Source organism: Battus philenor, unplaced genomic scaffold (assembly GCF_028537555.1).
Source record: "Battus philenor isolate CCGP_79_NKW_IND1 unplaced genomic scaffold, ilBatPhil1.0.hap1 SCAF_7, whole genome shotgun sequence".
Lineage (NCBI taxonomy): Eukaryota > Metazoa > Arthropoda > Insecta > Lepidoptera > Papilionidae > Battus > Battus philenor.
This window is the reverse complement of record NW_027181737.1, coordinates 7583851-7692193: the sequence shown is the minus strand read 5'-3', so window position 1 is coordinate 7692193 and position 108343 is coordinate 7583851. Positions and strand designations below refer to the sequence as shown.

Genomic DNA, 108343 nt, shown 5'->3' with positions numbered 1-108343 from the left:
ATTTCCCTTATCATTCTTTTTCTATTATGCACAACGAATATCGTTACATAAAAGCAAGAAGTTAGGAGGAAACGGCCGGAATTAATAAAAAGAAGGGATGCGGTCTTTCATAACGATAATGAACTAATACATTTTTAGCTATTCAGCAAAAATTAGAAGAGTTTTACTTGGAGTTGGAGGTGATATTTCATTCGCCATAAAGTCCTGACTTTGTACCTTCAAATTTCAAGTTACTTAGGTCTTCTCAGAATTCTTCCATCAGTGTCAGGTAAACATCGCTTTTTATTGATTAGAAGTACTAAAATTTCTACAGCAACGTGACATATACGTCACTACTTACAAGATGGCCAAAAGTCATTGAACGTAATGCATCTGTGTAGTTTCTGTAAATGTAAAAAACCTTAAGAAATACTTTTAGAATTTTCAAATAAAATGGAAGCAACGTTTTCCGTAACCCAAAGAATTGCGATATATACCATTCAAAAAAGTTAAAAAACATTAATATTTTGAAATTTTCCATGAGCACTAAAGTAAGTCATTCTTGGTAATACAAACAAAAAAAATTAAAATAATGTTAGTTTTCCGTTCGTTTTGTGAAGTTACGATTTTGTAATGTTACGATATGTAAAATAGTTTTGTTATATTTTTTAGCATAAAACCATTGTATGGTATCGAAATATAATAAACGACATATTGAACTTATCATATTTTTTGTCAATATAATACAATACATTTGTATTAAAATAATGTTTGCAAAGTGTTGACTACATTATGCTTTGACCTTTAATAAATCATACAAATAAATCTTAGTTTAGTCCTATTTCGTATAGAGAGTTAAAATCATATTTTGTGTAGTTTCCCTTAATATTCATACACACATATATTATAAAGTATAGCATATATATAGCTTATATGCTAAATATATCTCTAAATACAAATTATAAGCCAGAAATAAAATTAAAACTGAAGATAAAAATGTGTCATGTGTATATGAAAAATTCTTCGTAAGTAAGGGTTTGTTCGTTAGTAAGTCGTTCAGTACTTTCGCACCTATATAATTCCGTTGACCTTAATTTGCTGATACGGTTGTGTAAAAGCCAAAGTGCCTATAAATACTAGAAAGTAGGTTAAATAACGAAGGTATTTAAAAAGTTGATGCTTGCTTGAGCAAATTTTATGATTATAATAAAATTTGGGGCATCTCGCAATGAGTTTTAATTATTGATCATATGTATCTGATTTATTATTTCATAGGAAATGTTTTTAACTTATTAATAGATGTTTCGGTCCTGTTAATGAAAGATGTACCCTTTAATTAAACGAGGTTTCAAATAGCAATCAGCAAGATTATTTTAGTAATGGGAACTTTATTTCATTTTTGAATTATTTCGCAATAAAATATTTAACTACTTCACAGCTTCGTGTATATGCATTCTTTACAACGAGCAAAATAGTATATTTTAGAAATAATTGAGTATTAACAATATCTGTTATAAATAGATGCAGATTTTATCGGAATGGCGAGGGTTACTTGTAGAGGCTGACAATCGAGGCTTTTTATCACCTTATCACAATCGTATGGCACTAGTATTCCACTGTTACGTGCAATGCCTTTTTAAATGTTATCTGATAGCCTTGAATATACAGCCTACATAAAACTAACTATATATATATTTTTTTAAATAAATTAAATTTTTTGTTTACAGTGTTTGTTTTTTTTAATATAGATTATTATTTTTACAAGCATAATTATATCCATTGCCTTTGCAGGTAAGCTTTAGTGATATTCTATAAAATCTATGCAAGTTTTAATCATATATTATATAATGCAAAGAGAAATAAATTGATCGGCAGGAGAGCGTCGAAATGTATTATATATACTCAGTGTTCGCATAAATTACATCAGCATTCATTGATAACAACATTTGCTTTTTGTTTTTAAATCGTTTGATAGACAAGCACATTTATATGAATTAAAATGGATTTTTATCATAACAAAAGTTGGAATATTTAATACAGTAAATTTTTAACAATGATTATAATATAGTTGTTTTAAATTTTTGGTTGCCGTAAATCATATAGAGATATTTTTATAATTGTTTATCCCAAATTATGAGGACATTTAATTTGTGATATATTTTGATCTGAAATTCGAATTAAACTTGATAATTAAGTTATCCACTGTAAATAAATAATTTTATTTGAGTGGTAATATTGCAAAATAAGCCAAAAATGTCAACCGTTTAGCCTAGATATGTCTACTTTGTCCGAAAGAAGATAAATTTAGATTGTACTGAAATCCCATTAAAAGCGACAATGACATATTTATCGTACAGTCACGACTAAGTTTAAACTATCGAGTTAATAATAAGCTATAACTTTTTAGTATTCGAAGTCATTTTTAACACGTGATAAACTTTTGTGAACTATGCAACATCAGAATATAGGGTACAAAATTGTGATCCGATGACCCGTGACGGTTTAAATGTTAGGTCAACATGTTTTGGACGTAAAGGTCGTGATTCGTAGCAGCACTGATTTTTGTCTGTTTTGTTATAAAGTAAAATGAACAAACCTTTTGTATTTAAAATATTTACTTGCTTTTCGAAACACAAAGATAAAGCTTTAAAGCTTCTATTCATATTCACACTCGATATATCTACTGTGTAGATACTTTGTTTTTTTATTTTATTTAGCGAAGACAATTTATAAGGGGTTGTTTTATGATACTTTTTCGAGAAGAGTTTCAAAGGAGATAAGGCGTCATATTGATTCTAAAAATGAAGTATATAAAAATGTTGTTACTAAAAAAATGGCAATTTAGTAAAATTTTTAAATATTTTTATCAATTATCGAATGTTAAATATTAACAATGTGAATGTTACCATAAAAGAGTTATTGTTGAAATATAATTTATTTTATCAGAAAGATTTTTTTTATTCGCACTTCTATGTATGCATAATTAAATTATTTTTCTTTTCAAGTTCAAGTATCGGATTACTTAACACGTAAGATTTCACCCGGTGTTATTAAGACGGACGGATAGCTTGTTTGCCGATGCCCTATTTAAGTGGAAACTAGGTAACGTAAATAACGATTAAGGTGTGCGATAGCGGAGTTTCTTTCGAAGCGATCGATTTGCACATAGACAGCTTGGGTTGAAGTTTTCCGATGAACAAAACTTTGGGCACGGATTTTGTTATAGTGATGTACTTATTGCACGTCCGAGTTTTATTACACTGATGTACTTCTTGCAGCACAAGTATAGGTATTCGTATATAGAGTGCTATGGGCTACTACACTTTAAATGACTTTTAAATGAGTTAACACACCTTGGTATTTACGCGTTCACCTTCAGACTATTTCAATGATGATTAAATATGTTATTTTATATTGTTTTAAAATATATAGTTCCGCTGACAATTTCGCGTGTTCTTCCCATGTCCTAGGCATTTATTATCCAAACAAGTGGTTGACTCGTTAGATGTAAATAAGACATGTCATCTTATGTTATAAAAATGATTTAAAAGGAATTGAATATTTTTTGGGAAGTCATATCTTGCTGGTTAACACCGGTCAAATAAAATTCTTGGTAAATATTTAATTAATGGAGTAAAAGAACAGACTTATTTTAAATTTGCTTATCCAAAAATTGATAAACTGCGGTATATGTAATTTTGTCATACTTTAAAATGAACTAAGCACGGTATAGATAAAAGAGCATACCTTTTACTAGAAGCTGTGAGAGACCTACATAGCCATGGTGAAGGGCTGGACCGAGAAAGCTGGTGTGAGTAAGGTCAATGAGCGGACTAACGATTAAGTGAGGCGAGCGAATCTACCCGTGTTTACGTAAGGATATACCACGGATGTAACGGCGGTGGAGCCATAGACGCTGGAGATATCATCGATGTACGTCAAGGCTAAAGAACCACAGGTCTTATAATCTCCTACTTGCCTTGACAAAAGGGTGAAAGATTTTGCATCCGTTTTTCGTGTACAGTGGAAAGATCGAGAGATCCATGTTTCGACGGACATAGCACAAGAAAACATATTGCCCCCCCCCCCCCCATACCGTTGTATGCGGCCGTCACTCACGGGGCTGCTATAAAGCAACGGTGAAAGTATATCGAGGGGGTATTAGATTATACAAGTCATGCATAACCTTACTTTGTCTCTGTAATGACGGGTATGCCAATATGTCTATACCTCGGTGAAATGAACACAAAACTAGATGGCTCTAACCCAAGCCATGGTCAGACCGTGGGGCTTCTAAAAGTATCTTTGTTACATTTTACTACTTCTTTGATGGTGTTGCGAAATTTTCTTTTAAAATGGTCAAAAGTTATCGATCAAAACTAAGCGTTATTTTAACCATAGTCAGATTTTATTATTTTGTTAATCATCGTTGAAAGAATAAAAAAAGGTAACGTAATTGCTTTATCTGTTACTATACTAAAAAAAAGGTGGAAATATTTTGTTGTTGCTCTAAAAGTAAAGTATAAAATATATTAGAAAAAGAAAATGAGTTACCCCGCAGTTCGTTCGCTGTTATTAAACATCTAAGGCGTCAAGGAAAACCGTAATTGTTTACTCATTTCAGTCCCCCAAGCAACTAAAGAAATTGATTGTCCGGTGCCAGCTGAGCCTTCTTAACGTTGAAAAACAAATGGTAATTACCGTTCAATATTAAAACGCTGTGGGATATCTTTAGAGAAAGTTTTTAATAAAAAGTTAGTTTTGAAATCATAAATTCTAAACCTTTTTTTGAATGAAAGTTGACATGAACAAATCTCTCGAGTCCAAAACATCTTATAATTGGGTGTTCATTTGTTTAATTGATTTTACGCTAAGTTGTTTCTCTAAAACAGGAGTTTTTACAAAGCTTTAATGAAAAAAAAATAAAGCGGCCTGGTGAAAGTAGTTTTTTTTATTAAATTTTTATTTTAACAAATGTCTGTGCAACAGTTTATTTGCGTAAGATACACAGTAGTTCAATGAGTAAGAAATGTGACTTAGGATCTTATCATCTAACGCCATTTCCTGAAACCAAAACAAATATTACAGATAATAATAGTGCATCACATTTCATCATCATCATCATTGTGATGAAACATTTTTGCACTTCATCATGAAGTATTAAAAGGAATGTGCTTTATTTTCCCGTATGTTCTGGAATTAATTTAGTTAATAAAATAATGTACAATGTCTAGTTTAACAATGAATATCGGAAATCCAGATTTAGACCCATAAAATATAGGAAAAAAGTTGGAATAAAACGCCACAAATAGTCTAATAATGTATTTTAAGCTTGCCTGGCTAAAATTAGACAAAAAAGATGATTATATATTTTATTGTAAAGCGAACAACGTGCATGTGCATAAATTTAGACAAAGCTGAAAACTCACAATTGAAAATTTTAATTTTTTTAAATTTGGTATATGTGTTCCAGTGGGGAATAAAATCACAAATAGCGGCTTTTTTATTTTTTTAAGTCTTCTTGTCAGTGTGTTTGCCGTCGCAGAGATTTCGGAAAATTGATAAAAACACAATGAGGAGAATAGCGGTACCTTACTAACGTCAAATTTTACTTCATAGTTCTTGAATTCCAGAAGCAATTCCATATTATAATGACATAATTTTCCGTATATCACGTTAAAAAAATAATCTTTGACAAAATTATATCACACAATTTAAATTTTATTTTTCTCGATTTTTGTAAATGAAGGTAGAGTATGGCAGACCTCGGTATCTAGTGTAATGAGGATCTATAATATTATCAGTAACAAAAATAAATCTTCCTCAAGGCCATTCTAGTCTCTTCATCACTAGCTTTTCTATGTTTATTTATTATTATTTATATATATTATGGTAATTGGGTCAGTAGTTGGTCAAAAGCCCTGCCCAGATATTAACGCCTACGCCACATTGATGTGATGTAACCGATATTTTTGACCGAATAATCAGTTTCAAAGATTAAAAATTTTATAAATTATATCGAACCTTAGGTAACACTGCCAAAATAAAAAGAAAAATAGAATAATGACATTAGTCAATTAAGTAATATCTCTGTCTCACACTACCTATGTGACGTTTTGACAGTCGTTGTATTTCGTGCGACAGAGATAATGCTCTACGAAGCCGAAATTAGCCAATTGTCTCCTTCCAAAGGTCGATGTGCAATATTTATCGCCGGGTACTGTATATCTGCGTACACCCACACCCACGGAATTTAGACGTTACGATTTTATTTTCTGGTATTTAGCATGTGTCTGTCACTATTTTTCATATAAGATTTTTAGTTCTTCTAGTAAAATGTCTTTAAGTATTTTCCTTCCTTGAAATAATGTAATGTCTTAAGACGACGGACTTTGTGGTCAAAGTCCATGACTGACACTGGTGTGTATGTGGCTAGTGAGGACTTATGTATCTAAGAAATAAGATCTTGACCCTTCACAAAAGTGCTACCGTCGGCCGCTGGGGCCGAAAGGTTTTTGAGTGGCGATTACGAGCAGGTAGTCGTAGTCGGAGTAGACAAGCCTTTTTCTAGGTGGACCATCGACATCGTCAAGCTTGGAGGAAGTCAATTAACGTGGACAGCGCAAGACTGGTCATCGTAGCTATCTTTGGAGAAGAACTATTATGTCAGAAGTTGCTGGATGCTGGCCACTTCTTCCTAAACTGAATAAAATTATTCATATCTTCATCTGGAGTCCATCCAAGCTGCAGGAACGTAATACTGTATTTGTATAAAACTCAGAAGGCAAGGTTATGTTTTAAAGTTTTTGAAAATGCATCTTTCAGGCATGAAATTGTATATTTTTATAATATTGTTCACAAAATATGCAAAATTAATTTCATAATAGCTAGTAATAAAACATATATAACTGGTAATAAAACATATATAACTAGTGATAAAACATATATAAATAGTAATAAAATATATATAACTAGTAATAAAACATACACAAACTAAAAAAAATAACTTGGAATCAGTTTCTAATCCATTTGTCCCAGCGTAGTGAAAGCCACGGAGCGCAACACAAAAATGATCTATTGTCAAATGACTCTTAGTTCTTGCAGAGGCAGAAAGCCTGCGTCACTGTGAAACCTCTTCTCATCTCAACTGGAGGTTTGCCAGGCGCTAATCGTCACGCAGACATACCGACGTACACCAGTGGCTGGCTGGCACAACTTGCAGCTTTCATAAATAAAACAAGTCGTTATACAATTTCGTTGATGCAAAATTAATATTTCATAACTTTAATACCTTGGAACACCCGATGAACAATTTGCAGATTGCCGAAAAATATTAAGCGACGACTTTAAGATGATAGCAGGAAAATTTAAAATTTTGTTATTAATTTATTATTTGTAATAAAAAGAGTTAAATTCGTTTGACTTATATTTAATCATAGACTACATAATTATAATCTATTTCGTAAATAAAATTTCTCTAAAGAATTTAAGTGTTATTTACCTGCAATTTTGTAATAATAATATAGCCAATTAATAAAGTTTTAAAAATAACCCTTTATGTTTATTATAACTAAATTATTAATAATCTTGGAACTAAAAATTTACTAAGGAATACCATGAAATGAGACGGGATTTTATTTCTATGCTATGATTATTAATCTTACAATTTTATGTTTTATGTCTTCTATACGTTAATTTTTATATTACTTAAAGAGCCAGTAATCACCGAGCCACGAACCAGTAAGCGCAGCATTAGACGTCCCATAAAATGGACAAACGACCTTGTTGGTTAAGTGGTCCGAAAACCTTGGAGGTAGAGGGAGGTCTATGTCCTATAGTAAAAGTCCTAAAATGATGATATCTATTACTACTGATGGTATAATAATTGAAGCCATCTCAGATTTGCTGATGATAACAACGTTTTAGCCTTCAAAATAAATATAACCAATAATTATAAGTTTCCTGGGCCAAGAAAGTCAAAAAGTAGCCAAACGTAAACCAAAGCGTAAAAATACCCAAAACTAGAATAATGACTAACTACATTAAGTAATTTTAATGTAGATAATATTATAATGATATCGTATATGTGGATAATTATGTGCGTATATTTAGACAGTTATTCATTTCAGCCGTATGACGTCCACTGCAAGACAAAAGCCTTCCCATATATTTCCAATAAGGCTGCTTGATCCACATCCAACGTTTTCCGATGTCCACAACAATCTTTTCACTTAGAAAGGCCGTTATACGCTGCATTAATGATAAAAATTATGACATGAATTTTCTGGGGGAAAGTGACGAATCTTCTTACTTCTTAAATAGAGGGATTTGAATACGATATGACTCAAGGCAATGGCATGCACGCTTCAGACGAAACCAAATTTTTATCAAGATATACTTAAAAAGAGATGTAAAAAATATTAGAGTTTATAGTAAGTACATTTTTTCTGTTGACCTATGAAAGCTATGTGAGTCTATATGACAATGCCATCACATATGATGAGACTCTCTAATATGTTATTAATTAAAGAGATGAATGTGAACGCAGCTTAGCGCAAGACCGTATTTTGAAATTTTCATAGCAATCTAATGTGATTAAAGTGTAGCTCTATTAAATTTTAAAAAAGCAGAATTTTCTACTGTAATTGACTCCTTAAAAGATTTTTTTTGTTTAAATGAATGCTTTATTTAAAATAAATTATCATCTTGGACCATTTCAGAAAAATGAATATGTTTAAAACTTTTCACACAATCCATGTTATACATTAGTTTCAGATATTTTCCGAAAGTTTTAGACAGATGGAATGAAAGTCTGTGACTATTGTAACATTTTAAATTGACAAAATGCATAACTCTCTAAGTTCATTTTAAACACGTTTATGTAAAAGACATATCGTCCGTGCCTTTCCTGAATCAAGATATTGGCTACGTTATGTGGTTGCAACAATACAAATCGTTTAATTGGATTGTGTCAGCGGTACTGTTACTTCCTGATAAATATAACACTTTTAAATCTTTTTATTAGGTAAGTAAACATGTTTACTATTAAAAATTTTTACGCAACATACATAAGATTTTTAAGTAAGAGATATATTAGAAACATTTTTTTTTATTTTATCACATTACATGAGCTGAAAAGTAAAAAAAAATAATAAAAGTCATTGATCAGACCGGTATTTGAATGTAGTTGAAATTTAAAATAATTTTTCAACGTGAAATAAAATCTGCCAACCTACTAATTTGTCACCGTCTCAAAAAAAAATATATTATCGTGTTTTTTACAAATGAAAATGGTAAAACTAATATCTTTATGGATTTTAACAAAAACGACGGACTACTTATTATTTTATTAGCCTGAATATTAGAAATCCTTAGAAAATTAAAGATTTTCATTTGACGATCTCATACCAGTTATTTACAATATATAGAACCTTAAAAATATTAATAAATGGTCACTTAGAGGGACAAAACAACAAAAATTACTTAGGCGGCCTTTCCAAATAAAGCCTTGGAGGTCTTTAAACTTGACGTGAAATGAAAACTCATTCTTCTACAAACGTGTAGAAGAATGCGTTTTCATTTAGGAATTATTTAATTTTCCTTAGGAATTATTTTATACATTAAATAAGTTTTTATTTTGTGTATTCTTTTAATTACAACGATTAGGTTATTTGCAAGACAATCACTTGTTCATGAATGCATTAAATTGTAATATTTTAAATAATCGTCAATTTATGATTATTTTCCTACCAACAAATTACTCTATATAATTCCAGAAAAAAGGAACTATTAGGTATTCTGTCCCCAAAGCAAATGTGAAATTTCGTGTTTTTGGTAAATGTTCAGAATAACGATTTCTCGGCAAAAGGCACTAAAGGGTAAAACTAAATTACGCAGTGTAACAATCAGATTACAAAAGAAAAATCGTAAATCACATCACGTCCCGTGATCGATATGTAATTTAGCTCATGATATAAGATGTTTTATTTAAAAGCTCTTGGCATCCCAGTTTAGATGATCATTTGGGATTGTTTTAGTCTAAAGTAAATCACTCGGTTTTACGGTCGATAAGCGAAACACTTGACAGGCTGCGGCTAACGGACGAGTTCATGTCGTACAATAATTTTATTGATAATATCTAAGTAGGGAGTAGAGAGATGCGAGTGAACGGGGGCGTTTGAGGCGGGGAGCAGGAGAGCGGAACGTGAAGCGCGCATGCGTTCAGCGCCGCGCCCGAGGCGGTCGGCGGTCGGCGGCGGGCGGCCGGCGGCCGGCAGTAGCCGCGCGGCGCCGCGCTGCATCTGCCCAGCGCCGCTAGCGCCTCCTTACTATGCTGCTCGCGTGCCGCGCTCACTCTTGTTGTAGTGCTTTATGATGGTACGGCATGAAAGTACAAGATATGCGGACGTTCCGTGAACGATTCCCAAAAAGATACGCATCCGCCACAAGTGGGCGGAGAAACTCAACGCGTCGACGGCTGCTCAGGTGAGCGGCATCGCATCTCGCAACGATGGTTCAAAGACGCTGCGATCTCGGAGGTCGATAAAAAAATGCCTTACAGGAAAGTATGTGAGCAACGAAAACAACTTGCATCGACTGTTCTACTAATGCTAAGACGCCTTTTACAGTAGTGCGTGTTTTGAGGATTTTGCAATTAAATTACATTTGTGGACGTCAGCTCAGTTAATTGTAAATTATCTTAATTTATAAATTGTTTTTACATAGGCAATTATAATCCTCGTATAGGCCCTACATCTTTGATTAATAAACTAAAATTAGCCGGCGGTGATCAGAATGGTTATTTACAATAAAAAAAGAAGTCTAGTCATATCAACGAAACTAATTCTAATTTAAGAAAGAACTATTTCTATTTATAAAGATTTTTAGGAAGAGATAAAGATATTATAATACATTGAAAATGATATAGTTAATAAAATGAATTAAGTTCAATACAGTTTTCGCCAGAATCATTTAATGCGAAAAGGTTTGGCATTTGAATAACTGGAAGTTGAATGAAGGTTCGCTTTTTAAGCCGTCACGCGAGTGTTACAATATTATCTCGGAGTCGATAGGCTCTGAGCTGTCGCCATCAATCTTGAGCTTGTGAATGCATGTATGCGTGCCACGGTTAACATTTTTATTGATTTCATTTCGAAGCTTTCTATTTCGTAAATAAATGGAAGCATCGATGTAAGTTTTGGGAAAACCTGGTCTTATAAGTAATCTTACGGAAGGAACTGTGCAAAATAAATGTTTGTTATTATCAATATGTTAAAATTATTGAATTCGAGTTTAACTATCTTATATAATCTTGTTTACGCAAAAGCATTTATTATATTTACATTATGTAAACACCATTTTTTATTAATATTACAAATACTAGTTTTATTTTTCATGCACTATAAAAACATTCTCCGCAAAATTCATGAAATAAAAAGACCTGTATGTAGATTTTGTGAGACTATTATTCGGCTTTTTTACTAGCAGTTTCTTTTAGTATTTTTAGAATACACTTTATTCTGGTAATAAATTAGCAACAAAAAAATTTTAATCGTTTAATAGAAATTTATGCTCAAACAAGCAGTGATACAATATTTTTCAATGTGCTGTGTGTGGTTTGTGAGCTAATTTCTAGAAATAATAAGCAAAACAAATTGTAGCATGATTAATTAAGGGTATAATTTGTTATTCTTTTATGTTTCCTTTTTACATAATTATTATAAATTCAGACAATTTGGTTGAAGTAACTTTATTCTACATTCTACATAGTTACGAAGTGAGACGATAGAGAAAAGCTAGTCGCGACTGACAGTCGCCTCGCTTTATAGCTGTGCCAGCTCACACATTCCAGCTTGTATTCTGACAGCCCAATATAATAGAATGACGAAGCTAAATATTTGATTTATTTTTATTTGTGCAAATATAGCCAATGTCATTTTGAAATAGTTTCCCGTATAAAACAGGCATTATTGCAGCTAGATTCGATGGAGCTAATTCACGTTTTATAATTTTATCATCTTAATTATAAATCTTTTACCTCATCTTTTCGTCTGCATTTATAAATCATAAGACGTATATTGTTTTTCACTTTCATATATATTCTAGGAGTCCTTTTGATGTTTTCAGGCTTTAAAACGAAAGATTATATTAGGGTTATAAAGGCATAATCAGTTTAATGAAGGTTTTTCTTCATAGCTAGTTATTTATTTTTCGACCAATGTTCATTAATATTTCAAGTTAGTTCGGAACTGGTATTTAATTTATTATTACACAGTACATATAATGAGTAGTGGTAGCCCAGCGGTAAAGGATAGAGACTTGCGATAGTTGGTCGCGAGTTCGATTCCTTGGATACAATCTTAAATAATTCACACTTTTTGCATCAATTGTATATGATTGCCCACTGTTCGCAAACATGTTTACAGAGGATGGGCAGCAGCGACCTTTACGTATTATAATGCCACACTGCGATCGTCAACGTGGCCTATGCCTTGCAATGGGCGTCTATTGGCTGAAATGACGACAATGTATATACATTATAAATTTATATACATGATTTGATAATAATAATGAAATAAAAATTAATTTTGTTTTATTACTTGCTACTGTCGGAATCGGGAGAGACCGAAGAGGACACAGTTTCGAGAATCTCCAAGGGAAAGGCGACCTTCGCACGGCTCCGTTCTGTATGGCAATCACGGAAGCTGACTAGGAGAGTTAAGCTCAAAATATTCCGATCCAATGTGAAAATCGTTTTTCTTTATGGATGCCAGACGTGAAAGGTTACCAAAGATATCACGCATCGGCTCCAAGTCTTCGTTAACAACTGTCTTCGACGTATTCTCAGTATATACTGGCCTGAGATAGTCTCCAACGTAGACCTTTGAAAACGCTGCGGTGGGAGATGCCGATCGACCAGCAGATCAAACGCCGCAAGTGGAACTGGATAGACCACACGCTCCGAAGTGATCCTGATCACATACCGAGGCAAGCCCTAGAATTCTCAAGGAAAGCGAAGACGTCGCCGCCTAAAGCAAACCTGGCGGTAGACGATCAATGCAGAGGTGAGGGCAGTTGAAATGACGTGGAGTGAAGTAAATCGCGAGGCTCAAGACCGCTCGGGATGGCGAAGTATTGTGGACGCCCTCTTGGGGACATAGGAATAAATAATGACTTGCTAATGTAATTGATAATTTGGTACGAAATTTAAAGAAACTTTATAACCATGCATAGTCATGAATATCGAAAATTCTATTCCTATACTCTAGTTACTTGTTTGCTTCGCTGCACCCTTAATAACGTATTGATTAGTTGGCCCATTAGTTAGATGAGGTGAAAAAGTTGCCTGGATTACCCATCCGTAGGCGGAGACTTATATTAATGATCGAATTATATCTATGCATGTATGTAATTAAATGTATGTAAATAAAATGTAGCCAGAGTTGCTAGGTAAAAAAATTACATTGAACATTTCGTATTTTTTTTCGATAACAGTTATGTTATCGTGTTGCTCTGTGAATTCGCATATTTAACTTTGAGCTGTGTATACATCAAACGAGTTTGTTTAACTATTGCTGTAAAAAACGAAATCGTAACGTTTATAAATGAAACCGTAATTAAAATATGCTTAAAAGGCATAATAATATTTCAAACCCAAATTACTGGTTGTGCTAATGTTGTAATAAAATACATTTAATATAAACTGAGACAGCTTGTCATAACTATTTTCGCTTCATAATTAATTTTTCAAGTATTCTTTGCGATCGCAGCTTACTTTAATTCGCGTAGAGATGTTATCAACATTGTTAAAATCTAGAAGAAAATAAAGAGTATTTTACCTAACCCTATAAATACAACTTATGTTGCATACAATTATTTCAACATAGATCACTTCTCTAAAGCAAGTTTAGAGCATCGACCATTATGTAAACCTATTGTAAATTTCTATGTCACATAATTTGTATGTTTTGGGAGACGTGGTCGATTACGGTGGACCTCTAAAAAAATCCAATGTCGCCCAGAGAGTTATGCTCGGAGTGTCGCCAAGAGATCGAATCAGAAATATGAGATCCGCAGAAAATCCGAGGTCACCGAAGTAGCTCGAAAAATGGTTCATCTGAAGTGGCAGAGGCGGGCCATATCGCTCGTGCAACCGATGGCCGTTGGGGTGAAAAGGTTTTGTACCACGAGCAGGTAGACGCTGCGTGGATAGGCTATCCACTAGTTGAACCGACGACAAGGTCAAGGTCGCTGATGTTGCTGGATTACGGCTGAATAAAAGAAGAAGAACAGAAAAATTCTCTAAAAGTCTAACCCTTGATTTGATATGACTGGAAAATCATGACTTTTTAAAGGCAATTTTGGATTATTTCTTCATGACTTTATCCTGTAATGAAGGTAGTAAAGAAGGATTAAGAGCAGGCAAACATATTGTTATTGATTATATCAAAAAAGGATTTCTTTTCAATGGATCGTCTGATGATCACTTGCTAAATGATTCACTCATTGAAATATAATTATTCATCGCTAAAAAAAAATTAAAACATGAACATTGCCTTTTTCGTGTTGACAGAAATTTTCTTCACTATTTTATAATAAATTACATTCAGCAGCGTCAAATATTTTGCGAAACGTTGCCCGTATCGAGTGCACGATATACGTATTTGTATTGCAGTCACGTAACGTTTGCGGGGCAAATTTCGATGTGATTTCTAGCGTTGGATGGATTTAGCCAACTTATAACTGCGAAAATAAACTATGATATTACACTCCTTTAGAATCACTACTATCAAATTATGATTTAGTTCGTTCCTAAACATCGTTTCGCCTCTTTTTTTTTACAGGGTGATTGATTATAGGTGTAAAAGCTTTAAAGGAGTGAATTCGTAGCTCATTTGTTGCATCAATTAAAATATGACACACTCTAACCAAAAATTAGTAGTTTCAGAGACAATAAGAAACGTAATGATAATGTATATATGAGAAAAAAAAAGAGTTTTCAATATTTTAATTACAAAATTAAAATTGATTTAATATAGGTTGATTGAAATTATAAGTAATAGCTTTAAAGATTTTTGGTGACAAATGAACTAAATAATCACGTCTTTAGCCAATCACCCTGTGAAACCGTTACTACATACATTGTATTTTAAATCCTTCTAATTATAACTGTCCCCCTTTTAAGAAAGTTGGACAAATTAATATTTTACGATTATGTGAGGAAATACAAAGTAGATGAAGTCAATGATTAATAGTACAAATTTTGTTTATAGTTAACTTGCTGCTCCAACCGAGCTGTAGTCCGGTAGATAACGAACAATAACACATGATTACTTTATTTATATACCTAAGGCCTAATAATAAACAACGATTACTTATAAAATCAGTGTTTTCTTTCAAACATTGAAAGACTGACTATGGAGGAAGCCTATTTCAAGCAGTTAACGTTCTGTGGTAAAATAATGATGATGATAAATACATTATTAATAATGTCATTATATTGTCATTGTATACATACTTTGCAATATCTGTTATGTTTTGATTCAATTACATTCCACCGCGTCTTTTGAGTTTTAAGGTTATTTTGAACTATTTTTTTCCTTTCTCCACAAGAATGTTCCTTGTATTTTAATTAAGATATAACAACGGTCGATCCGTTCTCGAATTTAGCACCGAAAAACCTTTTGGCGATCGCGATTTTTTTATATACAGGATTTCAATTGGTTATAAGTTTAAAGGCTTCAAAGGGGTGAATGTATAACTCATTTGTGGTCAATTAATATACACCCAGTTCAATAATGATTTAATAAATCGTAAATAATGCGAATGTAGCAAGAAAAACCATTTTCATAATTCGGAATACTAAGTATTGAAATTAATTATTATGCTGACCCTGTAGACTCCGTACTGCCAGAAGTTATTGACCAAACAGAAAAAATAAATTAATGTGAAAAGTTTCAGAGTGATCACTTTATACAGCATGATTGGAAATAGGTGTAAAAGCTTTAAAGCTATTTACTGACAAATGAGCTATGCGATGAATCGCTTTCAATCTTTTACATAAACAACCAAACACCTTGTATACATAGATAGCGTGGGAAATACGAAAATGAAATTATAACAACTTATCGTAAATTGCTGATAATAAGGTTGATGAAAGAAATTAAAATAATTGGCACATCATATTGGCTCTGTGCCGATAATTTCGGTACACTTTTTGTGACTCATCCTAGCAAGTTGAATATAGCACAGTCAGTACTTTTTTCTTAAAATATTCTGCTTTATTACTGTAATTTGAAAATTTTGATTATAATATTTAGCTATATATATATATATATATATATATATATATATATATAATATACACTTTCCTTGCTAACACTACATAATGTGTAATGTTAGCAAAGGCGAGAATTTAAAATTTAAATAAGTTTTCGCATAAGACTAAGATGATTTTGTGTTACATACCTTTCCGGATAAAAGTAAACCTAAACGATCGGTTTTAGTAAGATTTTGCATAGCGTACGCTTCTCCTGCATGTAGCGACATGATGTGCGCAAAATCCGGTGAAACCATGCGCTTGAACTGCAGTCTAGTTACCTATTCAAGTTAATGTAAGTAAATATTAAGTATCGACGATTTCTAATATTTATAATAATATTACATACTGTTAGCAGCATCAGAGTAAAAAATAATAGCTAAATATTATAATCAAAATTTTCAAAAAGTATTTGCAAAAAAGTATATATATATATATATATATATATACTTTTTTGCAAATACTTTTTGTTATCATTAATATAATCTTGCATGATGAACATATACCTTAAACATTATACAAGTCTGAAATCCGATTAGCAAGAATTTGTTACAGCCAGTATAGCTTATACGGTAGCGGTAACAAATTAAATGTTCAGAACGTGTTTTAAAATAGTTTATTAAGCTGTAGTGCACAATGTAAAGTGGCATAAAAACTGTTTTAGTATCAAAATGCCATTTAATGGCAATGTGTCGACCGTAGTGACCTGGGCTGATGCAATTTGATGCAAATGCGACGATGCATGTGGCGATAACGAGCCCGGCCCTGCCTTCCTCGCCGTCCGCGCCATGACTTACGTGTGCGGAAACGTAGCGGATAACAACTGCCCAAACGGCGCAGTCGAAACCGCTTTACTTTACTCAAAGTGCCTCTTGAAAACTACCAACCCGTATATTCTTGAATTCCGAGTGAGATATTTTACCACAATTCATTTCTGCAGTTATCTCTTATACAAATAAATTACACAATATAATTAGCAAGAGTTTTTAAAATTGGCCGATTAATAAATAATTAAAAATTAAAAAATTAAAAAAAAACTTTCACAAACATTATAAGATTCTGTCAAAAATAAAATTTTCGTTATATAATAAATTCAGATTTTTGTTGCGGTCATAGCCACATTCGTGATAGGTTAGCACTTGGTGATGAAACTCCACCTCTGTCTAATATTTACAAATGATCTACGATTAATAAGGTAGTCATACTAACCTTGGTGATGATCGACATGAAGAACGTCCTTCAATAACTACGATCGCCAAAGTTGTACGAGACTTGAAAGAGTATCTACATCATTTTGAAAATTTACGGGGAAGGCTACGTCTAGCAGTGAATGTCTTATAGCTGAAATGATGATGTTGAAGTTTAACCAAGCTTGGTCATTACAGTGAGTGTAATTCAAAATATTAAGCACGATCATTTAGGCGTTAGGAACCTTTACATAAGATGGATACCTCATATCTCTTTTTCCTTCATGCTGTATAATCTTTGTCAGACATCAAAAAACTAAAAACTATTGTTATGATCCTATATCCGAAAGACAACCTTGAGACAAGACAACCTAATTTTCGTATTAATATTTATATATTTTAGTAAAATTGTCTACAAAAATTAGGCAGGAAGAAACAGAAAAAAAATCCCTTCGTTTTTATACTTAACAGGCTACTAAGCAACAATTGTTTTTGAAAACAAGAAAACAGGAGCAATAAATTAGTACATCAACATTTGTTTGTTTGCATATTGTTGTTACGAGAAAATTCGAAAACAATGCCTACGCAGGATTGTCATCAGGATGTCGTCCATCAGGACAAAGCATCTGCGCACTCGGTCAAACAAAATCGAGTATTTGGCATGTGTGGAAATGTTGAGGTCTCCTTCGTGTTATAAGGTTTTAAGATGCCGAAGAAGTGGCGTCTGCGTTCGGAAAAACCATAAAAAATCTTTGAGATTGTGAGAAAGTATTTTGAGATCGTATACAAAGCATATGTAATTTGAACTATAAGGAATGTATACAAAAAATTAACGAAGTTCAGTTAATTGTTGGTTATAAGTATAACAATTTTATTAATTTTAATAATTTTTTACATTAGACAAAAATAAAACAAAATTATCTATCGATAAAATGCTACGAAGATAAGTGGCACAGCATTTATTGTGTTTAAGGACATTTTTACTAGTGTAGCTAAAGGAAAAGAGCATAGAAAAAATGAGAGCTCTTAGTTTTGAATTTAAAATGTAAGAGTAATTTGAAGGTTTACATTCCTAACGACTTAAGACAATAGATAAAAAAGGATCTTCGTTTATAAGTTGCCATTAAAGTCGTTCCAGCGTTTGATCTTTGTAACTTTAGCCGAAAGCTATTTATATTAAAAAAAAAGATTTATTTTATTGTCAAACTTGGCGGAAGAAAAGATAATGTATAGTCCTGCAAAAGTTCATCTAAGTGCTAGTACCGCAGTTTCTGTTTATTTTGCTAAGCACCAATGCGCAAACATGGGTGGGAAATGTCTCGTAGTACCTAGGTTTTTTAGCTAAATAGATATGTTATTTTCATTAGCGGCAGGCGTACATGTACACCGAGTCGAAATCCGTATTTCTCAACCAACTTTCACTTTATTGAACGAGTACATCGTAGTTTGATTTTACATCCCTAAAAAATTAATAGAAGTAAAGAAAATTTTATTATTTATATATGTAGAGGCAAGTTTACGTCTGCTCCGCCAGTTTGTTAGTTCGGTTGTTTTTCGTTTTATAACATTATTATTCGTCTTCTATGCTAGAATCGCTTTCTACAAAACGTTTTTTTTTATATATTTAATTTGTTTATTATTATTGTATGGAGGATGATCCTGGACGTCCTTAATTTTATGCCGATTTAGGTACACCTAAAAATTAATATACTTTACAATTGATCTTGAAAAAGTAATAAAAATAAATAATAAGATCCTAAGCCGTAAACTTCTACAGTTTGTTGTAATAAAAAATTAAACGCCTTATTGGCTATATCTTTCCTTTTTTATACTTTATTATATTACGTAAGAGACCAGGCGGTAGTCCAGCGGTAGAGAACTGAGACTTGTGATAGTAGGTCGCGGGTCGATTCTTGGGACACAATTTTATATAATTCACACTTCGTGTCTTAATTATATAAGATAGCCACTGTATACAAACAAGATTCCAGAGGATAGGCAACAGTATTCCCCGTGTAATATAAAACCACACTGCGATCAGCAACTCGCCTTCCTAGCATGGTGATTATGGTATACCTCCCGTAGATACTCTTTGCGGGAGGCCTTGCAGTGGGCGTCTATGCGCTGAAATGACTCCATTATGTAATCATTACAATTACATTGTAATGCATTATTTTAAAATTATTATATACAAAAAAATGTAATAATTTCAATAAAAATTTTGCCGCAAATCTAAAAATCATTGAAAAATTTTGTACAATTTGAATTACAATACAATAAGACATATCCTTTATCTATCTTCGCTTCCAACTTATCTTATTGGAAATCTAGGGGAGGCCTCTGTCCATCAGTGGACATTCTATGGCTGAAATAATGTTGTTGATAATGAATACAATTAAAGTAAATACATACACCATTCTTCATTTATATATCATTTGAATAATTTTACTGCAAATAAGTGAATATCTTACCCATTATTCATGTATGAGTTGCGAAATTTAAATTGAAAATACGCGATTTGAATGAATGGTAGATATTTTAACTGTGTTAACAGACTGGAGATGTCTAAAGCACTTGAGTTAGTAGATATTAAATGTTATGCAAAAAGAAAAACTTTGGAATTGATTGTATTGTGTTTTTTTGTACTGACATTTATTGTATAAAAACAAATCATTTATTGGAAAAGTTAAAATATTTCATAACTTGAAATACCTTTCCGAAATTATAATCAGAATGTTTCATTTTTCGAATGACGCTTATTTTTTCTTTTATTTTTAGAATTAAGACGGTGAAGGCAAAACCAAACTGCTAGCTATTGAACTTCAAGGTTTGTTTGAAGGTCACGTTAAAATACTTGTACGTAAATTTCTTTGAGTTATTTTAATTGGACTCGCTTAATTACATTACTAGTTATTATTGAGTTTATTAATATTTATACATAAGAGAAGTACAACGCTCTTTCTTAGTAATTTCTTAAAAGAACTTCAAAACTTTCTTCTTACAACAAAATATAATTTACTAGGTGATTTTCTTAGACTTGTCACTTTTCCGATATCTTTTAAACTTTAGTGGAGCAATAGATTTTCAAGTTTTTAGTTAGTTTTTTTATTAAATATAGTAGGGCTCTTACAATTTGTTTTAATAATTTAAAATCTTTACTCTGGAGAGTATTGTAATACCATAAACAGTTGGCCACAAAATAGTAACTAATTTAATGTATTATTAATTAATGTAAGTAAAATTAATCGAAGTTTCCAATTAAAAAGGCCAAAACTAAAAAATAACGTATACATATTTAAACATTACGTATCAAAGAATTTAACAGTTATTAAAAAAAATTAATGAGAACGGTAAAATTCTATTTTAGACTTGCTTGTTTCTAATGATATAATACATATATATAGCTATTACTCTTTTCACATTTAAAACGTAGCCTTTAAGTTTAAGCTTATGCAAATTACGTAGCAGAAAACGTGGGAACTACCCGATATGATACGTCTCCGGCACTGAAAGTTTTAAGAGCTGGCCAGTATAATAATAATAAAAATAGAACTCTTTTATAATCTTATCACGTACATTGGATCATTCATTAATTTGGCTGAAATTTAAATATTACGTTCTAGCGTTATCTAGCTTTGTGCTATATACATACCTCATATTTTTGCCGAAACGCTGTTGCATTGGTCGTTGCCGTAAAAGGTTTTGAAATTCAACAGAGGTGCCGCAAATGGTGTATTTAACATGGCTACGGCGTCTACCAGTTCATTGTCTCCACTCGAGTACCTTCTAGCTTCAAGCTATGAAAACCAACAGCCATGAACTGGCGTATCCCGCTCACTGCCACTTCATACGAGCAAATATTCGAGCTATGTCGGTGACCTTGGTTCTTCTGCGAATCTCCTGGATCTCTCAATCGATCTCACAACGGAACTCTAAGCATAGTCCTCTCCGTTGCTCACTGGGTGACCTTGAGCGTTCTAATAAGGTTCATCAAAAAAATAATATAAAAATTTCAATTTTGAAATGATAAGTTCCTGTCAACTATTACAGGGAAACGAGCATAAAATATGATAATGATCCAGGCAACGTAAATTGTTCTAGGAAGGAAGTACAGATAAGGGCAGTACGCGATCGCAGTGTGCGGGGATGGAGTTGGTAATATTGAAGGCCAGAGCGCAACTGAATCGTCTCGTGTGGACGAGTGAGAAGCGCGTGAAGGCGCGCGAGGCGCGCGCGGGTGTCGGCGGGGGCGCGCGGGTGGTGGCGGGGCGCGCGCGCAGCATGGCCGCGCCCGCGCCGCCGTCCGCCGCGCCCTGGCTCAACGCCACGCTGGCCTACAACGCGAGCCGCCCCAACGCCACCTTCGACAGCGACTACGAACTACTCAACGCCAGCTCCGACGACCACGACAACCACTGGTTCTGTGCCAAGTGGTCTAGTGCACAGCAGGATCTCTTTCAGGTTACACTAATTTGCTTTCAACTTGTAGCTAAACTGCTAAAACATTCTCTTCCCTACTTCTGTATTCACACCGACATTACATTCATTAGCGGATACACATTCTTTGAAACCAGTACAAGCAAGTCGTCAGTATTATTGAAAGCCAGAAAGGTCACCAGCTAAGTAAATTTTTTTCTTCATATGTATGTGGAATAAAACTGAATATAATGTTGCCTTTGATTACTTTTAAAAAAAATTAAGCGCTCTAGATGGCTATGGCTATCAGATGGCTATGGTTCACAAAAAAAATAGTAGAAAGATGAGAAATCTTAAATAATTAATAAGTAATTAGTCCCCGATGATTTTTATCTCACCTTACCTCATGTACTCTATATGAAATTTCTTAAACAGAGATTTTTTGAAAAGCGTTACCACATTTTTTTACATTACATCGTAATAAATCTTAATACTATGACATTTTCCGCAAGTTTTGCTAATTGCAAAAACCACTGAGGAATTTCATAGTTCTGCGTATGCTATAAAAATATGTGTAAAATATTACATAAGGAATTATCAGTTTCAAGACTAATTAAAAAATTTATTAGATCAATTTGATCAGGTTAATCAAAAGATTTACATACGTATAAGGAAACTATCTTCATAAATCGTTTAGTCATTTGCGATTATATCTGCAACTTAAATTTTCGTCACGTGTTATGTGTGTCGAAACGTTTTGGGAAAAGTTCCGTTTCCCGTGTTCCAAAAGTGGTTTATCAATGACAATGTGTGTTAAAATTTGTAGTCCAAGGATAATCCAAATTAATTGATTGAGTCGAAATAAGCAAATTCTATTTACAAAAAGTTTGTAAAGGCGTAGGACATTACAAGTTTTTACGATTACGCAAAACAATGCAGCAATAAAATTATGTTCCTATCTAATGGTTAACAAGGTATCGAACAAAATAACACATATATTTAAAAAAAATGTTTGCTCCCGTTATATTATAAATAGAATATTCACTGCAGCGAGTATTTTAGAAGTTAAGTTTAAAAAATTTTGCGCTTATGGTTTTTAAACTTATCTACGTCTAAATTATTTTGTTATAAATTTAAGAAGTTCATTACACAAAAACTTTTTATTATAATGTGAAGAATTTTTCAAGTGGTATTAGAGCTTTGGAATGAATTGTTCTAAATAATAATAATAATAAATGCAGAATTATTAAGTTTATTGTAAAAGTGGCCAAAAACCTGTGTGAGTTTGTTGCAGGCTCTAATCGTTTTGTTCGGTTTTAAATTAGAATATTTATTACAGGGGAGTTTAAGCTGATTCTAGTTTTTTCTGGCATTCTTCTTATTACGGACTAGGTGGTCAATTTAAATATGCATGATTACACGAAACCTGTTTCATGAACAGGCGGCTAACTTATGCTTCGCTCTGGCGTTCCTCGCGCCGAAGAGCTTCAAGCAAAGCATCTTGGTGCTACGAGCGTTGGCAGCGGCAGGCGCAGTGCTGATGGGCATGTGGGCAGGTGCTGAAGTGTGCGCGCCGGACGTTCTCGCCTGGAGTCTCGCGCTTTTACTCGTTAACTCTATACACACTGTCTTCTTAATTATAAGGTTAGAAACCTATTTACACTACTTTCACCTACATCATTGGTTGTTTTATTATCATCATCATATCAACCGATAAACGCTCACTGCAAGGCATAGGCCACTCCCAAAGATATCCACGATAACCTGTCTTATGCTGCCCGCATCCACTTCTCGCGACTTTAACTATGTCGTCGGTCCACCAAGTAGGGGGGACTACCCTCGCCGCGTCTATCGTGCCGTGGTCTCCACTAGATTGTTTTGATTCAAAGTATTTTTTATGAAATGAAATTTTACTTTTCTAAATACAATCTCCCCTCAATGTCACATCATGTCATGTCATCATCACACTTTCTGCGAACCCTGCTTGTATTATTATATAACAATAATGGATTCCACAGAGTAAATAATAGATAATCATGTAAAAATTTTGATTTTTAAATATTAATTAAGTATGAATAATTTTATATATATCAAGACACGACAGTTTTTATGTTAAAATATTAATCAAAAATTAGTGTTTAAACCTTTGTTTCCGTTACTTTTTTCGCTCTCTGCAGATTTCTTCCACCAGCATTATCATTGGAGTTAACAGATCTCTACCTGAAACTGTTTAAGCCATTAAAAGTAAACAAAAAGCACTTTCAAGAGCTGACGCGAGAAGCCAGGATAGTACGCTTGGAACCTGGGGAGGCCTACGCATTCGAAGAGGTCACACCGGCCGACGAGAGACTGTCTATACTTTTAAAGGGAAAGTACGTATACATGAAATTGCAATATAATTAATTATTTATAACATTAGAGAAGAAACGTGTTTATCTTATTCTTTCATAAATTTCAAAGTATTTAAACATGCCACGTATATCATGCCTAGTTAAATGATTCTTTATTGATCATACGATGGATTACATCTCATGTCGACCTCAAATTGAGTCTACTATTAGTTCGGATGAAATGTCTTAGGCCTGAAAAGAACAGACGAGAGAAGCGCTGCAGGACTATGTAATAATATTTATTCCAAATTATGTAAAAACACATTTTTATTAAATATTGAAATACCCTGCAGGCGAACACACCTATGTCATGGTGTGCTATTTTCTGTGAAGTCATTTACAGTGTAGTAACCATTAGCACACATACTATCTTTAACAATAAAAAAAATTGACCGAGATCGTATAAAAAATGTATGTGATATACACGAATAATCACTGAGTTAAGATCTTGAAATGTCACACGCAAAGAAAAGAGCGCTAATGAAGGCATCTATATTTGCTTTGATAACAAGAGACTAACGTCAATAAATTAGGTATTTAGATGTAGTAAACGTTGATAAAAACGAGTGCTTTAAATTTATGCCTATTGGTTTTGTTGTTCTATTTCATTATTTAACTAGAGAGTGTGTAAGATAAAAAAAACGTGCATAAGAGTTGTAAAAGGTTCGGATGTATAAACCGGCAAAATAAAAAATCCTCTTAAGAAATTACATTAGTAAATTAAAACAGTTTCGATGTTAAAAATTTTACGATGCGTCTGAGTCGTTAATACTACATGATCTTGTAAGCATTTCCCTTTCCTAAATAGAATCATGTGCTTATTTATCAAACTATCAATTCAAGAGCGTTATATATTTAAAGAGCACAAAATTTCCGTTTTATACGTTTTAATTAGAAATGAAAAACATCATTTTACAACAATTTTTAACAAATTGTAATAAAATAATTTTTTTAATTGAGTTAACTAAAATAGCTCCTCTGGTGCATTTTTTACTGATAAAGTTCAGGAAACTTTTCGCATTTCTTAACATATAGAATATATAGAATTCACGTATAACAACTGCCGTAAACATTAAATGGACCTCAGAGTCGTTGCGAGTCCTTAACTGTATAGCAGGGAATTCCATCCTGAGTCTCTCTGATGGATTATTTATGGCTCTCAATATACCCAAGTTCGCTTTAAATTTTTCAGTTATCATTATTTTTTAAATGTAATCGTGGAATATAAACGTTGACCAGTATTAACTAATTAGCTTCTTACAGAATTACTGAAAAATTTTCAACCAATTACTCAATAAATTTTAAGGAATTATCTAGATAATATTTAAATTTAATACAAAAAATTTGCACATTTATTTATGTGATGTCAATAAATAAAATTTATGTAACTTTTCTTGCATACATTTTAAATAAGTTATAATTGTGGCTCAAGAAAAATTAAAAATTTTTAAAAATCTATCTAGCACGGAACTTGGCCACCTCTGCTATTTAGTATGTATGTATATTACTTTGGGCTTGGCCAACACTGCTAATATATGGTCGTCATAGAACATTTTATTATCAATTATCTTATAAGCCCTTAGGGAATAGGAAAAGCTGACAACCGTATTGCAGTTTTAACTTAATGAAATAAACTTACGGCACATACAAAGTAATTACTTTTGCATGTATTCCTACTTAACGATATTAAAATTCTTGCGACAAAAATACAAAATTCATATCATTTTAACGAAAAAATTTTTGTACGCTTTATAGCAGATTCGTAAATATTATAAATGAAATATGCAGTAATGAAAAAACAACTAAAAAATTATACAAATTTTTTAGTCGTTTGCTTATTTTTTTAAATAATTATTACTAAAAAAATCACTCAAATCTTATGTAGGGCAGTCAGGCCGCAAATAATTACGTAAATGTTATGCTGAAAGGAATGCAAGTAAACATGTAGAGCCATATTTTTAAATAGCGAAATGTCTGCCACATCTTATGTGCGAGTGTTTCTGGCGCAAATTATTTCAAATATATGTATATAACCGTATATCTAGTGTGTTTACATAACTATAATAAACGTATCATAATTTTTTGCACAACTTTAAATAATAATAAAAAATTATCTTTTTTTAAATAAATTACTATGAAAAAACAAATTATATAATTCAGACCGTTCATGCTTCTCAAATGATTACGTAGTGCGTTATGGTACATTTTAAACATCAAATTATTTCACAAAAGTAAATAGTCTACAAATAGCAATATTTCAAATTTACATTCCTACTGCAGAAATGTAAATGCGGTACGAATAGTATAACCCTTGGTTAAAAAACTGCTGGCAGTAGAAAACTTATATAAGAGGCTCTTTAGTAGGGTTCGCTTTGAAATTGGTATTTATTGTAGATGTAAAATTTGTAAGTATGAAGCTAGTAGATTTTTTTATTTATCCTCCATATAATAGCTCAATGTTGAGCGCAAATTTGCAATACACAGGATTTTTGAATTACAATACATAACAGAATAAATAATAGAACATAATTATATTTATAATATTATAATCTGCATTATTATAATCAGAATATATATCGCAAAAGAAATCTTATGTAAAATACCCTATTCGTTGCCTCACGTCGTCTTATACAAAAACCTAAACACTTTACCGATCATCTAAACTATATCTGATAATAGTTTTTATTTTATTTTTTTCAAGTCTTTTCGTTTTTTTGCTTTAAAACATTTTTAAGAATTGTTACATCGGTATGTCAACAGTTATTGTTATTGAGGTCAAAGAATTAGATCCATTGCCGGGCCTATCTTTATCGCATCTGTCGTGATATACTTATCTATTAGGATTCCAATTGCAGCGTAAGATGACCACTCACGAGGACAAGACGTCCTGTTAAGGTTGACGGAATTTAAAAATAATTTAAGTATAATATACTACATGAACACTGATTCCAAACGGTCCTATTTGAAATCTATGTTAGAGTATGTCTAGTGGACCTACGACTGAAATGATGACAACGACGCTAAGGAGTTAATTATTCATTACTTTCTTTTTTGGCTTTTTAATTGGTATTTTTGATAAACCTTATACTGTACAAATGTTTTAATTTTAACAATGAGAAACCATTCAACGTGTGCATATAACCAATCGTCGATTAAGTCTTCCTTGTGTAAGTAAACGTGGTTTGAAAAAAAGTGATTTGTTACTATTCTAATTATATTTTAAACATTGCCTTGATAAGGAGTTGTTTTTAATAATTACTACTGAGTCGGATAGAGCACCACTAGATTTGTTTGAATTGCTAAATATTTAGTCTATTTGACTCAGATGCATTTGTAACATGACTATCTGTTATATTTATTATTATTATCATTTCAGACACAGGATATCCACTGTTGTATACTATAATACTTCGAACATTTGTTACTATGGATTGTTACTTTTTGTTTAGAAATCTGACTTAATGTTGCTAATAAGACTCAACATAAAGCGAATTAAAATTAATTAGAGGATAACATTTTCAAGTTAATTTCGATGGAAAGAAAAGTGAAACGAAAAGTAACTGGCTATAAAAATGATTATTTTTGTTTAAAAATTTTCTTAAATTTCTTAAAGATTTCTGTTCAAAAGTAGCGTTTTTTTTAAATTTGAATAGACAAAAAATAACTCGCATAATGTTATGAAATAAAGATTTTTTTATATCTTATTTATTTATATGACAATACACGAAGTTAATTATTGTTATTACAGCTGATAATTTCATACATCTTTTAATACAGAATGCGTGTAAGCTGCGACGAAACGCATTTACATTATATTCAACCATATCAATTCGTGGATTCGCCGGAATGGGAAGCCAATCGGGAACAATCTGATGACGTCTTTCAGGTACTTTACTTTTTAATCTTATACTAGCGAATAAATAACTATAATATTGATTTATATTTTAATGTATAAGTAGGACCATAAATTCTTACTTTTATGTAGTAAAAATTTTAAACAATTTAAGACAATTTTCAAGGTTTTTGCTTGCCTTAGATTGCTAATTAATACATAGCATTTGTATAACGGATAATTAAAAAAAGTCTTGCAAGTTACCGTATTAAAGTACTAGTTTCGTTTAGGTGTTAAGTATTGTTTATTTTTATATATTTTTCATATATACTTATGCATATATATGTGCATTTAACGTTTCTAATATGATTTTATTTATTTAATGTTAATACAATTAAGAATCAAAATTAGAAACGTTCTAGAACTGTCTAAGAATTTATTGGATTTAAGTCACACGTGTGTGGATTGCATGTGAACACAAACTTAAATGAAAGATTAGCGCTGGTAACCATTTCTGCATGTAAATCTTATCGTATTGAGGTCGTTTGTGATTATACATTTGTTAACGTACATAAAGGTTAAAGTTTATCGCGGAATCATCAAACACTTCAAGAACTACGTTTATTTTTGATTGCTTTTAATCAACTTCAGTTAATCACCTGTCTAGCGAACTTGGAACGTTTACCACTCACAAGAAACAATAGGCTTCAAAGTCATTTGTTAGTTACAGAATGTAGTGACTTTGCTCATTGTTATTCCGCATCCAGCTAGGTGAAATAATTCCAGGCGAGGCATGAATAATAGATTAGATCCACAACCAAGATTTATCTACCTGAACCATTGGAGTTACATTTATGCAGTTTAAAATGAATAATTTATCTGTAAATTATTTTAACGAGCAGTGAGCACTTACCGTTTCGTGTTTTTAATACGTTGATCTCTTAATTCACATTCCGTTTTTCGGGCCGCTGTTCATCATATTCAAGCATTTACTATCACTGTCAGTAAAAATGATGAAGTGCGAAGAAAGAACGTAGTTAGTAAAAAACTATTATTTTTTAAACAAATTATGGAAAAGTATAAAAAAGGAAATTAATTTATTTTCGTCCCTTTCGTGGTTAAATAAACACAAAACCTAATTTTACTTTTAGTCGCAAATTAGAACTTATGACAGTTTTATCAAATGTACATTAGCTATGCTTTGGTAGTTTTAAATGAATTAATAATGACTATGTTGAAAGAAAATTATCTGGTTGGCTTTCAGGATTTCTACTATTTTCAGCGTAAAAATAAAAATATGTCCTAAATTATTTCGAGTCACAATAATACTTGATAGAAATGTTTTTACTGTCAAAACAAGATTTCGAAAAGTCTTCAACGTTCGAAACCGTAGATTAACAATCACATATATTATGACCATGTTTATTTTAGATTCAAAATTTTAACTGTCATTTATTTTTATTTATCGTTTACGTAATGATTCGACATTAAAATATCAATGATAACTCTAAAATACCCTAATACTTATACGATAAACTCTCTCAACATATAATATCGACGAAAACATTTAAAATTTATTCCCAAGCATATCTTAGTTTCGTAAATAAGAATTTTATTTACCAAAAATTTAAATAACAAGAAACGTTTTGTAATATGCAAATGAGTAAATTCGTCATACAGTTGAATGTGTTGACGAATTTTTTCAGGTAAATACATTTTGAATATTTCATTTAAATTTTTATAATAATTTCGGCTCGTATTGATGAAAAGTTTTTTCGCTTTCTTGTCTTAAAACCTGGTTATTAAAATAAATGCAGAATTTTTGCTATTCATAAATAATTATTCACGTTTATAGCTGTACCCGCTAGCTACACGTAGCCCGCATTGTCTTTTGTTGGTGTAATTTCAGAAACTCCATTCTTGGTAATTTTTACATCTCAGAAAAATATTCTTGCTATTATATAGGTTTCATACCTACATTATTTATACTTAGAAAATATGCATTTTGTTCTAATGGACGCCTTCTTAACCCCCTTAGAGGTAAATTTTATAAAATCCGTTTTTAGCTGATCTTTACTCGGCGAAATGAATGCTCCAATGTAAATTTCTCCTAAACGCTTTAAGACTGAAGCTCCAAAAATATCATGATAACTTAGTACATAGGTGGTAATATTTTAATATACATGATGATGATTAGTTGTAGGTGTAGAAGTTTTTAAAGGTGAACGAGATGAAAAACAACTCATTTGCTGTCAATTAATGAAAGGTGAAAAGGGTTTCAAAAATTATAAATAACGTAATTATATATTAAGGTTATCTATTGTTTAGTATTTGTCCCCGCAGACTGTTTAAATTTGGCCCGTCGCATTTCAATTATTATATAAATATTCGCTTTATACAGGTGTAATTGCCTTAAAGCATTTTACTACCAAATGAATTACACATTAACTCCTTCAAAGCTTTTACACCTGTAACATTGTATATAGATAAATAGAAAAGAGTTCCTAGCGCTTAATTATACCATGGAGCCTCCGCCTAAGTGACTTCGTTGTGACCTCTTATCCGGTAATAGAAATAAGTAACCACCTAAAGAAAGGTTTCCGAATCTTCGAGCATAGTTACTGTAAAAATGTTTAGCCATTAGCGCGCTGCCCCTATAGTTTTAAGTGGTTAAATTATGAATCCTGAGGGACAAAAATTTGTCAATAATAAAAAAAAAATTATAATTTTTTAAAGGTGACAGTTGTTGCGGAGGAGGTGTGTACGTGTGTTTGTTGGCCACGCATGCGGCTCGAGCGAGTGTTACGGCATCGGCCAGCGCTTAAAGTTGTGCTTGATTGTCTCATTGGTGAGTTAATATGCATTAATTTTAATCTAAGATTTTTTGCCAACCACGTAATTAATAGTTTTGAATTAAAAAACACAGATTTTCAATAATAAAGAATATAGTTGTGATAAGATATTCAGAAGTTTATTGTAAAATTTTATTAGGAGATTTTACAAAGAAATATGTTGTCTTTATTCAGAAATATTAAACCTTAGCCTCGCAAAGCGGTCAAAATTTTACCTAACACAGAGTTCGCAGGCTTTCAGTTCGGGTTACTTGTCCCAGAGTTCTTCTTGGCGTCCTTTTTTCGGTTGGCTTTCTTGCTTGAGTGTGTCCAGTCACTTTATAGGCACTATGTAGGCACTTTTTTGGGATCGGTGCGTATTAGTCCAGTACTACGTGGCGCGGCGTACGCCTTTTATGGTCGGGTTCTTTTATGGTATGTAAGTGACCCTTGGGTCACCAGATGGTGGTGTTGTACAGCGTCTTGCAAGTATGTCTTCGATGCCTCACCGAAGTACTTTGTTAGGTTCGGAAGATTTAGGTCGCTTAAACGTTGACGTTTCTCTGGTAATACTCCGCCCCGGATGCTTTTCAGGCAAAGCGATTCTGAATCACTAGCAGTAGACTTATCTGCCCTTACTGACGAGGCGAAGGTGACGCTTACGTTTTTAGCATAGACATTATTAGCCTTACGCAAGACTTATGCAGGTCAAACTTGTGTTTCAGCGCTAGTTTGTTGGACGCACAGATGAGAGGGTGTAATCTACCCAATATGAATGCAGCCTAGTTCCTCACATTCTTAATGTGAGATGTGAAATTTATTTGGGAGTCGAACGTTACTCCTAAGTATTTGACCGATTTCTTCTATGGGATTTCTCGGTCAAAATGGGGAAATATATTGCAGCCCTCTACTTGGTGAACCGACGACATTGTCACGGGAAGTCGTTAGAAGCGGGCACCGCTAAACCGATCATCAGAGTGATAATTTGAGGAGACGTAAGCCTTGCAGTGAATGTCTATCAGCTGATATGATGATGATCGTGATAGAGGAATTGCAAAAACAATCAACAGATACATAAACGCAGCATTAATATAACCGTTATGTTATAGAATTATTCCTAATTTAGAAATGCGGTTCTCTTCAGTTAGGCAATCCGGCCATATAGTAGCCTTTTTCTGTGACTTTTCCAACCAGTAAAATATCTGTCTGGGCTGTATATATTATGAAATTACTAGGAAAATTATAGTCTTTATAATTACTGAAACCTATTGATTTTAATGCGAAGAGCGCAAATGCAATACAGCGTGTATTTCAAAAGCTTGGTTAATGCCGACTTTGTTTTGGCCAAATTGCGATAATGAGATCATTTATTAAAATAAGAATTATTTTTATTGCTATGACATCAGAATTACAACAAAGGCCGTCTCGTGAAGTAAAGATATCAATATACTTGTTTTCTTACTTTGAATGATAAACAACGTAATTTAAATACCGGACGACTAATAAAGGGTGATTGGTTTATAGGTGTTACACCTTTAAAAGAGTGAGTTTATTAGCTCATCTGTTAACAAAAACTATAAAGTTTTCATCTATTTATAATCAACCCTCATAAAGTATTTGCAATAACTTTAATATGTGGTAATCCCTACTGTATTTACAATAATTTTGATAACGCTTTTTCTTCTCTCTGGAAATATTGTTCTTGAGATAGTGTATGCATGGGATAGCATGTATACTTGGGATAGTCCATGCATTATTTGACAGCAATTAGGCTATACATTTTTCTCTTTAAGGCTGTTACACCTATAACTCTGTATCATGGATTTAACTATGCGATAAAAATGCTTTTTAGAAGTAAGGTAAAGTAACCGAAAAAGGTCCTCGGAGAACATAATTTTTTATAAAGGCTAGCTTACAATATTAATGAAAGTTACAAATCAATCTCATCTTTGTTCAAAGAAATTAAATTGTTAAAATTACCAAAATAAAAAAGTTACAAACTTTTATATATATTTTTTATCAATTTTCAATTCTCGAAGAGTTAAATAATTTTACTTTGTAAAATAGTAATCTAAGTATTCATAGTTAAACTAGTAAATGCACGAGGGAACAAGATTCCACAAAATACTCATCAAAGCGTAGACATGTAACCACAATGGATATGGAACTAACTCACTGGTGTGAATCGAACGGCAAACTCACTGAGTTGAATGATAAGCTTCTAATGTTCACTATGGCGGTGTATTTGATCACATAGTTACACTTTAATGTATACATAATTTAATACACTAAACAATATGGTTCATATACTATTATTATTGATATATAACGTAAACAGGACGTTTGGTTACACGTGTAAAAGTTTTAAATGGGTGAATGTATAGTTTATTTGCTATCAATTGATGTACGAAACATCCTATCCAAAATCAACGGTTTCAGAAATTACGTAATGCGTAAAAATCTATTTTTTAATTCAGATTTCTAAACATCAAAATTAATTACTAATACTAGTAACATACAGAGGTCATAAGGAAAGAAGAGTGCGAGTATTATTGAGCAGTATAAGCCACTTTTAATCACCTGCAGTGGACCTAGTCCATACAATCCCGTTGTGAAGGATGTTTGTCCCTCGCAATTTACGCCTCTTTAAAAGCAGTGGCGCGGTCAGTCACACTTTGCAGCTCTCCAAAATAGCCTTAATGAGCCCGTTTAAGATCTGCCACCATCGTTTAACCCTGCACTTTTGATTGTTTATGACATAGCTCCAAAGTGAGAGAATACGCCACAACACCTCAACCCCCAGGCATAATCTCCCTGTCTAGACAAAGTGGGGTGGACAGGTGAGCGAAGAAGCGTTTTGTCTAATTTATATTAATATCATCATGTCAGCCGATAACCGCTCGCTGTAAGACATAGGCCTCCCTGAAAGGTCGTTGTGAGAACCGGTCTAACATGTTTTTTTGTAATTTATCTGTTGATGTTAAGGCTGTTATCCTGGAAACTTTTGCAGCTTCATCGGAACTGAGTCAGTTAAACGAATGTATTCGCACGAAGGTAGACTTAACGCGTGTGAGTAATATAGTAAGGAGTGTACGATGGTAGATGAAAGCTATAACTACTCGGTGATCGAAGGTTCCAATCCTACCTTGGATCGGCTTCGCTTAGGCGGGGACGAGATTGTTATTTGAACATCCAATTGGTAAACACATATCTAAAGGATAGATTCAATTACAGGAAAGGACATCACTCACAAGTTGTATTCCGTAAGCGAAGGACTTGGCATTGCGGGAGTGGGAGAGAACGACGGAATGCCGTCACATCTGACACGGTCGGCTAGTGTCGACGCGGTTCATGAGGGTACACGAGGCCGGCTTAGAAGTCTCGCGTGGCGTGCAAGAACAACCGCTCCAAAGGGTAACGATCCATACTATATCTTATTCACGTCTAAATTATTCAACATGTTTGACAGTACATTCATATACGCACTTTTGTATTGTCAATTGTTTTAAGATAATAAACTGTAAGCCACTACCGACTCGGAATGCTGATCTGCTGAGAAGTGGCGACCAGAAACTTAAAAGTTGCTCATTAAATGAAGTTTAACGATGTTTTATTTACATTATCATACATATGTATATTTATTTTTATTTATACATTATTTGTACTTTATACGTCAAACATAATGCTATTATAAGATTTATTCAACAATACAATTTTAATTTTAGATTTAAAACTAAGAAAAAAAGTCTGGTATATGTCGTGTTACTTAATTATTTATGCCTACATTTAAACACATGAAGATTTTGTAAATTCATCGATGACGAAATTTGAGCGTTTTTGAGTTTATTTTTATTTCTTGTGTTTATCATGTGTCTGTTAGTGGTTTTTTTTTTTATTGGCGTAAAACAATATCCAGACAGTCTACATGATTGCCGCCTGAGTCATAAAGAGCTGAAGTGGACACCACGGATTGGCAAATGCCGCGTAGGACATCCACCTGCAAAGTGGTCACATGACTTTGTTAAGGTTGTCGGTAAACGCTATATTCAGGCCGCTTCCAACTGGTCCTATTGGAAATCTATAGGCTGAAATGATAGTGAAATATCATGTTTTATTTTTTTAATACTTTTTGTTAGTTTTTAAGTTCAGCAAAGAAATAACCACATACTGGCGAAGTTTTCCGATCAACTAAAAATTCATGCAATAAATATAAGATTTAGTTAACAATATGCTTTGAATTTTAAAATTTAAATTAAGAGAAGGAAGGTTAAAAATACATTTTAATATATTAAACTGTATAAAATATATATGTATATCATTTCAGGGACATCATACTGGCAGCCGGTGGTGGCTCGTCAATTTCTGCGACAGTCTCCGTTTGGGCGCGCTATGTTACCGCCGCGGCTGCTAGCGCAAGCGTCGTCGGCTAGTTTACAGCCGCCGTCGAATCGTCGCCGTGAGGTGAAGTTCGCGGAGACGCCGATCACTAATGAGCCGGCCGTGTGACGCGGGCCGCGGCTCCAGCCCGAGCTGGCGCCGCTCGTGACCACGCCACTCTCCCCGTCGACCACAACCACAGTTACCCTCGCACCCACACCCTCTATGTCGCCCTGACACATGCCTTTGACTTTCGAGCAAACAACTCCTCCTTACATGACAGACTTTTAAAACAAACCTTGAGCATAGAAATCCAATATAAAAGACCCTAGAAAATTAACTAAGCGCCATAAGAAAATAAATTTTATATTGCCTGTTTAAAAAAAGAGCTTCCTAATAGTACAGTACACAAATATAGCGTAGCTTACGTTTGCTCGATAACAATTGCCCGTGTCGAACATGAAACAATTCACCATGAAGTGCCAGTGACGCGTTGGTGTGAACACGAAGTGATAGTGTATTTGTTAAATCTTGAGTGACTAAGTAACGTAAATTGAAATTATTATGTGAGATGTAGGTTTACATAGCTAGAATAAAATGTATTTTGTATTGTATGTTGCATTAAAAATAAAACCGCTCAAGCGTTGTAATAGCTCTATGTTATATAACAATGGATCGATATAGAACTGAGCGATATCGATACATACTATCAAGAGAGAACGATCAAGCACTAATAGGTGTACGCAATTGTGACTTAATTTACCTAGTATTTGCAAATCAAATAAATGATTCGCGAACTATTGTAATGTTATAAAGGTAATTGTTTATTAGTTAGTACTTGTATATTAAATGTGTTAATTCGTATTAAAGTCTTAAAAGTTACTGCAAGGAATCATATTCAGTACGTTGATCATTAAATGTATCTATTTTCATGTTCCTTATTCTAGAGTCGTAATCCAAGTGGTCACTTAATTTGTAATTGCAGATATTAAATGTTGCATAAATAACTACGTTACTTCCTTAGACATAGTCGATGCTTCCAAATCATGTATAATACACAATGTGTTAGCACCGGACATTCTTCGATAGATATATGTTTTGTATTACATATTGAATGAGGAGTGATGTGGCCTAATTTTTTTAAGAATTTTGTTCATTTTGATGTTTTATTTTTTTTACAATGTTTCTATTACATACTAATTTCGGATTTCAATAATTTCCACAATAAAAAGAATGTATGATGTATGTGTTCTAAAAAACTTAAATTCTCATCATTTTCTCCTCTGTAAATTCACATAAGCAATAACATTACAACGAATGTTACGTCTAATGGGATATTAGTTGACCAAATGTGAAATGAAATACGAAAAAACGCTTTAACAAGGTATTGTACAATACTATTGTACAATCGTCTGTGGTAATCCAAATACCAAAGCATTTGTGAATAACATATAAGTAATTATGTTAATTCATAAAACCCACGAATGAAGACAACAGCAACGAATGATGTATAATTTTTCATTTGTTTCAATATGTATTAAAGCACAATATAATTAAAATTTGTTAAAGCACTTCGTGATAAACACATTTCTGCAACCGAGTACAATTCAATATTCTTCGTACAATCGTCACATATCTAAATGTTCTATCATTGTGTAACCTCATAATCGAGTTTTGTGGTGATTAGACTAGATAGTTCTAGATGTCATGTCACATGAAAATAATGAATATCATGTCGGTGTTTAGTTGTTGTCGCCTTGTTACTGTGCGGTATGAGTTTAGACGGACAGATAGTGTCTACATTAACGTAAGCCTCAGCAGACGGTCGCTTCGACATTCGATACATGCCTTTGAAATTACATAATGTATATGTACCTCGGTAAGCTAAAGTCAAAAGGCTAGTTCAGAAAATATTTTGATATACTGCATTTTTTCATAATTTCTATCTTGCATAAAAAGTATCGTTCCTCACTGTGCGAGCAATACCAAATTATGTTGTGAATATTGTATCAACTACTTTGTTTTCTTAGATAACGTTCAATAATTCCATACTTATCGTACGCATTACTCCCTTTCTCCAAGAATCGAATTAAAGTAAGTCGCTGTCGAGGCAATTGATATGCGGTCTGTACGATGTTGTTACGGTGAAAACTATTTTGTAGGAACCGAAGTCAGAAGCGGCTAGATTATTTTGCAGATTGGCTTCACTGCGATTGTTAAATGGTTTAACGGAGAACATTAATGATGGTCACATAGGGGTAAACATGTCCTAACAAGAACATAAACTCAAATTAAAAATAAAGATTTTAAAAAAACCTCTTTCTGAGATTTCGATTCGAATCCCTACAGTGAGAAAAATACAAAGCAATTAACTTACCTTAAAACAATAGTATATTTTTTTACATAAATTCTCTTTTTTACAGAAAATAAATTAATTAAAAGGGAGAGCGTAGCGTTATGATTATAAAAATAACTTGAACACAATTTGTAAACTTTTCGGGATTTACCTATTAAGTACATAAGGCTGGACATCAGACCGGTACTAGCAAAGTTAGAACACTTTATTAATATGAATGAAGTGGAGGCCTTGCTCTTATATACTTAACATTGGAAAAGGCTAGTGAAATTTTGATAACTTGATAACACATAGATTTGGAATACTAAATTGATAAGGTAAATCATACAAGATAACATTTATTATTATAAATTTTTGTGTATACAACATCTACTTGTTAGAAGCTTTTTGAATCGTGTACTTTTGTCATATATGGTTTTTTAAGATTCGGTAAGTAAATAAATTCAATTTGCGTCGAAGAGGACGCACGCACCTAGGTGAGGCCAGAGCTCTGTCGCCCTCGGCTAATTCAACATTGGATTATGAACCCACAAGAAGCTCCTATAAAGATTCATTAATCTAAAATATTTGGAAGTTTTAACTATTTTTAAATGTTGTACGCACGTTAAAGCGTTATTGTATTTGCGAATGTATTTTCGGCACGTCACCAACTACACCTTTTACGACTTTATAACAACATGATAAATGAAACCTTGAACAAGTATCACTTTTCTATTCATTACCAAAATTAATTTAATTTTCCTGTATGTTTTTAATTAGTAAAATTCTTTATTTTATTATTAGTATAACCTAAAATTATATATATTTTTGACGCAATTATCAATTAAAGCTTGCGTATTGTTAGACCTATGAGCACTTCTATGACGTTTAACATAATGGTGTTTTTGAATGATTTAAAAATATATTATAGTGCTTTAACATACAATTACGTGTTAAAAAAGCAACCAGACATACCGGCCATTTACCGCATCGTCATAGTATTAAGATGCTTTAGCGTATGAAATATTAGATTGTACTCCATGAAACGAGTGAAAAGCCATGATACAGGACTAATACTGTAATGACATCCAGTTAAACGATATTACGCAAGGGTAACCTCCACCAGTGGAGCGGTAAAGATTGAGATTTGCGATCGTAGGTTGCGGGTTCGAATCCTATATTATTCAGACTTTGTGTATTCATTAGTCATTATAGGATTGACACTCTCACAAACAGTAGCGTCAAAACCCTTTTCCTCTGGGTACCATAATACACTACACTCGCCAACCTGCCTGCCAAGCATGGCGATTATGTTATTAATGTTTATGGGCTAAAATGGCGAACCTCCACCAAATATTTTACTTAAATCTCACAAGAAAATTATTAATCGTTTTTGTCCATTACGTACAGTAGAGCCACGCACTCACTGATTTTTCTTGAGCCAGGTTTACCTTTCATTTATTCAACTTCTATGGAATGATTCAGTGTTTCCTTTTTAATTAGTAATACTATGGATGTCAATATGATGCGACAATAATTGTAATTAAATATCAAAAATAGATTTAAAAAAAAACAGTATAAAATGCACTGGATATTATTATCACACAGTTACCTTTACGGAAAAGTGATACTTGTAAATAAATTTACCTCATATTAATTCTGATTTTAATTCGTCTTCCAAACTAATTATCCTATTCTTATTCATTTATAGCCTCGTAGCGTGTTAATATTCCATCGACATTTAAAAAATCCTTTACTATAAATCAATATATTGCAATTGCGAAGTTTGTAATGATTGATTTAAAATGATAAAAGTAACTATCAAGGCTTTGTATTCATTAGTGCTATTAATTTATATACTTAATGAACGATTTTGTAACTGTAGATCATTTAAATTTAACATTATATGTTTTTAATGCTAATATCTACATTTATGTATATTTTAAATAATGTATCAATGCTTCTTGGGTTGTGTAGTATTTTTATAACAAGTGTATTTTAATATTGGCTTTACCTTCACGGTATTAGAATTATAATAATCTCATAATTTAAAATATAATAAATTTAATAAAACTAACATAACCAAAATTATTAATTAAATACCACTTTATTATTTGGTAAAGAAAAATGTTTTATTATTACTGGTATAAAACATTACAAAAATATTGCCACATCTTTTGGTTTCAGTAAATTTGAATTCCTTAAAGAAATTTGCGCAAATATAATTTTATTTTTATCGTTATGAGTGAAAATGTTTACCTTCCTAAAATACACAGCAATTGCAACTACAAGTTCATATTGAATTAGTTATTGAAATTTTTTTTTCTTTATTATGCTAAAAACTTCATGCCTTTATGTGAACATTTCTTGATTCCATATGTAGAGCATTAATTATTATACTTTGCCTATATGAAAGACTTTTTTATTTTTTTAACCGTCGCGAGTGTATACGCTAATAATGTTCATGAATTTCTGAGGCAAATGTATTTAATAAAATGCTACGTAATAAACAGTGCACAAATCTGCCGTCTGTTTCCACATCAATAATATGATTGTTGTAATAGATTTATTGCAGTAAAGATGTTAGCGGAATCATTACAAAACGCCTCTGTGATACACGTTAGCAAGTTAGAGTAATCGTCGTCTGTTGAATATCATGTATTTTCTTGCGATCCAATAATATCAGAGAGAATGTCGTGAGTTCTGCGTCTCATCGTACATACCGTACCGTTATGGACTATATATTGTATTTATTCACTTTATAAACATGTTTATTATGTCTTTAATAAAAACAATTGCTTAATATGGTTTTCTTTAAACATCCTTACCAATTACTTTCGAATAAATTTAATTAAGACTCGACGACAGGAAAGCTTCAAAAGAAAATTGAAAGCTTCTTTTACGAACCAAAGAATTGAACTACAAAGCTTTATTGTAAAGAATGTACGTAATATATTAAGCTGCAATAATATTAACATAATTAAATAAATAAATAAATTGGTGAAATTGATATAAAACGCATCAAAGAGACATGTAAATATTAATGAACACTCAGGCATAATAATAAATAGCATAATATAGAGAGATGGAATAAACATTTATAAAATTATTAAAAACTAAATAATAATTATTGTTAAAAACTTCTGTACTGTTCTATGGATATAGAATTATATCAAGGTACGTTCTGAAATAAACATAAATTATATAATAATAACCTTATTAGGCATGTCTTATCGTTTTAAAAATTAAACATTAAATAACATCAAAAATATCACATTGCTCATAATAAAAGTGATTTCGAAACTAATTCATACTCTTAATTTGTTTAAAAAATAGCGTTTTCTGTAAAAATCTGCAATACGAAAATTAAAGTAAGCAGCAAAGTAATATAAATGTACATATAGTTAAATAATAACAGAGGTCAAGATACATATATTGTGTTTTTGAGCTACGAGGACTTCTTAGCTGACTTTACTACGATAGACGCTGAAAGTGGCTAAAATTAATATATTACATTGCATGGAATACGTGGGAATTGGAATCTGGTTTATCGTTTTAAAATAGTACCTTGCGTCTTGTTTTTGTACTTTACTTTCTGTTACAAGTATTCCCGTGTAAACCAAGTTTGTATCCTTTAAGTTTCATGGCAATATCAAAATTACGTAGAATATACATAAAAAATCACTGCCAATGAAACTTCAAAACAAAATTTAAGCATTTTTTACTGTTTTTAATTTAAAATGTTAAAATAGTATCTTGTTTATCATAGAAAAAACATATTTTTTAATAATTTTATCAACGTTCTTCGCTGATATAAAATGGTGGTTGCTTTTAGTTAAGATTTAACCTCGCGCTGACCCACTTTAGCAGTGGGTCAGCGCGATGTCAGCGTTCTAGAATTCCGAAATATACGTATATTATTTAAAATGTTAATAAACGCACAAGCGATGATAATTTATACCGATAACAAGCAGTATGCTCGCGAGCCACAACTCGAATGCTCGCGTCATGCTGCCTGACGTAATTACGTTCTGAATTCAAAAAATTGTTGTTTGTTAAAAACTATTCGTATGATGGCGTTTGTTTTAAGAAAGTGTGTTATTAATTCACGAAGTATAAATAATAGTAATAAAATATGTTTATTGGTGCAAAGTGTAAGTGACCTGTTTGTTTGTAAGATATTTGGTTTAAGTAAAAAACTTGAATTTGTGCACATTAACAGTGAATGACTTAGCATAACAACTACGTTGTGAACAACTTTAAATACATTCTTAAACTAGTTATAACTTCAACAAATCAATAATTTAAAATATAGCCTTTTTTAGTGGTGGCAGATAATTCTTTTACTTAAATCTTATAAAATTACATGAACATTATGTAAATGCGAAATCAAAGGTCGTACAACTAGAGTCACCATACTGTGGCAACCGGTATGTGTGAGGTGAGAGATTGAAAGCCGGTTATAACATAGAAGGTGGCTATTCTGTACTCATAAAAAGATATGCGACGCCTTCATTTTTTGCTAGGCCGGCGACCTACTGTATCTCGTTATAATGAAAGAGATAACACAAAAAGAAACAAACACAAAAGTTATCTTAAGTTAATAGCAACTTAGCGTTATCATTTGATAAGATTATTTGTACCGTCTACTAATAAAATTTGGAAGAAAAAAATATTATTAATTTGGTTATAGCGTGGAGAAATATTTTTACTCATAACACGAGTAAAACATTAGTTATTGTTAAGTTTTTAATGCGAATCAAACAATTTTTTATTTCAGAAGCTCTCGAATATTCCGCACAGGAAAAGCTCGATTATATATACTGTTGAAAATAAAAAAGTTAACTGTAGATATTTTTCTACCACCAATATCTTAAATGAAATTGTTCCATTCAAATTATCAGACATCGGCGAAGGAATACGAGAAGTTGTAATCAAAGAATGGTAATATTTTAGAACTTTCGCTATAGTTCTGTTATTTATTTATTTGAAATACGCACTCGTTAACGATTTCTGTTGAGCAATACGTAACATAAGTGTACATTAGTTTCATTTAACAAAGTGCAAAATTAAGTAAGTTTGCGTATTGTAAGCTTACGTAGTCATATACCTAATTATTCTATCTTATATCTTAACGTTAATAACTGAATAAACTAGAAAATAATATTAAACGGTTCTTTAATAATTATAATACAAAATACATACAATCTACCACATGAATTGACAAAAATGGTTCGGGTATAGCAACAGACGCATTGTGGCCCACGGTACAAGAAATACCTTAATTTAGTTAAACAGTAAGCACCGAAGTTGTGTGTATGTACCTTAATTTCTAGTCATTTCTTCCTGTCGGCCTAATGCTGGCTGGCTTACGCGCACCTCTTCGACGTATCGTTGCTAATTTCAAAAAATATTTTAGAGACCCAGATATATTTGCTATGTCTGATGAGCAATGTAGAAAATTATTAACAGAGAATATTATGGCATGTAACATTTAATTGATAAATGCTCTCGTATATTTAGGATAATCAACTAGCCCATTTTGTTAATAAACTTGCGTTTCTTTTTTTATATTTTATTGTTACCTATTTCATAGGGTGCCTGACACTTTTAGCCAAGGCTCTTTTAACGAAATTAGTTACGCAAATAAAAAAATTATGAACCATCTTTTTTGGCGCTTAAGCTATAAAAAACTAATATTTTCTATGAAATTTGTTCTTTCTTTAAAGGTATGGACAGTGGAAGGGTTTTTACAATAACAACGTTATAATTAAGAAATGTGACTTAAGAAAAAATATGTAGGACTACAGTATGGTCATTGTTTACAATATCGTAAGAAAACATACACAGAAATCGGGCCTAAATTATAGAAACATTCCTAAGAAAAAACTTCAATCATAGCGACATTGTTATCGGAATAGTAAATATATGAAAAAAACGTTGTCTAGCACTGAGCTCTATATATTATCCATAAGGTTCAAATCCTTTATTACATTTCTTTATATCGGAATAAATTATGAATGTTTTGCACATAAGTATTATCAATACCATTAGATAATTTTCCAAGTACATCTCAATCTTAACATGAAGAGAAGATTTCATTTTCAATAATAACCAACAAATAATTGTTATATTTAATCTTGTCAATACGAATAATAAACCCGTATTCAGCTTCGTCGTCTATTCAGCTCATAGACACTCACTGTAAAACACCACAATTGAAAAACGGGGTGGAGATCGCGGTGTACTATTATGGTACGCAGAGCACGCCAACGCTCATCCTCTGGAAAGATGAGAAAAAGAGGCGGTGATAGCTGAGTCGGTTATTACAAGCGTCACTAGTTTTCAGACTTTTCTAGATTTCCAAACTGTTCTGCAGAAGTTTTAAATTATATTCTTTATTTAACTCGTTCTTCTTTCACAGAATTATATCAAAAAGATTTGCTTAACATACATATAAATCATTCCATATTTGTTGTCAGTTCTGCAATATTTCTATTATCTTTCATTTTGACTAGTGGTTAACCAAGTGAGTTTAATCAGTATTGTTGAATCGTTACTTATCATCGTAGAATATACCGGTTTCCTAGCGATGTTTTAGTTCACCATTTGTAAGTAATGTCCATATTGAATAATTCCCCCGAACTGCACGAGCTACTTACAGGTCATAAACCTTAATTAATATCCTGTTTATTTTAATTAATGAATAATAAATGTCCCCTAGGTTTGTAAAAATAGGTGACAAAGTACAACAATTCGATAACATATGTGAAGTGCAAAGCGACAAAGCAGCGGTAACGATCACAAGCCGTTATGACGGCATAGTCACCAAAATATACCACGAAGTGGATCAAACGGCCTTGGTTGGACAACCCTTAGTGGACATCGACGTGGAAAATACAGCTGATGAAGGTAATAAACTTTATTCCTTTAATAATTCTCGAAACGTTTTAAATTTTTTGGCCATATTTGTTACTATGCAGAGTATTTACAACACAATACCTCTAATCAAAATGATAACATGCCTCCCCGAGACAAGATGGTACGTCTCATCTTGTGGCAAGGTGACAACTTTAACTCATTAATTTAATTAGCTACAACGACTTTTAAACAGCAATTTTATTTTATCCTTCAGCGTTACAACACAATTACCATTGGCAATTTGTTGGTTCCCATGATGACCGAAAAAAATAGAAGTTCGTTAATTTTGGAGGCTAACTATATATTCAGGTTTCGCCATATCTGCTTCCTGTTGATGTCATCATTAAAAAAAACTTATCGGTTGCTTTAAAGAATTACTTGGTGTTTGTTTAATATAATACCATTAATGTTCCAGAAACTTCGTCAGATTCAGATACAGATACTAAGAAAGAATCTCCTAAAGTAGAAAGTGGAACCGATACAAAAGCTAAAGTACTGACTACACCAGCTGTTAGAAGAATTGCAGCACAATTTAAAGTAAATATAAAACTTAATTCTTGAAAGTGACAAAATCTTAGTTATTTTAAATTAAATCAAATTTCTTTTTAAGGTAGATCTGAGTACAATAAAACCTACAGGGCGGAATAATAGAATTCTTAAAGAAGACGTTTTATCGCACCTGGACATAACGGCGGACAAATCCAATGAAATCCCTGCGATACCTTCCATCAATTCAATTCCCATACCAGTGTCTACTGAACGGGTTCAAATAGAAACTATTTTAGAAGACCGAGTAACACCTATCACTGGATTTACTAAAGCAATGGTTAAGTCAATGACGGCAGCAATGGTAAAAATCGACAATTTTTATTTCTTAAAATTTTAAATGTTGTTGCTTTTCATATAATCTTGTATTTATTTATAATTCAATAAGTACACAAGACCTACAACTCGTTAAATAAATTTGAATATTATTCAATAACAATAATGGAAAGTTCTGTAAAGCAATGCACAAAATTTAAAATTATGAATATGACGATAATCTATTTTAAAATTTGCATGATTTCCTGAAAAAGAAATTGTAATTAAATTGGAATTTTCAAATAATGCTATATATGATTATAATATTTAATGACGCATTTTGATTAACGTCATCTTTTCTCACATTTTTAGCGGTGTAATTCCCATAGAATATCTTAATGTTCACAAAAGTTTTCACACAATCAAATGGCCATGTTATATATATCTTTATTTATTTTTGAGGTTTATATGTAAACCATTAAACCTCTTTTTCATTTAAACATTTAAAAACTTTTATCTCGTATTTGATATAACTAGCTTAATAGCTAAGTCTTTCAATTTTTACTTTACTCTAACGAAAAAAGTTTTTCTTTTTCTTTTTAAATGTATAATTTAGTTAGAGAACATAATAAGACTGTTAAATTTAGTCCTGTCAAAAAAAAAGTTTTATAGCCTTTATTTTCTTAATTGGGAAATTTGTCTCTAGATATGACTCCCATATGTCGGTTTACATATTTTATTTACATTGAAAGAAAATATTATCTATATCTCATCACCAAAAAAATTTATTTGTGTAACAACTATTCATCTTCCGTTCATAGTCGCATCTGGACAAAATTACCAATGTCATATTTGTTTAAAGACAATTTCTTTCGTAAATCTACAGTCCGGGCACATTCTATTATAATGTGATATGTATCTTCCACTACACTGCAAATCACACAGTTCTGGGAAATTATTTTTTTTTGTTATAAATCCAAAGCTATTTAATGGAATAAATAAATTTGTAACCAATACTTTTTAAAAAATATACCAAACTAATTTCCAGAAAATCCCACATTTCGGACTCGGTGACGAGTACGATGTCACAAAATTGATAGAATCTCGAGAAAGTTTAAAAACTATAGCTCAAGACAAAGGCGTCAAACTTACATACATGCCATTTATTATCAAGGCGTCATCTTTAGCTCTCGCATCATACCCCGTACTTAACAGTAGTCTTGATAGCTCATGTGAGAACCTCATCTATAAAGCGAATCATAATATTGGTGTGGCAATGAACACACCTGATGGTTTAGTAGTTCCAGTTATCAACGTAAGTAATATTTAGTTATATTAACCTTTTTATTTAGTAATAACATTTTATTTGTTTTATAATAAATGCACACAACCACAAATAAAGCTTTTTATTTTTTTTACAGAATGTTAAACACAAAAGTATTTTAGAAATAGCACGAGAGCTTAACGTTTTACAAGAGAAAGGTTTGAAAGGTCAACTCGGACTCGGCGATTTATCTGGAGGAACGTTTACGCTATCAAATATTGGCATTGTAAGTTATAAATATTACCGCAAAATATTAAAGACATTGTTCTAACTCCCTAACTATGGAGGCAAAAATTTCTAAAAATTCATCTGAGTAAAGTTGTCTACAATATTATACATTTATGGATGTGATATTTGTACACCTAAACGGCTAACGAAAATTATGTATAATGTAGAATAAAAATGCATAATATTTAATGGAAAGGTTCGGTACTTTACAGTTTCTTTCCATTGAGAGTACTTAAATCGATAAGTATGTCAAAACAAACGATAGATTTTAAGCTAAACAAAAAAAAACGTGTTACAGGATTTATATAAATATTTATTATGAAATACAATTAGAACCTACAAAATCATTTGTAAAAAAAATTATCTATGTCAAAAAGGAAACGCAGTTTCAAACATTGCATTATTTGTCATTTTAGGTTGGTGCAACTTATACAAATCCTATTATCGTTCCACCACAAGTTTGTATCGGAGCTTTCGGAAAAATACAGGTAAGTAATTATGTTGTCACATTTTAATTTCGTCGACACAAAAACGTTCGCTCCATGTGTCGTAAGCGTAAATTTAATGAATACATAAAATTTAAATGTAATTAATTTTTTCTAGGTGTTGCCAAGATTCAACTCTCAGGGCGAAGTGGTAAAAGCTCACATACTCACAGTAAGCTGGTCGGCAGACCACAGGGTAATAGACGGAGTAACGTTGGCACAGTTCTCGAATAACTTGAAACACTATCTTGAAGACCCATACAAACTTTTATTAGACATATAATTTGTCACTAATTATTTAATACCAAAACATTTTTAATTAAAAATGTCTATTTGTTATTTAGCCCAAAGCCTATTTAATAGATCTAACGGCGCAGAACCTCAAACCTAGTTACTTTGAAGTAAGCTATAGTCCATTCCGGAATACAATGAGGAGTGTATTCGCGATGAAATCTCGCAAAGATCTCTGTAAAAATCAACGCATCCACGGTGTTAATTGGTACCCATTTAAGCGCTAAAAAGGACATGTCGACGTCGCAAAATTTTTTATCTGAAATAATATCAAATAATATATTAGATACCAAATAGTGAAATATTATTAGTGCTAAACTTAGGACACAGAAATATGGTATTAGCAAGCTCATAGTCACTCAACGAGCCATGGAGAGAGGGGCTATGCCCAGGGTTTTAGATATACGAGATCGAATGAGGTAATCCGTAAACAAACGGAAATAACATGGCTCAGTGGATTGGTAGAAGTTGAACTGACTGTGAGCAGGCCACATAGCTCAGAACAGATTGCCGTTGTCACTTTAATGTTCTAGAGTACCACAGCATGACAAATGCAGCATTGGACGTCGACTCACAAGATTGACAGATGACTTCGTTAAAGTCGTCGCAAAACTTTGAAAGTAGGCCGCTTCCGACCGGTCTTATTAGAAATCTGTGGGGGATACCTATGCCCAGCAGTGGTCATTGCTCGACGGAAATAAATGAAATATTATATGATATTCGTCAAGTAATCTATGAAAACGAGGAGTGTACCATATAAAGTTAAGATAATCCTATTTTAACCTTTATGTACGCAGGCTCTCAAAATTAAAAACATAGTTCCTTTCCATTCGGAGCATTTTTACGTATGCCATGTTAAAATGTTTTTAACAATACGTGTACACACCTAAATCGTATCTAAACTGTTTAGACATTAAATAACATTTGGGCACATAGCGGTAGTATCTTCACGTTTGTTAATATTTACCATAAGCGATTTTGCTTAGAAATACAATAATCATTCACATCGGTTAGTTAGTTGTAAGACAGAGTGAAAATTTTAAGTAACAAATATCTTACACATGATTTATTAAGTATTGATGACGTACAGACGTACGTGTTAATGCCGAAATAAATTTGAATTCTAAACATACCAGCAATCCGTATAAAGTACACTTTGCGGGGCGATGATATTTGTATGTCTTCGTGCTTGAGTGCTAACAAAACTCTGTGACGACCATTCCAATTGCGCTCTAATTCCCGAAGTAGACTCAGGCGAGCTGGTTTTGTAAGAAGACCATTAAGGTCTTCATAATTACCATTACTAATCACTTGTGTCACCCGGGATATTGCCTAAACAGAATATAAGCGATTTCAAAATATGAAATAAAACTCTAGAAATATTAATTGTCTAATTCTGCCTGTAAAAATTTAGACGTTTAACAGTTACGACCGATTTTATAAATTTTAAATATCTCTTTATCAGTTTCCCTATTTTACACGCAGACAATTACTAAGACGCCTTACAAGAACCACGTGTATAGCACGTATGTCTTTGGTATATGGTGGTAATTTTTTGAGTTATGGTCTTCCTTGTCTTTCACAACTAGATCAAATGCAACAGGTTAGAGCTTATAAAACCAGGTAGTCGATTAACTTCTCCTACTAGGAACATAGTCATTATAATTAATGTCCACCTAAAGAAGAAACAGCATTTCTTAGGCGATAAGTTTTTTTTTCAAACTAACAAATAAATGGAATCCTTTTTTCGTCACTTTTCAAAAGTCAATACAAAACCGAAGGAATCATGATAATTTCTAAATTAAGAATGACTTTAATAAAAACTGATTATAGAGGCATGATTGGAAAAAGGTTGTAAAAGCTTTAAAGGATTTATTGTGCATTTGTTAAAAAAAAGCTTTTACATCTACCACCAATTACTTTATTTGAAGTATTTACTTTATGTGTTACATTGTTTATTGTTTTCTATTGGAATGAAACAGGCTAACAACTTCTGGACCACAGGGACAGATAGTAAATAATTATTTTTAAAACATTGTTCAAACTCATTTTCTTACTATATCTTCAACACGTTATTTATTATTTCTGAAACATTTGATTTTTTGTTAAGGTGTACCAGGCATTAATTGACAGCAAATGAGCTATTCATTAATCTCTTTAAGACTTTGACACCCATTTCCAATCACCTTGTAGAATAAAAGATACTTTTTTGTAATAGTTAATAATTTAAATTCATCGTAACCTTACTTGTTTAGTACCGTACTGAAATTCCTTCTCCGTAAAAGACGGATCCCAGACGCTTCTCAGGACACGGAAATCGATTTTGGTCATCAACCATCTAAAGGGATTTTGAAGCAATATCAGTTTAGGAACTCTCTTTTTCCTTTTATTAGGGTCTTCTCTTCGTCGAAAAGTAAAAGTTTTTGGTAGTGCCTTCAAAAGTTCGAGAGAGAGATTTGATGGTTGTAATAACTTTGGATTATCTTTTTTTTTCTTCTCCAAATGTACGTAATTCACGGGGAATTTTTTATTTGAAAATGAAACATTGTGCATCAAGTTTGTTTTGCATGGGGAAGTTAATACTTCTCTGGAATTATAACTAATGCTTTTAAATGTACGCTTCACGATAGCCAATGATGTTGTAATCGGCAGAAGTCTACTAATTAATAACATTGGTTTATTTGCCATCTGAAAAAATATAAAAAGAACCTATGTAAATGTTCCTAACAAATATTTCTGAGCCAAATGCACGATTGATACCCGCCTTATTTCTTATATAACACTTAAAATTAAACAGACAAATACACCTGAAAACTTGAATACTTTTTTTTATTTCGTCCTAAAGTCTTTCTTACCTATCATATCTTAGATGCTAACGATTTCATCAAAATTAGTAAACATGGTCTTCTAGTCATAGTTCAATAATTTATAAAAAACTAAGACGTACTAATTACGTCTACGAAAATTCTTATGGCAAATCAATACATGTCTTTAAAAAGGTGTATGTACATATACATAAATAATAAATAATTTCAAAAATCTATAAGGTAAAACAATCTAAAAGGTTAAAGTGTCGTTCGTTGCTTATAACTTAGATTTTATTATGATGAAATATTTATCTTACTAATAATAGCGTCATTACATGTGACCCTGTTTATTTTACATTGCATAATCAAATCAATGACGACGATTCCGCCTCATATCAATATGTTTTATTGTTGTAAAACTTTTTCTTACTAAAAATTACTGCTGATGAAATTATTTCGCGAAGGAGTAATGTAAATCCAATACAAAGTTTTAAATCCAATGTTCCAAAATTAAAGAAGTACTCCATTCACATAAATGACATTCGGGTAAATCATCTAGGTGAGCGAAATTGTTTATTACCATATAAATAGTAGGCTCCCATGCTCGATAGCCGAATACTTGTCCTTTATAATAAAGAAAGATATTTAGTAAGCAAACGTTTAGTCGGGTGACGCATTACTGAACTGATTTTTTGGCGACGAAAAACATACCGAACAACATTTTTCCCATGTTTATATTTTTATCATAAGCATTTTCGGTAAACCTAATAATTATATAACATATTAGGATTGTTTTATTATAACAAACCCTTATTCTCAAAACTTTTGGCTTGTTTTTGACTTCTCGAGTGACCAAACAAAAGTTAATAAGACCCCTCCGTTAAGACAAGGCTTTTCCTCCAGTTCGGAGGAAGTAGTGGGAAAGAGGGGCCGAGGGGCCGTGGGGCCTAAATAAACGGTAGAAGTTTTTGCGTAATAATATTTTATTTTAAATACAATACAAACCGTGAACAGGAACAAGTCGGAAATATCTAATAGAATGTAAAAGGAGCAAAGCTAAAATATTAATTTATAAATTTCTGATTTCCGGTTACTATATCCCCATTGCAAAACTTTAGCTAGAAATATGATTGGTTACGTATTTTTAACACATTTTTAAATTTTTTATTCACCGAAAAAACACTAATTTATTTAACTGATTATTAAAACTGACAACATGTTGTCAATATTACATTCCAACACAATTTGTCTATATCGATCATAGATAGGTATAATAATTTAAAAAAAAAAAAGAATTCAATTAAAAATTTACTATATTTACTACCTTAATCACGGCCACGGTCAGTAACCGCGGTAAATAATATGTATATATCTATATACGAGTACATAGATGAATACATCATTTTTTAACAAACGCGAAAACCTTAGAGTCCCTTACCGTATTTTAAATCGTACACTGTATTTGTGTCTTGCGTAATGACTAACACTTGTTTTGGGGTCACATGTTCTTAGGTGCCTATGAAAAAAGATAGTCAATATTGCTTTACCACCATTTTACATATTCCTCAGGTCTGTCTGGCCAGAGCACAGAGGGTGCTCAATCAATACCTTATTTTAGGTAACAAAGCTTGAGGTAGGTTATTTTTAAATACTGATTTTAATTTGAAATTATGATTTTGCTATTAGATGCGTTTTTCTTGGTAATGCTCTGCAAAAAGTACCTTCAGTGTGGATACACCTACACACAAAAACAATCAATTAAACAAAACTACGCAGGCTCGAACTTTTTGACTTTCGTGACTATGACGACTCATAACCTGAAAAGATAGCATGAAAATTGATTAGAACTTACGTAACATTTAAAGTTCACTAATTGCATACGTCATCAGGCAATCGGTATAGAATGACGCACACGTGACGGGATGTTACACACATTAGTATAAGGTTCGTGTAAATTTATTATGACTCGCTTCACTCTACTACTACTCGCATTTGTTGAATCATCGAAACAAATTATCTCGTTGAATGCAATGAGACTCCAACAATCCCAAATAGTTTAGTTTATTTACTGTCAAAGTGTACAAGTTTTGCAGAGTAACGCCTATGTTAGTGAGTAAATTTTAGTTGAAACAATCTTCCCGTAACTTACAAATATGTACGAAAACTTGATATACTAATGTTATTCGTATATTTTGAAACTATATGAATATAATAAGTATAGTTTTCGTGAAGAAAGAAACCTCATAATTTCTATTACATTATGTGTGTTGGTGGGTGCAATGCATGGTGACACTAGTTGAGACATGTCATTTAAAAAACTTAAATGTTGGCGCAAGCTTGATTGAAAAACAAGTTAAAATTCTCAATCAGTGAATATATCTACATACGCCGCATCGTCAATGCTCTGCTCGCTTTTATTTGTTGCTGAACGACGTTCATTTACTGTCGTGAGTAAATGACGATGCAGCTTTTAATGAAAAATGCATAGTTGTTGTCCGGCTACGGTTTATGTTGTTCTCGAGGCAACAAATCTAAATAAATAATTTTAAAATGGACAGACTGCCTAATTTAAAAGTAATGTCCATGACGTCAAGTTACTGTAGGAAATGATATGCACATAATTTTTACTTCACCAATGGATTTTTACATAAATGCATTGTTAGACTAGTATTGTTTGTACTATAAATTAATGAACTTAGTTTAATTTACACATTATAAAATATAATTAATCTTCCCATGAATCGAGTTTTAGACTCCGTCGTTTATTTCACTCTCTTAAGAAAACTTGAAAACTACATTGACGTTATTAATATAAATTATAACGTCAATTCATATTTCAGTTTTCGTTGGTACTAGAAGTATAAATGTGTAAACAATTTAAACGGATTTGATAATATCCAATTATTATCAAGATATATCGCAATAAATTATTTTTTTATCAACAATCACAGCTTCAAAATCTAAAATAGTAAATTATGATCATTAATCTATTTAAAATAAGTTGATCGATTACGGAACATTACATATGGTTATTGTTATCATAAAATAGATAAGATATAAATATGGTTTAAGTATGGCATGATTTTCGATGTAATTAAAACAAAGTTTCACTTTGTCGTTTATTACGTTTTTATATATTTGCAACCAACTAACAATCACATAAGATTTATTGCGAAGACAGTGTCGTCAGTTTCTTCGATATTATAGCTTAGATACATTTTTATAGCGAGATGTGGGTAATATTCCTAGGAATATTATCTCTAGCAGCAACATGCCGAGCTTGTACGCCCAGCATAACGAAAGTGAGCGGTACCCACGCTCCCAGCACAGTATGTTCGGGGGCTATGATCTTTGCCGATGACTTCGAGGATTTCGATTTGGAGAAATGGCAACACGAGAACACTCTTGCAGGAGGAGGTGTAAGTGAAGATTATTTGTTTTAATAGTAGCATAATTTATCCGACCGTATATTTGACTGATTATAGGAATTTCAAGTTTAAGGACATTACACAGACAAATGTTTCGCCGAAAGGCGCTTGATCAACGCACACACATCCAAAGTGATATTTGGCTAACAGCCCCTACATAAAAGTAACATTTACACGATATATTATAATTATTTGGTTAAACATAGGTTATTTATAAAAGTGAAAACAAATTAATCGCATATAAATAATTTCGGTTCGCTCAACTTATTCTCCGTTCCAAAAAAGTTATTTTGATGATTTGTCTGCCGATCCTTTTATTAATACTCGTATAAAAGCTGTTTGTTCAATTAACAAAATACAATTAAAAATTATCTTTTCTACACAGAATTGGGAATTTCAATATTATAACAACAATCGCACGAACTCGTTTACCAACAACGGGCTACTGTTTATTCGTCCATCTCTAACATCTGACCAGTTTGGAGAGGCTTTTCTTAGCAATGGCCATTTAAACATCGAAGGCGGAGCACCTGCGGACAGGTTAGATGATGTTGCTTACACTCTTATACATTATAATCACTATTCAAATGTTCATAATAATAACATAAAATAAATATTTATAGTTTTACATTGAGAAACAGCTAATATGTTATGACTACTATATTTTGCTTTGTAGTCGGTAAATTCCAACACTTCCAATTTGTGCTGGCATTTTATTACATGGGGATTTTTGTTAAAAAAAAATAATCGAACTTATGTCAGCCGATAAACGTCAACTGCAATCCATGTCTTCCCCAAAGATCGCCAAGGTGAGCGGTTTTAGGCTGCCTGCATCTGTGGACTTCCTACGACCTTGACTATATCATCATTCCACCTAGTGGGTAGCACTTTAGGATACTTTGTCTACCGTTTCTTGGTTGCAACTCGAGAATCTTTTGGCTCCAACGACCATCGTTTACAAGTGCGATGATATATCAACCTTGGACCAATCTTCAATCTCGTAGAAGAATATTTAATTCCATAAAAATTGAAACATATTTTAGATGTACAAACCCACAATGGTACGGTTGTGAACGCACTGGTACACCAACGAACATCTTAAACCCAATCAAAAGCGCACGCATTCGTACCGTCGAGTCCTTCAGTTTTCAATATGGGCGCGTTGAAGTCCGCGCTAAAATGCCAGCCGGAGATTGGTTATGGCCTGGTACGTTATGTTAATTACTCAATATAGATGAATTAAACATAAAAGGAGGTTTAATGTTACGTAAAAAGATTTTATTTATATTTAAATGCTTATCTTGTATATTGTATAATTAAATTTAAGACTGAAAAACACACGTTTGTTTATAGCTATTTGGCTCATGCCTGCTTACAACAAATATGGTACGTGGCCAGCGTCAGGCGAGATTGACCTGGTGGAATCCCGTGGCAACCGACATATGTTCCAAAACGGAGTCCACATCGGTACCCAAGAAGCTGGTTCTACTTTACACTTCGGTCCATATCCCGGCCTCAACGGTTATGAACGAACTCATTGGTTACGAAGAAACAGCGCCGGCTACGACACAGCTTTTCACCGTTATCAGTTAGAATGGACACCTGGTAAAAGATTACATATTGCCACTAATAAAAAATAAAATATTTTTTGTCAATTTTTACTCTTGTAATATTTGAAAGGCATGGTTTTATGTGAGCTTTTTTAATGCTTAACGTTTTTTGATGTCCACAAATTAATTGATACCATATCACAAACTGAACAAACAATATAACGAAGGCGTTATTTGCGGACGAGGTTTATGTAGCAAAAACATCGGTAAAAACATTGTATTATGACAGATAACATTCTAAGGTATTATTTGCGGATTTATTTATTAGCCGAAAATAAGGTTTATATGCTATAAGTATTTTCTGAGAGCATATTTGTAGGGCTCGATTTACTTAAGAGGTATATTCATTAACATTCTCGAAGTATATTTCGCGCCAGCTGTGTTAAAAAAACGTCGCAGACCTACAGATGAATGCTGTGTATCTTATCTGTATACTTGTAACATTAATCATCATTAAAGTAAAATTTCAGATTTCTTGCGGTTCAGCATCGATGATGTCGAACTTGGACGCGTAACTCCTGGAAACGGAGGTTTCTGGGATATCGGAGACTTCAAAAGCCACAATGTTGAGAACCCATGGCGATACGGGTCTAAAATGGCTCCTTTCGACCAAAAGGTACATTAATTTTTTTTATAACTTTGAAGGTTAACGTATGAGCATCTTAAGTTTATGTATAAGATCAAAAAAAGTTAGTAATTGAAATTAGTACTATGTACCTGGTTTTTTCTAAATTTTTTAAGGAATCTCGATTTTTAAAACGAAATCAACCAATTAAAAAAAATTGCGTTCGTGTGATTATATTAATAGAGATATTTCATATTTATAGATATTTCTTTTGACGGCTCGTTTTGTGGACTCCGCAATGACTGCCATTTCAACATGACAAATGTTTTACAATACGCAAGACTTCGGCTTAATATTGTTATATGCGGAAACACAAAAGAAAACCATTATTGTAATTCAACAAAAATACGTCAAGGCCAATTTATATCTTTTTTACCCGGATACCAGTTTATCGGGGAAGATTTCAAGAATGTCTAGCAGAGACACGTATGACGTTGAAATCTCTTGTTTGAAACAATTATTTTGGTTATATTTTATTAGGAAAGTTTTTTTTATTCTAGGCAATAACGATGATGAATTTAGTTCAGTCGCATAAATGGATAATTCAATTCACAAAAATTTTAAAATTTAATACCACTTGTTTAATAATCGTACAGATTAAAGTTGATAGTTGTTTGAAAAAAAAACCATTAGGAGACCAGGATCAACTGTAATAAATTGTGATAATGCATTATATTTTTTCAGTTTTACATAATTATCAATCTGGCTGTTGGAGGCACTAATGGATTTTTCCCTGATGGAGTGACAAATCCCCAACCTAAACCGTGGTGGAATGGGTCACCTATGGTACGTTACAACAACGTAATATTTAAAGATTAAAACTATTATTATGTAATAATTATTTTTATTAATAATATAAGACAGTAGCAACGTTTCAATAAACACAGAGCTACTTAAACGTTAAGAACTAATAAACGTTATTTTGGCTACAATATTAATAACAGGCATTAAAATTATTTTTTATTTGTCTACCAGATCTTCTGTCTTGGCCTTAGAATGATAGCTATAAAATTAAACTAGATTAAGGAATCCTAGCCAGACGTAATAATATGCATATGAAAACTACATTTTAAAAATTAAGATTCAGACAGTCGAATAAAATACGATTGAATTAAATATCGCGATGAATTTGACGTACATTATGATTATAATTAAAAACATGTATTATTTACAGGCGGCTACTGACTTTTGGAATGGTCGAGGCAATTGGTTGCCAACGTGGAATTTAAACGTTAATGACGGAAGAGACGCTTCACTGCAAGTCGACTACGTTCGCGTGTGGGCTTTGTAATTAATCTCCTATCTAGAGATTATAAATACATTTATCTGCAATAATCATAAAGTTGATTGTTCCTACTTAATTTCAAATTAGAAAAATTATTTCTGTTTTTGTGTACTAAGCGTTATTTTTGTAACCTATTACCACTTTATAACATTTTTGATTATTATATATGTCGGATAAACAGTCTCAGTAGTGTTTATAAAGCGTGCGATGTCATTTACCAACATCACTAACATCATTTTGGAGATCACAACAGTTTCAGAGAATCTTCTTATATTCGACTACCATAAACAACATCTTATACAGAGATTAACAGGACAACTAAGTTCTGTACTTGTGTCTTGTACTCATGTTTATGCAACTTAATCGAAATTGAGGTCTTTGAGCTAAAAACTTTACGCTAGAAGATCGTATTCCAGTTATAACTGTGACGCTCGCACGAAATGGTACTATACCCATGTCGGTGTATAGTAGTCATGAAGTATTGTGTAAGTTGACTGGTTTCTGATGATGATGATGTTGTTAGCCTTGCGGGCTTTCACAACTTCGTCGGACTCAGGGCTCGCGGGTCGAAGACCCGCGAGCTAATATTTATATACTATCCTACTGCTGACTCTCGGCGCGTGTGTGCGCTGCAAGAGACTAGCTAGAGTTGCTGTGGCTTTCCTCCTTCGATGTTGGTGTTGGAGTCGGCGTCGGCTTTAACGGAGTTTTCGTCTTCATGTCTTCTGTGTTGATGATGATGATGTTGTCTTCGTTTTCTTCTTCGATGTTTTCTTCTCGCTGCTGTCTCTTGGCAGTAGCTATTCGGTGCGCCCTCTTCGTCGGGCGTGTCCTGGCCATCTTGAATGTGGTCTACTTGGTGGTGGCCCCCTCTGATGTTTTCAGGGGGCGTTTTTTAATGCCTTTCGGGGTCGGAGCGTCCTCGTCCGGCACTGCGTGGCGTGGCCTACGCTTTGTTGTCGTTGCGTGTGTGTCTGGTATGTAGTTGGCCGCTTGGACCACCAGACTGTTCGGATGGTGTATGGCGTCATGGAAGTATCTCCTTGACGCCTCTCCAAAGTATTCTCTGATTGTGGGGAGGTCTAAGTCGCTGTGGAGGTCGACGTCCCTCTGGTATGGTGCCGCACCGGTTGCTTTCCGGATGAAGCGGTTTTGAATTACCTGCAGGCGATTCAATTTCAGCTCGCTGACATGAGCGAAGACTACGCTTGCGTAGGACAGTATAGGTCTTACGCAGGCTTTATAAATGTGAATTTTGTGCTTCAGCGAGAGTTTGCTGGAGGCACAGAGTAGAGGGTGGAGTTTACCCAATACGAAGGCTGCTTTGTTCCTCACGGTTTTGATGTGAGGTGAGAAGTTTAGTCGGGAGTCTAGGGTGACTCCTAGATACTTGACCGATGCTTTCCATGGGATTGGACGGTCGAAGAGGGTGATGTTGCCTAGTTTCCTTCTCTCAGGTACTGGCTTGAGTCTGCGCATCGGCTTTCTTTCGAATTTCTGGCCGAAGAGGACAGCTTCGCTTTTGTCCGGATTGATGTTGATTCTCCACTTCCGGAACCATTCGCCTAGGCGGTTGGCCGCGGTTTGGAGTCTGATCGTGATTCGGCCCTGATGCTTGTCTGTGTAGAACAGGGCCGTGTCGTCGGCGAACATAGCTAGTCCGACCTGGGGGTCTTTTGGTATGTCGCTGGTGTACAGCGAGAATAGGAGCGGTGAGAGGCAGGAGCCTTGTGGTACTCCTGCCAGGAGCGGTCTTTTGGAGGACCGGGCTTCTTCCACACGATATCTGAACGTGCGGTTCTTCAAGAAGGCTTGTATGGTGAGCACAAGCCTGTCGGGCACCTTGAGTTGATAGAGCTTATATATTAAGCCCTCGTGCCAGACTTTGTCGAACGCTTTCTCGACATCGAAGAAAAGTGCGCCGGTGAGGACGGGCTTTTTTGATCTTCCTTGACCTGACAGTATGTGTTCTGTCAGTCTGTGTACTTGGTGTACACATGAATGCTTCGGTCTGAACCCGAACTGTTCGTCCGGGATGAGGTTTTGACCGAATGCGAATTTCTTCAATCTTGATAGGATTATTCTCTCGTACACTTTTCCCATGGTGCAGAGGAGGCTGATGGGGCGGTAGCTGCTTGGCAGCTCTCGGGGGTTGGCTGGCTTGGGGATGCCGATGACGACCGCTTCTTTCCACTCGTCGGGGAAGGTGCAGCTGGCTAGCAGGACATTGAAAATACCTGCAAGCAGAGTTAGTAGCTGCCCGGGCAAGGCTCGGAGCACCCTATTGGTGATGCCGTCCGGCCCGGGTGCCTTATTAGGTTTGAGATCTGTTATGATCTCGGCGACTTCCTTTTCTGTCACTTCCGGTAATGCATCTCCCTTTGGGGGGAGTGCGGTTCTCCTACTTACTTCTGTGTTTACCAGATGTAAGTGAATAGGGTCGGTATAGTGCGTAGATGGTGTGCACTGGTTTTCTAGACTGTCGGCTAAACATTCGGCCTTTTCTGAGTCCTCGAAGGCGAGATCGGCATTGTTTGTCCTAACTAAGGGAGGGATGGTTGCGCAGTTGTCCATCTTCAGGCTTCTGGCCAGCCGCCAGAAAGCGTACTGCGACGGTTCCAGGTCCTGAAGCAGCGCATCCCACCTATCGTGTCTAAAGTCTGAGACGCGCGCTTTCACTTGCCTTTGTAGGCGGCGCAGTCTCTGTTTGTTTACCTGAGAAGGATGTTTGTCATGCTGCCTCATAACGGCATTCTTTTCCCTAATCAGCCTCCGAATGGAGCCTGGGAGAGCCCCGAGTCGGTGTTCCGATTCGGGTATCACCCTTGTGGCTTCTTCGATTGCTGATGAGAGGTGAGCTGTTAAGGATTTTATCGCTCGGCATGCTATGTCGGGCGTATCAATTTCGTCTGGAATCTCATCCAGGTACTGGGATTTCGTGGCCTCGAGTTTGACCCCGAGGCTACGCCAGTTGACAACGGTTTTGGTCAGAGGGACCTCACCGCCGGACCGGCCCAGCTTCATGACTACTGGTCGGTGGTCAGATGTAAGATCTTGTACCACCTTTATAGCTGCTACTTCTAATGTTATGTTTTTAAGCAACGCTATGTCTAATGTTGACGGCCGATGGGTGACTGAATGTGAGTACCTCGTCGGCTTATTTGGAGCAACTATGTCATAGTTAAGTGTCCCCGCTAGCTTGAAGAGCACCTTACCGTTCTGATTTTGACCTGATGCGTTCCAGGAGGTGTGTTTACTGTTGAGGTCACCTGCCAGAAGCTCTGCTGGACCTAGATTCATAATGGATTCCAGGTCCGATTCTAATATTGGTTTCTTGCATTGTTGGTATGCAGACACAATTACTAGGGACTGATGGCCCGTCATTGCCACCTTGCAGATGGTGGCTTCTAAGTTGACTAAAGGGGGGGGTGTGATAGGCACACAGTGGAGTTTTCTTTTGTAATAGATCAGGGTGCCGCCTAATGGTCCGGTCAGCCTGTCCTGTCTAACTATTTCATAATTGGCTATCTTGGGGTCGCGAGTTGCTGGTTTAAGAAATGTTTCTTGAATGAGCATGATGTCTACATCGTGCTCCCTAAGAAACAAGCCGATCTCGTCCCTCTGAGACTGGAGTCCGGCCGCGTTAAAGTACGCGACAGTAAGTGTTTTAGGTTTAGTCCTTTGTGTATTTGTACTACCCATTGTGGTTAGTTCTTGTGTTTAGTGCTCTGCTTTGAGAGCCCTGATTGTTGCGGCGTGTCTGATCGCCACCTCCATCCTTTCTTTCCACCCGCTAGCGGCGTGGAGGTCATTTGATAGCGCTAGGACGCTATCGATATCTATACGGTCCAAAAATCCCGTAAGGGACTCTAGTCCCGCACCTAAGTCTGTCATACCTGCCCTGGGGGTGGGTTTTCTTGCTGCTGGTGCTGGTGGTTGCGGCCTTGCGGCCGCCGCAGCTCGAGCTGACTGGGTTCCCGGCAGGGGTTTGGCCCATGCCGAGACTAGTGGAGCCGGTGCCGGGCGCAGCGGCGCTGGCGGTGGCTGGGTGGCGGTTGTGGTACCGCGTGGTTCCGGGCGGGGGCGGTGCTGGTAGCGCTGATTGCGCTTTGCACCCCCGCGGTGCCTGCGCGGAGCTTTGGAGCATCCGCGATAGTTCGCGGGATGTCCTTCAGCCTTACACAGGCAGCAGGTTGGTGGGTCGGCCGAGTTGGCCGGTCTATCGCACTTAATTGTGCTGTGATCTCCATCACATTTAACGCATCGGGGGCGGGCGTAACAGTTACGCGCCGAATGTCCGTATAGTTGGCAGTTGTGGCACTGCCCTACCTGTCCTTTCCTATGCGGGGTTTCTATTTTAATGCCGCTGAGCTGGCACAACGTTTTTACGTTGTACACTTTTTTGCCCTCCGGGGAGAGCTCAATTGAAGCCATCAACAAGGGGATGGGTTGTTTTGTCCTAGAGTTGGACATCCTGTAGACACTCCTCGCCGGAATGCCTTGTGCCTTAAGGTCTTCGAAGGCCAGGCCTGCGTCAACCTCAAGAGGGATGCCTCTGATGACAACCCTTAGCTGTTTGTCCTCCGGGAGAGCATAGGTGTGAAACCCTATGTTCTGTGCCCTGAGGTGCTTTGTAAGTTTACGGTAGTCGTCTACCGTACCTATGTTGATAATGATACCCTGCTGGGTATTTTTTGCCTTAAGGCAAGAAATTTTGTTTCTGGCTATCCATTTGGATAGCTCATCCCATTTGCCCTTCTCCTGAAGGATAATGGGCGGAGGGGGTTTGGGACCCCTGGGTGCCTGTGATTCGATTTCTTGGGCGGGGGACGGAGCCTTGCGCTCCGTCTGGGCCACTTTCTTAGGCGGCGACGCGCCTGGGGATGGGAGGACCGAGGTGTCCTCGGTTTCGCTTTTTTTGAGCGCACGTTTGCGCTTTTTAGTAACGAGGGTGAAGCCCTCGTCACCTGTCGAGTTAACGTGTTCGACCTCCATGTCGGAGCCGCTGGACTCTGACTCTGAGGTCGTTTTGGACCTCCCGTAGGAGGTGGAGGGCCGGCCCTGTGGGGTCGGACGGGTCTCTGGCCTGTGTGCGGCCTTTGGGTTTTTTTCCGGCACTGCTGTGCCGTCGTCGGTTTCGCTTCCGAGGAAGCGTTTATGCTTCGCTATGAAGCCTTCCCATAGCTTGGGGTGGGATTCCTGGAGGAAGAGGACTAGGTGCCTCCCTAGTTCCTCCATCTTGGTGCTGTTTCGGTGGTCGCGTCAGTTACTCCCCGCCTAGCGGCAGGGAGAGAGAGTCTTTCCTCCCTCGGTAGCCTGCTCACTTGCGCGGCAGCCACCAACGGGAGGTAAGGGCGTTGAATTGGTCTCCCAAGGGAGACGAAATAATTGGTGTACTTACCCCACTGGAACCCAGCGGCGTTTTCCACCTCAGCGTGGCACGTGCACACTCACTCACTCGGGCGCTCTGAGCGCACCGTCGGCTGCGCGCACTTGCACTAGACACGACCGCCCGGCGGGCTGTCGCGTCGAACACTGATTTACACAACTACTCGTCGGTAACTTTGGCGGGCAGCATGGGCTGCCGGGGACTGCACTATGGGAGCGCACGTCCGTCCGCGTCGACTACCTGCGAGCGAGTCTTCTGAATGTTTCTTGTGTGTGTGTAAGTTTGCGAAGCAAGAATTCCTCGGTGCTCGGGAATGGCGCGGGCCTTTCCTGACCATCCTCGCTTAAACGGCTTAGGGTTTTGAGCAAGTCTTATTGTCTGATTTGAACTCTGAAAAACCGACCATGAATCGTGATCCAGTGGATTAAGATCAGGACTAGATGACAGCCAGTCTTCAGCTCAGATGAAGTCTGGAACGTTCGTTTGTATCCAAGATTGGGTAGATCATGATTTATGACCCGGTGCCGGGTATTACTGAAAGGACTATTCTTGATTATTGAAAATGATGTATTAAGAAGCTTAACTACCTGCTCAATGATAGTTGTATCGATGTTTTGATACCTTTTTCAAAATTTGGCTCGGCAGGCAGGTATGGTTCCGCAGCTAACACCTCGCCAAAACTAATTGGGACTGTTGACTAATTGGGAAGCTTTCTTAGAGCTTTCAGCATGAATAAGGTCATTTTATTAGTCAAAATTAACTCGATTGTAAAATAAATTTTATCCATAAACAAAATTCATCATTTTCTGTGACCGTCCTTTGCATACCGCTTATGTAGTTGTTTTTATTTTACCACCCTATTCTTTTCATCAGTTAATTAATTACTAGTGCGTCTCTTATAGGCTGCAAGTCCTAAGGCACCTTCTAAAATACACGACATGTTGTAAGGACTATCTTCATCCCTAGAGATAAAATCTTTTGCTTTCGGACAAGATTTCTTTGAATTCTTTCCGTTACTGCTCTCATCACCTTTTTGTATGAACACTACGTTGACGGCCATATCCTTTTTTATCACAGGTTTACTGTTGTTATTGTTTATAGGCAAAAAAATTGACACCTGTCTCATCTGATGTTAAGCGATGACGAGATATATGATAGAACATGCTTGCCTAGAAAATATGGTCAACAATCATATAAAAATGAGATCGAAAATTGAAAAACAATGTTTTGTTTAATTTTAATTATAACAGTATTTCTGACTGAGACTAATTATATTCGTTCACCGTCAAGCGTTAGGTAGTGAAGTTCGATATATAATCGACTTGCGAATAATGCTAATTATTTATCAGCACAATTTTATTATTTTAATTACCCAGCTAATATTTTTTAAATTTCAAAACATTTAAATATTTTTTGTGTTTGATACATTACGGTCTATTCGAAAACTTATATTAATAACCTTATGAAAAAAGCAGCATTAATATTTAAACGTAAAATTAACATAATTTCCTTATTGTAATTAAATTTACGACGACGGACGTAGCATCGCTTAACTGTACCTCGTTTCCATGTCGTTTTTTTAACGCTGTGGTTTGCACCATCTTATAATTTTTAAGTGAAGAAAGGTACGCCCAGTACTCGGGTGTTAATAACATAAGATATCTTGGACTCAAGAACAAGCTAATAACATAATATCAGCCGTAGAAAGTCCACAGTAGCATATAGGCCTTGCCCATATATTTCCTAGAGGACCGGTTGAAAGAGTGTAAATTAAAAAATATTCGGGGTTTACATTTGTTATAATATTTACAAACCGAATAGAGAAAATAAAAATACTACTTTTTTAAATATTTTCTTTTTTGCACGATTTAATTTTTTTCAGCTGCTGGGATAACAAATGAAAAAAAAAAACAAAAAGTAAAGTCACAAGTTTTGATAATAACCTTTAAATCACATCTTTATTATAAATACATTTTTCAATATTAATCCATATGATAGAAACGTGGACTTAAATATTGCGCCGGTTTGTTAGCAGATAACGGCGTCGAACTGGCCATTATATAAGGCGGTATACGCCTCTTGTCAGAGAACGGGCTTACACGTGAATAGTAACGCCTTTCTATAACCTGTAAAAATATTTATTAAACAAATATAATAATAGTGTTAATTTGATATTTTCATCAACAATACATTTTTAAATTTGTCCGCTAGAGATAAATTTAAACAATGAAATGTATGACATATTAAAAATATAATATTCTTAAAAAATACAAACCTTGTCAAAAAACCTTGTTAATTTAACAGAATTGCTTGTACCAGGGGCAAGAGATCTGGAATAATTATATTGGGTTGTTAATAAACAAAATGATAAATAACATGAAGTGAAATTATTATCAAGATAATTAATGCTTATTTAAATTTATTATATATAAATTATAATATATACATTGAGATACATATATTGAAGTTATTCTAGCGATCTTTAAGGAAGGCATATATCTTGCAATGGGTGTCTATCAACTGTCATGATTGAATGAAAGAATATCTTGAGATTTCATTAAAATTTGTAAAAAAAAATTGACACTCCAATAATAAATATAACAGAAAAAATTCTGATTAAACTTAAGATAACTAGATGGGTAATATAACAATAATAAACAATTATCTGTCTTTTTTATAATATTGAACATTTAAATCAGCCTTGTAAATTGTTATCTGCACTCTTGTTAATAATAGCAACTATACAAGCTGGGGCTCGGCCCTCTATGGCACTTTGGACTCAAAATGCTGGATGTGTATCAAGTGTCAGCCCAAGCTAAGGTCTCACATGGTTCCCAGCAGCCCAGTGACTTTATGGATAATCCACCTAAACTACCTAGCAGCTTGGCGGCCTCCCAACACGGTGGATTGTATAAGGTGCCGAAACTCCCAGAGAATCCTTGTGCTTAGTTACTTTAAAGAGATGTAGGTATGTCAACATTCTGCCTGACATCTCATATCCATTTAACCCATACATTCTAATGAGAAAACAGTATTTGTGAGCCACAAATAAAAACTTTTCTTTAAAATTAATGTTATGTGTAATAAAATAATTAATCAATCCAAACCACTATTTTTCAGTTAGAACAAATAACACCTTTGTCTAAGAATTATCTATGCCAAACAAAAGACCATGTAAACAATAATAATATCCACAATTAATGATTTACCTAGCTTGAAAACAATTGACAAATATCTCGTCAGCCCCACATTGCTCTGCAATACTAGAGGAGAGTCTTCTGTACTGATTTTTCCTTTGTTTTTCTTCAGCTAAGTCAAACTTTGTACCAATGACTAGTATAGGAATCTAAAAAAAATATTAAAACCATTATGACAAATCAATGTTCATAGTTTGAAAAGGCCATATGAAATTACATATTGTTTGAATAGTCCTTGAAGTCTAACCTAAGTTTATAAACACAGTAGCAATTCTGTAAATTACTTATTTCCTCCCAAAAATAAATGTTGGGCGGAAATTTTAATGCACGTATTAAACTTTTAAATTAACACTAGATTATGCAAACCTAATTACCAAACAGACAATTTAAATTAGAATTTTTACCATCAAAAGTAAGTAAGACAATCTGGTATATTATAGAAAAATGTCCTATACAACCCCATAATTGTAGATACCAGTTATAATTTTTATTCATCATTGATAATAAATATAAAATCTTAGTACCTGCGTAGAGCCTAAAAATTGCTCTGGATCCACATCAAACTGTTGAAAATTAGGATTGGAGTTATCTTGATTCAAAATTTCAGTAAGCCATTTCTGCAAATTTACTTGACTTTTCCTATTTGTTAAATCATGCACTAATATTATTCCTGAAATTATTGAAATAATTTAACATCACTTCAGTGGTCGGCTAAAAATGAATAATAACAATCAATAATAATGTAAATACAAATAAATATCAAAATAATAAAACAAAACAAATGTAAATCAAACACTAAATGTTAGAACTGAAGATGAAAATTATAATATAGTACATTATAAATAATCTAAGTAAAAATGTAATACATTAGGTGATGAATAAAAGGAATAAAGATAAATGAATAATGTATTGAGCAAATGTTAAAGAGTGAAAGAAGAGAAAGAGACTGTACAAAAATAAAAAGAGAACTAAAAAAATTATTGCCCCAACAAAACCCTGTTCCCAACAAAATAGGGAGTGAAAGGAGAGAAGACCATAAAAAAGAAAAAAAATAATATTATATTTTGTCAGTTGTATTTTAATAAATGTAGTTACCATGTGTTGGTTGATAGAAGACATTTCTAGTATTCCTATGACCATTGGAACCTCCAACATCCCAAAGTTCCACAAAAAAGGTATTTTGTGCTTGCGTACCTTCTTTGAATCTATGCAATTTCACCTCTACAGAACAACCTACAGTCCATCCCGGTGACACCAAGGGTTTATTGTGAGCTATTAAATATGTTAAAGACGTTTTACCAACCCCTGAAATTAAAATATTATTTATTATGACAATTTGTTGTATTGTATGTAGTATATTTATGTTTACCTCATGCAATGGAGCTACATTACTTTGGTTTTTAATAAAAAGCTATCATGACACAATTAAAATATGATTCCACCATGTATATTTCAAAATAGCTAATTATATATATTTCAAAATAAAAATTTACATAAAAAATATGCAGTTTGTATCATTGGTTTTATTCCATTTACTCCATTAAGTCAATAGCTTATTTAATCCTCTCTTATTACTTATATTAATGTTGACTCGTAAAGAGAAAAAGTAAGAAGTGATTGTCTAACATGATTAGAAAATATTCACTTCTTTCTTTTTACTACAACTTTCTTGTAACAACAAACTAAATCGACGGCAAAATTTTTTTTCGACAAAATAAATACCATACAAAATGTGAAAGAGGAGAATACAACTTGGACACACTTTTTGAATGTTTTAAATTATATTTTCAATATAAGACTTTCTACATGCCTTGCTTATTCTATAAACAAATTTATCTAATTTTTTAAGCATGTATAATATATTTTCATTGTTGTTATTAGTGCCATAAACATAAAAAATAAAATCCTTATTTTCGTTTTATATTGCAGCAATGATTTGAAAAGATATTTATAATGTGCTATTATAAAAAAGAAGGTAGAGACAATAGATTGAAGCACACTAAGCATAGTTCTAGCTGATAGTATATTTTTTTAAACATTTCAATAGCACCATAGAAATAAAAGTACTTAAAATAAATTTTAAAATTTCGACAAAATTACTCGTTATCTTTTAAAAGTTATTCAACTGCAGAGGCATTTTAAATAACATGTTAAAAAAGTTGCAAAATTTATATTAAAAACCAATCTCACTACACTCCTAGTATCAAATAATTCGTGGTTAAATAAAGTTTAAATACCTTATCCATGTTCTTTTTCATGGCTTCCGCCCACATTTTCACTTTATTTCTATAAATTTAAGAAATTGTGCATCCTGTATCCAAAATGCCGATATTTATTTAATTTAGTACCCTTTAAAATTTTCCATTTAAAAATCATAATAATCTTGTACTAATCAATATTTAAAAAAAATCTATGTAAGTTACATATGGCAAAAAATTACAACGATACTCAAGCCAACTTTTAATATTACCGCCAAAATAATATATTGCCATAAAGTTGGAACGTTGCCTAACATGATATGTCATGGGCAATGACAAGTTGGCAAAAGGTTACTCTAATGCGTTGTTTGGTGAAATAGTGTTTAATAAAAAGAAGTTTACAGTTTTCTGCGTAAGATGCAAAAGTAAAGATTGTAACGTACCGGAGTCACCGAGGACAACCACTTTCACTTTTTCAATCGCCGCCATTCACAGGTGATGTTTTATCCTAAATATTTTGATGTTCACCATACTTAATTCATGTTGACTACCAACATTGTAAACGAAATAAAACATTGCCATACACGAGACGAAATAAGATTGGTGTTGGGTAACTTCACTAACCTCGTTGAATTATACTTAATATTGATTGGTAACATAATTGTTTTATAAAATTTTCCTGACTTTTACCTAAGGTAACTGGGATTTTGCAATCAATAATTAAAATTATGATAAAAAAACTTCGTGACTTAAAACTTTTTCCCATAATCATACTCTTTAAAATAATATCAAAATTACTAATTTACGGTTTACTGCAAGAATCGACTTCCTTAATACAAGTTAAAAAATTAATCCGCCTTTTTTAATCTATACACATAAAATTTGTGTGCATGTTTATAATACTAAAATAACCGTTTTTTACAATATGCATAATATATATACGGTACTTATACCAAAATTACTTTTTGTTTGTTTGTTTCGGCTAATCTCTTAAATAGCTGGCCTGATTTTGACCGAATTTATGCTGGCAAATAGCCGATGTAAGGATATAAGGAGCTGATATAACGAGCAACTCAGGCTACTTTTATTTTAGAAAAATTCATAGCCGAAAAAAGGAATTAAATAAAGTGGATAATTTTTTTATTAAATTCCACGCGGACGACGTCGCAGGCACAGCTACTAAAACAAAATGTTCACCACTTTGGTCTTTTAAATATAAAATTTTCTATTTAGCCCACTGTAATAAAAACAGAACGTATTCTATAACATTTTAAGAAGTTTTTATAGTTCATAGCGCGAATTTTGTTTCCGCGAAGTTTCGAACATAAAGGATTACGGATTTTGGTTCAGACTGAACGTTAAATTTATCTCTACTTTAATACTTATGTACATGTGCAAATATTCATTAATTCATAACTCAATTTATATGTATAACTATTTTGTTGTGAAAATACATTTTATTTATAAAGGCAACGTAAAACATTACTAAAAACTATTATAGTAACATTTTTGAAGTGGTTAAAAAAATGTAACTATCTATATTAATGTCAAACAATTTTTAAAGCTATTTCTATTTCCTTTCTAAACTGCGGTTATCTGTGACAGTATTTTCCTCCGTTGCTTATTTTACTGTGCTAGGAAATTTAACTAAAATCAATAATAAATAATGCGTCCGCCATTGTGTAGTGTATATGGTATTTTTAACCTTTTTGTACAAGGTTTAAAGTTAAAATGAAACTATCTAATGATAAGTATCTTGAGGTATTCTTAACGTTATAACAATGACCGTGTATTACAAAGTAATTATTGTGCTTCTCGTTGTAAAATCAGTGTACCTTTACTGTGGTCCATACAATGGACAAATTTGTAAGAATTACACTACCGGGTACGTTTGGTATAATCGTACGGGCGGTCTTGAAAACGAGAAAATCACAACTAGTCTCTGGAAAGAAATGATTTCAACTCTCAAAGAACCGTGTAGAAGCAGAGCAGAAAAATTACTATGTGCTTATGCATTTCCTAAATGCATCGACAAAGACGGAATAGGATTTTATGGTCTTCCTCTTTGTTATGAAGATTGTATGGCTGTAAAAATGCAATTTTGTTACAATAATTGGATTGTCATTGAAGAACAAAAACGCAGAGGAGTGTTTTTTGAATCTAGAGGACATTTTCGTTTGCCTGAATGTGACAAGCTCCCCAGATTATCTGGCAAAGGCACTGAAGTGACTTGCAACAATGCTGGTATAACAGATATGGACTATAGTCAAGTGACAGTGTCTTGTGTCAAAGGAAATGGGCGCTACTATCAAGGATCTATGAATATTACAGAAACTGGTTTAGCTTGTCAAGCTTGGGAATCACAATATCCTCATCAACACACTAGACCTCCGCTAGTATTTCCAGAGGTTCAAAACTCGACCAATTACTGTAGAAATGCAGGTGGAGAAGAGCGCAAACCTTGGTGCTACACAATGGACCCTAATATAAGGTGGCAACATTGTGATATACCCATGTGTGCTAATTCAAGCGAAGAATTTGATAATGTAAATGGACCAAATATAGTTATGGAAAACTATTTTACACCTACTTTTGTCTTACTTTTATCTATTGGAGGTCTGGCATGTATTCTTGGTATAGCTTCTGTAACTCTTCTGTGCCACTATTTTTTGAAAAGTCATTACTCTAAATTTAGCATGTCCAGTCGTAGAAACATGCAAAACATGGAAATCGATTTGGACAAGCTGCCTAGTAATCTTGCCTATCACACCACTGGTGCACAGCTGAATCCAAAGCTGGAAAAGTTGGAATTCCCAAGAAATAATATTATTTATATTAAAGATCTTGGTCAGGGTGCCTTTGGTAGAGTTTTTCAGGCCAAAGCTCCTGGCTTGGTTCCAGAAGAAGAATTTACTCTTGTTGCTGTAAAAATGCTTAAAGATGAAGCTTCTCATGATTTGCAACTGGATTTTGAAAGAGAAGCATGTTTGTTGGCTGACTTTGACCATCCAAACATTGTAAAATTACTTGGTGTTTGTGCAATTGGTCGTCCAATGTGTTTGTTGTTTGAATATATGGGTAAAGGTGATCTAAATGAATACTTAAGGGCATGCAGTACTGCGACTGCTTTTCCTCCTGCTGTGGAGAACAGAGAAGATTTAAGACTACTGACAGCCCCTCTTAATCACTTAGATCTACTGCACATTGCTAGACAAATAGCTTCAGGAATGGTTTATCTTTCTGATAGAAAATTTGTGCATCGTGATTTAGCTACAAGGAATTGCCTTATTAATGATGATATGGTAGTCAAAATTGCAGATTTTGGACTATCTCATAAAATTTACTTGCAAGACTATTATAAGGGGGATGAGCATGATGCTATTCCTGTACGATGGATGCCATTAGAAAGTATTTTATATAATAAGTATACTTTAGAATCTGATGTTTGGGCATATGGAGTATGCCTGTGGGAAATATTTTCATTTGCTTTACAACCTTACTTTGGAATGACTCATGAAGAAGTAGTCAGATTTTTGAAAGACGGAAATGTTCTTGCTTGCCCTGATAATACTCCACGTTGTGTATATGATTTAATGAAGCAATGTTGGAATCACCATCCCAGTGATCGACCTAATTTTAGAATAATATATCAAACACTTGATAATATTCAAATCATCCTGGAGAGAACTCATTCTGAATAAGATGGTGATTTTAAGATTAAATTTCATTTGGTTTCATTAATTTTATTTCGAAACGTAACATTAATCAACAACTTCATTGCCTTAAATGAAAAAATGCACATTTGTATTAATTTTGATTATATACATTTTGCCAAAAATAGTTGTTACAAAAACAGCACAGAAAGAAACATGTACAGCCAACTAGATAATAATGAAGATGCTTTAGAAATATTTTAAAGAGACCATTTTTAAATCCAAAATGAAAGGATTTTTGTTAAACATTTTATTTAAATTTTGATATGATTATTATTAATAAATATTGGAATGTGTTCAACAAATAACAACAAATTTATATTGTTGCCATTTTTTTTTTTCCAAAAACTGCCAATGTATTTGTAGCTGAATAAGATATGGTAATTTATTAATTCATTTGTTATTTCTGCAAGACTGAATTTGGTTAGCGAATATTGTTACTTTATTATTCAACCAATTGTCTTTATTTTTTAATGAAATAAGAGTATTTTGCTATTTTTACTCATTGTTTTATTTCCCCTTCAAATTTGTAATTATTTAGGTTATTAGGGTACTGTTTTAAAGTATTGATGGTAAGTGTATATTACAAGTGATAAAATACAAGTGTTTTAGTATTTCTATACTATTACTAAGGTTATTAAATGTAACAAAAATATTGCCCCAGTAAGAAGCATGATCATGTCAAGTCTTGTAATGTTGTAGTATCAAAGAAACCTTCCAGTATTGATAAACATGTACAAATACAATGCATGATATGAAGTGTTCATTACATAATTTAGAGCTACAATAGTTTTTGATCTTATATGTATAATGTAAAAGAATACTGCTATTTATTTTAATCAATGTTGGTAATGTAGTAAGTGTAAACATAATTAAATACATTAATTTTCAAATCTTTTTAATTAGATTTTCTTATCAGTTCTGAAATGCTTTCGAAATTCTTAGAATGTTAACCACATGTCAGGGAAAGTCTTTTCTTTATTACTGCAGCTTCGTCTAATAGAGAAAGTTTGTACTACATGTTCACTATGCAAAATATTTATCGCGACATCTATAGCTCTATGTCTCATGTAATTTAAAGTAAGTGTACACTAAAAAAAGAGATATTCTTAATCCATAAGTGCAGTTTTTAATAATTTTTGGTTAGAAAGAAGCAGATTTACAAATTTAGATATAAGTCAAATTCAACATAATGACATCTATAAACCAAAACAAAGTTAATAGTTAATTTTCCCTATACTTCAACACAATCCTAATTAATATTGTCCCCCATCATTCAGCATATGGGGAAAGCTGGGGTTTTTTCTGCCACCTCCCCCGGTGATAACATTTCCTGAATGTGATAGTAGATGGTAGCTAGGCAATAGCAACTGACTAAGTTGAGTTTCGGCCCAACCTTGGGCGCCTTTGTTTCATAACGCTAAATGAGTTTTATCTACAGCCTAAGCCTTTGCCCTTGGGCCTAGTCATTCCATGGAATTCGCCTGTCGAAGCGATATGTGAGCTCTCGTTATATACTAGTCTCCCAATCCGGTGAAACTGTAATATATAACGGCCTGAGCGTCAAAGCGTCTTCCGTAGCCTACGAGCATCGCTTCCTTAAAAGAGATCTCAGGCCAGGCGCCATACCACCATGAACCCGCGGATCATGTAAATGCTATTTGGATAGCAGTTTAAGTCCGTTGAAAAAATAAGGTTTTTTTTTAATAGCTTTTTTTATTAATATAAAAACTTTGCCAGTAGATATGTAAGCTTACTAAGTTCTGGGTCTTCTTGGACACTGACCGCATTCAGTTTTCGTAAATTGAGTTACAAATAATTTTAGATTACGTTTAAAGTTATAATCACAACGCCTTGCAAAATGGAATGTGGAATCTAATTTTTTTTTACATAAATTTTAGCAATAATGACAGAAGAGCGACTGGTTACCGAAGTGCCCAGCAGTTTAAAACAACTGGCCCGGCTTGTTGTACGAGGATTCTATACAATTGAAGATGCCTTAATAGTGGATATGCTTGTCAGAAACCCTTGTGAGTAAATTCATCTTTATTTTGTGTTTTAGGAGAAAGTGCAATAAGTACTTAATTATATTTATTGTTACAGGTATGAAAGAAGACGATATTTGTGAGCTTTTAAAGTTTGAGAGGAAAATGTTAAGGGCGCGAATTGCTACTTTAAAAAATGACAAATTTATACAAGTTAGATTGAAAATGGAAACAGGTACAATATTATTATCATATATTCAAACGAACCATTTCGTGAAATTATAAATGTAATGTTAAATATTTTAATTATTTATAATAACATTGTCACATACACTACGATAATTATTTTAAAAGGATAACCTAATCCTATTTAATGCGTTTATAAATGACGTTTATAATAACAGATAATATAACTATGAATTACAGTTTTTTTGGGAAGGAAACATTATGTATTGGTATTTTTATTGTTTTAACTAACATTTTTAGGTCTCGACGGCAAAGCGCAGAAAGTAAACTACTACTTCATAAATTACAAAACGTTCGTAAACGTTGTGAAATACAAATTGGACTTGATGAGAAAGCGGATGGAGACGGAGGAAAGAGACGCTACGAGTCGCGCCAGTTTCAAATGTCCTTCGTGTGGTAAAACGTTTACAGACCTCGAAGTAAGTCAATCCGTTTTTTTTTTAAATTTTAACATATGTTTATTTCTTAGTATATGTACATCAGTATTTCAAAACAATAAAATTAAAGCCCACTTTCTTTAAATTTTTCTTTCTCTATGTTACATACATTAGAGTCCGTGCCTTTATTGTTTCAATTATAGTTTCCTTTTTTTCTCTTGTTTAAAATTTTTGCAAGACACGAGTGTCAGTATTTATAAGTAGTGATCAATGCTCAAGTTACCAAATCCTTATTACTATTAGATATAAAAAGTACACTTTGTGCATTAATTATATGAGTTTGCCAATACTCGGTAAAACAGCTTAAAGAGAATGCGGCAGCGTACTCTGCGCAACATAATACCATACTGCAAACGCCGACTCTTCTGCCAAGCGTAGCGATTAAGATATATCTTGTTATATAATATTTGCATTGGGTATCTATGGGCTGAAACAAACAAACTTAATATAATCAGCTATAACGTCAAAAAACTAGACCGCCGTTTCGACTAAAAATTATAATAAATTATATTAAAAGACTGGTCGCCGCCGTACTAGGCTCATTTAACCTTGACGTATTTTCTTAACACTTTCATCAAGCAGTACTTTACTCATTATTACACTTCCACTTATTCACATATTAGTTTTGAGGACATTGTGAGGACTTGATTGTGTTTTTGGTCTTAAACAAAGAAATATATCGCCATTATATCTTTTTGTCACATTAATTCATATTCCAGGCAGACCAGCTCTACGACATGATGACTCAGGAGTTCCGATGCACGTTCTGTAACCAAGTCGTTGAAGAAGATCAGTCTGCACTTCCTAAAAAGGATTCTAGATTACTTCTGGCGAAATTTAACGAACAATTGGAAACTCTTTACATATTACTGAGAGAAGTTGAGGGTATTAAATTAGCTCCTGAAATATTAGAACCGGAACCAGTGGACATCAATACTATTAGAGGGTATTTAAGAATTTATATTTGGACTCAAACTTTTTTATAAATGTATTGTCTGTCGTCACTAAATGTACAGTACCCGGCGATAAATATTGCAATTGCATTACCTTTAGAAAGAGACAATCGGCTAATTTTGGCTTATCTCTGTCGCACGAAATACAACGACTGACAAAACGTCACATAGGTAGTGTGGGACAGAGATAGATAAGTTGAAGTGGCTGTAGTCACATCACATAGCGCATAGAATCAACGGTCGCTGGGACCGTAAGGTTCTGGAGTGGGAACCATGAACCGGTCAGCGCAACATAGGATAGGTGGACAGATGAGCTTGTAAAGGTTATCATAAGACGCGAGACTCAGGCCGCTTCAAACCGATCCTTTTAGAAATCTGAGAGCCCACCAATGGATGACTTACAGCTAAAATGATGATGATACATTCAACGTACACAAATGTTTTCCGATGAACTGATAATCAACAACACTGACAGCATCCTTCGGTCGAATTACGAGATACTATATCCTACAACAACCTAAGCCAGTAGAAAAATGTAACGGCCCGTCTTCAATCTCCCGAGGATACCCTCGAGTAGTTGTTGTAAAGATATCTAAGTTAAGCACCTACAGACCCACTCGAGTGAAAAAAAATAATATACACATTTTTAATAAGATATTAAGAGGAATATATCTACTAAAAGATTTCCACTTATGTGCTGACTCATCACGATATCTCTGGAACCATAAGGCTTAGGAACTTGAAATTTAGTAAGAATATTCTTTTCGTCGAGTAGATGTCAGCTATTTACCGATTTTATGAAATTATACTCGCACAATTTGTGGGGTCAGTCATTAAAAATGCATATTTTTAAACTTGAAATAAGAAAATAAATAGCTGTATTAAAAAAATATGAAGAATTTATGAAATTACACTGACAAAAGGCGGGGGATAGCTACTATATCAACATCATCATATCAGCCTTTAGACACCTACTGCCACCCCCAAGGATAGTCAATATGATCAGTATTGCGCTGCCCTCAACCAACTAATATATTAGTGAAAAATTATTCGCATTTATGTTGTGTATAATCTAGACATTTGTTGTTAGATTAACAATGAAGCAGCAACCAAAGCCTGGCAGCGAACAATGGTCGGGAGAGGCGACTCGCAACCAAGGGCTTGCTGTGGAGGAGACGCGCGTTGATGTCACCATCGGAGAAACTGATGCCGCTGCGGATGCAAACGCACTGCGCAAGGAACGACCTATCTGGATGGTGGAAAGCACTATCGTTACAAATGACCAGGTACAGATATATTCATTGCTATATCGATATTATACGGGATTTAATTGAAATTTGTTTAAAAAGAAAGGTTTATTGAAATAAAACAGTTGCATTATCATCATCTTATCACCCATTAGACGCCCACTGCAAGTCTCATACAAAAATCGTCTCGATTACCGGTCTTGGGATGTCCTCATCCATTGACATCTCGTGACATTAATTATGACGTCAGTCAGGAAAATAAAAAAATAATTAATATATTCGTTATCGTAAAGAACAAACAATAATAATAGACAGTTGTATAGCACTGATGTTTTACTCATTTTATCCATTTTGGGATAGACTAGCCGACTAGCCCGATTGATGTAATAAAGATCCTGATGCAAGGCAGCAGTGTGAAGGGATAGAAGAGTTGAATAAGCTCATCCGCCTACTGGACAAGGTTATAATATACGCGTTAAAAACACGGTAGATCAACGTCCTACACCCTGTCACCAATTTTTTTAAGGCTTTAATCCCTGTTGAATTGTTACTAATTAGCCGGTATCAACGGGTCAGTTTAAATTGACTTTTTAATTTAAATCGATTTTACATTCATTGCATGCTTTAACGAACTATAGATAGAGACATCGGTGTTCCCCGGAGGACCTTGGTTTTATTGCAAAGTACTAAGGATGACAGTCGAGTAGGTTTTAAGAATAGAACGTATACAGTCCTTAAAGCAGGAAACCCTTTAAAGACCTGAAGATTTCCACTGAAAACAAAAAATATATAAAGATATAATACTTATACCGAAATTACCATCTCTGTAAACATATTCCCTACCGTGCAGTAATCTAAAACTATTTCAGGAAATATGTGTTTATCTAATATCTCTGCAATTTATGAGGTTCTATGGGGATTCGAGACAAATTAAAGCAAATAACTACGACAACTAATATTATTTTTAAAATATATATGAAAAATTTCTTAATATTTATATGAAATATTGTTTTATCATAATACCAGGGCGATAGCGTACATTCATCAGACATGGCACTTGAGAAAGCTGCAAGCAACGCTAGCAATGCGAAAGGTACTGGAAAAGAAAAGAACGATGACATCATGTCTGTCCTGCTCGCACACGAAAAACAAAATACATCAGGTAATGACAACTTTCATATAGAGATTTTGATAAATATTAAATTGTAATAATATTGTGGATTAATAAAATGGGTGTATTTTAACATGGTTCTTTAATCAAGTTATTATTATGATTATCTTGATTATTTTATAATTCATTTTCCAAATTTACAATATTAACTCGACCATAATAAAGCTTTTGTTGAACCGTACTTTTGTAAGCAAGTAAAAGGGGCCGATAATAGTAGTGAACGTCAACAGTTATAAATGAATTAAAAATCCGTTTACATGCGGCAAAAAATTGTGTTGGGTTTTTATATGCAACTGCTTGTTACTGTTTTCGGATTTACTTTTCGAGACATATATTAAACAAAAACAACAAAATCACATTATAATGTTAAGTATAAATCAATCAAAGATGCTATATGTATTTATTGCACCTGCTTATCATATGATATAAAAAAGGAACAATCAAAATAAGCCATCCATATGCAAAAGACAACTTTTGCTACCCCGTCCAACATTCTTTGCTCGTTATTATTATAGTACTACTGAAACAGCAATATCGCGGCTTAAGAAAGCACGGCGTGGTGAGAATTTAGGGTACAAAGCATAAATTCTGTCGCCGCAAGCAGTGACGGTGGACAGGTGTCGGTAGCACTGTAAACAACAATTTTCTGGTAGTAGCTCTGTTCGAGAAACACTGTGTAGTTATATATTATAAAAGTAAAGAAATAAATTAAAAATACATAAAAGATTAATAAGCTTATTCATTCATGTATAAATCCACAAGGAGGACAGTCCTATCACTTTATTTAAACCGCACCAAGACGGGACAGGTCTCGTTTGTCGCTACTAAAGATTTTATAATTTCCTATCATAAAGATTTGTAACTACAATAAAGTTATTGTTCTGATTTCATCTACTTTCTCTTTAGGCAACAATGTGTCTAACGCGCTGAAAGGAATAGAACCAGACAGTTCGGATTCTAGTGATACCGAATCTAAAGATCCATATAAACTTAAAGATGAACTCGCATCTGTTGGTAAGAAAATTTTACTTTATATTAATTTTTAATTTAGTTTAATATAATTTATTTTTTTAAGAAAAACTATAAATGTATTAAAGTAATATACAGTTACATGGTCACACTTGACATTTGTATTTTTTAAGTAATTAAAAGGTGTTTCGTTTTTGAGTTAAATGTTGGCAGCTGACTGGGTTATTTAAAACATCTTTGTTTCTATATTTGTTTTTTATACTATTTATATTGACATTTTGTGTCACGATGCAGTTTTGCCCGTTCGTTTGTTCTATCAGTTTATTATTACGTATTATTTTATTGTTACATAGTTTTGTATAATTATATTTAAATTACCACCATCATTTCCATTTATTTAATCTGGTTATACAGTCCACACACGCGCCAACATTTTTGCATCACTTACTTCATTAAACTATCAATGAAGCAAGTTTTTAAATGTAATGTAATTTTTATTTAATACTGGCAAATAGGCTGACAAAAACTAACGGTATTTGAATGAAGCGCATTGTCTGTTTTAGTAACATTACGACTGTCCATTTATCACTATTTTTTAACTTACCAGATATATTAAAACTTGATCATAATATGATTAATGCAGTTATATTTATCACTAACCAAAGGTTTGTTACAGAACGTCATAAAAAAAAATTGAGTATCATGTCTTAACTTAGCAGTTATTAATGTGTCGTTACTTCTTCACACATGTTGAATTTAAGATAATGAATTGACGAAATTTGCATTTGCAAACAAAAGTTAAAGAAATTGACCGATATGAAGCAATTGTATAATGTATTATACCAAAATAATTTATTTTCAGCTGAAATGGAAAGTGAAGATTCAGATTCAGATGACAACGCCCCAACAGTATTGGTTAACGGTAAAGCGGTTCCTCTGACAAGCGTGGACGATGATGTCATCGCTAAAATGTCACCAACCGAGAAAGAAACATACATTCAGATATATCAAGAATATTATAGCCATATGTATGATTAGGTAATAAGGAAAACATTAATTCAGTTGTGTTTAATAAATATTCAGTGACTTGAACACATTTTATTTTTACCTCACTACAATAACATTTCTATGTGATTTTTATTAAACATCAAAATATCAATATAAGAAAATGGCTATAAAAATTTCAGAAAAACATTAGTACACTATAACATCTACATAACAATACAATAATTCTTTTTAATATAATAAAGATTAATTTATGATTTGATACATTATATACTAATGAAAGTTACTTAATACTGCATCAACAACTTCCTCAACATGTTTGTACTAAAGGTACTCTACTATCACCTAGTGTAAAATTTTACTCTATAAAAAAATAATAGAGTAAGAGAAGTTGTTAATTATAAAATTTAACAATAATAGTAAACTTGTTTTGGCTATGTTATAGAACACAATAGATTAATGTTATTAAGGAACATAATCATTCAAGATGTTTTCCCCATTTATTCCAATACTCTTGAGTTTGCATTTCCATTATTCGCGAAAGGCATCTATCGCAAGCAAACATTTCCTCTTCTCCAGTAAAAATAGCTGCTTTAGCATCATCCTGTCAAAAAATAATATTAACGTTTAGAATTAAGATTCATAAATGATACTTGCTACTGAAAGACATTTTTTGCCCAAATGGAGTAATGTAAAAAAAAGTGTCATTTACAGGATGATTCATTATAGTTGTAAATGCCTAAAATGGTGAATATATAGCATTTGTTTTCAATAATCTGAAATTAAAATATAAAGTGTTAGCTGTGAAATATGTTACATTATTTTTTTTTTGGAATGCAACAGGCCAATAACTTCTGGCAGTACAAAGTTTGCAGAGACAGATTGTAAACAATAATTAATTTTAATAAAGAAAATTTTAAAAATGCTTTCTTTTACTGTATTATCATTATGTTATTTATTATTTCAAAAACCATTGATTTTTTGGATATGGTGTACCAAACATTAATCAACAGAAAATGAACCATACATTCACATCTAAAGCTTATACACTTATAATAAATCAAACTATATTATAAGATCTCATATTTAATGCAATCTTGGTAAGAATTTTGTTCGATTTTAAATGTCGCCTTTAATTTAGTCATCTACCACTACTACCAATCTATGGAAACTGTAAATGCCACTTAGGAAGACTTAAGAAAAAAATTAATGTTATACATAGGAAATTGGGAAATTGTATTAAATCTGCAGCTGTTATTAAAATCCATTTCAAATAGTGTTGAATTAGTTATTTTTAATTTCATCATCATTTTAGCTGTAGGAACTACAATCTTGGCCTTTTCTATAGATTTCCATTAGGTTCAGTTGGAAGTTGACTGCATTCAGTGTCTTTTGCCAATCTTGAGAAAATAGTATTTCCAGCTTGTAGGTGGATGTTCTGCGCTGCTATTGACAGTATATTGTACACTCTACTGCCTTAAGGCTCCAGAAGACATTTGTTCAGCACACTGTGTAGTTGTTGTTTGAACTTGCTAATCTGCCCTATGTTAGTTATGTTTGTCTAATGTATAGGCAATTTACAATAAAAATTCTTTTGTTTTTAATTACTATCCATTGTTAGATAAGCATGTAATAGTAGTAATAGTAGTACTAGACCTAACTTTAACAGTTTATACAAAAATATTTATCCTGGAAAATTAAGTTAACTTACAGAGTCCTTAGTTATTTTCAAATCATCCATTAAAGCTCTGTCAGCATCACCATACTCGTCTTTTTCCTCAAATCTAAATAGTTTGTTTGGCTCACAATCAGCTGCAATGACAACCTTCAAATAAAATAGAATATTTTAGGTGAATCATCTATGAACACACAAAAGATAATAAATTAGACTTACAATGTTGGTGTACTTTGTTTATTGTCATGTGATAAGAAATACCAATTTGTTGTGATTAGTTAGTCATTGTTTTCATTTTTACTTACTCTAACTTTGTTATCATAGAAGGTGTCAATGAGGGTAATAAATCTGCGTAACTGAGATCTATGCTTCATAATAGATAATTGTGGAATATTCCGTATAAAAACTGTATGGAAGATCTTTGATATCACAAGATAGTCACTTGCACCTAGAGGCTGAAAGAAAAACAGTTTAAGCATAGTACAAATCAATAGGGAATAGATTTTTAGAAATTATTTTATATATTATTAATATGGATGTTCAAAAATATTGATTTTAATCTTGTTACTCATTCAATCTCCTAGAGAAATTCCAATCTTAGCTCTCTACATGGATTGTTCAATGACTTTCCAATGAAGCACAACATGAAAGACCATATATTGATGCCTTGAGTCATCAACTTCAAGGTTTTATCAATAACTAATAATAAAAAATTATATAATTATTGTTTGAAATAAGTTTTAATTAAAATGTAATGTCAGCACAACACATCTGAGCAGTAATCGTTTTATTCTTTGCTACCATCCACCTGTTTAATGAAATGAACTGATAGACAGAATTTAATATAAGCCTCAGTGTATATTTATACGCATGTATGAAACAAAAGTGAATATTTTATGCAAAGAAAAGTTATCACATTATTATTTTCAACATACTCTATCACACAACTCCTCAAAAGTAGAATCCAAGACTCTTCCACAAGATTTAGAGAACTTTACATTTCTTCCCATGATATTAATAACGCGAGCTCTTACAGTATCAGTCTCCATGGATATTAAGTATTTAAATAGATTATCAACCGCATTATCATCTTCATTATGTTCGCTGTTACTGAAATAATTGATACATTAAGTATTTACATATTGAAATCAAAATCAAAAAGTTTTATTACTATTATATTGGTGGATGATATAATAATTGATTATTTTAAAAATTGACATAATTCATTATAGTAATAATGCAATGATTGTGAATAACCAGTCACAAAATATACTTACACAAAATATTTACTATATTTATTACTCAAACCTCTAGTTCTATAATCTATACCAGAATCTAGTTGTACTACTGTGCAGTGTTCTTTCAAAATTGGTATAAATGGAAGGAAATTAGATCTTTGTAAGCCATTTTTATATAAGTCATCTGGTTTTCTATTACTGGTCGCTATAACCACACAGCCGTTATCAAACAGTTGTGTGAAGAGTCGTTTTAATATCATAGCATCACCTATATCTGTTACCTGCCACAAATAAATGTTTATTAATATAAAAAATCCATAATTATTTATTTATATATTTAATACTTGTAATTGTACATACACCTCATCATATAGAAAAATGTATTATTGGCAGTCCCATAACTCAAGGCACTATAAGTCACAGTATACCATCAGAAAAACAACAAGTAATACAATGCAATGTATAACATGGATTAAATATATCTATAAAAGCAAACATTTATATATATAACCTCATACATATATTAGTTTAAAAATATACAAAAATATGTAAAATCAAGAACAATAAAGAATTAAATTATTATACAATACATCAAGTGCAAAATAAGTGACCTTAGCTAAGAAAAAAGAATAATATATAAAATAAATCAAGTAACAAAGGAGTTACACATGATACCAGTAAAGTGATACATCAACAGTGCTACCAGGATACTTAAACCAGTATCCTGTATTAACAGAATGTAATAGAACATATTTTAATAATGTTTAGACATATGTGGGCATTACAAAGCTAAAGATTGAGTTTGTTGATAAATATTATATTTATTTACATTACATTAGTGTAGTAATACTCACTTGAAATTCATCAAAACAGATAAGCCAAGACTCCTGTGTAATGTCAGCAGCCACTGGAGGAATAGGATCAAAAGGTTTAGACCCCTCATCTCTGAATGATCGTGCACCTTTGCCTGATTTAATTTTAAGTTCATGAATTCTTGAATGAATATTTAACATAAATGAATTGAAGTGGACCCTGAGTTTCTCTTTTATCTGCAATAATAAACTTTTTTATTACACTAATCATACAGTAGGAATAAGAATGTGTATTAATAATTACTTACTGGCACAGATTCAAAAAATAGGTCCATTAGCATAGTTTTACCACCACCAACACTTCCATAAATGTAAAGTCCTTTTGGAGCCACAATCTTCTCTGGTTCACTTTTTCTAAAAAATCTGAATAAAGCGTTCTGTTGGGTAGGTAACGAAGGTCTATTAAAAGTTATTATTTCTTCATAAATCTTCTGTAGATGCTGCGCAACCTTTTCCTGATGAGTATCTGGGGAGAGAATTTCCTTTGCCACCTTTTCGGTGTACAAATTCCAAGGTCCTTCATTTATTGTGCTATGCTTGAGAACTTGAGACGATAATAACTTGATACACTGTGTACAATATTTCCATTGATGTTTTACGATTGAAGTAACTTGAAAACATGAACGTTGTGCAAACATTCTGTAGTACATAAAATTTGAAATAAAGGAACTAATTATTATGAAACGTTTCTATAAAATTTTATTCTACTACACATTTTATGTCAGCTTTTCATATAGATCCAATGTGACATAGTTTTATATTAAGAAAGTTGATAAATAAATATTTCGTAATCGATTCACGACCAACTACAAAACGACTAGTACTGTCAGTGTCACCAATATCATTGTCAATGTCAAGTTAGATTCTCTTGCCACAGCCATAGATAATCTAACAAGACCAATTTACCTTTTATACTAAAATGTCGATGTTGATGGAACATGTTACAAAAGAGATTAATTTGTTTGTTACAAAACTGTGGGTGGTTTACTGTATCCCTTTTTATCCAGTTACCTCTTATCTATAAAAGTAATATAAATTATTATATTAGAATTGTTTTTTTTATATAATAGTATTAGAATTATTTAAAATAACCACACAAGCTATATATATCAACCTTGAGAAATAAGGTTCAATCACATAACGCTCAGTATATATGGCTAAGGCCTTAAAGTTTGAGAGCCAGGACCACAGACTTGCAAATGCAGCGCAGGACGTCGAGGTGGACAAATCACCTTGTTAAGGTCATCTAAAAACGCTTGATACAAGCAGTGCCCCATCGGTCTCATTAGAAACCTATAGCGGGCGCAGCAGCACGTCCAGTACTACGTCTGAAATGATGATGATGAAGTTTAAATAAGTCTAGCTTCATGTTAGACCTGAGTAAATTGAGGTTAATTCCATATCTTAAAAGAGTAGTAACCATTATCTGATTGCATGTCATTAAAAATATATTATCAAAAAACACAAGGGCAAAAATGCTTGTACCACAGCAAATAACTATCCTACACCATTGATAGATAATTCTTCAAAAACTGGTAAAATCCCCTTACAAAATATACAAAAATATTCGCATAGATTTAGATATTGGAATAATGCAAATTTAATTTTATAATTTAAACATGGAAGTCAGTTTTCCAGGTATGCTTAACAATATACAAGCTTTGAAAAAATTAATACTTGAATAACTTAATTCTGTTCTAGCACTTAAAAGGAAATTAATAAAAAATCGTAAAAATACATTTATAAAAATATCAATATACATTTATTGTATTTTGTGAATTTGTGTAATTTTAGTCAATACTATGTCTCTATCAACTTGTCTTTGTACGCATCGCAGGAAAACTATTTTAAAAACTTTAAACTTTCGTATCCTTCATAAGATTTCGAATTAATTAATATAATATCGACAATATTAAAAAAAAAAACAATTTTGCAAGCTTATGTTTGTAATTAATAATAATATGTATACCCGTAAACAATTTTTGTTACATGTAGGCGCTAAAACCCACTTAAGTACCTTTATACCCACTAAACCTCATACACATCACAGAAAGTAGCATAGACTCTAAAGAAATACGAGAGGCAATTCCTATACCTGATAAACAAGCTCCAAGAGTGAGTGAAGAACAAAATAGATAGAAATGGGCTGAATGGCTTAGGATTGCAATTGGAAACAAATGTTACTGAATTTGATACTGAAACCTAGAAGCTCTTAAACAAAATGCTTAATAGACTTTTAAGTAAAATCCAACAGATTTGAAGTAGCTAAATTAGATTATCTAAGTAATTTTGCGTTTGATTATTTAATATTTGTAGTAATTTTTTTAACATGTATTATATATATATTTATAGAAGAAATATCATTTTTTTTCACATAGGAATAATTAGTTATAGTCCCTGGTAGTAACTGGTTACATAAAAGCCCGACTTAAGCCTCACATAACATGACATACTGTCACATATCTTTCGCATATTAAGATTTAGCTTAAACCGCTTTCACTTCGATGTATGTTTTACAATTTACCAGAAGTGGTGTTTAACTTTAATTGTGACTTAAGTCACATGTCGAGAAAAGTTTTCAAACGATGACCTGTTGTATTACGCTTAAGCACAACTCCTAATAAGCTGTAAAAGCCCTACGGACTAACAGCATCTACATCGATCAAAAATAAGCAAGCCTATTACGATGTTCGGACCTCCTTGTGTTTTTGAAATATAAGTATTGTGATAGCGCGCGTATGCTCAAGCTCTGGCAGACTATGGATAATCTAGTACATATTCTGAGCACTTTGAGAATAGACGAATTAGTAGGACGCGATATCCGCGGAATTCTTCCAAAACCACATCTCGAATGCTTCTACCCTTTGCGTTGTAAGAGACTTCAGCGTCCAAGTTTCACACGAGTACAGAAATATGGAGAAGACAACGGCACGCATTAGCTTCAATTTAGTGTTTCTGTGGATCTTCTGTTTTTTTTTATATGGGCAGTATTGTGAAAAATAATTCCCTACGGACATATTCTCGAAAAATGTCTAGCCAAGAAAAAAGTAAATTGGAAAGGAAAACAAAAATCTAGGCGTACAAGTCAATTTGAAGGAAAAAGATTTGCATCCTTCAAATTTATTTTGTTATAATATTCACAATAATTAGCATAATTAAATATTAAACGAGAAAGTTTAATAAAAAGTATACGTATATCTGGAATGGATTAACATAAAGGAAAAAATCGTTTTCATCTTCTAAGTTGACGAAGACATCGGACACATTCATTCTGCAATCATAAACAAAATATTTTTTGTTGAATTTATCAACCTCTTGTAATTTATATAAATAATGGTATTAATGATTCAGTTTATTTATTTATTAATTAATGTATGTGATAATACACATTAAAGTACAATTCTTTGAAATTAGTCTTAAGGAATAATTATTATCTATGCTTTTCATCTTCTAAATATCATAAATTTCAGCCTGTGAATAGAAACTCTGATATATTAAATCCAATAATCTAGTAGGGACATGTATTAATCTCACATCGCCTCGATTATGGTTCTTGTTGACTTAAGAAACACCTATAAATAGTAAAAATAAAACTCTCTAATATATATTTTTATTTACAAATTTTTGTTTAAAAACGACAAAAAAAGTTTAAACATGTTACATAATACGGCTACTTTGTAAAACCACCAAAAACTGTTGGTATCCAACTGAGCAAACGATAACAAACAATGCACAATGGATACCGCAAAACAATGAACTATCCCTTTTGCATACCTAATCAAGTAAACCTCTTATCTTCTTATTTTTCTACAAATATCGGTATTTTAACATCTAACTACATAGTTACATTTCGTATACAAGATTGTTTTGTTATCTATTTAAATTTTTAAATTTCATTTTCTTTATCTATTACTCCAACAGTATTGTTCTTAAAACGTTTGTTACAACATGGACGTTTTGTGCAAATAAAAATTGTTCATGAATTGACAGTCATAACAGTGAGTGAGTTTATTATTATTCTGGGTCATGGACGTTTGTTAGAGCAGTTATAGATAATGGCAATGGCTTCTTACTGATAGATGTATCCCCCTTTGCAAAAATAATAGCTTGCGATCGATCGCAACTGTGTCAAATTTATATCAATCTCTCCACAATTTACTCATATCAAATTGTATTCTATAATTACATAAATACTATCATTTTAAACAGGTATATTATTTAATTTAATTTTTAAAAGACGTACCAATTTCGATTTTTGGTAAAAGTACCGTACCGAAGTAATCTTTGAAACTACTAACTCTAGCATTGGCCTTTGATAAAAAATACTGCTAATGTCTCTTTATTACTGAGAAATAAACTAATGTCCTATTACTTTTATCGTAGTTACTATTACAATTATAAATTAATATATTTTTATCTCAATTGTTAATGTAAAGATCATTTCACCTGTTATTGCCCTGAATAAGATGATACACTTGAGTTAAAGGCAAATACCTAAGCTGCACGGATTCTCAATCATATATAAATATTATAATAAAACTATAATGTATGGTCTAGGATAAACGAGAGTAAAATGGAATAATATTTATTGCGTATACTTATTAAAGAAACACTTCAATAACGCATTGAACTGATAATCCAAGAGTCAGTTTGACAAATTACTGGCTGTTCTCAACAATAATAAGAATATCTTGAGAAAGCAGGATGCGGTCAAATTGAAATCGACGTCCTGACTGCATTGATGCAGTAAGTACATAATATATTGCAATCAGCAATCACGTATTATTGTCCTCTTTTTCTTTTAGCAAACAGGGGTGTGGCTTAAATATACCTACTCCGAGAATTTGCACAAAAATAAATATACATACATTAATGTTAGTACAAAATGAAAATCAAAATTATTTGAAATCAGTAATTGTAATCCTAACTTTAAGTAAAATAAATCGAAGCACAATAATATTTACACATTTATTAATTTCGTCCAAAACTTTAAAATAAATTAAATATTTCAGTTATGATTTCATTTAAATAATGTTATAACAAAAAATATACGATGAAATAAAAAACAACCCTAAGCAAGAAAGACATCGACCGGCCGCAATGTCTGTGTCCATTTAATTTACAGTTTCTTTTTTTCTGTCTGACTCTCCTGTCTTGTCTCCTGGAAATTCGTCGCGACGCTTTTAAACGGTGCTATTTTCAACAACTTATTGTATGTTTCTCCGGAAAGAAAGTAACAAAGGATTAGTTATTATCATTACAGAGTTTGTAATGTGTGTAAAAGTTCATAACTTATTATAATTCATGAAATTGTTAATACAGTAGTATTATTCCTGAACTCCATGTCTACACGAAATATTAAAAGAATAATGGTCTAAACTTTACCTTTACAATAATTTATTTTTATACATAATTATTATTATCTTATACGTACTATTCATTATTTATTTTTCCTTATTTATGTATAATCATGCTTATAATGTAATTTTAATGTTTGCGTTTTATTATTAATGCATTGTTTTGATTACATACATCACAGGAAGCGCATCTAGCGCCAATGAAAGTGATACCAAATAAAGTGATAGAGAAGTCTTCTCTTCTCTGTGATTTTCATAAATTCTTCAATATGTTGTATGTTTATGATAAGTGTCATGGATCATACTATTGTCGTCAATGTCAAGGTTACCTTCGGCGAACTGACCTACGGAACCTAAATTGATCTTGAACTCGCTCACACACTGGCCTCAATTGTGTCCCGTCTAATGTCCCGGTTAACAACCTCTGGTGCCAAGGTGCCTGTAGTTGTTTGCATAGCTAAAGGAAGTCTCAAAACTATTAAATCAACTCGCAAATAACTCTGCCATTCAAACTTAGATGTTTCTTTTTGACAACGCTTTATTAAATATTAAAGTGAACATTTTCTTCGCTTAAATCTAATTTTATAACTGAACTACCATGAATTATGTTTAGAATATTATAGTATTAATTGGCATGACTTCTTGTTTTCAAAGTTGGATGCACTTCGGGAACATAAACATATGGAAAATTAAAGTAAACTATTGACTGCTTTAAAATTTTAAAATAACAAACAAATTAAATGTTTAAATTTGGTTTTTAATGTTTAAATTTATGATTCCCTTGAAATCATCTTCGACTTACACATCACATATTCTCCACTTTAAATACAAAAAAAATTATTATTAACGTAAATTTTATAGAAAACGTGCGGGAATTTGGTTATGTTAAGTCTGATATCATAACCATTCTGAATAAAGTAAGTATGTATAATTTTACCTGAGTATTCTATTTTTTCATATAGTAAATAGACAGGCAAACGTATTATTTAAATAGACGTCTATAATTACCTTCAAAATTAAAATATTATGTGATTCTGCGACGACAATTTTTTTGTTGACAACGAGCTTTGTCACTTACATATTTGTTGCAATTTTCGAACTTACTTGCGGTTTAATAAAAACGATTGCACCTATTCGGTGAAGTTGCAGTATGTCGCGGTCCGAGCCAAGGGTTCTCAGGGAGCATTCGAGCTTCGCTACCTTAACAGAAGTTTTGGTCTAAACGCCCTTTTCGCCCTGCTCGCTCGAACCTGAGGAATCTGCAATACCACTCGGGCAAGCAATGTAAATCAGGTGAAAAAAAGAGTGCACTCTATTTTATCAGACTTCATCTCACATAAATTGTAAATTAATAAACTAAAAGAAAATCGCATCCCATAATTTGCTTATACTCATTATTAAGCTCATAAGTACAAGAATTTTCTTAATGCCAGTTAAAGATGACTGGTAAAGAATGTCAATAAAGGAATAATTCATTCAAGTTTTAAATAATAAAATATATGTAGATCATATTTTTTTATGAATCGTCAACTTTATAACATTACATTAATTATATTGTAATTATGTGATTTTTACATCATACACCTAATTCTGATATTGTTAGCTAAAGTTTCAACATAAAAACACGTCTAAAAGAATTAGAATGAAATATAACAACAAAAGAGATGCAGTGATGTAAGTTTTAGACGAAGTTAGATTTTCATAATCATCATTAGTATTTTTTTTAAAAATATAGAAGGCAAAACAGGTGAAAATCATTAAAAGTTTATGTTTATATTGGTAATGTCATTATTTTCTATCTTTATATAAAATTAGATAATTTTATTGATAAGTAACATGAGAGTGAAAATTATGAGATTGTACCTGAGTGCAGATGTCTAAAATTTCCGTTTTATTCGTATGAGAATGCCCGGAATATCACAAGTTAGAAGACTCATTTAAGTAGGAAATATATGTTATTGTAATTTGTCAATTGGTTGCTACACCCTATAATTTGATACTTCCTTCGGTTCGCAATAATCATCGTGGTTGTATAAATCTTTAATTATAAAACTATGTAAAACGCACAAGTCGTGCCCACCCCAATACCAGTTGCAAACCCGATTGTTGTAATTGTTGCGCTCGGGCAGCGACTTCAAATAAAATAGCATAAGAAACATCGTATAGAATATAGAATACATTTTAATAGTCATATATTATAATTTTTGGTACATACTTAGTTTGGCCACAAATGCGGTTACAATTAACAAAAAAAAAAGCAAAATATTACTCATGAATTAAGAATCGATCATTTTGATATGATTGTTCATTGTGTTTTCCTATTTTCGCGCTAACATATTGTAAATTATTTTGTGATATTAAGATGGAGTAGAGTTTGATGTGATGAATCGCTGTGATTACATTACATAAAGTAGTATGGTGCCTAAAACAAATTTTAAAATCATCAAATATTTGTATACTGAGCTATTGAAAGGTACAATGAAACCTCCTCTGTTTGAGACAGAAAAAATCTGGCTATCCACTTAGTACCCGCATGAAAAGGCGATTAAAGCAATAACGGGAAAGAATTCGATAAAATCCTGTCCATAAGAAAAAGATTTTGTCACGGTAGATATACATAGGACTTATGATGTATGCCTGCTATAATAAATATAGATATATGAGAGGCCGGCACTGGTCATTTCTCAACTGATATTCCAAAAAAAGGAAGGTAAAATCAAATCAACTACTTGAGCGATATGCTAAGGGAAGTTATAAAAAAATGGTTAACGGAATAGAAAAATTTAACAATTGAGCAATATTTTAACAAACAAAATTACCGTTTTTATACTGAAAGCTCTAAAGAAGCTTTTCAATTGATCAGAGTACAAAATGGGTATTGTCTGACTTCGGTGATGGCTTGGTGGGATTATAACTATGAAGGAGTGACTGAGTCATATTTTTGTCGAAAAGGTATCAAAATTGCCCAAGTGTATCAAAATACCATGAAAAGGTTGTTAAGCTTCTTTACAAATCATGTTCAATAATCAAGAATGGCCCTTTCAGTAAGGCAGCACTGGGTCATAAATCTCTATCTACCCAGTCTTAGATGAACATTCCGGACATCAGAACCAAACACAGGTCGTCATCTAGTCCTTATCTTAATCCACTTGATCATGATTCATATTCAGTTTTTCAGAGTTCAGGTTAGATAACACAGAGAAGAGTTTTCACAGGGAAAGAGTTGCAGTCAATGGAGACCATTTCGAATAAGCTTTATATATTTTAATGGTTTTATAATAATGTATTTGACTATCCACTCTAGTAGTGATAAATTAAACGTACCATAAAAAACAATGATTTTCTTTGTAACAATATTTATAACAAGATATACTTAATATGTAAATTTTATTTTTATTTGTGAATACGTAATTACGTAACTGTATCTACGGCTACCAATAAGAAAAATTGTTAAAAATGAAAAGCTGTCGCGTTCGTAGCTGGAAGAAGTTGCGCATCAAATAGCGCTAAATTCTCTTCCAACTGTTTGCTCTTAGCAAATATAAGAATAAAAAAAAACATTACATGCAAAACACCCCAGCGATATAAATAAAAATAGAATTAATAAGAGAAAAAAAGACCAAATTTAAACTTGATCTCTCGGTCGCCTTTAAGTCGGAATGATAAACGCTTATCCTGTAACAGCCCGAACTGAGGTCCATTCTCGGGGCCTTTTCGACAAGTCAGTCTATGGAGGATCATTCATAGGATGGTCTTCTGAGAGGTCCTGAAGCGAACAGCTTGACGATCTCTTAATCCACAACATTACACGTGAGGTAAAGATGCGAATCCAGGAATGCGAATGACGGAGCCCATAGGCTAACTTACGTGAATGAGATTTAGCCCACGGAATCAATGCATGTAAATAAGACATCAGTGGAGATCTAAATGTAAAAAAAACTAGTCTATTATAACGAAACACACTTTTCACAGAACAAAAAACATACAAGTTATTGGTTAATTATTCATTTAACATATTATTTTAAAATTATAATTATATTTTAGCATATATTTACGAAACCGATGATACGTAAACAACACAGGTTAATGTAGTATAAATTAATATGAAAAATTAACAAGTTGAAGACGTGCAAATTTAAGTTTCTTGAAGTTCGTTTTTAAATCATTGTTATAAAATTTATATTTTTAAACAAATATTTATATACAAACACACACGCACACACACACGTATATATATATATATATATATATTATACATATATACACACATATATATATATATATATATATATAAATATATATATTCCTCATTTATTCATGTCATTATCCACACAGGACAGTTTATAGTAACCACCCAAGTTGTGTATGTCATGAAGTATGGCCATTTGATAGAAATTTGAATTAGATTAGATTAATTCCCTTCATCTTAAAGCTACTGAGATTCGAAACAAGGGAAGAGCCCAAAACAAACTCAGACGGGTATTTTTCTGGCCACTTTAACAACATACTTAATACAGTATTAGAATAATTAATTCTCCGTTACACTCCGTTCTTACACTCCGTTCTTCCGTTTACACTGTGTGGGATTTCTTTACAAATTTTTGTTTAATGAACTTCTTAAAAGCATTACAAAACAAAATAGATACCTTACTTGAGAGTGTACTGCAGTACCGCAAAGTATTGTAAATTGACAAAAGAGTTATTATACAGGTAGAAGTGATCAATTAATGCATGTGTTGTAAGGATGGAAATCGGTATTTTATCTTCATAAAACTATAAAGTCAGACATCATTTCATAATCATAACGGTACATTATTATTGAGATGGCAGCGAGGGACAGCATCATACAACTTAGGTTTTTTGCGCAGTTCGAGGGTGGTCGCGCTATGCGGGTACAGCTGCGGCATGATTTGGCACGTACACTCTTTCACATACGCGACTCTATTTAAAATTTGCGGATGCGCTATGCACGGTGCCTACTTAAGATATCCGCAATTTTTTTTATAGCCGATCTTTATTCGAAAAGTGCGAAATATATCAGTTTATGAAAATTTAGTTGTCTATTTTTATTTTATTATTTTACTCTTGGTTTAAACATGGTACAATGGCGGAAAGCCTTATAAACTTTCTCTACCAGTTAATCTAGAGTGATGCAGAGATAAAAATAATACAAAACTGAAATATTATATATTACTTATATGTGATAAATACTGCACCAATTATCTAATTACTAATAAACTTATACCTACCAATATGTACATATATATTAAATAACATGTACACCGTATACGTATACATATAATATAAAGTATACAATTAGAGGGAAAGTTGCATCGATGCTTCTGCTTCACCTTTTTTTCTACTCTACATATTTGAACGAAAAGTACTGTTGACGATAATAAAAAAACCACCTACGGTAAATGAGAATTAATTTTTAACTTCGACTGATGCATTATTTAAAAGATAAATAAAAAGCAAAAAAATGTGTTATTAGATCATTCCTTGCAAAAATGCTCTAGTGGTCTTTGATTCATGAGCAATTAAGGTGACTGCTAGCAGCCAAAACAATCGATCGTTGCAAATGGCCGTCTGGCTCGTACGCACTTACTAATCGCACGCGCCTCTTCTACTCCCAATGGCAAAAAATTGTTAAAACCAAAATAATGTATCATCTCCATAAAACCATTAACTATTTCAATCGCAAAGAGTGCTTTCATATTTTATACACGGATTTAGAAAGTAGTATTGAGTTTTAATAAATGCATTAAATTCTTTTTTTTATTACTTTTTATAACCGAAAAGTGAAAGATACTCATTTGAGCATGTAAATAAAAAAAAAGCTATGAACGCGCGCAATAGCACCACGTCCTTGCTTCGTACGATAAGAAAATGTTATTTATAAAAATGACAAGTAATTCACTCTGGTACTTTTGCACCTACGCATCTACAATAAATTATAATGCATTTGTTGGTTTTGCGTGTTCGTGATCTTTAAATTATGTAACATTGCTACAAAATTATAAATTATTTTATTTATTTTCCCAAGGACAACGTTATTACTTCTCACAGATAACCAATTTTATTTAACTGCAAGCTTAATTAACTTTAACAATATAATTGAATATTATTACAAGGTCGAGATGCAACACTGCGATAACCCAATTGTGGATTATTGAATTATTGTTTTGGCCAGGATGCGGTCTGTATGAAAATACAATTTGTGTAATTTAACTTAATTGGCAGATGTGGGAAATCATCAATCATATTGCGTATTCATAATAAAACAAACTTGCCGCATATTGTTAGTAATTTAAAACAGTTTTATAAAGTTATTTCTTGGTTCTTTTTCCACACCACCACAGAGGTAAGAACCAAAGTGCGTTTTTTTTAAAGAGGTATCCCCAGTAGGCCTAGTCCTCTTGGAATAATACATTTGATCATTCTGAAGCTACCCCAATCAAAATTCGGTTACCGTTACAGTATATGTTGAGAATATTAGGTAATGTGTCAAGAATTGTGTCACCCAGTTAGATGAAGGCGGTGGGTTTGCACGACGATTAAAATTAGGGTTGCTAAATATATGACTATATGATGATTTATGTAACATACATATCAACTAAATCAAAAAGTTTAATGGAAAAAAATAATTACTAAATACAATCAAAAAATGTGTACTAAATTTGGTCATTTATGTAATAAAAATTTCTTGGTATTCAAATATATATGATTATATTAGATATTAGATAGATATACATTACCAACAAATAACAAATATTGTTATAAATTTCAAAGGTTCATATTATACTTATTTTCCGTTTAAGTTTACTTTTTAGAAGGATAGAAAATGAATAATTTAGTCGTTATTTTAATTATATATTGTCTAATTAAACTTAATATTAAAAATATAATTAAAAAATATTAATATTATTCATCACTCTGCGAAAGACAGCAACCCTGAAAAAAGCGAGGGACTGCGTACTAAGAGAAGTAACTCGCAGACTGAGAGACCATACAGTAGACGCCTACATATTGCTATGCTGAGCCAACACGACTCGGCTACCGCTGCCTCATTACTCATATCACTCATATAAAAAATATCAAGTCTATAAATAGCGTGTCCAGAATGTAAATTAAAATCACTTGGTCACAATATATATATCACATATCGACATTTTTAATTATATCATGTAATGAACAAATTCATATCAAATTATTTTATGGACTCGATAGAAAGTTAATTAATCTAACCAAATCTTTGTTACACTTAAACTAATTTTATTTTAAGACCCGCTCGTTCTTATATAGTGTTATATCACTATACACCAATCAATCATTGACCAAATAAATTTATTCATCATGTTAAAAAGGTTTGTAGTGGCGGCTACGCACCGTTTACACCGATTAAATAAATTTATAGATCAATTTCTTTACACACACCTCTTCACACACATATATTCCAACAATCTATTTAAAACGCTATGTTTCAAGTTAACACTAATGTTTGAAGATAATTGCACTAAAAAAGCTTTAAGGATAAAATAAAATAGTTGAAGTGTAATAAAATATATTTTGTGAATTTTGTACTCTGACATATTGAAAATCATAATTAAAAATGCGTCAAGAAAGTATACAATTCTCGTTTACATAGTAAGAATACCTATCGAGGTATCTTCGGTTTTTATATAAATCCTGTCGATAAGTTGACGACAGCCATTATCTTAACTTGGACCTATTCCTTTCATTTATTACCGTAGTATATCAGCGAACTTCTGTGTACTATCGCGTTTGATACTAAAAATAAAAATAGTCATATAGGTCACAAGATTTTCGTATGAATTCTGCGATGCAGATTTTCGCGATGGTTCTATTTTCCTGATATAAATAAATATATATATGTATATATATGTGTGTGTGTGTATATATATATATGTGTGTATATATATGTATATATATATATATACATATACATGAAACTATTGATTTATATATTAATAAATATATTTATGTAAATATAAATATAACAAAAAATATGTTTTGTTTGTTTTGTAAATAGCGGAGTTATGATTCGTTTCCTTTAGTAATATAATTACTTCATTTATTGTTATACCACTCCTAGTAATTGTTCTATTCACGTATTGGCATCGGAGTTAAAATTGACGTTATCAGAAGCGGTCGAAGCCCCTTGGCTTTAGGCAGATCACTTATTCGCTTGAACTTAGATAGCCTCGTTTTCGAATAATGAACAACTATTTACATTTTTATTGAAAACAAACGCAATTTTGACTTTTCTGTTAATTATAAATAAATGTACTGTACAGTAGTAACCAAAATGTGATGTGTTTTCATGTAAAAGAATTCAAAAGTAAAAAAAAAAAGATTCGCATTCTTACAATCCGATAAAATTAGTATTCATTGTACACTGGTCGCGACCGCAATAGAAATCTTAACATAGTCCCATAGACAATGATACGACGTTTTAAAGTAATCATTAGCTAATTAAAATTGGCAGTGCGCGATGCGATCACGGAGTACGTTACCCACTTATAAGCTGCACACGTGCCTGTCAATGAACTTTGTAGACCATATCCAGTGAATAGTCGCTCGCACGTGGTGCCGACAAGCTGCCAGGCACTAGACGTCTTTGCGCAAAACCTAGGTGATAAACGCGATTCTATCGCAACCGAGCGGCATTCATTACTATTTATACAATTTTTAGAATTTAAAAAAGATATAGAGGTAAACACTATGGTCCACGTTAGGCATTTAAGTTTTAAATTGAATCTTCTAGGGCATCGAACTTGGCTCTATTTGTGATAGAGAACACAACTGGTAGTAGATGGAGTATGCATAATTCTTACTATAAAGAAAGGTGAAGGTTACTAACGGGCAAATACAAGGACATTATCGGTGCGGGCGAGGAAGTCGTCCTGCTCGGTGTGCGTGACCAAGGTGCGGGCCAGCGCAGGCGCATCGGCTTGGACGCCCGGCGGCGGCGGGCGGCGCTCGTAGCGCTCCATCAGGTCGGCGGGCACTCGGGGTAATTCGCGTCCCGTGGTGTTGGGTGCTTGCGTGAAGCCGAGCTTGGCGAGAAGGCTTTCGCGGATCACGCGGAGGCTGTGCTCGCGGGCGTTTTCGTAGGAACGGCAGGAGGCACAGATCAGTGGTTCCCTGGGGCAGGCGGGGTCTTGGGCAAAGGCAGCCGCCAGCCACGCGGCCAGCAGCAGCAGGCGCGCGGGCCTGGCCCGCGGCCCGCGCGACGCGCCCAGCGGACGCGTGGTGCGGCAAGGCGGGAGGCGGCGGAGCGCGGCGAGCGATGTGAGGCCGCGAGCGGCGCGTGCTACACTGTCCCACTATATATAATGTACGCGCTGCTCGCTGCTCGCGGCTCGCGGACACGTTCCCCTGCCCCGCCGTGACTCACGCGCCGGGAAAGCGCGCCGCCCGCCCCTGCGCCACGGCGCTAACATGTCTGCCGGAGCGCGCATCTCCCGCGCTTGCCGCAAACCACCATTTCTATTATTCTTTTCATATTCATTTGATAACATCGCTATATATGCCTAAATTTCGTATTGAAAAAGTTAACAAAATGAGTAACAAAATCTCCATAGGTCTTACGAATGTATAATAAAATTTACGTTACAAATCATAGACCTTACTTCTCATAATTCTTAATAAAATTAGATATGATTAATAAATAAATCTTATTACAGCATTCAAGAGTTTATAATTGGTTGAAATCTGTAAAACTTGGTTTGCTGACTGGTTTCCATAACTAAAATTAAAACGACAAATAAATATTAATCAAAAATTTTAAAATTTCATTTAAAAAACGCAATTGTAGGATTCAGAAAATTGGACGCAACTTCTCGCCCTTTGCGAGAAAATAGTAAATGAACTAAGGCTACAAACTATTATTACATCATTCAAGTTTTTAGTTGATTGAAACGTGGAGAACTTGGTATGTTGATTCATTTACATGGTTGATATTATAACATATAAATAAACCTTGTTAAATTTCATTTAATAAGAGCGGGTTTTGGATTTCTGGTCGGCTATTCTCGGCAGACCAGCATTCCGAGCCGGCGGTAGCTTGATAATTGTATTGTTAAAATAATTGATGCTTCAAAAGTGCATCTAAATGAAGAAAAAAATATTTTTAATTTTGAACTATTACAAAATCTAAAACCTTAGATAGATAGACATACGTTTGGTAAAAGGGAAGTAGCAAGTAAAAAAACGAACTAGGAAGTTATTTTAATTCTTAAAAGTTTTATTTAAATAATTGATCGCTGAAGACTGTAATAATAACCCGTGGTATTTCGAAACAGATAAGCGTAATTTGATGTTAACTGTATTATCTTAAATTCCAGCTTTAATATAGAGTTGATCAATGATTTATAAAGAACCAAAAACTAGAGTAGTTAATAAAAATAAAATTAACACTTAAAAAATTCCATTAAATGAAGATGTAATGTAAAATACACATGTTTATATTTAAATAAAAATAAAGTTTAAAATTCATACAAGTTGGCAAACTCTTTTCGAAGTTCTTTGTTTTTTAATATACATCATGTAAGGTTATCCAACACATGACACAGGTGGTGGGTAAAGATAACGTCTAATTTTTTTTATTTATAATACCGTTACATCACTGTTCACGTGCAATAAAACCCAGTAAAGTAGAAATGAAAGCTTTAAAGTGCCAAAGGAAGCATTAAAGATAGATCCTTTGCGTTCGTCCGTCATTTCTTTTCTGTATTAGGTTCCACCGCGACATTACACTCCTGAGTTTGTAAATTTTACTTTGTTCTGATTTAATTAATTTCCAGTGAAATTAAAGGCTAATGAGTTATTTAAGGCCTCAAGCCGTTGAACGCAGAAATGATACTACACCAGGACAATTAAATAACCAATTTGTGTAATGCACTTTTTCTGTGAAAAATAAAATTTTGCATCTTTTAAATTAATATTTACTATTGCACATCTGATTTCTCTATGAAACTTGCAGATATAGAAAAGAAAACAATTTGCATTAAAAAACTGACGTTAAGTATTTTTCTCAACCCTCCCAAACCAATGAAACAAATTAAGCGCATAGTAAACCAAACTTGTAGACACAGTTTATTTAAACAGCGTTGTAGTCGAAGTCGAAAAAGTAGACTGGTCTATTTGTTTAAAAGTCCAAATATTATGACAGCGCACTAAAGAAACGATACATATTACTACTACGTGGGTTTGAAACGATTCGCTTATTTTTAGTTTTTCGTAAAAAATGCAATAGAGCATCTCAATCGCAGTTCAAATTACACAAAAAAAAAGTTGAAATTCCATTATCACATTTATTTTATACTTTGCTATGTAAACTTTTAAATATCGTCATATTAAGGTATAATAATGTGTTCATATGCAACATTTATGTGATTAAAACTTTGAAATTGTTTTGCGAATAAAACTTGCAAAACTGAAATGTTTTTTTCTTAAAATTTTAAAATATATAGAATACAGACAATTGTTTTATATTTTCTAACAGCCTACTCCACTGTTTGATTATAGGACGGACGCGCTTCTGACAAAAAAATCATGAAAGTGAAATAAAATCTTTAATATTTATTTTTCTATTATACGGGTCATCAAGATAGAGCTGTGTTCCGATGGAACATTAGGAAGGTCTAACATAAATAGATTTAGAGCCTATCTGCGAAGTGGTATATTTAACAAGCCACAATATTCCTGCCATTATTTCTTTACATTTTTTTACTACCACGGCTATAGTCCTCCGTCAGGGGATATGGCAGGATCTTCAACAATTGGCTATTTTTTTCACTAGTTCTTTATTTAATTTTACAATATTACTTAACAACTGTTCACTCAATATTATGGTTAAGCTATAATACATTAGCGAATGATGCTAAACTTATTTTCTTATCCTAATTTATACAAAATGGAGATATTAGCCTACTATTAAATTCACTTAGAAGCTTATGTTTACATGTAGGCGTGAGATTGATTCCTTTTATTTTCTACCAGGATAGTCAGAAATTAGTACAATTTTTGGCGATACTTGGTTTTTATTTCTCTGCTGACACTCCTGACATCACATCGTCTTCTATGCATTATTACAGAGAGCGTTTAGCATACAGGTATAGTCTAGTAATTTTTTTAAATTTCAGTTACACTAAACTACTTTTTTTAAACTACTTTTGTCTGGTATAATTATTATATAATTAATAATTTTAACCGAGTTCTACATAAATCTTTTACACTCTTATTTATAATACTGTTCTTAGAAACCTATGATCTTTTTTAAAATATTAATTCTAACCACCCATTCGAGCACCTTTTTCTGGCACATGATAAAATTCAAAATCCGAAATTTCTTTATTCAAATAGGCTTTACAACATGCACTTTTAAATTGAAAATTATTTTAAGAATATATGTTAGCTACCACCGGCTCTGAATGCTGAGCCGACCAAAAGGTTAACAGTTGCTCTCTTTAAATTAAATATAACAATGTTTTAAATATACACTATAATATCAGTCATGTAAATGGAGCAACAAACCAAGGTTTACACATTTCGATCAACTAAAAACTTTTTACCTGCCAACAGAGAACCCTCTGGTTCTAGTTGTTGCCTGTTGCCTTGTCGTCACCTTATGTCTGTACCTGTAGAACTATACCTGTTATGCCAGTTTTTACAGAATTGCTACCCTCTGGCCACCCCACCATGCCCACTCCACTCCACCTGCCACCATGTCTCGTCCCATGACTGCTGTGCTACCACCTCCAAAAACGTCTAATTTTTAAAGAAGTTAACTTGGTAGTTTTGGTATCATTTTTTGTTGTTTCATCTACGTTTTATTTCCTTTTGGAACGATGGCGCAGCGGCTTTATCGGCCATTATCGCAAAACAGAAAAAGGGAGACTAATAGTGATACTTACTTGGGTGACAAATTAAATTATTTGCAAACCAGTCAAAACAATGCCCACGTCTAACAATAACATTGGCGACGATATTTCTATCTAAAATACATGTTTTTCAATTATTATCTCACTTTTTTTCGTGATATACATTTAAATACTAAAATCATCATTTCAGCCAGAAGACGTACACTGCTAGACACAGGCCTCCTCCATAGATTTTCAATGGGACCGAAAAGAAGCGGCCCACATCTAGCGTCATCCAACGACCTTAACAAGTTTTGTGGTCTAAACTCCACGCGTCAATCTCCAATTTTAGCATTGGTTTGAAAAATAATTTAATTAATTGCATTAACATCAGCTTGTAGTAAATACTAGCTATAGGTAAGGAAGTTATTATAATCCTTTAAAACAAAATGGCGGTGACCGTGAAAGTTATTTTTCACCCAGGTAAGTATTCTAGCTAGGTACCTCTTATTATAGCCATACTGTTTTATCTTGTTGCAACAAGTGGTATTGTTAAAACATTAAATGCTGGTTCCAAAGACGATATAAATGCCAGAACAAAGAGCCTAACGTCAAATCGTACGCGTCAAGTTTGTACTGCATCCTGCGCCATTTTAATTTTTAAGTTCGAAATCAATGTCCATTCCATGATGATTTTAATGAGTATTAATAAGTTTCTATTTAAATCCTTTATTTATATCTAAAATATGTAAGACCTTGCACAGATCACTACGGTAGGTGTAACAATGCCTTTTCGGAATGGAGAACTCAGTTGCCGTAGTCTAGTTCACCCACAATGAGGCTTTTACATAGCATACCCGAGGTGTAGGACTGACCCGTAGTGACGATTTAACCTCTAGGGCCTTCTTACGCTATCTGAGACTTCCTGATGAGTACATAACGTTTTAATCTCATTGATTTCTCGGTAGCGAATTCAGAAGAGTCCATTGCTTTTTTTGTACCAAAAGAGTACAAACTCTGCACCTACAGGCGTACCTTCCTTGCAAGGTAAAGTTGTGAATTTTCTTCTTCTTGCACACCTCCTCCCACCTTATCCTGTACAAGGTAGGCGAAAGCGTGCAGAACGTTCACGTGGCCCTGCCGATGAAATACTAACGTCGTCGATGTTATAATCGGTAATGAATGTCCGAAAGCTTTCATGCTAAAGACGATGAGAACGTACATATATGGGATAACTATTTCTCTGTACTGGCAAAAAAGTACATGTACTTTGATCAAGTTGTAGTTTGGAAACAGCGTTGTAAATACAAGTTGCGCGGTTGCGAAGCATTGCGGTTCGAAGTTGCGCAACGTACAAAAACAATTAAAGCATATTACGTTACAAGGTGATTGCAAATGCAATGTTGCACATCTGCGCAATAATCTTCTTGTGTTTTTAAAGTGAGTTACTAAGAGGGCGTTTTGTTTACTGGGGAATGGTGTGAACAACGGTATGTATACTGCAGAGAACAAATTATTACACGCATCTCCCCCAGCGAGCACTAAATAACAAGGTCACAAACATTTTTTAGGACCGGACTGTCACTGCTTTCCAAGTGGCAATTGCAGATTCCACTGGCTCAAGTTGACGTGACGTAACGAAACCTGAGGAGCCTTGACTCTGGCCGCTAGATACTACTGTTTCACCGGACTTGGAGGTTTTCGAGCTCTTAGCACATACAATGAACACAGTAAATACTACAGCATACGTAGGTAGTTCCCGCTGCACAGAACTCACTTATACGAATCGATAGAGGAGTCCCAAGTCTTCTTCCGCATAGAAGTACCATCAGAAAATCGAACTCGATAGCCAGATTTAGGCAGCTATACATATGCTTTAACCTCGTGATCTGCGATCTATTTTAATCTGGGAATTCGCGAGTTCTGTGTTCATTCTATACGTGCTTCGATAGCACTACACTTTACACGTTGGGCAGAAAATAAACGCCTTCTTAACCGCACTTTTGTGAGCATGTGAAATGGAATGATAATTGTAATATTAGTCAACTATTACCGACATATATATTTATAAGCAAAAAAGTTGGTCTCTGAACTTTTTGGTAATTGTGGTAATTGTTTTATAAGTTGTATAATATCATTAAATTAAAAAAGGCAATTTTTGTATGTTATGTATTTACCAGTATCGAAAAACATACTAACTCACAGATTTCAACAGGTATTAATGCAAGAAAACGCCAAATTATAGGCTTAGTAGAAATCAGGCCAAAAACACGCTATGTCCCAGGTTAAACAAGAACTATCAATATAAAAGCAAAAGAGCTTGAAACTGTTATCCATGTGTCCCGATCACTTGTTTATGCCTTCGGACAAGGATGAAGATCTCTGTTTAACCCTCTTTCTCTCCAAAACCATGAATGGAGTAGTAATATTGACTGACATATTCGCCGATTCTAAACATCCTTTTCGTTGCAACGTTCTGTGTTGTCTACCTGGCTGAATTAACAGATATTAAATGTCTCTTAATTTAGCCAGGCAGTCATGCATTTTTTTAGGTTTAAATCTCTCGAGTTCATGGAGTTATAGCATAATGGAAATAAAGTAAAAAATAAACAAGAACATGAAAGCTACAAAATCGGTACATGTAAACATATCCTTAGCTTGTTATTACTTACCAATGAGATAAGCTGTGTATTTTCTGGTAACTTTTCTGATAACTCTGCCCGGAGAATACATTACAGAGGTACTCGTTATGCAACCTGTCTGTGAGCAGTGGCAATCCTTTACAATTAATGCACAAAGTGCAAATTATACAAGTTTGTATTGGAAAACGAACCCGCGACCGTCGACCGCAAATCTCAGTCCGCTGGGCTACCTCTGCCGTACACTATCTTACTATACACTCTTGGAATTGGAGCTTGCTGGCTTTAGATTGCTGTAAACACTAAAACAAGAAAATTGTAAAAATTTTGCTATTTTCGACAATTGGATGCTTATTTACATATTTATTTATATAGCTCACCAAGTTGGCAGTATTTCAGGTTGTAAAGGTTATTATAGTTGTGTATATAAAACAACGTAGAAAACTCTGAATAGAAATGTGATAGTATAAATCACATTGACACCCCTTTTATCCTGGCATTGTTATCAAACTCCTATAAAAGATTCTTATGTTACATCTTGAAAACAAGATTTTCTTTCAGTTAATGGATCTATTCTTCGAGATGTCAATCAATATATAATATATAAATCGAGACAAACTCGGTTAGATGTATAGTTTTGTTTTAGATTTGAATCTGTACGGACAAACTGATAGCAACCATGGTATGTTACCTTCGGTACATAACATTTCTCAATTAATTCAATAGTTTTTTTTAATTAATTTTATTCCAAAAAAAATTCTAATTACAGGAAACAAGATCGTTGAACATTGTACGAATTTTTATAATTTTTCTATTATTTGCACAAATAGTTGTTGCCACAAAATCATTAAGAAAAAAATCAAATGTTAATGAATTTACCGTCGAGAACCAGCGCACACAGAGAAGACATAATTTTATAATGAACAGAGGCATGGATGCCGAAACGTCGGGTAATGTTGAAGAATTTGGTACAATATACTCCGGAGATTATACCGACACAAACCCGAAGGAGCTACCATCTCTTATAGTTGATTATGCTAACATGATAAGAAACGATATTATTTTGTTAGACAATTCGTTCGAAACTAGAACACGGAAGCGGGGAAACTTGAAAGTTGAAAAATACAATGTATGTATGTGCGGTATTTTTTACAATTTTTTTTTATTCTTATGCATTAATGGTTCTATATTCATAGCTATGGTAGTTTATTTCGTAAACTGTAATAAATCTTTTTATAATAATATGTTTGTTCTCTCCGACGTCGTCTTTATTTTACCCCTAGCAGGGGAAAACAATGTATAATTTAATTTTATCATTATCACACATAGTACATACATAGTACACTATATATCAGATCAATAATTTTCAGCAGACGCCTTTAGACCTGCCGTGCAGCTGTGAGCTACAAAGCGTAAGTATTTTGATTTTATATCCAACAAAAATTTTAATTAAAAACTGATATCTTTATTAACTTTTTTGCAGAAAGAAATAATTGACTTGGGCGAAGAATATTTTCCCAGATTCATAGAAACGAAAAACTGCAGCAAAATTCTCTGCCCTTCATACAATTGCCAAAAAAGTTTTTATGATGTACGTATTTTTTTTGAGCACTATCTCGTATGTTATACCGAATTTATATAAGTCACCAACAAAAAAAATTTCCTTTACAAAATTATACTTTAATCACCAAAATCCACTTCCTCGAGAAACATTTAATAAACGCTTCTATAACTTTTCGATGTCCATTGTGCCATAATATTTATCCTTTCTATCAAAATAAGTCCCTAGTTTAGCAATTACTTCTTTACTTGATCCGGGTTTTGCGGGAGTATTTTTTAATCTATAAAATACCAGTAGTCAGCGAGAGTCAAATCTGGAGAATATGGTTGCTGCACAAAGGAATTCGAAACGTAATTCATCGCATTTAACATCCAAATTTCATTGACTTGTGACATGGGGAAAATGTACTTCTTTTTATAATTTCTGCACTCAAACGACACAATAATACAATTTAATATTCCACATTGGTAATGCGATCGAAAATATGGATGCCATAAGCGTGTCAGCTGATCTTTGACTATTTAATCCCTTTGAACGTATTTCACAGGTTGCAATTCACACAATTGACTATCTTTTTCATTCAGGTGTACAGTTTTAGATCTATGCTCTAATCACTGTGTTAATCACATAAGAAATTCTTTCTATTTTGCTTCTTGCATATTAACATGTAAAATTGTATCATCAAGTAATTTCTGAAATCAACAAGGTGTCAACTGTCTTAATTAAGTTTAATAGTCTGTTAAGAAGATTTAGTTGACTTTTTTATGGTTTCCTCAAAAACCGTCAATTTTTGTTAACAATAGGATGAACGCTGTATACGGGTTTTGTGCAACTACAATTAAATAATACGAGTTTATTCAAAATTTATATATAATAATTGGGATAATTGTTTTTTAATTCAAATATAAATTTTCAGGTAACAATTTTAAAGAAAACTGGAAATCCAAAGGAAGTATCGCAAGTAGAAGTCCCTTACGAATTCAAGCATCGCTGGGTTGCGTTTAAATTTCCGGTTGCTATTGGATGTGTATGCACAAGGGACTACATAGATAGTTAATCTTTGCTACGTCGACCTAATATGCTGTAATGTCTCTTACGGTTTAATATTTAAAGTGTTTATGGAAATAAATATTTAAGGATGGATTGATAACTTATGTTAAATTTGGGTGTCTGTTGTAAGTAATGAAAGAAAAGCTACGAATTATTTTGAAATAATAACGTAATACCTGTTTTTGGTAAAGAATTACTTACGTGGATATTATATAGATGTCGATGACGAAATTATGTATAACTTGCTTAAACAAAATAAATATATATCTCAATTTGCATAATGTCTTCTTCTTTTATATAACTTAATTGAATGGATCAATATTTGATGGCACTGAGAAATAACCATACGATATTTAGTTATATTTTCATATTTTGTCAAATCCTATAAAAGGCCAAAAAAATGATTCAAAAACAACGAGTACTCGCTTTCACAAATTGTACTCGAGGTTATTATTTTGAGCTTTTAGAAATCTGTGAGTGAATTTAGAATAATAATAAATATAGTAAGAAAACAGGTACAAGAGGTTAGTACCAAAAATTAAGTAAGCTTATTTGTTACACATTTCTCTAGGCTCCATAAAATTGACTTACAGCAAATGTAGGAAACTGTGTATACTCTTATAATAAACTCCTTTGTTGTTTCTGAAATGAAGTATACCAAACAAAAATTAGTTATAAAATTCTACAACAGTATATCGGATTTTTAGTAATAATCCAGTTTAGGAATAAATTAATCTGCTATATTTGGGATATTTGAATAATCACAAAAAAGACCAAATTTGTTGTAAATCAGAGCACCATTTTAACCCTTGATGTAACCTATTTAAATTCTACAATCAAATTCAGCACTTGCGGCATTCTTCATTTGATGTGCACAATTGATAATTATGTGATCCATAATGCGAAATTACATGAATAAAACAATGTAAGCATCATGCCCAAAATTCTTTAATAAAATTCAGTACAGTACCCGGTAATAAATATTGCACATCGACCTTTGGAAAGAGACAATCGGCTAATTTCGGCTTCGTAGTGTATTATCTCTGTCGTACGAAATACCACTGACAAAACGTCACATAGGTAA

The 108343-nt window shown here is 33.2% G+C and overlaps 9 protein-coding genes across 10 annotated transcripts; 6 read left to right on the top strand and 3 right to left on the bottom strand.

Moving 5' to 3' along the window:
* The first annotated feature begins 21630 nt into the window (after positions 1–21630).
* On the top strand, positions 21631–37995 carry LOC137930975 (blood vessel epicardial substance-like). Its single transcript, XM_068774353.1, has 8 exons — positions 21631–21945; positions 23342–23544; positions 24078–24272; positions 28068–28176; positions 30859–30970; positions 34188–34371; positions 35270–36146; positions 37754–37995. The coding sequence occupies exons 1-7, from the start codon at positions 21631–21633 to the stop codon at positions 35457–35459; spliced, it is 1308 nt and encodes a 435-aa protein (XP_068630454.1). The 3' UTR covers positions 35460–36146; positions 37754–37995.
* Positions 37996–41657: 3662 nt separating this feature from the next.
* On the top strand, positions 41658–47767 carry Dbct (Dihydrolipoamide branched chain transacylase E2). The gene is made up of 9 exons (XM_068774352.1): positions 41658–41819; positions 42446–42609; positions 44390–44577; positions 45002–45123; positions 45197–45436; positions 46436–46702; positions 46809–46937; positions 47356–47427; positions 47543–47767. The coding sequence occupies exons 1-9, from the start codon at positions 41736–41738 to the stop codon at positions 47705–47707; spliced, it is 1431 nt and encodes a 476-aa protein (XP_068630453.1). The 5' UTR covers positions 41658–41735; the 3' UTR covers positions 47708–47767.
* Positions 47768–47789: 22 nt separating this feature from the next.
* On the bottom strand, positions 47790–50403 carry LOC137931154 (m-AAA protease-interacting protein 1, mitochondrial-like). Its single transcript, XM_068774556.1, has 3 exons — positions 49963–50403; positions 48849–49047; positions 47790–47974 (listed from the first exon to the last, which is right to left on the bottom strand). Exons 1-3 carry the CDS (start codon positions 50401–50403, stop codon positions 47790–47792), a joined length of 825 nt encoding a protein of 274 aa, XP_068630657.1.
* Positions 50404–52532: 2129 nt separating this feature from the next.
* On the top strand, positions 52533–57620 carry LOC137931266 (beta-1,3-glucan-binding protein-like). 2 transcript variants are annotated; one of them, XM_068774693.1, is made up of 8 exons: positions 52533–52631; positions 53749–53941; positions 54336–54490; positions 54994–55157; positions 55304–55555; positions 56031–56176; positions 56870–56971; positions 57360–57620. In XM_068774693.1, the coding sequence occupies exons 2-8, from the start codon at positions 53753–53755 to the stop codon at positions 57474–57476; spliced, it is 1125 nt and encodes a 374-aa protein (XP_068630794.1). In that variant the 5' UTR covers positions 52533–52631; positions 53749–53752; the 3' UTR covers positions 57477–57620. The 2 variants fall into 2 exon arrangements, with proteins under 2 accessions (XP_068630794.1, XP_068630793.1); XM_068774692.1 differs by lacking the exon at positions 52533–52631 and having other exon boundaries at positions 53627–53941.
* Positions 57621–64639: 7019 nt separating this feature from the next.
* Positions 64640–68803, bottom strand: LOC137930899 (rab-like protein 3). The gene is made up of 6 exons (XM_068774251.1): positions 68698–68803; positions 67152–67361; positions 66581–66726; positions 66069–66205; positions 65135–65189; positions 64640–64985 (listed from the first exon to the last, which is right to left on the bottom strand). Exons 1-6 carry the CDS (start codon positions 68741–68743, stop codon positions 64842–64844), a joined length of 738 nt encoding a protein of 245 aa, XP_068630352.1. The 5' UTR covers positions 68744–68803; the 3' UTR covers positions 64640–64841.
* On the top strand, positions 68575–80187 carry TfIIEalpha (transcription factor IIEalpha). The gene is made up of 9 exons (XM_068774250.1): positions 68575–68749; positions 73869–73997; positions 74071–74187; positions 74439–74617; positions 75355–75581; positions 76679–76874; positions 77862–77997; positions 78913–79020; positions 79838–80187. The coding sequence occupies exons 2-9, from the start codon at positions 73874–73876 to the stop codon at positions 80011–80013; spliced, it is 1263 nt and encodes a 420-aa protein (XP_068630351.1). The 5' UTR covers positions 68575–68749; positions 73869–73873; the 3' UTR covers positions 80014–80187.
* Nrk (Neurospecific receptor kinase) lies at positions 69859–72468 on the top strand. The gene has a single exon (XM_068774279.1). The coding sequence runs from the start codon at positions 70036–70038 to the stop codon at positions 71953–71955; it is 1920 nt and encodes a 639-aa protein (XP_068630380.1). The 5' UTR covers positions 69859–70035; the 3' UTR covers positions 71956–72468.
* Positions 80054–84583, bottom strand: LOC137930897 (putative ATPase N2B). Its single transcript, XM_068774249.1, has 7 exons — positions 84014–84583; positions 83748–83942; positions 82933–83174; positions 82591–82765; positions 81961–82110; positions 81692–81805; positions 80054–80584 (listed from the first exon to the last, which is right to left on the bottom strand). The coding sequence occupies exons 1-7, from the start codon at positions 84413–84415 to the stop codon at positions 80459–80461; spliced, it is 1404 nt and encodes a 467-aa protein (XP_068630350.1). The 5' UTR covers positions 84416–84583; the 3' UTR covers positions 80054–80458.
* Positions 84584–105478: 20895 nt separating this feature from the next.
* Ptth (Prothoracicotropic hormone) lies at positions 105479–107306 on the top strand. Its single transcript, XM_068774502.1, has 4 exons — positions 105479–105777; positions 106022–106060; positions 106132–106239; positions 107126–107306. The coding sequence occupies exons 1-4, from the start codon at positions 105568–105570 to the stop codon at positions 107264–107266; spliced, it is 498 nt and encodes a 165-aa protein (XP_068630603.1). The 5' UTR covers positions 105479–105567; the 3' UTR covers positions 107267–107306.
* The last annotated feature ends 1037 nt before the right edge of the window (positions 107307–108343 follow it).

Bases quoted from the DNA above. Each gene is read 5' to 3' on its own strand.
- LOC137930975 (XM_068774353.1), top strand. From the start codon at position 21,631: ATGGAGTTGGTAATATTGAAGGCCAGAGCGCAACTGAATCGTCTCGTG. The intron at 24,273-28,067 runs GTACGTATACAT...CTTTTAATACAG, and splicing joins TCTATACTTTTAAAGGGAAA to AATGCGTGTAAGCTGCGACG. The intron at 34,372-35,269 runs CGATCCATACTA...ATATATGTATAT, and splicing joins ACAACCGCTCCAAAGGGTAA to CATTTCAGGGACATCATACT.
- Dbct (XM_068774352.1), top strand. From the start codon at position 41,736: ATGATGGCGTTTGTTTTAAGAAAGTGTGTTATTAATTCACGAAGTATA. The intron at 41,820-42,445 runs GTAAGTGACCTG...TTTTTATTTCAG, and splicing joins TATGTTTATTGGTGCAAAGT to AAGCTCTCGAATATTCCGCA. The intron at 46,938-47,355 runs GTAAGTTATAAA...TTGTCATTTTAG, and splicing joins CGCTATCAAATATTGGCATT to GTTGGTGCAACTTATACAAA.
- LOC137931154 (XM_068774556.1), bottom strand. From the start codon at position 50,403: ATGGCAAATAAACCAATGTTATTAATTAGTAGACTTCTGCCGATTACA. The intron at 49,048-49,962 runs GTAAGGTTACGA...TATTCTGTTTAG, and splicing joins TTCAGTACGGTACTAAACAA to GCAATATCCCGGGTGACACA. The intron at 47,975-48,848 runs GTATGTTTAGAA...ATATTATTTCAG, and splicing joins GTACTTTATACGGATTGCTG to ATAAAAAATTTTGCGACGTC.
- LOC137931266 (XM_068774693.1), top strand. From the start codon at position 53,753: ATGTGGGTAATATTCCTAGGAATATTATCTCTAGCAGCAACATGCCGA. The intron at 54,491-54,993 runs GTTAGATGATGT...AACATATTTTAG, and splicing joins GGCGGAGCACCTGCGGACAG to ATGTACAAACCCACAATGGT. The intron at 55,556-56,030 runs GTAAAAGATTAC...GTAAAATTTCAG, and splicing joins TCAGTTAGAATGGACACCTG to ATTTCTTGCGGTTCAGCATC.
- LOC137930899 (XM_068774251.1), bottom strand. From the start codon at position 68,743: ATGGCGGCGATTGAAAAAGTGAAAGTGGTTGTCCTCGGTGACTCCG. The intron at 65,190-66,068 runs GTAAATCATTAA...TAATTATTCCAG, and splicing joins GTCAATTGTTTTCAAGCTAG to ATCTCTTGCCCCTGGTACAA. The intron at 64,986-65,134 runs GTTTGTATTTTT...ATATTTTTACAG, and splicing joins TAACAAGGTTTTTTGACAAG to GTTATAGAAAGGCGTTACTA.
- Nrk (XM_068774279.1), top strand. From the start codon at position 70,036: ATGACCGTGTATTACAAAGTAATTATTGTGCTTCTCGTTGTAAAATCA.
- TfIIEalpha (XM_068774250.1), top strand. From the start codon at position 73,874: ATGACAGAAGAGCGACTGGTTACCGAAGTGCCCAGCAGTTTAAAACAA. The intron at 73,998-74,070 runs GTGAGTAAATTC...TTATTGTTACAG, and splicing joins TATGCTTGTCAGAAACCCTT to GTATGAAAGAAGACGATATT. The intron at 74,618-75,354 runs GTAAGTCAATCC...TTCATATTCCAG, and splicing joins AAACGTTTACAGACCTCGAA to GCAGACCAGCTCTACGACAT.
- LOC137930897 (XM_068774249.1), bottom strand. From the start codon at position 84,415: ATGTACTACAGAATGTTTGCACAACGTTCATGTTTTCAAGTTACTTCA. The intron at 82,766-82,932 runs GTAAGTATATTT...CAATTATTTCAG, and splicing joins AAATATAGTAAATATTTTGT to TAACAGCGAACATAATGAAG. The intron at 81,806-81,960 runs GTAAGTAAAAAT...TTTTATTTGAAG, and splicing joins TCTATGATAACAAAGTTAGA to GTTGTCATTGCAGCTGATTG.
- Ptth (XM_068774502.1), top strand. From the start codon at position 105,568: ATGAACAGAGGCATGGATGCCGAAACGTCGGGTAATGTTGAAGAATTT. The intron at 105,778-106,021 runs GTATGTATGTGC...AATTTTCAGCAG, and splicing joins TGAAAGTTGAAAAATACAAT to ACGCCTTTAGACCTGCCGTG. The intron at 106,061-106,131 runs GTAAGTATTTTG...ACTTTTTTGCAG, and splicing joins GCAGCTGTGAGCTACAAAGC to AAAGAAATAATTGACTTGGG.